Raw genomic sequence first — 144,179 nt, forward strand, 5'->3', positions numbered from 1 at the left:
CAGACTCTTCTCTTCAATAAAGCACCAGGAAACTGGAAGTGGTGCTGTGGCTCAAGTAGTACAGTGCTGGACTTGAACTGAAGAACTCAGGGATAGCACCCAGGCCCAGATTTCAAGCCCCACAACCAACAAAAAGAAAGAAAGTAAAACATCTTTGGCTGCAAAGGACGGTGGAGGTGTGTTTGTGTGTATGTGTGTGTGTGGGGGGGGGGTGGTAGACATTTAACGCCTGCTCAGTCATCATTTTAGATGGATTGTCCCAAACTCTTAGTTCACAGCAGCAAATTCTTCACTACAGGTGAAGCTCTGGGTTGTATGTCGAAAATCGCACCTCAGTCTCCTCATGGGACAGTTGTGAGGAAATAAGGGACTAATACAGAGGGATCTTTGGAGCAGTGCCAGGCACAGAGGGAGCAGGTGTCAGATACAGTTCTCAACAATTCTGTGATTATATGACAGGAAGTTACCAGAAAGGGCTCAGATGGGGTCTGTTATTAATAGTGCAACAGGTGTGGGAATATGAAACAAAACATGTCTGTCTTTCATCATTACCCTATTCCCATGAGGAAGGGGATCCTTCACTGTATACAGTCTTGCAGCTCGGGAAAATGAGTCATGGTGAAGCCAGGTGAACTACTCATGACCCCCAGCTGACAGGAAGCTCGGCCTGATTTCTCTGCCATGCTTCCTAGGACAGTGGGTGTTATTCAGTCCACTTCTTGTGGTGGGAAGTCCACTTCTTGTCATTTGTGGGGTTTGAATTCTGGATCTGGATACTGTCCCTGAGCTCCTCAGATCAAGGCTAGCACTCTACCACATGAGCCACCACATCACTTCCGGTTTTCTGTTGGTTCTTTGAGGATAAGAGTCTCACATATCTTCCTGCCAGGGCCAGCTATGAGCCATGATCTTCACATCTCAGCCTCCTGTGTAGTTAGGATTATAGGCCTGAGCCACGGGCACCTGGCTTAAGTGTAATTCTGGTCTTCTCTCTCTCTCTCTCTCCCTCTCCCTCTCCCTCTCCCTCTCCCTCTCCCTCTCTCTTCCCCCCCTCACTCTCCCTCTCCTTCTCTTTCTCTCTCCCTCTCTCTTTCTCTCTCTCAGGAACTGGTTGAATTGGTGCTGGAGGAGGTAGCCCAGCATCCCCATGTGGCTGGAACCCAAGGTGGCCCTCTCATTCTGGAGGTGGGCTGTGGGTCAGGAGTTGTTTTGCTCAGCCTGTTGAAGCAGCTTCATGAGGTAAGCCCCTCTGTGCCCTGGCTAGACTGTGACGGTTATTCATTGTCCATCCCATGAGTCCTTCCCAACATCCCTCTGCTACACCATTGAAGGAACGTGGATGAGAAGGTGTCGCCTTTTCCCCCTGCCCAGCACAATCCTGGGCCTCTGACCTATACCCCCACCTATCTGACAAGATCCTGGCTATAAGACAATAAAAACACTCTGTGTGTACTACCCTTTGCTGGGGAGTGTCATTTTGGTTAGGGGGGTGGGGTTCAGAGGAAAGACTCCAGACCTGACACCTTCCAGGGGACATTTGTTCTTGTGACAGAGCCAAGTCATTGATGTGGATAAGAACGAGCCTCCATCAGACTGACCCAGAACAATGCTCAAAGATAGGTAGGATGTTGAAGTATCAAACTCACTCATGTCTGCTTCCTACTCCCAACAAGGAGGTGTAGTGTGGGTGGCCCGGCCCTGGGCCTAAGGGATTATGAATGGATGGTGGCAGTCAGGATCTCATGGCTCCCACCCATCATCCTGGATCTTTGGGAGGCTGAGGTCTGATGACTGTGACTCAGAGCAGCCCGGGCAGAAAAGTCCAGGAGATTCTTATCTCCCATAAACCACCTCCCTCCCCAAACCCACACATAAGCCAGATGTGCTGTGGCTCAAGTGGTAGAGCCTCAGCCTTGAACAAAAGAAGCTCAGGCATAACACCCAGGCCTTGAATCCAAGTCCTAGGACTAACACAATCATAAAATAAATGAACAATGTACACATTTTATCTGACTACCAAGAAAGATGGATACAGTCTTCTGCTGGTACTTGTAGCCAAAGGTAAGGGGCTGCCCTAGATGTTCCCCTAAACCTCTCCTTCTCTCCTTTATCTGTCCAGGCTTAGGCTGCAGGACAGAATTCGGATCATCCCCCTGGATGTGACCTTTGGTACCCTCCCCTCCCCCACCTTCCTTGGGGTTAGGATCCTGGGTGCACTCCCTGCTGGGACGATGAGGCACCACAGAGATGAGGGTAGGTATCCTGGACACTTTTACACACACACACACACACACACACACACACACACACACACACATACAAACACACAAACACCCCTAAGCCAACTCAGACTAGCCTTTTCCAAAGACACTTTATCTCCTTGGATTAACTGACCTAGGAGAGAATTTTGATCCCCTGTAATGATTATTTTAAATTGGGCTTGCTAGTTGACAGGAGATAAACAGGAGCAAAAAAAAAAAAAAAAAAAAAGCCTTTGGTGCCCATCACCTCAGGCTCAGGCTCATGCCTGTCATCCTGGCTACTCCGGAGGCTGAGATCTGAGGATCACAGCTTGAAGCCAGCCATAAGCTGGAAAGTCCGTGAGACTCTACTCTCCATGGAACCACCAAAAAGCTAGAAGTGGAGCTGGGCTCAAGTGGTAGAGCACCAGCCTTGAACAATAAAACTCAGAAAGACAGTTCCCAGATCCTCAGTTCAAGCCCACACAAAGAAATGGCCCCATCTTGTTGCCCACAGATTGCCTGGGCCTCGAGTCCCCTCTCATGGAGTGTGATACAACACCTGTCCCTGGGTGGTGTATCAGGGCCTTCAGAAATCCGGTGATGGAATCCAGGCCTTTCCATTTGTGCACTGTCAACCCACATTGGCTGGAAGGCAGAGCCTTACAAGGCTGGAAGACTGCAGAGTGGAGAGGCTCCAGCTCTGCCAAGGTGATCGGAATGGTCTTCTTGGAGGCAGCACTTGAAAAGGGGGTCTTGCTTAAGATTGAGGATCTGACAGGAAGCACCGAGAGCAAAGGTGCTGAATATGATGGACAACACATCAGAGCATGTTCATTTCCAGCCAGGTCTGCTGGTGAGAGACTCAGTATAGATGTGCGACTTGGTATAGATGTGCGAGACTGTCCCGAGACAGGTCTGAGGGGTTATAGAAGAACAGCTATCCAGGGCTGGAATTGTGTCTTAGAGGTAAAGGGCTCATCAAGCTTGCAGGAAAGTACAGGTTGGATTCCTAGGTCCTGCATACACAGAAAAAGCTGGAAGTGGCACTGTGGCTCAGGTGAAAGAGCCCCCCCCTGGAGACAAAGAAAGTCGGGGAGAGAGTCGGGGTCCCAATGTCAGGCCCCAGGGCTGTCACCACAAAACAGTTCTCCCAGGGACCTTGGTGACAGGTGGATGGCTATGCCCTGAAGCTCTCAGTAGATCCATCCGTGCTTTGTGTCTCCTTTGGCAGAGGGGAGCTGGACACTCCTTTTGCCCTGGGCACCTGTGGATCCAGTTATCAGCAACCCTCCCAACGTCTTCCACCGAGACATGGAGCAGCTGGACCCAGAAATCCTCAGGTATCGGTTGGGTGGGGCAGGAGGATATAGGGCAGGCCCCAGAACTCCTTGTGGGTCTGATCTGCCCTGGAAGACCAGGCAATCAGGAGGAGGCAGATGGGAGCTTAGAGAGGGCTAGTGATTTGGAGGGGGCCCTTTAATCCCCATGGCCCCACTCAGATTCTGAGCCTCCCTTTGCTGTCACTGAGGGAGGTAGAGGGGTGTCTACGTGGTAGCTTCTAGAGGAGGACTAGGTGGAAATTCTGAAGGACTAGACACCTTAAGCCAGTCGCTCACCCCTCTCATCCCACACCTGTCATCCTGGCCACTCGGGAGACTAAGATCCAGAGGATCTCATTTCCCAGCCCAGGCAGGATAGTACCCCGAGAGGCTCATCTCCAATCCAACTGGAAGTGGCACTGTGGCTCAAGTGGTAGAGCACTGGCCTTGAAGAAAAATCGACATCAGGGACAGTACCCAAGCCCTGAGTTCAAGCCCCTCAACAAAAAAAGAAGAAAAAGAAAACAAAAAAGAAAAAAAAAAACAGGAAAGAAAGAAAGGCATCCCTTTCTTGCTTGCAAGAGATTTTGAAGCAGTATGGTTGCTATGGTTGGGAGACCAGATGCTGGCCTCCCCGGGTTTGCCCCAGTATGAAGCCGTAACAAGGTGGGTGATGCCTTACCAAGAACTCCAGAGGTCGTGGCCTGTGGTAGGCAGGGAGTGGGTGAATGGGAGCAAGGGTGGGATGGCAGTGTCAATTATATGCTCTCCACTCATGGAAGAATGGTTTTGGATGCTGGTGACAAAGTCTGAAGTGTAGGGTTACATGTGGTTTGTGTCTTGATGAGTTGGGTTTTCCCTTGGTATTAGAAGGTGGCTGAAGCCGATTGTTGCCGGTGGCTCACAACTGTCATCCTAGCTACTCAGGAGGCTGAGATCTGAGGATCGTGGTTCAAAGCCAGCTTGGGCAGGAAAATCTGTGAGACTTTATCTCCAGTGAACAACTAGAAAGCCTGAAGTGGTACTGTGGCTTCAGTGGTAGAGTGCCCACCTTCAGCTCAAGAGCTAAGGGATTGCGTGCAGGCCCAGAGTTCAAACCCCATGACTGAAAACCAAAAATAAAGTAGCTGAGTTTTCTGCATAGTTGTATGTACATTTAGGAAATGCCAAGATATGTTATGAGCCATTCCAGATGTATGAGATGTCCTGAGTTTTGTCTACACTTGGTCTGAGAATGGTAGTGCCATCTTCTTGGGTTTGGGATGTTCAGGGTGCTCAGGGACTGCTGAGGCCTTGGGCTACCGTGTGTGTGTGTGTGTGTGTGTGTGTGTGTGTGTGTGTGTGTGTGTGTGTGTTTCCTTCGTCTCTCTCTGTCTCCTTCCTGGGTGCCTGTCTGCCTCTTTCTGACCTTGGATGGTGCTCCTCCTCCACACTGACCTTGCCCTTTAGCCCCCTGTCAGGGTCTACAACGAGTCCTAAATTGCCAGAAGCCTGCATTCCAGTTTTTCTTTGGGGCCCAAGTCCGGCCTGTCCAAATCTTTGGGCGCCTCCAGGGGATTCTGGATTCTGGGTCAGCATGGCCAGCTAGCATAGGGTCTCCCCTGCCTCTGGGGGGCCTCAGTCATGCGATGTCCTGTCCTTTTCCTTAGCTAGGTCTCTGGCTGCATGTCCCTCCCTGCACGCTGGCAGTGGAGTGGGGGATGGAAGTTTTCTGGTGGCTCTGGCCAACTCGAGCTTGATAGCTGACGGAAGGCCGCTCAAGCAAGGAGGATCCGGAGCTACATGTGTGGTGAGGCCAAGGTGGCTTGGAAATATCCGTCAGTGTCTAGGAAATGTCAACATACCTTGTTGCAGGAAAGTCTATCTCACCCCCTCCCCCCATGCTTGGCTGCTCAGGCCCTTCTAGACAATTTGGATGCCCAGAATACAGATGCACACACTTTAGATTCTAAGTCCAGGCAACTGGGAGATGAGAGACCAGTATGGCCAATACCTCAATGTTCTGGGGCATTAGCCTTGACCTGGCTCTGCTCCCCTTGTACGTTCACTTCTTAATCCAGTGCTGGCCCCACACCGGCCACTTGTGCCAGTGCTGTGAAAGTGGCAGGAGTGGAAGTGAGATCCAGGGTGACCAAAATCTGGATTTATGGCCTAATTGGGGGTGGAGTGGGGGCAAAGGGTGTCTTAAAAAAATTTTAGAGCTGGAACTCAGGGCCTAGGCACTGTCCCTGAGCTTCCATTGCTCAAAGCTAACACTCTACTGCTTGAACCACAGCTCACCTTTCATCTTTTTTAGTAGTTTAGTGGAGAGATGAGTCTCACGGACTTTCCTGCCTGGGCTGGCTTCTTATGTAGCTAGGATTGCTGGTATAAGCCATTGGGATCTGCTAAGGATGTTTTTGTGTGTGCTTTGTGTGTGTGTGTGTGTGTGTGTGTGTGTGTGTGTGTGTGTGTTTGTGTTTATGAATTTACCGGGGCTTGAACTCAGAGCCTAGGTGGTATTCTTTAGCTTGGTTACATAAGATTGGTGCTCTACCACTTGAACTACAGTACACTTCAGCTCCCAGAAGCCCCTGACTATGTGGAGAACATAAAGCTCAAACCTGATCATATTTCTTTGTCCTCAGGGAAGGGTATGATCCCTCTGAAGCCTGGAGGAGTAGGGGTGGAGTAGGAGGGGTAACTGTAGATGGGTGCTAGGCTGGTAGAGAGGTACTCTGGTTTTAGCCAAGAAGGATAGTGATAGCTCATGCTCTCATATTCCTAGCTACTCAGGAGGCTGAGATCTGGGCAAGGAGGGGCAGAAGCTGCAAGATGGCAGGGTAGGTAATGCCCACTCATCTAGGGATCACAAGAGTGCAAATCTGTCAGGCACACCTCGGGTGGGTGTTGAGTTGGGCTCATGAAAGACTTGTGTGCTCACAAATCCACAGCTGGCTGGCTGCTGCTTCTAGCAGCACGTGGAGTCCCAGGGCTCAGAGCCCTTCTTTCCTCACCAGTGCTTGGGGGCAAATGAAGGTCTGCAATCATGGGCCAACTACAAAGGCGCATCTGTAGTGTTCTTTCCCTAGGTCCTGTGGCCCCATGCACGGATGGAGGGGCAGGTTCCCTGGAACTTACTGCCATGGCCCAGACCCCTCAGCCCAAGAAGGACTTAGGGAGAAACCACATGATCTGGCTTGAGAGTTTACTATGACTATGCCTCAGGACTGCCCCCAGTTCTGGCTCAGCTCATCATTACCACCTTCCTGTGTGTGTGGGTGCATCTTGGTACTAGGGCTTGAACTCAGGTCCTGGGCTCTGTCCCTCAGTTTTTTTCATTCAAGGCTAGCACTTTACCACTTGAGTCCCAGAAGAATACGTCTCACCAGGTTCACTTTTTTTTTTGCCAGTCTTGGGGCTTGAACTCAGGGTCTGGGCTTGCTTCTGAGCTTCTTTGGCTCAAGGCTAGCCACAGTGCCACTTTTGGCTTTCTCTGTTTCTATGGTACTGAGGAATAGAACCCAAGGCTTTGTGTGTGCTAGGTAAGCACTCTAACGCTAAGCCACATTCGCAGCCCAAGGCTGAATTGTAACAGGAGTTATGAGGGTGGGATTTATTGGCTTACCCCATTCAGCATAGAAATCGCTGACTATGTCATATCTTTGCCGAGATTTGGGACCAGTCTGTGACTCGGCAATGAGGAATGATGAAAGAGTGAGAGCCACCAGGCCCCAGAGGTCTAGGCTCACATACTACGGAGGGATAGAGAATATGGATCCAGAACCTTCGACCACTCCTACAGCCTAGGAACTCTGAGGGCTTGTCCCAGCTTGCCCAGCTTGGATGGGCTGAGCATGGACAACCTGCTGAATGCCCATCATTCATATATCATCCATCCATAAACAGAGACATGGAGTTACTGCTGCCTTTTTTTTTTTGGAGGGGGGGGCAGGTCTGGGGTTGAACTATGAACCTAGGCCCTGTCCCTGAGCTCCTTTTGCTCAAGGGCAGTACTCTGCAACTTGAGTCACGATCCCACTCATATTTTTTTTGTTTTTGTTTTTGTTTTTTTCCTGTGATCTCTTAGAAATAAATGTCACCTACTTTCCTGCCCTGGCTGAATTCAAATTGGCATTCTCTACATCTCAGCCTCCTGAGGAGCTAGGATTACAGGCAGGAGCCGCTGACACCTAGCTTTCTTTTCTTATTCTTTTTTTAACCATGACAATCTGAAATCTTCACCGTGTCATTCCAATGGTTTGCATTTGAAGTAAACTACCCTGGAGCTTGATTGCTAGGACTGTCACCCACAAATGGAGGGAGATCCTGACAAACTCATTCCTATTTGTGTGAATGTTAATGAAATATTAGAAAAATAATAACTAAATTTGCAGTTAATTCATGATTCTATTTTAGAATGCCACACAAATATTATTGGATTTATATCTTCCATTCTAGCACTATGGTATGATTTCCCTAATTGAAGGATATTGACTAATTTTTAATTAATGCTTGTATAAGTATCCAACCATGATACTTCATTAAATGGTGGCATAATGTAATAACTAATAATTGGTAATTATATATATATATAATTTAATATCCTCACATTCCCTCTCTTTCAGTATATATATATATATATATGTATATATATATATATATACATATATATATATATATACACACACACACACACACACATATACATATACATATCTATCAATGTATGTATTGGGCACTACTGTGGCTTGATCAAAGGTCTTCAGAACTTCCTGGCAGCTCAGTTTTCTGGAGGCTGGTGTGCTAAGACTGTGACCCCCATTTATGGATTGGGCATTGTAGGCCATGAGTTGAAATCCCAGCATGGCCAAAAACTTATTCGTGGAGTATGAAGCCAACTTTGACACATTTTTTTTCCTTCTGCGTGAAAGTCCTGGGTCTCAGTATAATGTATAATCCATATGCAAATATAATCTAGGTGATATGATGTAATAAATGTGTTACATGTGTAACAATACTAAATAAATAAGGGTAGTAAACGTCATACACAGTAAACCCATGTATGTAAATAGATCTCATATGTGAATATTATTTTTTCCAGTGCTGAGGCTTGAATTCAGGCCCTGGGACCTGATCTGAATTTCTTGTTTTAAGGACAATGCCACAGAATTACCCAGACCCTGAGTTCAAATCCCAGGCCTGCCAGAAAAATGGTGCAAATTCCAAGCCAGGGCCTTATTATTTATTTATTTTTTGGCCAAGCATTTAGGTCTTGGAACCTCTGCCACAGCTGACCCTGGGATCCTAGGACCCGAGTTCAAATCTTGGGGCTGGCAAAAAAAAAAATAATAAGGAGAAGGATAAAACTGAGAAGTTCAAGGAGGTGGTTTTACTATTTTTTTTCCTTTGTGTTGTGACCATCCTGGGTCTAAATGACAAGGCCCAGAAAGTGCACCTTGCATTGCTGATGTTTGGTGGGGTATTAGGGAAGCCATAGCCAAAACTGGCAACTTAGGCCTGGAGGTCAAATCCCAGGACTACCACTAATGAATGGTGGGAGGTTCTAAGAAACCCATTCTGATGATACATCCATAAAAATGGAATGTTATAAAAGTAACAATTAAATTAGTAGTTAGTGTATGATTTTCATATTATAAAATTATACACTATTATACTACATTAACTAATTTTCAATTACTACTTTATTATGTATTCAATCATGATACTTAAAAAAGGAAGGAATAATTTAGTTGCCAATTGTAGTACTATCGTATATGCAATTTCATAATATATAGACATCTCTCTTGTTTTATACATATACATCTATCTGTCTATCTATCTACCAATCTACACATTTATTTGTATATATACTTGTCACTCCTGGGGCTCAGTGTAGAGTGCTCCACTAGTACATACAAAGCCCTGGTTTCTATTCCTCACTACCACATGCACAGAAAAATTCGGAAGTCGTGCTATCTGGCATCAAAAAAAAAAAAAGAATGTTCTGAGCACAATGATATAAGGATAGGATTGCAAATACCTCATCACAGAGCAAGCTGGGAGTCTGGTACTGACAACTGCCATCTAACCTGACTTAGCCAGAAGTAAACCACTGAAACCCAGCTAGCTCCATGGAACCAGATGCTGCTGGCTCATTCACCCCTGTCATCTAAGATACCTGGGGGCTGAGATCTGACACTGGTGGGTTTAAAACCCAGCCCTGGCAGGAAGTCTGCAAAAGTCTGAGCTGTGGCTCAAAGTTTTAGAGCTCTAGCCTTGAGCTAAAGATCTTAGGACAGTAGCCCCAACCCTTGAGTGCAATACCCATGGCTAACTCCCCCACAAAAAAACCCCACCCCTCTAAACCATTAGATGTGAACTTGGTGCAGTTTGTGACATGTTTCTGAAAGAATGGTGATACTGATGAAAACACCCTAATTCTAATGACAGCTTGTGGGATACAGCTATGTGATGAGACCTTCATGAGGTGTTTTGTGCTGTCTTTCAGGGGGTGCATGCTTTTTTTTTTAATTTAATTTTATTTTATTTGAGAACATACTGTACAGAGGGGTTACAATTACATGGGCAGGATAATGCATACATTTCTTACCAAGCATTGCAGCCTCCTCCTTTGTTTACCCTTCACCTCCCTTCCCAGCCTCCCCCCTCCCTCCCGCCCAATCATACCCCCCCTCCCCCCCACCACACCGACATTGTAAAGCTGGTTTTGACATGACATTTTGTACTTCTCATTGTTGCAACAGGTCCACCTGAATCCTTAAACGACTTGTTTGTCCCCATCTCCTCCACATGTTATACTGACATCAAATATAGTGAAAGCAGGGGTTACACTGTCGGGGAGGGACATACAAAGCAACAAAGAAATAATCTTATAAATGCGTTAGAAACACATGCATGAAAGAAACAAAAACATTAAAATACATATTTGAGGGTTTGTTTTCCTAACATCACATTATCTGACTTTTTCTGCTTGACTCATACATATACTAGATATTGCAAATAAGGGAAACCATGGGAACTATGTTTCTTTGGGCCTGGCTTACTTCACTTAATATAATTTTTTCCAAGCCTTTCCATTTCCTAACAAATGGGGAAATGTCATTCTTTCTGATGGAGGCATAGAATTCCATTGTGTATATATACCACATTTTCTTGATCCATTCATCTACTGAAGGGCATCTGGGTTGGTTCCATATCTTAGCTATGGTAAATAATGCTGCAATAAACATAGTTGTGCTGGTAGCTTTAGTGTGGTCTTGTTTGTGATCATTTGGGTAAATGCCCAAAAGTGGGATTGCTGGGTCATAGGGGAGTTCTATGTGAAGTCTTTTGAGGAACCTCCATACTGCTTTCCAAAGTGGTTGAACAAGTTGACATTCCCACCAACAATGAAGTAAGGTTCCTTTCTGTCCACATCCCCTCCAGCATCTGTTGTTGTTAGAGTTCTTGATTATTGCTGTTCTAACTGGAGTGAGGTGATATCTCAATGTTGTTTTGATTTGCATTTCTTTTATGGCTAGGGATGTTGAACATTTCTTCATGTGTCTATTGGCCATCCTTCTTTCTTCTTCAGAGAAGCTTCTCTTTAAGTCTTTCGACCACTTACTTATTGGGCAGTTGTTTCTTTGAGGGTTTGTTGTTGGGTGGTTTAATTTTTTGAGTTCCAAGTATATTTTAGATATGAGACCCTTGTCCGTTGTATGGCTAGTAAAGATCTTCTCCCAATCCGTGGGCTTTCTATTGATCTTGCTAGCTATGTCATTTGCCCTGCAGAAGCTCTGCAACCTCATGCAATCCCATTTGTCCAACCTTTCTTTGATTTGTTGTGTTTCCGGGTCTCTATTCAGAAAATTTCGGCCTGAGCCAAGGAGACCCAGGGTTTCTCCTACTCCATCCTGTAATGTTTTCAGAGTGTCTGCTTTGAGTTCAAGGTCTTTGATCCATTTGGAGTTGATTCTGGTGCAGGGTGATATATAAGGATCTAGCTTTAGTTTTCTACATGTAGTTAACCAGTTTTGCCAGCACCATTTACTGAAGAGGCTGTCTGTCTTCCATTCTATTGTTTTAGCTCCCTTATCGAAGATTAGTTGGCTATAGGTCTGTAGGTTCATTTCTGGGTTTTCAATTCTATTCCATTGGTCCTGAGGTCTGTTCTTATGCCAATACCAAGCTGTTTTGATTACTATGGCTTTATAGTAGAGTTTGAAATTTGGTATTGATATTCCTCCAGCAGTGTTCTTTCCGTTGAGGAGCGTTTTCGCTATTCGGGGTCTTTTTTTGTTCCATATGAATTTTTGGATTGCCTCTTCTATTTCCTTGAAGAATGAGGTTGGAATTTTGATAGTTATTGCGTTGAATTTGTAGATAGCCTTGGGAAATATTGCCATTTTCACGATGTTAATCTTTCCAATCCAGGAGCATGGGAGGTTTTGCCATTTTTTAAGTTCTGTGTTGATTTCCTTTTTCAAGATTTTAAAGTTTTCATCATAGAGGTCCTTCACTTCTTTAGTTAAGTTAATTCCTAGGTATTTTATTTTTTGTGGGGCTATTACAAATGGAGTTGCTTTCCTAATTTCAGCCACACTTTTCTCATTGTTGGCATACAGAAAAGCCATTGATTTTTGGGGGTTAATTTTATAACCTGCTACTTTGCCAAAGTTTTGAATCAGCTTGAGTAATTTGGGAGTGGAGTCTATGGGATTCTTTAAATACAAGATCATGTCATCTGCAAAGAGGGAGAGTTTTATTTCTTCTTTCCCTATTTGGATCCCCTTTATGTCTGCATCTTGTCTTATTGCTGTAGCTAGGCATTCTAATACTAGATTGAAGAGAAGTGGAGAGAGTGGGCATCCTTGTCTTGTTCCTGAGTTAAGAGGAAATGGCTTTAGTTTTGCACCAGTGAGTATAATGCTGGCTGTAGGTTTGTCATATACAGCCTTTATTGTATTGAGGAATGTTCCATGGATTCCTAATTTTTCCAAAACCTTCATCATAAAGGGGTGTTAGATCTTGTCGAATGCTTTTTCTGCGTCTATTGAGATAACCATGTGGTTCTTATTCTTGCTCCTGTTGATGTGATGAATAATATTAATTGATTTGCATATATTGAACCAGCTTTGCATCCCTGAAATGAATCCTGTTTGATCGTGGTGTATGATTTTTTGGATGAATTGTTGAAGTCGGTTGGCCAAAATTTTGTTGAGAAGTTTTGCATCAATGTTCATCAAAGAAATGGGTCTATAGTTCTCTTTCTTTGATGAGTCCCTGCCTGGTTTTGGAATGAGGGTTATGATGGCTTCATAGAATGTGTTCGGTAGTGAGCTTTCTCTTTCGATTTCATTGAAGAGTTGGAGGAGAATTGGTGTGAGCTCTGCTTTGAAGGCCTTGTAAAATTCCGCTGTAAAACCATCTGGTCCTCGACTTTTCTTAGCTGGGAGGTCTCTTATGGCTGTTTCTATTTCAGTGCTTGATATGGGCCTGTTAAGATAGTTTAACTCATCTTGGCTTAGTTTTGGCATGTCAATATTTGCTAGGAAGAGGTCCATTTCTGTCAAGTTCTCAAACTTATTAGCAAAAAGTTTTGAGAAGTATTCCCTTATAATGTTCTGAATCTTGGTTGTTTCCGTGGTGATGTTTCCATTCTCATCTCTGAGTTTATTAATTTGGGTGTGTTCTCTTCTTTTTCTGATAAGATTTGCTAAGGGTCTGTCAATTTTGTTAAGTTTTTCGAAGAACCAACTCTTTGTTTTGTTGATTCTTTCTATAGTTTTTTTGGATTCTAATTCATTTAATTCTGATTTAATTTTGATTATTTCTTTCCGTCTACTGGATTGGGGTTTATCTTGCTGCTCTTTTTCAAGGAGGTTTAGATGTGACATTAGATTGTTAGTTTCAGATCTCTCCAATTTGTTGATGTAGGAGCTCAGAGCTATAAACTTGCCTCTGAGTACTGCCTTTGCTTTGTCCCAGAGGAGCTGGGCGGTTTCTCTGTTGAGTTTTTGCCGAGTTGATCTATCTAGTGGGGAGAGTGGTGTGTTAAAATCCCCAACAATTAATGTCTTTGTATCTATATGGGATTTGAGGGAAAGTAGTGTTTCTTTGATAAATTTGGGTGCTCCATTGTTTGGCGAATAAATATTTAGAATTGTAATATTCTCCTGAAGGAGAGATCCTTTAATTAGTATGTAGCGACCTTCTTATCTCTTCTCACGAATTTTAATTTGAAGTCTATTTTATCTGATATTAGGATTGCAACTCCTGCCTGTTTATGGGGTCCGTTTGCTTGGTAGATTTTGTTCCAGCCTTTAACATTGAAAATGTGTTTGTTGTTACGGGCAAGATGTGACTCCTGCAGGCAGCAGATAGAAGGGTCTTGTTTTTTAATCCAACTAGACAGTCTATGTCGCTTAATTGGAGAGTTCAGTCCATTAACATTAAGAGATAGGACTGAGAGGTATTTGGGAGTTCCTGCCATGTTATCTACCTTCTTGGGATCTGCGAAAACTGGGTTCTTCCTATGGTTCTTGGATTCTCAGTTTGGGTGCAGTTTCTTGGCCTTTATTGCGGTGTTGTTGGTTTTCTATGTGTAGGACATCTTTAAGAATCTTTTGTAGGGCTGGTTTGGTGGAGATGTATTGTTTCAATTTTTCTTTGCTATGGAAGGTTTTTATTTGGCCTTCAGTTATGAAGGAGAGTTTAGCTGGGTACAGTATTCTTGGTTGATAGTTGTTTGTTTTTAGGGCAAGGCATACATCATTCCCGGCTCTTCTTGCTTTGATTGTCTCTGTTGAGAAATCTGAGGTGATTCTAATTGGTTTCCCTTTATAGGTGATTACCCTTTTCTTCTTGACAGCTTTAAGGATCTTTTCCTTGTTCTGAGTTGATCCTGTGTGGATTATAATGTGGTGGTGGGATGTCCTATTCTCGTCTGGTCTATTTGGGGTTCTAAAGGCTTCTTGTATCTGGACAGGCCTATCTTTTTGCATGTTTGGGAAGTTCTCTGCTAGGATCCCATTAAATAAATTTCCTAGACCATTAACTTCTGTTTCTAGGTGCTCCTCTACACCCATTATCCTTAGATTAGGCCTTCTGATGGTGTCTTCCAGGTGTTGGATAGATCTATCATATTTCTTGGGCTTGTCTTGGATGGTTGTATGTTCTTTCTCTATAATATCTAGGCTGTCTTCAATCCCTGAGATTCGATCTTCTGCATGGTCTAACCTGCTGTAAAGACTCTCTACTTTGTTTTTTATCTCTTTTCCTTCTAATTGGTCAGCTTTGATGGCTTCAAGTTCTTTGTTGAAGCTCTGTTTTAGGTCTTGTATGAATTTCTTTACTTCCTTAATTTGGTGTTCTGTGTTTGTCCTCAAATCACTTAGTTGATTGGTTATGGCTTCTTTGGGCTCCCATTCCTTCTGTTGAGTTCCATTCATCATTCCCTTTGTGGTCTCCCTGACTTCCTTCAGCTCTTTGTTAATGGATTCCATGAATGCCTTTAGTGATCTTTGTGTGTTCTCTACCTGGTCTCTCAATTCCTGTATTACTCTTTGATTAGCTTCCTCCCGTTCGTGATATTCCTGCAGTTCTCTTTGAGTGATCTCAGCCTACTCACGCCATTCCTCCCTTTCTCTTTGAGTATTCTCAAGTTGTTCACACAAATCCTGTATCAGTTTTTGAGTAGCTTCCTCACGTTTATGATATTCCTGTATAAACTTCTGGGATGCCTCCTCTCTCTCCCTATCACGCTCATACAGAGTCCTTTGTACGTTGTCAAACTTCTCATTTATCATGTTTGCCAGCATTGTTTGTAGAGCTATTTGGGAACTCTCCTCTGGATTATTCATTATCTGTTCTAACCCCTGATTATCAAGATTGGGAATTGAGATACCCCAATTTGCCATTTTTCTTGTGTTTTTCCGGCTTACTCTGCCCATTTGAGATGAAGATAGCACCAGTTTTGTGCTAGAACACTATCTTAAGGCAACCATCAACCAAAGTTAACATTTGTACAGTCAATAGTCTACAGATACAATCTAGTTCAACAGATACATCTATTCGACATCAAACAACTATATGTTAAAGGACTTTGAACCGCAGAGAAGAATTTGGAAAACAGAAATTATTAGGGTTAGGGAGAGATGTTGGTAAAAAATAGGAATAGATTGGTGTGGGGAGGCACCGGGAGAGTTAACTATGTCCTAATCACAATGCAGGAAATAGGTTGGGTAGGATGCAAGTAGAGAGAGAGAGAAAAAGAAGAAAGGGAAAGGGGAATGAACAGATACCAGAAAAAAAAATAGAAACGTAAAAATTAATGTTATTATAGAGATTAAAAGACCATCTATTTAGAGAGGAATGTGAATATGTTGAGAGAAAGGGAGGGACATAGAGGAGATGTGAAAAACTTTAAAGATATGCTTAAAATATTATATAGGTATAAAGAGGTAGTACTGCTATTAATGAATTTAAGTCTCAGAGGTTTTGAATTGAGTAATAAGTTTGTGGATTAAGTGTGTACACAATGGGGGATAGGGTCTACTAGTTAACTACGGGTTTATCTGAGGATGTGCAGGACAAGAGTTAAGTCACATAAAGAAGAACAAACGAGGAAAATGTGGAAATGATAGAAAAGTGAGAATAAAAGATCAGAAGTTCAGTAGAGCTAGACAAAAAACAAAAAGATAATTAAGAATGAAAGAAAAAGAGAAAGAAGACAAGAAAAGAAAGGAAAACACACATTCACGTATTCCTAAAATAAAAATTATAAGAGGAGAAAAAAAAAAGTTACTGGAAAACAATTATTTTTTCAGAAGAGGCAAAAATTAAAGATTAATAAAAGTTTTAGAAAAGGAAAAAATTTTTTTATATATATAAGGTAACAAAAAACGAAAAAAAAACAAAATAAAAAAAAGAAAAGAAGAAAAGAAGAAGAAGAAAAAAGAAAAAGTTCTTTGATTTTTTTTTGGTGGGGGGAGGGGTGGGAAGAGTCCTGTATCTCCCTTTTGTCTGTAACCAGAGTGTGGTTGGAGTCTCTGGTCAGCTTGAGGTCCTGTGGCTTGATTGGTTTCTTAAGTCAGTTTGTTGGAACAGGCAGAAAAATGCTCTGCTTCACCCAAGATTTTGAGATCCCCCTCCCAGGTTAGTTTACTGGGAGGGTGATCTGCTTTGAGAATCACAAAAGAGGGGGATGCAGTGATGAGGCTAGGTTCTGGGTAGAGTTGAGGCCTTTCTACAAACAGTAGCTTTTCCCTGGGGCTATTTTGTGAAAAAAAACTCACAGCACCCAGCCTGGAGCCATTCTCAAGGTTTCTGTTTTTCAATCGATTGTGATGGCTGCTCGAGGGAGGGGCAGCCTCTGGCTCTGGTTACCCGGTGAGGAGAGCCACTCCAATGGCTGGCGCCTGAGCTGGGTGACTTTTCCCTGGACGGAACTGAGTCTGTGAGGTCACTTCGCCGTTAAGTTCTTGTGACCTGCTAAATGACTTGTTTTATTCCAAGTCCTGAGCTGGAGCTAGCCACTCCTCCGAGCTTTGTCGGTATCCAAGATGGAGATCACCGGTGCTGGGGGGGGGGGATGGGTGGCCTTCCCTCCTCTGCTCCCTGAGAAGGAGTGAGGAAATCGGGCTTCTACTCATGCCGAGTCTTGGATCCTGGGTCGTCTCTGGTCTGCAAAGTGCAGGATGCAGTTGTCCGCTCCTTGTCGGTTCTTGCTGGTGTTGAGTAGAATCCGCTTGTCCGCTGCGTCTGGCTCCTTCATCCCGGACTGTGTCTCAGGTATGCCCCCGTGGCGGTGGTCGCCACCGCGACCCTGCCGCCGCAGCGGCAGCTGCTGGCAGGCGCTCAGATGTGTCTGCTTGGCTTCCCCTCTCTTGACTAACTCTCTGTCCTGTGATGGCACACTTGGTGTGATTCTCTGGCTTGGGACTGTTCACTGGAACTCTGAAACTGCTTTCTATGCAAGAGCTTGTTCAGATTCCAGCTGCTCCTCCGCCATCTTCCCGGAACTCTCCACAGGGTGCATTCTTTCATCTGGTCCACAAATAAGATGATTGTGCACATAAGAAAGTTGAAGCTCAAATATGTCCCCATATCAGGGCCAAAATTAAGTATGTATTGAACTCTAATGAGTTGTCTCCTGGCTTATTTTTCTCGGTTGTGACCCTTCCCTGTTGGGCTCATGGCTAGTGCCCTATCACGTGGAACCAAGGACCCTAGGCATCTGTAGTTGAGGTCTGTCATCCTGCCTACTCAGGAAGCTGAGATCTGAGGATCTGGGTTCAAAACTATCCGGGACACAAAAGGTCCCATGAGACTATTATCTCCTACTCACCACTTAGCAACTTGAAGTGGAAGCCAGCGTTGCTGACTCGTGCCTGTTATCCTAGCTACTCAGGAGGCAGAGAGCTGAGGATCACATTCCAAACCAGCCTGGGCAGGAAATTCCTTGAGATGGTTATCTCCAGTGAACCACCAGAAAGCCTGAAGGAGTGCTGTAGCTCAAGTGGTAGAGCTTGAGCTGAAGAGCTCGGAGACATAAACCAGGCCTGACATGGGAAGTGGCACAAATGAAGGCTTCCTGTCAAAACAGAGCACTGGGGAGAGAAAGAGCTTGGGGTACAAAGAGGCCTTTTTCTCCTGGACTTCAGAGCCCACCAACATTCATCCTCACCAATTGCCCCCAGATGAATTGCTACAACGCTGTACAGGAGTGAGGCTTTTGTTCTGCCTGTTCCAACAATGAAGCAGACTTCCTCCAGCTGTCTGGGGTGCACAGAAACACTCAGGCTACACTGGGAACAGTGAGGGGAGCCCCGGAACATGCACTGTCTTGAAAGCACTCTCTGTGCTATGAAATCATTCTATTCAAAGCAAATTTCATAGCTGGGTGCTTTTCTTCATAGAGAATCTGGATGTTCACCAATAGAAATACATGCATACATACACAGACACATGGAGTTACTGGCTTTTTTTATTGTGTGGCAGGTCCTGCGGCTTGAACTGTGAACCTAGACATTTTCCCTGTGCTCTTTTTGCTCAAGGAAGCATTTTATTGTGTCTTAAACCATGATTACTCTAGGCTGGGGTGCAGCTTTTACACCCACAGATGATCCAGGGATCCTAGGATCCGAGTTCAACTCCCAGCACTGGCAAAAAAAAAAAAAAAATCAAACCAACACAAATGGAGGAGGAAAAAACCAGGAAGTTTTACATAACTGTTTTACCTTTGTTTCCTTTGCACTGTGACCATCCTGGGTCTCAATGACTTGGCTTGAAAATTGAATGTGACCTTGCATGGCTGAAAGCTGGTGGGCTATTAGTGAAGCTCAACTGACACATCTAGGCCCTGAGTTGGATTCTGGGACTGGCACCTACACACTGCTGAAGATCCTAGGAAACTTGTTCCTATGTATAGGAACACTAATAGGATGTTTGAAATGTGCTAACTGAATTACTAATTAGCTTGTCATTCTATAAGTTTGTATGCAATAATTACAACTCATTGATAATTTAATATTTATTAAGTCTTGTACTGTGATTAATTAATGGAGGCATAATTTTAGACCAAATAGTTGGTAGTATTAGAATATATAAAAGTAAGATATAGACATCACTTTATATAGAGTTATACACTAAAATCTACATAAATGTCTATCTGTCTCTGTATACATTTATGGATGCATATACATACGTAAATACACACACACACACTGAAATCTACACATCTATGCATTTGTATATTGGCCACCCCTAGGGCTTGATCTCAGGTCCTCAAAGTTGCCCGACAGCTTCACTTGCATCAGACTGGTGTGCTAACATTGACTCATTCATGAAGTGGGCCTTCTAGGTCCGGAGTTCAAATAACAGAACTGCCAAAAACTTAATCCTGGTGGAAGAAGCCAATTGTCACACTTATTTTCCTTATCGGTGAAAGTCCTGGCTCTCAGGAATGATGTACAATACATAGGCAAATTTATGTCCTACGAAATAGGATGTAAAAAATGTTATATGTGTAATCATACTCACTAAAATACATAATAAATAAATAAAACAGAATAAAATGAATAACTACACTAGCTGCAATATGCAGTAAACGTGTATGTAAATATAAACCATGGATTTAAAATGTATATGAGTGCTAGGACTTGAATTCCGGCCCTGGAGACAGGTCTGACTTTCTTGTCTTCCAGCATGGTGAGCTTCCCCTTCCCCACAATGCTGCAGATTTACCCAGACCCTGAGTTCAAATCCCAGGCCTGGCAGAAAAAATGGCCTGAATTCCAAGCCAAGGAGCCTCAAAATATTTTATATATTTTTAATGTATGTATGTATGCATATATGTATGTATGTATGTATGCATTTTTATTTTGTCAAGCACAAGGCTTGAACTCAGGTCCGTCAACTCTGCCTCAGCTTCTTTTACTCTAGCCACTGGACCCACAACGGAACCTGGGTTCCTGGGCCCCAAAGGCTGATAGGAAAAAAAATAACACAAGAAAAAAAAAAACCCTGGCAACTTGCATATGGCTGAAAGTTTTACATTTGTTTTCTTTGCAAGGTGACCTTCCTGGGTCGGAATGACACAGTTGAAAAGTGTTGGTAACCTAGCATTGCTGAAGGCTGGCAGACTATCAGGGAAGCCATAGGCCAACATGGCAACATAGGCTCTGGGTGGGAAGCCCGGTCCTGACCTTACCAATGGCAGGAGATCCTAAGAGTCTTGTTCCTATTCATAGGAATACCGATGGAAGGTTATGAATTTCAAGGTTGAATTGGTTGTTCCTGAATGATACTACTATAAAATTAGAGTGATTTTAGGAGGCCGATGGAGTTTAATGAATATTTTTGGCACACTAAATGAATACTATTAATTACATGGACGCAATTATTTTGGGACAGTGGTTGATTTAATTAATAATTCATTAAGGATGAAAACAATATTAATTACATGGAGGCATAATAAGTACCCAATAATTGGTAGGAAGGTAGCATATATAACTGAATATTATATAGACATCTCTGGCACTCTATAAAGATCTATATTTATTTGTGTACTACCATCTGCATGTCAATCTGTTCTTATTTTGTCAAACCCAGGGGCTTGATCTCAGGTGCTGGGAACTACTTGTGGGCTCAATATGCACCAGGCTGGCATGCTGACATTCACCCATTCATGCATTGGGCCTTGTAGGCTGTGAGTTCAGATGTCAGCACTCACAAAAATTGAATCATGGAGTAAGAAGCCCATGGTGACACATGTTTTCCTTTTCTGTGAAAGTCTTGGATGTCAGGTGTGAAGTTTCATACATAGGCAAATCTATATCCTCTGTAATAAATGTAATAAATTTTCCATGTGTAATAACAGTCAATAAAATAAATGGCAAATAGATGCATAAAAGAAAAAATTTAGTGAATAGATACACTAAGCACAATATGGAGTCAACATATGGGGCTTGATTTCAGGGCCTGGGAACTGCCTAGGAGCTGAATTGGCTGCTGTGCTTACAATCACTCATTCATGAACTTCTAGGCGATGAATTTAGATCCCAGCACTGCCAAAAGTATAATCTTGGAGTGAGAAGCTGAGCATGACACGTTTTCTTTTTCTTTGAAAGTGCTCAGTGTCAGGTAGGATGTATAATTTGGATGCAAATCTATATGCTATGTAATAGGATGTCATAAATGTAATAAATGGCATAGGTGGAATAATTGTCACTACAATAAATGATAAAGGGTTGAATTAGTGAATCATTCTAGATTAAATTAGATGCAACAATTATAGGAAGTGTGTTAAGTTTTATTAATATTTTATTAAGCATTACCAGAATAAAAATTACATGGAGACATAATTAAATACCTAATAATAGGTAGTGACACATGATGCATAATTTAATTATATATAGACATCCGTCTCATTCTATAAAATATGTAAATATATGTATACATGTACATATATAATAAACAATAACAGGATATTGAGTAATTATTAATTAATGCTTTATTAATTGCTCAGCTGGGACGCATCATTAAATGGAGACATAATTTATTTATTTATTTATTTATTTATTTATTTATTTATTTATTTTTTGGTCGGTCGTGGGGCTTGATCTCTGGGCCTGGACGCTGTCCCTCAGCTCTTCAGCTCAAGGCGAGCGCTCTACCACTTGAGCTACAGCGCCACTTCCGGTTTTCTGGTGGTTTATTGGAGAGAGGAGTCTCACGGTCTTTCCTGCCCGGGCTGGCTTTGAACCGCGATCCTCAGATCTCAGCCTCCTGAGTAGCTAGGATTACAGGCATGAGCCACCAGCGCCCGGCTGGAGACATAATTTAATATCTAATAATTGGCAGTAATTCCTGCAACTACTGCTGCTTCCTTCTTGCCCTCATCACTGGCCTGTCAGTGCCAAAAAAGGCCTCCAGGAGAACCCCTGCACCCCTGCTCCAAATGTATCCTGTACTTCCAGTGACTCCTGGTGGTCAGTATGATCTACATGACCACAGAAGAGCATGAGGATAAACGTTACACACAGACATGAAGAACTAGTATGATGGCTTGACCTTCATGGCCTCTGAAAATGAAGGTTTAACCTGCATAAATTTTGCTTCACTATGAATTTTCTATTTTCACACTGAACACCATATACTTTCCTTGTGCTTCCTTTATTGGTTTTTGTCTTATTCTCTCCAAACAAGTATATTATCATGGGTTGATACCACGTCTCTGGTGATGGCATCAGCAGATCCAAGTGGAAAAGGAAGTGGGACATAGAGTACCCATCCTTTTCACAAGAGTCCACCACAGGTCAGAAGAGCAAGTATTAGGAGAGTGGGCACAGCTGCTGCTTCCCTCTCTGAAGCATGGCTCAAGTTTGGAGAGGGATTTCAGGACATCTGAAATATTGAATTATTGAAATATTGAATTATCTCCAAGACCAAAGAAACAACCACATCTAGTAATTGAGCTCACAAGTATGCCATGGAGATCCAGTGAAAATGATCAATCAGATGAAGATAGGACACTGTTTAAAATACAGAGAAACAATAGGATTGGCACTATTGGCAGGAACAATTTGTGTGCAGAAGATAGGGCCAAGGAAGATGAACTGTAGTTGATTGACTAGAAAATGGTGGCAGAGAAGAAACCAGTAAAGGCAATGAATGTGAAGATGGAGAGGGTGCCATGGAAATCTCAGATGGTGCTTCTACTGCAAGTAGTTATTCTTTGGCAAGTGATAGTAGGAAACCTGAGCTTCCTAAGGCAAGACCTGGCTTTATTGCCTAGCTGGACTAAAAGTCAAGATCCTCCTGCCTCACATTGCAGAGTTCTAGGATTACAGTCATGCATAACCACATTTCTGTTTGAAATATTTAACTTTCATGTTAGATTATTTCTTTTTCACCTGTGGCCTTTATAAGCCTGACTTGGACATTTTTGCACCTTGGCATGAACATTTGTCTGGATTATGAGGAAAGAATAATTATTCCAACAGTTTCCCATATTGAAACACCCACTCCTTGGGTACTTGTCAACTCACTGTGTTCATCTGGCCTGTGTGGAGATTGTCCATTCTGCTCTGGTCCTTAAGAGGTCTGCTAGATTCTCAGCTGTGTACCAGAAGAACACAGAGATGAAGGGTTTTAGATAGCAATGAGAAAAAAGAAATTTACTTCACTGAAACTCGGTTATTTGCCTTATTTTTGCCTGTCATATTTACCTTGCTCACAGTTTACATTCTTTTATGGTATAATGAAGTAATAACATTTATTTTCCCCAGCATTTAAGTTTAATTCTTTGTTTTCATTGAGACAAACTTCTGAGAAAGAACAACTAACCTCATGCTCATTTCCACAAATGGATGTTTTTATTTTCATATTCCCTTGTAAGACAATAATTCTTGGTGTGGAAAGTTAGGAAATATAAATAGATTAAAATTTTAAACATGATACATTTATTTGTGATGTCAGTAGGCTTTGGAATTTTAGTCACTAAAATGTGTGTGACTACTACGCTTACTCTTGCCCACTCTGGTGAGAGCATCCTTAATTACTAAGTTATTAACAAGTGAATGGATTGCCAGGCAAACTTTGAGAGTTTTTGTTTTCTTGGCAAACCATTAAACATTTCTTTAGAGGAAAAAATACCACACTATTTCTTCTCTTCATAGAGTCTACTATACTTCAGTTAATTCATCTGTAACTATTAGTATACAACTGAGTGAATTTGCTTTTGGGTTTATTGGAGCATTCTAGCAGCCACAAATAAGGGAAACCATGAAGCTTGTGTTCTCTGGGTCTGGATTACTTCCCATAATATAATGCTTTCCCAGTCTTTCCACATTATTACAAATGGTAGTGCATCATGCTCTCTGATGGATGAGTGGGATTTCTCTCTGTTTGTGTGTGTGTTTATACATACATTTATATATATGTATATATATGTACATATACACACATATATGTATATATCTATATATACATATATGTATATAAAATGTGGTATACATGTATGTAACCTCATACATACATACATACATACATACATACATATATATATGTATATATATATATATATATGTAACCTCATACATGTATGCCACATTTTATTGATCCATTCACCATATGAGGGTTTTCTGGGTACTGGAAAGTGAGAGACATGAGCCTTATCCCTCTGTTTGTGGAAAGACATGAGCTCTTGTAGCAGCAGTACTGAGCCTTGTTACCCTTTTTTATGGCCTGAAGTGGTAAAAGCTGATCAACAATTTGTTCATTTTTGCAATTCCTGGGGCCTGAACTCAGTGCCTGTGCACTGTCCCTAAGCATTTTTTGCTTAAAGCTAACATACTAACCTTTGAGCCACAGCAACACTTCCGGCTTTTTCTGGGTATGTGGTTACTGAAGAATCAAACTCAGGGCTTCATGCATGCTAGGCAAGCACTCTACCACTAAGCCACCTTCCCAGCCCAAGATTTTATTTTTTAAAAGCTAACATGTAAAAGAACCAACTACATGAACAACTGTATTACAGGAGGCGAGCTCCATGACTAGAACCATGACTTCCCTGGCCAGAAACCTGGGAGACCAGGCCTTTGCCACAAGTCTCCTGTGTGGTCAGCTTCCAACCACTGAGCATCGTTTCATTGGCCTGAAAGGAAGGAGAGTTTTGAGATGTGAAACATGATGCAAGCAGACAGAGGGGGCCTCATCCCCCACTGTCAACACTGAGGATGGGTACTCACAAACCCCAGACCCTGTGGCACACATGCTAGTAGACACTAATTATGAATTGTGTGGAGTCATGATCCAATGGGCAGATGGGCTGGGCTACTATGAGAAAGGCATAACCTCCTTCAGAATCATATGGACTCCAAAAATGTGAACTAGAAAAGGTCTACTTTGTGTTTGAGATTATTGTTTTAACTTCCTTTATCTGCACTCTGTCCTCTAAAGCCAGCTCCCATGTGTGAACTCTTCATATGCAGAAAATGAGCCATAAATAAGGCCAAGTAATTGTTAATCTTATGGAAGTCAGCCAGGCATAGAATGGCTGTCTGGGGTTTCTTTTCCTCTCTGAGTTACAAAAAGTGACTTGTTCCTGAGACACAGAGCCCATGTTCTAATGGCTGAGCTATTACTGCTGGATATCACATTTCACCATGTGGATATAACTATAAGAGACAAAGCAGCCAGGACTTTGATGTTCCCAAAATTATTGCCATGCTGAGTGAGTCTGACACATGACTTCAAATGACTGCATGAAGGAAGTGGACATTCTTTTGTTTTTACAATATGTAATAGTTTATACATCGATACATGCTTATTCACTTTACACTGACTTTAATTTTGTCCCAGGTTTTCATTTTGGTTTCAGAGGAAAGTGTCTGGATTTACCATTCCAGCAACAGGCTCCCAGATGCTCATGCAGGGTGAAGAGGGGAGAATGGGTTGAAATGATGACTTCCTTCTGTGTTTCCCTGGCAGTGCTGAAAACCAGACCCAGAGATTCTGGGCTTCAGGTAAACAAGCAGTGGATAGAGTCTCCCTTCTCAAGAGATGAAATCTTCATGAAAAGTGCCCAGAGGGCACTACAGTTTCCACTGCTTTTTTACTTCCACGCAGTGCACAGAGCACACGAGCAAATGCTGGAGGGCACAGGTATGGCTGACTCACCACCCTTCAAGAGAGTCAAAAAAGATGAACACAGTGGCAGGGGACCTGTTCCTCAGCAGAAATCCTTGCAAGGTTCTGAACATCACCCTAAGTGAGGCTGGCATTTGAGCACAGTCTTGGACAGGTCATGAGCATCTGAAGAGTGTGGAATGTTCTGCTAATCCACAGGTTGACTAAGCAGCCTCTCCTTGGGGGAAAAGCATCTACTATAAGTAAACACTTATCAGAAATCTCACTAAACCTTGTTCTTTATATTAAGTCAGTTCTTCAAGGCAGACAAGTGAGAATGGATAAAGGAGAAGGGCCCTAGGACCACTGAATTTTCCCATCTTAGAGCATCATTTTCTTTCTCAACATACAGTAGGGAAGCCACAGCCTAGTCCAGCTAGCCAATAGAAATATATTCTCAATAGTATATGCCAACATGTTGAGGTCCAGAGAACTCAGTGATAGTGGTTCCACTCTGTTCTCTCAGTAACTTCTCTTCTCTTTTTTGAGATAGGGTCTAATCTAAGTAGGACTTTGGGCTAAGCTCCCTGTGTATGCAGATCATAGGCATGTACCACCATGACTAGCCTCATTACTTCTTTTTGTTTTCTTCCCTTTGAAAGTCAGCCAATAGCTCTAACATCGCTCTCTTCCATTTACATTCTATTCACGCCCTTATCTGGTTCTCTCCATCTGGTCTAACTGGAGCCATCTGTCTCTAGCCAGCACACTGTCATGGTGGTCCATCTTCCTTCTTCCCAGCTAGCTCCATACACATCTGTTTGTTACTAGGGAGTCTTTCCTGACTTGTGCTTTTCACTTTTCCAAATGACTGGATGTGCAAGACAATAAAAGGAGTTCCTGAATTTTGCCAAGAGTGTGAATGACATGGCTGATTCAAGGCTGTTAACTATTTTCCACTTAAACACACAAGCAGTGGGCCAGGATTGGTGGCTCACACCTGTGATCTTAGCTAATAAGTAGGCTTAAATCTGGAGGATGGTGGCTCCTAGACCAGCCTAAGCAGAAAAGTCTTGAGATCCCACCTTCAAAATAATCACAAAAGAATGGCTGGAAGTATGGCTTACGGTGAGCATACAATCTGAGCAAGAGCTATCATAGTGTAGGTCACCTTGGGCTGCTGGTAGCACAGGCCCTTTAGTCCCAGGTCTGTACTAATAACATCTCTTCAATTCCAATTTTGTGTATGAGTGTGTATGTGTACAACTTCACATACTCATGCACTTGTTGTGTACACTGATAATATTAAGTTGCACGTGCTTATGTTGCAGAGACTTCAAACCAATTTGAATCTTTCCAAACACAATGAACCATCAAGAATTCTACCACTGAAACATTCAGTACAAAGATTCCACTTCCAAAATGCCATTTGGTTAGATGGTGTTTACCTATCCATATTTACTTAGTCTTTCCTCTAGTTGACCCTCATCCTCCCATACCATTGCACCTCCACACATTCCCCCAGATTATTGTTTACAATGATCTTAACAGTTTCCTGGAAATAAAGATTCTTTAGTGGTAGAATTAGCATTTAATTGTTAGCAAGTCACATTCTTCAGTAATAACTCACAATGAGCTTAAAGATCTACCCTTAATCAGGTAGGGATAGGTGGACACAGCATAGTAAAATGGACAAAACAGCATTTCAATGCCAGGTGGAGCACTATGGGACCTGACCCGATACCATCATGTGCTAAACACGGACCTCAAAGGTGAGGGCAGAATACCCTCTTGTACTTATGGGACTCCTGGATATCAGGAAAGTAGGAGGCTGAGACCTGAGTCCAACCCTTACTCTTCTCAAATTGCTGGCGAAGTTTCAGAAAAACTCAGTAATCTGCCCAAGGAAGGTATGCTAGGCTACAGGTGAAGAAAGACAGGAGCCTAAAACGTAGCATGCAATTTCTGAGAAGACACCTTCATACTTACTAAGAACTTATGAGCTTATAGAAATGGATTGGTTGTGGTCAGACAGTGTGGGTATGCAAGCCAAGGAGGGGACTGACCACTTCCTTACAGTATCATCCTATAGTGACAAGAAGAGTAAAATAACCCCAAATGGGACTGCACTGGTCATCTACTTGATGTCAAAGTATTAGGGCTGAACAATACTGAGTGTTAACCTGGACTGCTGGTCAGAGAGCTGGAAAAGTAGGGAGTAGGATGTGAATTGAATGATAAATAGAGGGATGAGTTGATGGAAAGAATTGTCAACTGCAACATCACATTCAGATCTACCAGAGATCTCTCATAAAGGGCCAATACAGTCAACCATGTGAACCCATTAGCACTGGTCATTCTTGTTTGCTAGCCAATCACTTTCTGACTTATCAGACATACACACACACCACAAATGGCCATGGTTTGGTGGACACAGAGGGCTAGAATATAAATGTCAGTAAATGTCTACATGTTAGCAGAGAGTATCAAGGTTTAGCCACCCTGCACTGTTCATTTCCAAGATTCTCAGCCTGTTAGGTCCTTGTGGCAAACTCAGTGCTCCAATGGGAATAGATGCTGCCTCCAGGCCTCCCTTTCGTATTCTCCAGGTCTCAGAAGTCCCCAAAAGGCTGGTCTGGAGGTGTGGGGGAATAATGCAGGCAAAGCCCAAGTGTTGGAGGCTCCAATTCATAGCAATGATAGGGTGATGCAGAGCTCTGGATTGTGTTGTGCCTCCAAGGGAAGGAGGCACTGTTGGCACATGAGTGCATCAGGGCTTCCTGATCCTCCCTGCCCAACAGCAGCTGTTCTGGATTGAGCAGCACACTGGGTTGGGGTATGAGGCACCCTGGGGACAAGTACCCACCAGTAGAGGGATGGATAGGGCAGGTAAATCTACAGACAACAGTGCCAGTACTGGGGAGCTGTGCTCTTGTATCAACTTCTCCACATTTCAGTTTTCAAAAACAACTTAGACTTTAGAGTAAGTTTCAACCTATGGAAAATTTACACAAGTGTGTTTCCCTCACTGCCCTAGCTCTCCCTTGATTCACATGTCATAAAACATATTATTCAAAGTCAGAACATTTCCAATGAAGCCATATTAGTCATTAAACACAAACCCCATACCAACCTCAACATTGCCTCCTTCTGCCCTTCTCTCACTCAGGAGTCCATCTGGTCCTGCAGATCATTGCTCTCCTCCCCTTTGAGGGGCCAAAGTTCCAACCAAACCTCCATCCTTGGCCATTGTGAGGGGTTCTGCGCAGCATTTGCTGTCTTGGTAGACATAGATTGAGGGATGTCGACGGACTGTTCCTCTTTGGAAGGAGTCTACAGAGCAACAGATGCTGCAGCCATCTCAGTGAATCACACTGGGGCACCGAGGTCACCATGCTTATCCTTGTTCATGGTACTCGTGTTAGAACTCAGAGTACTGTACTTGCTAGGTAGGTGAGCTATATGCCTATTTTGTGCTGGTCATTTTTTAGTTATGGTCTTGCTTCCTATCCAGGTACATGCCTGGGCCTGGACTCACCTATTTTAAGCTTCCTGTTGTAGTGAAGTTGATATTCATTGCTAGCTTAAGAGGAGATGTCACCCAGTTTTTGGCCTGGGCTGGCCCTGAATAATGATCATCCAAATCTCAGCATCTTAAATAGTTAGGATTACACATGCGACTTCCAGCTCCAATGTGCCTTCCTTCTCAACCCTACCAACTCAGCAGTGACTGACAGCTTGCTCTCCTCAGTTACTCTTACCCTCTGGAATTTCAGAGAGGAGTCATGCATTTTCTTTTTCACTGTACTCTAATTGCTCCCAAGATTGCCTGAAATTGTACTATCTCCCCTCATTGTAGGCTCCCCAAGGAAGTGATACCCTTGGATACTGGATATTTCTACATGAGGAGGTAAACTTAGCTGTGAACCCCAAAGGGAGATCCTGTTATTTCAGCTGTGGGCTGTCAGTTCCTTCCGCAATTCCCTCAGCTACAGTCATTTTCCATGACACAATGGTCTTCCTGCACTCCCCACACTGATGGGTACAAAGACAGCATCATGCCAATTGGCCAGGTCAAACTATGGGACACTCAGTGGTGGAGCTGGAGGAGTTGAACTTGTCCCCTATCCAATCTGACATCCAGTCCCTCCCTTCAACAGAATTCAATCTCTGTGCATTCACCTCTCTGCCAACACTCTCAGTCTGTCTCTAGAACTAAGGAACAAGGTATATGTAATTTAGAAAACACAAACACAATCTCTCATCATGAATGGACCAATTTAAATAGTGAAAAAAATGAACCACAAAATTATACTGAACCCCTCTCCCCGCTTCTTTTATTTGTGCAAGTTTGCTCCCTAATTGCTCTTGTGTGTTTGTTGGGGAAGGTGTGTGGGTACGGGTGTGGGGGACATTGTGTATAATAGGATTGAACTCAGGGCCTTTGGCTCTTAACCTGGCTCTTTTTGTTCAAAGCTGGCACTCTACCATTCCAGCCACTGATCCCTAGTGGCTTTTTCCAGGCTAATTGCAATAAGAATCTCTTGGGTTTCTCTGCCTACACTGGCTTCAAACTGCAATTCTGGTATCAGCCTCCCAAAAGGCTAGTATTACAGGTGTGTGTGAGCAACTAGTGCATGGCCTCCCACTGCCACTTTAAAAGGGCAGCTTTTAAAGTGAATTAAAAGAAAATTCTGGATTGAAAACTGAGTATCAGTGTGATTTAGGTAAATCTGGAGGCTCCTCATGGGAGGAAAGGCCTACATGAACCAAGTAGGTTTGATGAAATGTCCCCAGAGAACACACAAGATACCCTGAGTGGAACAACACCCAAAGCACAGGTTCTTAGGACATTGTCTAAAATAAGTTTTTAACCAAGGTACTCACAGATGTGCCTCCTATATCCTTGGGAAAGATACCAGTAGAGCAGCCATCTGAATCCTGTCCTACGGGGGTACAGAGTGTTTGGAACCAAGCCTTTTCCTTGGTCCAAACCACATCACAAAGAGACAATATGGATGCTTCTAGTCCAATGGCTGGGCCCTTTACTGCTACAAAATTAGGCTTCTTAGACTGGATGAAAGTATTCACTAAGTTTCTAAAGTTAAAAAGAATACACAGGGAACAAGTAAAAACATTGCATATGTGAGCAGATGACAAAAATATATTCTAGATTGGAAGTTGCCAAGCAGAAACTGTGCAAATCATAAAAACAGATTTCTTAAAAAGCCTCCTCCCAGAAAAGGTAGACTGTGGATCTACCTGCTGCAGGTTGTAAAGGCTTACCTACAGCCTGGATATTACACAGTTGTGGCTGCTGCCACCGATTGTAGGTGACATAGCCAGAACGGCTTTCGTATTTACAGTGGCTCTTGGCCACTCTGACTATTGCATATAGCATTTCCAACTTTTTCTCTTTGAAGACCCAAAGATCATACTGATTTTAGGGAGTTCTTTTTTTTTTTTAGGGAGTTCTTGTATCCAAGAAAAAGGAAAATTCAGAGTGAACTTGGCACTAAGATTGTCTGGTACTGACTGAAGGGTTATTGACCAAGGGATATAACCTGCCCCTGCAAGGAGACTTTACACATTGAATTGGAAACACGCATTTTCTAAGGTCTTATAAACTGGACTAAATTAACTTATGGACATGGAGATAAGCTAATTTAAGACATAAGGTTGGAAAGAAAGATCAGCAAGCATCTCAATGCCTGTATCCCATTATGTGTTGGTGGATGCTACTGCCACAGGAAATTGGAGAGCAAAGCAGACATGGGAGAGGGTGGCCTTTGCAGGGGACAAGAACTTGCCATAAAACACAGCCAATGCTGTGCTGGAATTTGTTTTATAGGCTTTGTAGTTCCAGGGAGGTTGATGCTATACTATATAGGGAATCTGCTTCTTCCTCCCTACCATACAGCTGATTCTGTTTTCAGAGGTAGTTTCTTGTTCTGATTTCACACAGTAGATCAAAGCATAAACTTATACCTACATACATATAAAGTTATTCTTTATAGGTAGTTTGAGCCTGATCATTGAACAATAACTACAACTTTTCATATACAGAGTTCTAAGCCAGGGCTTGACTGACAACAGATATTGAAGCACTTCCTACTAGTTCCTCATCCTCTGAATACTATCAGATGGAATATAGTGCTGCATCTCCCCTGCCCCCTTCCTCCCCCCCCCCCACCCTCCCTCTGCAAGTCCTGCAGTTGAACTCAGGGTCTTCTGCTTAGTTGGCTGGCACTTGGCTACTTGAATCACACTTTCAGGTCTGTTTGTACTAATCATTGGAGGCTCAATTTTAACAGACTTTTCTAATTGATCTGGTCTTAACACAACTCCTCTGGATGTATCTCAGACTTTTGAGTAGCTAGAATTACAAGTGTGAGTCAATGCTTCCAGCTAGATTATATTGTAAGGAGGGAGGTTGGGAGGTTTGTAAGGAACACAGGAGAACAGGGCTTGCAGATGCAGATTCCAGCAATTGGTGTGAGGTGTAGTCTGTTAGGTGAGGCCGACCTCATCTCAGCCTTGCCAATTGCCCCCAAGGTAAGTAATGTTTTGCATTATGCAAGAATTGATCCTTTAAAAGAACAAGCTGCACTAATATCTAAGGTTTCTAAATGAGATGGCCCAAGGCATTATTCGAAAGCTCACAATGGAGTTTAATGATAAAGCTGTGGTACATGAACACATAAGAATCAAAAACTGTCCACGATTCCATGCTTCTCCCATGATATATTTGTACATATATAAAAAATTCTCATCTCAAGCCCAAAGAAACACAGGTCCCATGGTTTTCCTTATTTGCAATGACTAGTGTATGTCTGAGACAAGCAGAAATGTTCAGAGGAGTTGATGTTAGGTGAAATGAACCCCAAGATAAGGACTCACATTTCTTTTCTTTCTTGCTATTGTTTTAAACATATTTATAAGATGATTGCTTTGTGGTTTTTTATGTCCCTTCTCCTCAGTATAAACCCTGTTTTCACTGTATTTGATGTTGCTATAATTTGTGGAGGGGAAGGGAAAAAACAAATTGTTTAAACAGGGATACAGGTGGACCCATTGCAACAATGAGACGTACAAGATATTATGTCAAAAAATGAACTTTACAACTCTGGTGTGGTATGGGGAGGGAGATGGGAAGGGATGGTAAGGGGAAACAAAGGAGGAGGGAACAATGCTTGATAAGAAATGTACTCATTTGGGCTGGGAAGGTGGCTCAGTGGTACAGTGCTTGCCTTGCATGGCCCTGGGTTTGATTCCTCAGCACCACAGAAGCAGAAATAAAAAGCTGGAAGTGGTGCTGTGGCTCAAGAGGTTGAGCGCTAGCCTTGAGGTGAAGAGCTGAGGGACAGTGACCAGGCCCAGACCTCAGGCCCACGACCGGACTCCCCAACCCCCAAAAAAGAAATGTACTCATTACCTTGCTCATGTAATTGTAACCCCTCTGTACTACATTTTCAAGATTAAAAAAAAATTCTGGTTTCAAAGTCTTTGAGGAAAATCAATACCAGGATTTCAATAGGATTGATATATTGTTTTATAACTGGAATTTCAATTTTTGCCTGGAATGGTAATAATGTCAAATGAAATTATGTCTCTATTTCAGAGGTCCATGCTAAATTCACCAGCAGCCCTGCTCAGAGGAAGGGTGCAATGATGATGTGTAAACTCATTTGTAAACATGAGTTGAACAGAAACTCAGTTTGTTAAAACACAGCCACCCACCAAATCTTTGTAGAAATGACCTGTCAGGAGAGACCTCTCCGGTCCACAAAGCTGTACGATTATGTACTACAAAAATACAGCGGCAGTGTGGCTAGTGGTAAGAGATCATGATGGACCTAAAGAGGAAATGTGTACAGTTTTGTTAAGTAAGTATACATGTGGTTGTGTTTGCTAGCCATGGGGCTTGAACATAGGGCCTGTGCACTGTCTTTGAGCCTCTTTGTGCTCAAGGCTAGTGTTCTACAAACTAAATCCCAACACCACTTCCAGTTTTTTCTTAGTAGTTTATTGGAGATAAGAGTCTCATGGACTTTCTTGTCTCAGCTGGCTTCAAACTGCAATCCTCAGATTTCAGCCCCCTGAGTAGCTAGGATTACAGGCATGAACCAGCAGGCTCCTGGTTTTTATACTTATCCTTTAAAACTTAAAATGAAAGCCCATAAACATTAAGAGGTGTACAATGCAGCATACACAATTTGTATTTGTTCCCATTGGATCATCTGTGAACTGAGTTAAAGGCTGTCTTAGATATGGAAGGGAAGGAAAGATTTTCCACAAAGTTAGTTTTTGAAGACATTATTATTCAATAGAATTCCTTCTGAGAAGACACTTGACAAGATCAGATGTTAGGTCAAACACTCATGGAATGGTGTAGGAATTGTCTGGGGAAACCAGGCAACAAAATTTGAATTAGGAGGTAGTGTGCTTCCTTCCTCAGCTTACTCAGCTTTATTATCTGAAGAAGAAAGGAATGAGTAGGAAGAGGTCAAGTTCTAGGGCCAGTTTATGGGTTTGTTTTGTTCTCTCTCCAAATCCTGTAAGATAGGAGTGCTGAGTAATAGCCTCTTCCTTTGGAAAGTCCCCACATTATCTCACTCTATCATGAGAGGAGACCTCACTTCTGTGGAGATAAGCTTGCTCTTGGGTCCTTCAGACACATAGTATACAGACATCAAAAGTCCAATGCTATAAAAGGAACCCAAGATACTCAGTTTTATCAATGATGTAAGGGCCATTTCATGACAATGAATCTGCAAACTGGGTATCATCAATTCCAATAGTGGAAATAGCAGCCCTGGACAGTGGATGATGTAAGATGTTAATTGATCTCCATTCTCACTTCCCTTTCCTTCCATTCTGAATATTTGCCACAATGAAGAGTTTTGCCTCAAAAAGTTTAAGGAATTTGAGTCATGATACCACAGAAACAAGCAAAAATATAATACATAGAAAGATTGTTTTGTGTAATGTCCCTCATAGGCATATGAAGTTAATTTAAATAAACTGAGTAAGAGAAAGATTAAGTGAAACAGCTTTAAATAAGTAGTTTTTTCTGATTCTCCCATATTCCATTAAGCAAAATTATCACTGATAAAAATACATTTACTCAAAGCAGCAGCAATGCAGGTTTCACAGAAGCACAATGTTTCGGTTTCCTATAATATCAGTTGAGCCTTCTGTGGGATCTAGAAGGACATGGCATTGGGAGGCTGGGAGAAATAATAGGAGTGAGGATCTGATGAAAACAAGCATCTAAAATCACCTAAAAGTGCAAGAGATGAGGTTTCTACTTAAATATCTGTATCTATCTTTTCTCTTTCTCTAATACCAGTACTACAAGCCTCAGCCACTGTCTAGGGCAGAGACTGGATACCTGAGGAGGGAACAGACTGGAGAGCAGCAAGATTGGTAAAAAAAAAAAAAAAGCTCTAAGATGCACAGGAGAGGACTCAGGTGGTCTCACCGAAGATGTACAAAGTCACCACTGAAGACAATGGTATGTGTGTGTGTTTGTGTATGTGTGTGTGTGTGTGTGTGTGTGTGTGTGTGTGTGTGTGTGTAAAAAGTGAGGCTTAAAGTCATGCAACATATACTGAACTATGATTTAACAATGAGCAGTGTCACACATTGATATGAGGTTCTGATAATCTAGAGCAGAATTATGTCCACTGATGAAGGTTTGTAATTTCAAGTCAAGTAAGAAAGCAGTGCCTTCTAGCACCACAAAACTCCAATATGAGAACTCAGAATAATAATGGGATTATGATATTTAATGGGATTATAATATTTCAAACCATAGGTATGTTATTCTGGGGAATAACAGAGATGGGGGGGGACTGAGATCCAAGGCTAGGTCTAGGCAAAGTGTTAGCAAGCAGACCTTATCTCAACAAATTCTTCTGGCTAGGTGGTTCATTCCTGAAATCCCAGCTCTGTGGGAGGTGTATGTGAGGGAAGAGCAAAGCCCAAAATTTACTTAAAATACTTAAAGCAAGAAGGGGGCAGGAGGTGGTAGAATGCATGCTAGCATGTATGAGGCTTTGAGTCCAATCAAACGATAGTACTATTAAAACAACCCAACAGATGTAAGTTGTGCTCATTAGCTGGATTCAGCTTTTTTTCCTCTCTACTAGAAATATTTAGAATTCGGGGAAGCATAGGAGAAGTGTACAGCACAAGTACCATGCAGCTGTACATTATCTATACAGCACTCTTAGCCAACATGCTGAGCACTTGCTAGGTTTCAGTTGTTGGCCTCTGATAAGCAGTCATTAATATCAGACTCACAGAAAGAGCAGATGAGTTAATCGAGTCAACTGACTTAAATGACTGACATTGAAGCCTATGCAGGGCTGTGATCTTCAGTTCTAGTACTTGGAAAAACTAACCCCAACCCTGATGCAAACACATTGGCTCTGCAAACCTGATTGCATCTGCCATCTTGGTGCCTTTTCTCTTTCTATCATCTGTGAGATGGTCTATGAAGTAAGCTAAATCCAGGCCACAATAGAAGACGCTACCCAGTGCACTGAGATACACCTGCTGTCATCGGCAGTGGCTGTTTTCAGGGCACTCTGGACTTCTTTTATCACCTGGAAGTCACCATAAGTTCCAATGATAAGAACCACTTTGGGTACAGACTACTATAAGCATTTTACTAGTCGACAAACTAGACTACAGAAAACTCATGCCCAGACTGATGTGCTTTGCTTTGCATAGAACAGCAATAAACAGTCTGTACATTGCTTATTTTCTGGAAGGAGAGACATATGTGCTGGGGACAAAATACAGAGACATATGTGCTGGGGACAAAATACACTGTAACTATGAAACAAGAGGAATATCATAGGAAAAGAAAGACCCATCTGTACGGTATTTTCACAATAATAATAATAAGAAGAAGAATGAGAAGAATGAGAAGAGAAGGAGAGAAGGAGAAGAAGGAGAAGAAGGACAAGAAGGAGAAGAAGGAGAAGAAGAAGAAGAAGAAGAAGAAGAAGAAGAAGAAGAAGAAGAAGAAGAAGAAGAAGAAGAAGAAGAAGAAGAAGAAGAAGAAGAAGAGAAGAAGAGAGAGGAGAGGAGGAGGAGGAGGAGGAGGAGGAGGAGGAGGAGGAGAGGAGGAGGAGGAGGAGGAGGAGGAGGAGGAGGAGGAGGAGGAGGAGGAGGAGGAGGAGGACGAGAGGAGGAGGAGGAGGAGGACGAGGAGGAGGAGGAGAAGAAGAAGAAGAAGAAGAAGAAGAAGAAGAAGAAGAAGAAGAAGAAGAAGAAGAAGAAGAAGAAGAAGAAGAAGAAGAAGAAGAAGAAGAAGAAGAAGAAGAAGAAGAAGAAGAAGAAGAAGAAGAAGAAGAAGAAGAAGAAGAAGAAGAAGAAGAAGAAGAAGAAGAAGAAGAAGAAGAAGAAGAAGAAGAAGAAGAAGAAGAAAGCCTTTGTTTCTCTGAAGGTTACAAGAAATGGGTATTTCTGCAGTTTGAACAGCAGGTGGCACTTTTAACTACTTTACAAGTGAGTCCAGTCTGTTTGTTGTTGTTTTTGTTATTGTTGTTGCTGATTTAGCTTAGGATAGAAACCTAAGTGATATGGTGAGAGGGCACAAAATCATTTAAAATGATCTTGGAAACATTAAAAAACCTCACCAGTGAACAGATTGCAGTCTAAAAATGTACCAAAAATCAAGCCTTGAACTAGTTCTGTATGAGTGTAGCTAGCACACAGACCTTCTGTAGGTAGCTTTCCTTGTCTGGAACAACCTACTCAAGCTGTGTACAAAGGAAAAGAAACAACACTAGAACTTAAAATTTGGAAATGCCCAGTGCAAGTTGAGATGTATGCATTTCTAGAGTCTTCCTAGCACTAGGGGCTTTTGAACAACAATCTCTCCAACAACAATCTCCTTGGCCTTTGCAAGCTGCCTTTTCAGGTATTGCATAGAAAGCCCCCTTGCTGTGTGCTCTGCCACAACACTAAGACCATCAGTGTTGTAGGATGATGGGGAAACTTCTCCCAGGACAGAATGTGGCCATTGTTATGTTTAGCAAATAATTAACCTGTCAAACTGGGCACCAGTGGCCCTTGACTGTAAACCTAGCTACTCAGGAGGCAGAGATATAGTATGCCAGTAAAAAACCAGCTTGGGCAGGAAAGGCCTTGAGACACTTATCTCCAAGAAACCACCAGAAAACTGGAAGTGGCACTGTGGCTCAAGTGATAGAGAGCTAGACTTGAGCTGAAGAACAGAGAGACAGCCCCTAGGCCTAAAGTTCAAGTCCCATGACGGACAAAATAAAGGAAAAAAAAGTAAAAGAAAGAAAGAAAGAAAGGGAAAAAGGAAAGAGAGAAAGAGAGAGAGAAAGAGAGAGAAAGAAAGAAAGAAAGAAAGAAAGAAAGAAAGAAAGAAAGAAAGAAAGAAAGAAAGAAAGAAGAAAAAGTCGAAAGAAAAAAACCTGTCATGATGAGAGATATGGCAAAGCTCCAGCCTCTGCAGATAAAGACATCCTGACCTGGGAGATGGCTCAAAAACAGAGGCACTGTTACCTTCTCCTGGTAAGAACCAAAGCTCCCACTGGAGCCCATACCATTAGAATGGAGCAGATTCGCAGCACATGCCTACAGCCCCAAGTCAGTGTGGCCAGAGTGATCAGCAGCCAAGCTTCCAAGTCCCCTTTGATTCCTGCCTCCTGGGCACATTGTGGGCCAGCTCAGAAGGAGGTTTCAGAAGAGCAAAAGAGCCATGAAGCAAAGCAGTCATGTAGAAACACAAAGCACATGACTCTCACCTCTGGTCTTCCAGAGTTATTCTCAGATTATTTTGTGGATAAGAAGATGTGAGTGAATCATCTTGCTTCCTGAAAAATATCTCTGTATAGGTAGGCATTATTTGCCTCACACTGAAAGGCAACCACTTGTCCAAAGGCTGGTCTCATCTGTGGCCAATAAATTTCCTTTTCCCGGCCATCATCCCTTTAACAGACATCTGTATGTTGGCTGATAGCACATCCGTGAATGGAGATGTACCTGCGAAGGTTTTGAATCCATAGTGGTCCATGATGTCCTATCACCATTTCTCTCCCACTGTCATCTCAGAATTAGACCAGAAGCTGGTTGCAATCACAGCACATATCAACACAAGACTGTCAATACCTGAACCTTGTCAAAGTCTACTTCAAAAATAGCTTTCAGTTTCAATCTATGTCTGACAGAGTATCTACCCCCTACTTTTTTGGTCTAGGATATATGGAGCTATAAACTGGGAGACTTAGAGAATAAGATTAGAGAAAATGGGTCTCCTGGACAGGATCTGCTATAGGTATGACAAGTTAGAAGGAAAAAGAAACAGCATAAGGAAATATTAACATGGCCAAAGTGGTCAAAAGACATCTCTCCAATGCAAGAATGTGTTTCTGACAAACCTGTTCTTGTTGGGCCATGGCCTGGTATGATGGTGCCACTTTACACTCTGGTCCCAATAGAGTAACATACATGTCATGGCTTCTTCCTTCCATGGCCTAGGCTGACTACCAGAGGTTTATTCCCTGTTTTTACCTCTGCTTTCTAAAAGGGTACACACATCAAGGGGCTCTCTTCTTTCCCCCTACAAATATTCTACCAATGTTCCCTCATTTCACAACTCCTCATTGCCAATCTAGGTGCTGCTGTTCTATGAGTCCTAATGTATCCTCTCCTGAGCCTAACATTTGTTGCCTTTCCTCCTTTTGGTGCTGGGGACTGAACTGAGAGTCATGTGCATGCCAGGGATGTACTCTACTACTGAGCTGCATCTTCACCTCTGAACTTTGTTTATCAAACTTGTCAAGAACTCTATTAAGTATTTGATACAATTACTAAGGTACATGAGAATAAGGGAGATGCTGCACTTAGCAATTGGACAAAAATTCACCGATCTATAGGAATCACCTCCACATTAGCTTGTGTGGCAATGAATGCAGAGCTCTGGCTAGGAGAAAACAAAAGTCATGCCTGAGAAATACACGGCGGTCTACTGGTAAAATTATCAACAGGAGTTTTCTAAGGAGTGAGGCATGAGTCATTAATTATGAACCAAGAACTACTTCTTCAAAAGTGTAAAGAAATAAGCCAAAGCCACCAGAAAAGACTCATGAAAAGACTCATAAATGGGTACTTAAGAGAAAACAAAAATGTTCTTAGTCAAACACTGGTAGATAGGATGGGTGGTGCCTCCATCACAGCTTGGCCTCAATCCTTAACAAACTGAGGAATGAGAGTGCCTTGGCCAGGCCTGCCTTCAATTCTGACCCAGCAGCCTTAGAAGATTTGGGTTCCTCCAACCTGGTAAGTTCTAGGACAAGAGACCCAGGGGTATCAACACTTACTCCCTAGGACTTCCACAATGGAAGCTATTTGCACTTTGATCTCCCTGGGGCAAGGACACAAAATAACCTGCTTCTAGTCACAGATCACTCTCTGGGACAGTTTACTTTCTAATGAGTGAGACCAGCTTGGCTTAAAGATCTCTATCCCACCCCTCCCCACCCTACCCCAACCTCAGGGCTGGTAGAGGAATACTTACGGAACTTACCATCTCCCAACTTTACTAGCAACAAGGTACTTGCACCTCACCCAGAAGTACCTTTTCCTTAGAGCTTTCTATAAGTTGCAGTATTCCCATAGCCCTGTTTCTGAAGAAAAAGGTACTCTTACAGGTTATTGGTGGCCATGGAGGAATGCTTGGCACAGACAACCTGCCTGGAGCCTCACTGAAAGAAGAGTGAAAGATTCTGGCAAAAAGAACCAGTGATTGATTTGGCCTCCAGTGAAAACAGAAGTGTTCACCCTCTTCCTGGCCATTGTAGGTTCTAAGCAATTGAGATTTCTGTTTCACTCATGTAAAGTAAACATACCCAACAGGCTAGATCCATCCATCCCTTATATCCTTACAACACCCTGTGGGCCTCAGACAGCTTTGACTGCTGGAAAAATGAACATGAGAATGGGTCATTGGGAGAGGCCATGTCTCCCCTCCTCTGTTTGACTTGGAAGTACTGTGTCAAGCAGTTCTTGATACACTATGGGATTGGTCAGCTTCTCAGCCTCTCACTCCCTCAAACAGCTAGAATCACTTCTGTACTTAAAGCTGCCAGACACCTTGAGAAACTACCCTGGCAACCAGGAACTTGCACTCATCCTGTGAGTGCTGCTTCATTGCCAACTGAACTCTAAACACAGGGATCAGTGTTCCTGATACTGTTTCTGGGGAATGTGACTGAAATCCCTCTGATGGGACATGAGACAAGAACCTGTGGTTGTCTGAAGGAGAAGTAGCATCTGGATCTAATTTTCTTTCTCTTCAAACTGCTTTTTTGCTACTTGCATGCTTTTGAGAGATTGAAAACTATAAAACTGGGCCAGGGGGAAAAACAACAACATTGGCACTTGTCATCCTCCTCTTCAAAATAGCAGAAAAACCATGAATTTAATACTCCTCTTGAGCACCAGTCCTATATTGCTAAGATTAAATCCTTCTGGCCAAATTTATATTTCAAATACACTGAAAGAATAAAAAGGATTCTAAAGAAGAATAAGGGCTCAGGGTATAAAATGTATACTTCTTTATTTATACAAATAGGGTTTTAAAACAATCATATTTAAAAGAAATCTGCATTTTTACATTCACTGTCAGTGAGTTCCTGACAGAGAAGGCTGAGCATGATGATACATAGCAAGGTCCCACTGCAGGACAACAGTAGCTCAGGAAAGCACCATTTATTTGAGAAGCAGTAGGCAGGCTCTGGCATTCCTGTTGCACTGCTAGCAATGGGAAGTCTTAAACCTCTTCTTCCACAAGACTTCTTCAAATTCCCCCTGTTCATCAGCAGTGGCATCTTTGATTTGCTGGTACTTGGACACCGGGTCATTGATGTTGCTTTCAACCTCAGTGAACTCCATCTCATCCATGCCCTCACCTGTATACCAGTGCAAGAATGCCTTGTGCTGCAACATGGCACTGAACTGCTCTGAGGTGTGCTTGAAGGGTTCCTGGATGGCCGTGTTGTTGCCAATGAATGTGGCCAACATCGTGAGGCCATGTGTGGGGATGTCACACACAAGTGTCTTCACGTTGTTGGGGATCCATTCTGCAAAGTAGCTGCTGTTCTTGTTCTGCAAGTTGAGCATCTGCTCATCCACCTCCTTCATGGACATGCGGCCTCGGAAGATGGCAGCCGCTGTCAGGTAGAAGCCATGGCGGGGATCACAGGTGACCATCATGTTCTTGGTGTAAACATCTGCTGGGTGAGCTTGGGCACTGAGAGAGCATTGTACTGCTGGCTGGCACGGCTAGTCAGGGGTGCAAGGCCAGGCATGAAGAAGCGCAGGCAGGGCAAGGACACCGTGTTCACAGCCAGCTTGCGCAGGTCTGCATTCAGCTGGGCAGGGAAGCGCAGGCAGGTGATGACCTTGATCATGGTAGCCAACACCAGGTGGTTCAGGTCTCCATAGGTGGGCATGGGCAGCTTCAGAGTGCAAAAGCAGATGTCATACAGGGCCTTGTTGTCAATGCAGAACGTTTCATCTGCATTTTCCACCAACTGGTGGACAGACAAGATGGTGTTGTAGGGTTAGGTGAGGATGATAGGGTTAGGTGGATAAAGGCTCAGCCCAGCACTGGGAACTAGAGTGTCTGGATGTTAGGGAGGAGGGGTGCCCGTTAGCCATCTCCCATGGACTATGATGACATATCAAATATGAAGTTGTCTGGTCTGAAACTCTGGCCAAATGGTTCCAATCTCACTGAGTCTAAGGTGCCAGTGTCCAACATCTTGGGCAAGGGCATGACACTGAAGGTGTTCATGATGCTGTCTGGGAACTCCTCTCGGATCTTGTTGAGAATCAGGGTGCCCATGCCTGACCTGGTGCCACCTCCCAGGGAGTAGGCCAGCTAGAAACCCTGGAGACAGACACACCGTTCTGCTCACCACTTCCAGCACTGACTCCACCAGCTCGGTTCCCTCTGTGTAGTGGCCCTTGGCCTAGTTATTGCCTGCTCTGTTCTGGCCTATCAGACACAAAGACATGATGAGACACATACTCCAGGAATAATGACTTTGCTATATGCATTGTGAAGACTATAGGCTCCTCTGAGCAACTTTGGCTATTATTTTAGATACACTGGTGAAATAAAGGAAATGTTTTCTTTTTTGGGGTCCAGTCGTGGGCCTGAACTCTGGGCCTGGGCGCTGTCCCTCAGCTCTTCAGCTCAAGGCTAGTGCTCTACCACTTAAGCCACAGCACCACTTCTGGCTTTTTTTCCTGATTATATGGTGCTGAGGAATCGAACCCAGGGCCTCATGCATGCAAGGCAAGCACGGTACTGCTGAGCCACCTTCCTAGCCCCCAGGAAATGTTTTCAATGTATCTGGGACCCTACAAATCAACCAGGTTCTAAAGAAAGTAAAGACAATGTGGAGGAAGATACATTTTAACCCAAACCACGTACTTCTAAAAATGAACAGAGCCTGGTGATGGGAAGGGGTCTTAGTGGTAGAGTGCTTGCCTCACATGCACAAGGCCCTGAGATCGATTCCTCAACACCACATAAACAGAAAAAGCCAGAAGGGATGCTGTGGTTCAAGCGGTAGAGTGCTTGCCTTGAGCTGAAGAGCTGAGGTACAGTGCTCAGGCCCAGAGTTCAAGCCCCACGACCGACCAAAAAAAATGAACAGAGCCTGCCTCAATACTGGAAAAGTACTTACTTTCACAGGAGGAACAGGAGAACAGAATGGTCAGAGGGAAGCTAAGCTGCAGGCACTTGTCTGCACCTTGCTCACACATAGCTGTGCTTTGATTTCTGGTGTCCTGAAATGGTTCCCTGTTATTGCCAGGTATTTGAAAGGGCCAGCAGCGCTGAAACATTGTTGGAGGCATTCCCTGCTCGCTGTTCATTCCCTTCAGAGGCTGTTTGCAGACTGGTATTTATCTGTGCTGATTGAGTGGACAGGGACATGACTCCCGTGGACTGAAATAGGTGGGTTAGGTGAGGATGATATCTAGATGAATAAAGGCTCAGCTCAGCTCTGGGAACTGGAGTGTCTGGATGTTACGAAGGAGGGGTGCCTGTTAGCCATCTTCTATGGACCATGCTGACGTACTAAATATGAAGTGTCTGGTCTGAAACTCTATGGTTTCGATCCTACTAAGTTTAAGGTGCCAGGCTCTAGGTCCACCATGATGGCCCGAGGAACATATTTGTTGCCTGTGGGAACAAGAGTTGACTTGGGCCTATACTTGACAAGGAACTTAGGAGCAGAGCTTATGATTCTAAGTGGCTCTCAGCATTCATTATAGAAATTACAGCATTTCAGACATGGAAACAGAAAAGATATCTTGAGAATGAATCACCATGCAAGAGGCTTCAGCAACTTTAAGGACGTTTGCAGTTGTCTATTTCCATGCATTTTATTCCTTTGCTTTGGGCATGGTGGCTGAAATCTCAGCTACTCAGGAGGCAAAGATGAGCATCAGGCTTTGAGTCTAATGGGGCAAAAGAAAGATGACAACACCTTTTTTTTGTTGTTGTTGTTCATGGTGGGGCTTGAACTCTGGGCCTGGGCACTGTCCCTCAGCTCTTCAGCTCAAGGCTAGCACTCTATCACTTGAGGCACAGTCCAACTTTCAGTTTTCTGAGTTGTTTATTGTAGATAAGGTTCTCAGGGACTTTCCTGCCCAGGCTGGATTTGAATGATGATTCTCATTTCTCAGCCTCCTGAGTAGCTAGGATTATTGGTGTGAGTCATCATTGCCTATCAGCAAGAAGCTTTCTCTTTTTTGTTAATTTTATTTTTATTGTAAAGGTGCTGTATAGAGGAGTTACAGTTACATGAGTAAGGAAATGAGAACATTTATTGTCGAACATTGTTACCCACTCCTTTGTTGTTCTCCCACTATCCCTTCCCTTCCCCAATTAAAAGTAGCTAGGTGCAGAGCACCAGTAGCTCATGCCTATAATCTTAGCAACTATGGAGTTGGAGATCATCACTGTTCAAAGCCAGCCTGGGCAGGAAAGTCTGTGAGACTCTTATCTCCAATAAACTGATAGAAAACCAGAAATGGCACTGTGGCTTAAGTGGTAGGGCTGCTTGTCTTGAACAGAAGAGTTGGGGCACAGTGCATAGGCCCAGAGTTTAAGTGCCACTGCCGACAAAAAAACAAACAAATAAAACAAAAGAGCCAGGTGTGGCTCTTCAGCAAGTAGATGTAGGGGAAATTCAAGTATAATGCTTTCCTGGGGAAAAGACATAAAATTCATATTTCTTGTGTTATAATTTTTCAATAATTGTTATCAAATAGCACATTTCCCTGTATTCAAATACTCAGAGCAACCTTGGGCAATTACTTGCAATTTGCCATTTAACCTGATTTTTCAAAAGGGATATCAGTTAAAGTGATATAAACATGAGTTTGAGACTGCCCCCTTCCTAAACAATGACATGAAGAAAACTGGCCATCCTGCCTGATATACAGGATCTAATAAAGACACAACATAAAATACTGTTCATAGCAGTGACACAATTCCACACAACGACTCTCAACCAAGGAACCACAAGATTAAAGTCTTATGTCTTACTTAAGCAATATCACCACAAAATACGAAGGTGAGGACATCCCCAAATGTAGATCTATAAAACTCAAATACATTAAATAGCTCTGTCCTTTTGTTTGCACTTTTTCATTGGTTTATTACACAGGAAAACCAATTATCTACGATTCTGTTTGTATACAATGATGTAGAATGGAAACTCTTTATATAAAATTAAATGAATTTCACATTGACAGTTACAAAAACTGACAATCTACTCTGTAGACTTCAGTAAGGTTGTTTGTATTAGGAAAGACAATATATATCACTTAAAAGCAGTGTTTACACATTATTATTGGGTTTTTCTACATCACAACAATGTTTTTTACTTTAAAAACCTTAAAAAGAATTTATTGTTGGCTAAGTATTCATATTCAAAATGCTGAAGTCCAGAAGTGTTATAGATTTCAGGGTGAGACACTTTATTTATGCTTTATGATTTGGACTATTCACATATATATTAGTGACTGAACATCCCTCTTTAAAATTTTAAAATTTTCAATTTCAAAATTTTTTTTTAGAAATTTAATCTGTATTTTAAAGAGGGCAATGCAACTGGGCTCTGGTTGCTGAAGGGTGAAATTCTAGCTACTCAAAAGTCTGAGATCTTAGGATCGCAGATTGAAGCCAGCTGGGGCAGGAAATTCTGGGAGACTCTCATTTCCAAGAAACTACCTGAAATAGTTGGTGTCATGCCACCTCCTGCGGAGTCTGCATGAGATCGCCTTAGACAAAGAGCTTTAAGGAAGCATGCCTGCAGGAAGGGGGTGTTGGTTCAAGGCTTCCCATACACTTGGCTGCACCTTTATAGCCTCTACCTTTATTCTTACTATATTCTTCTTGGCTGTACATTCATTGCTTTTATTCTCGTTTTGGCTATTTTTCTATTGATCCGTGAACAGAGCATGTTGTTTCTTTCCAGTCCAGTAGAGATGGCTTCTCTAAATAATAAAGACTAGGACCAAAGATTAAATGTGTGCGATGCCCCAATCAATCATCTGATGTGACGCTGCCTCCAAAAACTCCTACAACTTCACAAGCGGTTTTGCGGCTCACGCATAGTAAACATAAAAACTTAAAATTTCCAAATATGTTACAACAAGCAGAATTAATGAATTAAACTAAGCTAGAAGGAGTTATCCCAGAAGCCCAGAGAGTTCTAAAAAAAGGAACCCCTGGTAATAAAAGGAAAAGAAAGATTGAAGAGATGAAGGACAATGCCTATGCCCAGAGTTGAAGCCCCATGACAAAAAAAAAAAAAAATCCAGGTGTGGCTAGTCAGCAAGTACAGGTAGGGGGAATTCAGTAAAAGGCTTTCCTGAGGAAATTCACAAGTGTATACTCAAAAATTAAAACAAAATATATGGTGGAGGGGCTCAGGTGGATACAGCACTTGACTTACAAGATTGAGGTCCCAAATTCGAACTACAATACCACCCTAAGAAAGGCAGGAACTCCTTCCTTGTCATTAGTATTCCCCAGGGTCCTATTCTGCCACAGTATTGGAAGCCAGACAGGAGACACTCACTGGCTGCCTCGTTGTAATATACCTCGATTCTCTGCAGCTGTAAGCTGCTGTCTACATAATAGTTGCCAGTGCAGTCAATGTTGTGCTCATCGCTTAGCATTTCCCAAAACTGAGATGGAACTAGAAGTGTATTATGGGCTAGAATGTTAACTGTCCAAACAATGGATTTTAAAATAACTATAAGAAATCCAAGTCCTGTTGACACAAATATTTTTGTAAAAAAATTAATTTTTTAAATTAAAAAAAGCACAAAAATTGATGGTATTTTAGTTTTGTTAATCTCTTTGCTATCTGGCTGAATAGAAGACATCTGGGTTCTCCTATGTTTATTCTATCTTACGGGATACCATATTCTGTTTGGATTCTATGATGAGAACCTGGCCTTATATGGACATGAAATTGCCAAAGCAGTAACTTGAAGACTCAGCTAGAAGGGTCTCCAGAACCCCAAGGGTCCTCAGAGCATACACCGACAACCACGGATTTAGAAAACACCCAACTTAAGGGAACTGAGATAGGGCATGAAAACTCAGAGAAATTTGCATTAAGGTTGATGAACTGTTCTCAATTATCTAATACTCATCAGTTGACAAAAAGGGAATCCTCTGTATCTGTCAGCTCAAAGACACTGCACTCCTTTCTTTCAAATCAGACCAAAAATGCATTAGTCTATTCCCAGGAAACTAAGTACAATGACTTGAGTCTCAGGTAAGACTAAGACATGCAAGGGATTTGAAACCACCCCAGCCTTGCTTAAAAAACCACACCCACCTGGGCCACACAAATTAGGGAAATTGGGGAAACTATCTGGGGGACTTGATTTCTAGGAGGTTAGGGACTACTATGGAGCCCCACCTACCTCAGCCTAGACATGACCACCACCACCTGCACCCTCCAACCCCGTCCTCTTCCTCCTTATCCCCCTAAATTTGAGACTAGGATCCTAGGCCAGTGTCATGCTCCCCTTTGAGCCAATCTGGTTGCCACAGTGGCTTGCCTGTATGTACACGATCTCCCTCACGGTGTAGGGCTGCAAAGCAGTTGGATGCGTGTCCTCAGCAGTGGTGTACACCGAGGAAATCAGGTAGGGCTGGGGAGCAGGAATCTGACACAGCCAACTCAGATCCCCATTTAAACCTCTGGTTGTTATGGGGCAGAGGAGATGGGGTGGACTTGATAGGCAGAGCCAGCAGGTGCTCCAACTCAGTCTGCCTACTGCTGGGTAATCAGAGATAGCTACCTGTTATCACTTAGCCCTGGCATCCAGCTGTCAGCCTCAAGTCAATTAGCACAGCTGCCACTCTATTTGGAACCTCTTGCCACACTGCCATCCACCTCCCACCCTGACTCACAAGAGAGGCTGAACCCTGGGATCCAGGAAGCAAGAGGAGGGGCTTCCTCTACACAAGGTACTTGTGCCAGAAGCCAAGAACAAGCCTACCATCTATTTTTGATAGGAGGGCCTAGAACTGAAGGGGCACGTTCTGTTGGATTCCATGACTGATTTCCATTCTGGGAAGAGTCAGGGGCTTAGGGCCTTGCCTTCATACTCAAGTTTTCTTTTCTTTTCTCTTAAAAGCAGCTTGCTTTATTACTTAAGCCATAGGTCTACTACAGTCTACTTTTTGTTTCATTTGGCTTCTGCTCCAAGAGTGAGAACTCAGCTCCTGCTCTGTGTGTGTGTGTGTGTGTGTGTGTGTGTGTGTGTGTGTGTGTGTGTGTGTGTGTTTGGCTAGAGTTAGGCACGTTGGTGTTAGGGCTTGAAATTAAGGCCTGGTGACTCTTTCTGAGATTTTTACTATTATTGAGATTAGGTGATTACCTAAATTTCTCTTATTTCAGAATATTGTGGAATAGTGATATTTAGTTGAAGTCACAAACATACTTTAACCTTCACAATGCAAATTGTCATTATTATGGTCGATAAAGTTTGTGAATTCTATAAGCTTTGACAATACAATTCTATAAGCTTTGACAATACAATTATTTCTTCCAGGTGATATATACATTTCTTTCCTTTTGCTTATTGTAAGACGTTCTGTCTTTCACTCTCATTCCTCTCCTCTCTTTCTGAGGTTTTATTGATTTACTTAGTTAACTGAAGGGTAGATGGCTCTACTACTTGAGCCACAGCTAAACTTCTGCCTTTTTTAAGTGATTAATATGAGGCAAGAATTCCATGGGTAGTCCAGGGCAGTACAGAGAGGCTTGAAATCTGAGGATCAGAGTTCAAAGTCAGCCTGGGCAGGAAAGTCAATGAGCCTCTTATCTCCAGTCAACCTAATAGGTGGAAGATAGTAGAGCTGTAGCCTTGAGCAAAACACTTCAATTTTAAGTCCCTCGACTGAACACACTGAAGCAAGTTTCATGGACTTTCCTGTCCAGTATGGCTTTGAACCATGACCTACAGATTTCTGTTTCCTTAGCACTCAGAATTATAAGTGTGAGTCAACATTTACAAATCTTTAATTACCTCTTCTTTCACCTTTTCAGTTATTTATTATTTCTTTCTTTTTGGCATTTGTTATTAGGCACTAGCTATTATGCTGATTTTTTGTTTCCCTTGAAACTACCATGACCTACAACTTTGACCACAGGTAAACTACAGGCTGTTTTTCTTTTTTGCAGCTCTTTTTCTAGGGCTTAAACTCAGGTCACAGTGACTGAGGTTCTATTTTTTTTTAATTGAGTGGTGGTTCTTAGGTCTTGAAATTAAGTCATGATGACTTTCCTTGAGGTTTATTTATTTTTACCTTAATAGTAGCTGGTTTCACTACTTGAGCCACAGCTCAACTTTTGCATTTTTTTGTGGTTAATAGGAGATTAGAATATCAATAGAAAGTCAAGAGCATTACAGAAAGGACTGAAATCTGAGAATCATGTTTCAATGCCAGTCTTGGGCAAGAAAGTCAATGAGACAATTATCTCTAATAACCACCTAGAGGTTGGAAGAAGTAGACCTGTAGCCATGAGCAAAACATAGCAAGTTCAAGCCCCCATACTGAACACAGTAAAATATGTCTCCTGTACTTTCCTGCCTGGGCTGGCTTGAACCAAAGTCCTCAGTTTTCAGTAATCTGAGCAGGTAGAATTACAGTTTTGATTTAGAAGGCCTTAATATGCTCCCTTTCCACCTTTTCATTTATTTGATTGTCCCTTCCCCCTTTTTCAAAGTTCATGTCCTTTATTATTAGGGCCTACTCATTTATGCTCAGTATTTAATTAATTAATTTATTGATATTGTCAGTTGTGGGGCTTGAACTCAATGCCTAGGAACTGTCCATCAGGGACACAGCAGGCACACTACTATTTTCAGACATAGTGCCACTTCTACTTAGTTGGAAAAAACAGTCACCAGGGGACCTTTTAGCCGAGGCTGGCTTCCAAATGTGATTCTCAGATCTAAGCTTCCTGAGTAGCAAGGATTACAGGCATGAGCCAGAGGCACCTGGCTTGTTTTTTTTAGATCAAAACTAGCAGGCTCTATATTTAGGCCACACTACTTCACTGTCCATGAGATTTTTGGCCTTTTGTTTTTTGCTCAAAGCTAGCAGGAACAAAAACTCAACTCCTGAGGTCTTTTTTTTGGGGGGGGAGGAGGCTTGAATTCAAGGCCTAGTGACTCTCGCTGAGGGTTGTTTTGTTTTGTTTTGGGTATTTTGTTTTTCATTTCAAAGCTAGCAGGCTCTACTACTTGGGCCTCAGCTCAACTTCCGCCTCTATTTTTCTTTTAGTGGTTAATAGTAAATAAGAGTCCCATGGGAAACAAGGCACTACACAGTATCCTAAAATCTAAGGATTACAGATTAAAGCCAGCCTGGGCTAGAAAGTCCATCAGTCTCATCTCCAATTCAGCACATGATACAGGAAGTAGTATTTTTAAACTTGAGTAAAAACCCTCACGTTCAAGCCCATGTCTAGCACACTCAAAAAGAAGTTAGTTGGACTTTCCTGCCCAGGCTGGATTCAAACTGTGATCTTTACATTTCAGCTTGGATTAAAGGTATGAGTCTATATTATAAAAAACTAATTGGCTCTTTTCTTCTTCAAATACATTTATTTATTTGTTGGTTCTCTGTCTTGTTTTTAGGGCCTCACCAATCCTGCTGAAGGATAGAATGCTCTGAAACTTTAGTAACAGTTGCAATTTGGTTCATTTTTTGGTTTTGGTGGTTAGTAGGAGGTAAGTATAGACACTCCCACAAGGTCCTGACTTATACTGATTGCGGTTCATTGTCAGGAGACATGGAAAGTTCATGAGACTCTTATCTCAAATTAACCTCCAAAAGATTGGAAATGGTCAAGCAAAAACTTGTAGATCATATCCCAGAAAGGAACACACACACACTCATACACACACACACACACACACACACACACACACACACACACACACACACACACACACACACACACACAATGGGCTTTCCTGTCCTGGTTGGCTTGGAATAGTAATGCTCAATTTCAGTGTTTTGAGTAGCTAGAATTTCAAGTGTGAGCCACCAGTTTCTTGTTAATTTTTATCATTTTTAAGACTCTTTGTGCTCTCTTGCACTTTTTAAAAAAATTTATTTTGTGGTTGTCTTAGTGCTAGATCTGTTTTTCACTTACCTTTTTTAAAACTTTTTTTCTTAGCTTTTTCTTAGCTTTTTTTATGCTCAAGGTTGCTGCTCTACCACTTCAGCCACAGTTCCACTTCTTTTTGCTGATTAGTTGGGAATAGGAGGCTCATTGATTTTCCTGCCCAGGCTGGCTGTGAACCACAGTCCTCAGGTTTGAGGATACTGTGTAGTGCCCTTGGCTTCCTGTGGGAAACTTCTGTCCTATTTACCACCAGAAGATAAAGAGTGTGGGGCAGAAGTTGATCTGTGGTTCAAATAAGAGAGCCTGCTAGCTTTGAATTAAAAAAAATACTTGGAAGTCTAATTCTGGTACTAATTGTACACTATTCAAACAAAACAAAACAAAAAAACAAAAACAACTTATGCACAGTGACCAGGTAATAAGGATTCCTAACTGATAACCTGAACTCATTTCCCAAAGCCTTTTTTAGATATATATGGTCATTTGTGTCAGCTGAGGAGAGATTAAAGAACAAGGCTTTACAGGCCAGTTACTCAGGACTTGGAAATCAGGATCCATTGGCAAAGCTTTTCAGAAAATGACTAAAAACTCACTCTTCACAATTCCAAATGGTTCTTCCCTCTGTGCAAGGGAAAGAGGGATGAGAAGGAAGAAATATGGGAACTAAGAACCCTCAAACAAGGTAAGTTATGTTAACTTTATTAGATAAAGTAAAACATAGGTGTACGGTGTGCAATCCAGAAAAGGACATGTCACCTCTGTGTGGATCCCAGTTAATTTAGTTAATGGATGGTAAGGAGTAAAACCCACTATTGTATTTATAGAAAGGAGGTACATGGCAGGCAAGTCAGTTCACTAACCTCAAGGATTTTGAACATAAAGGAGTGAAAGTGTTGACTCTGTTTGGGTAACAGGAAGGAACAGAGCTGAGGAGGACTGAGATGTGCAGACATTCCCCAAGAAAGATCTCACTGACATCAAGTCTTCAGATGCATGCTGGTTGCCAGTGGCTTATGCCTGTAATCCTACTCAGAAGGCTTAGATCTGAGGATTGTGGTTTGAAGCCATCTGGGATAAGAAAGTTTGTAAGTCCTTTATGTTTTACAACTCAAGAATATTCATATTTGTTGCTAATTGCAACCCAAGGCAGTGCAATAGGATACCAAGCTGAAGAAAATTAGAAAATACACGGACAGGTATAGAGAAAAAGAAAAAAAAAATCAATGAGGACCTGGGGTCCCAAGGCTTACTGGCACTTGGGCCCCAGGTCATACAAGCAATCATATTTATTTGGATTCACACTGGGAAGGTTACCATGGATACATGCAAAAATGAAGCTTCTATATTGCAATCAGAACCACCACAGTGAGTGAGAAACACTGGTTCCCTTTTTGTTTTGAGAAAGGAGAATGCAACCTAGAGAAAATCCAGACATTTGGTCTATTTTATCTAGCTTCCTAGGTTAAGTTGTCAATTCTTTTACCTCCCAGGCTTCAAGGCCTTTAAAGCACTATGGAAAGGGGCAATAGCTTAACACTCTCCACAGCTGTGCTTTTTTTTTAAATTGTGAAAATACCATACAGAGGAGTTACAATTACATTGACAAGATAGTGAGTACATTTCTTATCAAGCATTGTTGCCTCCTCCTTTGTTTCCCCTTACCATCCCTTCCCCTCTCAACCCCCCTTCCTTACCCCCACCCCCTACCGAAGTTGTAAAGTTCATTTTTCAACATAACATCTTATACATTTCATTGTTTTAATGGGGTCACCTGTAACCCTATTTATATATTTGTTTTTTTTTTTAATTGTGAAAATACCATACAGAGGAGTTACAATTGCATGGGCAAGATAATGAGTACATTTCTTATCAAGCATTGCTGCCTCCTCCTTTGTTTTCCCTTCCTATCCCTTCCCATCTCCCATCCCTCCCCATGTCACGCCCCCCACCCCTCCCTCCAGCTCTTCCTACCTCCCCCTCAAAGTTGTAAAGTTCGCTTTTCGACATAACGTGTTATACATCTCATTCATGCAATGGGTCCACCAGTATCCCTATTTAAACAATTTGTTTTTTTTTCCTTCCTTTCCACAAATTATACCAACATCAACTACAGTGAAAGCAGGGCTAATTCCATGGGGAGGTACATACAAAGCAACAAAGAAATCATTTTATAAATATGTTGGAAACAATCTCAAGAAAGAAAAAAACACATTTGAATCCTTATCTTGGGGTTCATTTCACCTAACATCAACTTGTCTGACAGTTTCTGTTTGTCTCAGACATATACTAGTTATTTCAAATAAGGGAAACCATGGGACTTATATTTCTTTGGGCCTGGCTTACTTCACAGAGCTGTGTTTTAACCTTTGCATAGTCAGCTCTCAGCTTTCTGAGTACTATTCAGGTGATGTTCCAACCTCTCAAACCTTTTCCAGGTTCAACAGCTCAGCTTGAGTCTCCTACACCTATTAATATTAATAGTATGGATTACAAACAGTAAAAAGAGAAAAATAACATTATACATTTAAACAGAAATAACTGACTTCATTCATTTATACAGGACAAAAAATTTAGCACTGCTGTTTAAGTCACTAATAACACTTTTTTAAGATATACTTTCATGGCTTTCATAAAACTTCCTATATAGTCCTTAGAGTGTCTTTTTACCTCCTATTTTTATTTATTGCATTTGCATAGTAGTATATCATCCTTAAAATCATATCACCTCATAATTAAAGTTTATCTTGTAAGTAAATACTTGTGAGACTTCAATAAAATATCAAAAAAGCTGAAAGTGGAGCTGTGGCTTAAGAGCTATAGTACAAGCCTTGAGCAAAAAAGGCTCAGGGGCACTGTCCAGACCCAAAGTTGAATCTCTAGTGTCCACATATACACCCCCCCCACCCCAGACCCCACACACAATCAGATGATAATGTCTATGAAGTTCTTCCTTAGGATGATCTTGGTACGTCAGCAACTGTATCAAGTTTCTCTCTCTTACATGCCTTTGTGGTAGTAGACAGCAGAGTCACTGTAGTATAACACATGTCTAAGACCTGGCATTAGCAAAGGCTATCATGTAACATATCCAACATATAGTCCAGCTCTCTTGATGGTAGATCTGCACATCTTGGGACTTGATGGGACCCATGTATTCTTCAACTAGCTTTCCCATCCTCTGTGCCACCTGCTGCAATGATTCATTATCCACACCAAATAGGCTTTCATAACCTTTCCCTAATTATCTGAATACTGGATGCCAGAGATGTCACGGAGACACTCTGTGGCTATTCCCCTCCCTGACAGTCCATTTTACCTCCTATGCTCTCCTCACAGATGTGGGCAATGGTCTCTGAGAGACTTCGTGCCTGATTTTGGAGAGATTTAGTTTTATTGTATCCATAAGCTTTGGGAAATCATGCAGTGAAGGTCCAGGTTAGGAACATAGCTCCTCCTTCTGGAGGTTTTCCTGTATGTTCTCTTGGCCATTGAACAGAAGTGGGGTCTCTGAAAGGGAACTTATATGGTGTTCTCTGTCTGTCTTGGTCCATATAACATAGAACCACTTTCCCATCCCTTTAATGATTTAGACATGCTCCATGTGATTTGTGCTGCACTGCTCTCAATGTAGTAACAATGTAGAGGACACAACTGGATGTTGTGTGGATAGCTGTCCATACTTGGGCATGAGTCCCCTTCCAGGCAGGACCCATAACTCCATGCTGGGAAAGTGAGAGGAAGATTAGCTGGCTTATATCTGTGTAATCTGAATGACCCCAGGAGGCATTGGGGCCTCCTCTTCATGCCCATGGCCCCTCAGCATATTGATAAAGAATGACACACCATGCCCAATCATCACCAAAATGCTCACCTGGTCCTGGGCATTATCACCACCGTCTCACCCACTTCTAGCAAATTCTCTTTTTCAAGGCCTTGCCAATCCTCCTCCTTGCATTCTCAGTTAAAATACTGCTGTCCATGAATAAAGAGCAGAAGACAAGGAAACAGGTACCCTAGGGAAAGTAAATACTGGACCTCTTCCATGGTGAGAAGATAATGCAACCTGCAACTATAGAATAGCGAAGGAGTTAAGATGGTTGTGCACACAGTTTGTGCAGAAAAAATGCCAGACCTAGTATGCCCTGTTCAGAGTTTCAGTCCATAATCGTCTCTAACAAGGACATCTCAGGTACAGATAAACCAAGTTCATAGTGTCTTTCCTTCTTTTATTCTGTGCCTTTCTGGGGCTTGCACTCAGGAAATGGATACTATCCCTGTAGTTTATGTTTTTCCCCTCAAGGCTACTGCTTTACCACTGGAGCCACAACTCTACTTCTAGGTTTTTTTGTACATAATTGGAGATAAAAGTCGTATAGGCTTTCCTACCCAAGTTGGCTTCAATCACTGATCCTCAGCCTCATGAATAGCTAGGATTACAGGCTTGGCCACTGAGCCTGGCAGCAATACTCTTCCTTTTCTTTATTTTTTTTGTAAGTTATGGGCCTGAATTCTGGGCTTGGGCACTGTCCCTCATCTCTTCAGATCAAGGCTAGTGCTCTACCACTTGAGCCACAGTGTGCCTTCCAGCTTTCTTTCTGCTTATATGGTACTGAAGAATTGAATTCAGGGCCTCATGAATGCAAGGAAAGCACTCTACCATTGAGCCACCTTCCCAGACTCATCTTTCCTTTTCTTAAAAAAATATTATTAGGAATATGACGTTCAGAGGGGTAACAGTTAAGTCAGTTAAATTAAACAGTTGTCAGGTAATGAATACATTTTTTGGGGACAATTACACCCCTTCCCTTGCTCTCAGTTTATCCCTTCCACTGTGGCATTTTTGTGGTTAACTGGAGATAAGAGTCTTCCAGACTTTGCTGCCCAGGGTGACTTTGAACCACAATCCTCAGACATCAGTCTGCTGATGTGCTAGGATTAGAGGCTTGAACTTTAAAGTCAGGATGACTGTTCTGAAGATTGTTCTATATTGCCTATGGGCTGTGGGCCTGAATGGACTTAGGCAGTGAATGCCAGGCAGGTCTGTCATCCGGAAGCATGTGTCCTACTTAAGCCTGACTGGCTCTCAGAACAGATAGGTGATGCTTTCAGAGCAAGAACCAGTGTGTACTAGCTCAACAGAAGTCCTCACTATATTTATCTCATTCAACAACTACTGGGTTGCTTATATTATCAACACTTTCTTTCTTAAGAACATTTGTATTGTAAGATTGAAGTAACTACAGATTTGTAATGGGCTAGGAATATATGTGTGTTATCAGATTTAATATCCAAACTACATAACTGCTCTGAATCATGTTTTATTTATCTTAAAGTAGTTCTTGAATAATACTCTTTATTAGTAATGATATTATTAATATAAGTATTACAGTTCTTCAAACAAGCTTCTCTTATTAGATGAATCCTTACAGTGACATTGATATTACTTTCTTTTTTGGGGGGGGGGTCCAGTCGTGGGGCCTGAACTCTGGGACTGGGCACTGTCCCTCAGCTCTTCAGCTCAAGGCTAGTGCTCTACCACTTGAGCCATAGCGCCACTTCCAGCTTTTTTCTTATGTGGTGCTGAGGAATCGAACCCAGGGCCGCGAGCATGCAAGGCAAGTGCTCTACCACTGAGCCACCGTCCCAGCCCCAAAGATTCTTTTTTTTTTTTTTGGCTGGCCGTGGGGCTTGAACTCTGGGCCTGGGCGCTGTCCCTCAACTCTTCAGCTCAAGGCGAGCGCTCTACCACTTGAGCTACAGCGCCACTTCTTACAGTGACACTGAAAGCATCTTCTGGAGCAGCAATGGAAAAGATACTTGGTGAATACTAAGAATGAGGCATGAGAAGTGTGAAAAACAGAACTAAGAGACTTACAAGTGTGACTGGGAAACATCTTCCACAGAGCAGAATCCCAGACTTTTGAAGGTTAGTCGGTCTGAGAATAGGTCTTCAACCAGTTCACGTGACCACATGGGTGAGTCTCAATGTTGCCACATAGATATTATTTTGATTCCTATATGAAACACTCATGTCTGATGGGCTTTCACAACACCAGATTTATGAAAGTTTGCTGTCTTCTTTCCTTCAATATTACTTCACACTTCAATATTGAGTGTATTTTTTCTTTTAAAACATGAAAACTCAACACCATCTTTTGGACTGAGGTGTTTCCTGTCTCCCTAAAAATAGCTCTGTTATTTAAGAGGCTTCCTGACAGGTTCCAGTGCCTCACTTCTTTAATACTAGCTACTCATGAGGCTGGGATTTGAAGATCAGAGTTGAAGCCTGCCATGGTAGGAGAGTCCATCAGAATCTCATCTCCAATCAATTAACAAAAAAGCCAGAAGTGGAGCTGTGGATGAAGTGGTAGAGCAGCAAAAAAGGCATAAGGGCAGGTTGCACTCAGCCTCAGCCTGAGCCCCAGCCCAGCCTTCAGACACACACACACACACACACACACACACACACACACACACACACACACGTGTCTTCCTGCCAGGCTTGTCCATGGGGTCCCATTAAATCGTTGGAGACCTGTCTTCAAATGGACTCACCCTTGTATTCACATTAATGTGGAAATTGGCTCTCAGTCACCTATAGATCTATTGGTTCAGGTTGTGTATTTTGCATCCCACTTCCTCTGCTTGTTTTCTGAGGTGAGTTTTGTAGCTCAAAACAGCTGTCCATACACTTCAAGATGCTGCTTATGGTCCCAGGGCCTGCATTCACACTCCAAATGGAAAAATAAAATATAACCTGAGACACTCTGCTTACTTTGAGGACCATCTATCCAGGCAAGGGCAGCTCCCTATGAATGGCATACTGGAAGCCAGGCTCAGGGTGTTCAAACAGACAGAAGCGAGGTGTGGAGGGCTTGAGTTGTTCTGAGGAAAAGCAGAGAATGGAGGAAGACAGAGAAACTGGGAAAAGACAATCTACCTTCCCATGTTTCCTTGCAGTTCCTGATCAATAGTATAACCTTTGCTAATTGTTCTGCTGTGTGTGTGTGTGTGTGTGTCTCCATGAATGTTTGCATGTACACAGTAGGTCTGGGCCTTGAATTCAAGGGCTGGGCACTGGGATGTCAGGATGAATGTGAGCAAGTATATCATATGCGTGTGTGGAAGTAACTCCATCAAACCTCTCAGTGTGTACAACTAGTATATACTAATGAAAGTGAAAAAATGATTAAGCAATGCTCAAACTCCTTCCTAAGCTATTTAGAGATAACTTTAAAAAGTATGAGAAAGCATTGTTGGTAGGGGATATGAAAACAGCTAGTTAAAACTATGGGATTATTCAAGCCAGGTCCTAGTGGCTCATACTTGTACTCCTAGATGCTCAGGAAGCTGAGAACTAAGGATCATTATTTGAAACCTGCCTAAGCTGGAAAGTTATGACACTCTATATAAGATATACTACTCAGAAAAAGCTCAAAGTGGTGCTCTGGGACTCAAGCGGTAGAGTGCCCTAAGTTCAAACCACAGGACTGGCAGAAAAAAAAGAAACAGTCCAAACTTAAGATGTCTAGGGAGTTTTAGAATAAATATCCTATAAAAACAAATTACTATATCTTGGGGTTCATTTGTTGTTGTTGTTTTAGATTTATTATGTAAGTGTTTGGTTTCCTTTGTATATTCTTCCCCCTGTGGTATATCCCCTGTTGTCACTGTGCTTGACTTTGATACCCTGCATCTTGTAGATACATTTTTCTAATTTGGGGAGGGGAAGGGAAATAACAAAATGCTAAAACAAGGACACAGGATGACCCGTTGCAACAATGACACCCATAAGACAGTATGTTGGAAATGAACTTTACAACTTCGGGTGGGGAGGGGAGGAGTGTGGGAGGTGGGGGAGGTAAGGGATAGTGGAAGATAAACAAGGGAAGGGGTAACAATGCTTGACCAGAAATGTACTCATTGCCTTATTTATGTAACTCTAACCCCTCTATAGACTCTTTACAATAAAATAAAATTTAAAAAATGAAAAATAACTAGTTACAGCTAAAGTAGGAAAGGAAAAAAAAACCTTTCACCCACTGGCCTGTGGCAACAGTAATTAGAAATATACAGTCAGTACAAATAAATTGCAACCCCCCTACAGATTCATGCCTATGGCTACTTCACCTTCTTTGTCCCCAGGGGAAAGTCAGGAGAAATCAGTACAAGCTTCCTATCCTGTGACTACTCAATACCTGTACCAAGATTGTCATCTGTAGGATATCAGATGGAAAAAGTCAACATTCCTTCCAAAAGGGTCTCAAATGAGTCTTATAAACCATAGCCTCCTACTGTCCTGATTTAAATCTTATTTCCCTTCCCAAGCTACAAATACATATAAACTTGTGGAGGCCTCTAGAGAGATGGACAAAGACTTATAAAATATATACTATATTTCACACCTGTAGAAAACTAAAACTAGATCCTTATATAGCACCCTGCAACAGAATCAACTCCAAATGGATCAAAGACCTTGGAGTCAAAGCAGATAGCCTGAAAACATTTCAGGAAGGAAGAGGAAAACCTCTAGGTCTCCTTGGCACATGCCGAAAATTTCTTAATGAAGGCCCAGAAACACATAAAATCATAGAAAGGTTGGACAAATGGAATTGCGTGAAACTGCAGAGCTTCTGCATGGCAAAGGACATAGCTAGCAAGATCAATAGAAAGCCCAAGTACTGGGAGAAGATCATCACTAGCCATACAATGGACAAGGGTCTCATATCTAAAATATATTTAGAACTCAAAAAATTAAATTCCCCAAAAACCAATCCTCAAAGAAACAACTGCCCCATGAATAAGTGGGCTAAAGACTTAAAGAGAAAGGTCTCTGAAGAGGAAATAGGAATGGCCAATAGACACATGAAGAATAAAAATGAAAATCAAGACAATGTTGAGATTCCACCTCACCCCAGTTAGAATGGCTATAATCAAGAACTCTAATAATAACAGATGATGGAGGGGATGTGGTCAAAAAGGAACCTTACTGCATTGTTGGTGGGAGTGTAAACTTGTTCATCCACTTTGGAAAGCAGTATGGATATTCTTCAATAGACTCCACATAGAGCTTCCCTATGACCCAGAAATCCCACTTTTGAGCATTTACCCAAATGATCGCAAACAAGGCTATATTAAAGCTACCAGCACAATTGTTTATTGCAGCATTATTTACCATAGCTAGGATATGGAACCAACCCAGGTGTCCCTCAGTAGATAAATGGATCAAGAAAATGTGACATATATATGTATATATACATATATATATATACATATATGTATATATATATATATATATAATACACACACACACACACACACACACACACACACACACATACACACGTACACAATGGAATTCTATGCCTCCATTAGAATTACATCACCCCACTTGTTAGGAAATAGAAAGACTTGGAAAAAATTATATTAAGTGAAGTAGGCCAGGCCCCCCCCAAAACGTAGGTCTTATAGTTTCCCTTTTTTTCAATATCTAGTATATGTCTAGGACAAGAAGAAAAAATCAAAAGCTATGTACATATGACCATATAGGATGATGTTAAGTGAAATAAACCTCAAGATAGTAACTCAAGTGCTTTTTTCTTTCTTGCTATTGTTTTTTAACATATTTATAATGTACTATGTGATTTTTTTTGTTTCTCTGGTATGTTCTTCCTCCAGGGTATTACTCTGTATTCACTGTATTTGTTTCTGGTGACCTGCGTCTTATATGTACATAACAAGATGTTTAAATAAGGATACAGTTTAACCCATTGTAACAATGAGATGTACAAAACACTATGTTGAAAACAAACTTTACAACATTTGTGGTGGATGGGAGGTGTTGGGAAGGTGGGGAGGGAAGGGATGTTTGGGGAAAAAGAAAGGAGGAGGTGACAATGCTCACTAGGAAATGTGCCCACTACTTTACTCATGTAACTGTAAACCTTCTGTACAATATTTTTACACTAAAAATATTTTAAAAACAGCTTAAAGAATATATACTATGTTTCAATAAATTGAAAGAGGATTCATAAAAGGCATGTTTTGACTTTTATTTTTAAAATAAAATGAGGGCTGGGAAGGTTGCTTAGGGGTAGAGTGATTGTCATGCATGCATAAGGCCCTGAGTTCCATTACTCATCACCACATAAGTCGGAAAAAGCCAGAAGTGGTGCTGTGGCTCAAATGGTAAAGCACTATCCTTCATCTAAAGAGCTGAGGGACAGTGACCAGGCCCAGATTTCAGAGTTCAGGCCCCATGACTGACAAAATGAAAGAGAGAAAGAAAGAAAGAAAGAAAGAAAGAAAGAAAGAAAGAAAGAAAGAAAGAAAGAAAGAAAGAAAGAAAGAAAGAAAGAAAGAAAGAAAGAAAGAAAGAAAGAAAGAAAGAAAGAAAGAAAGAAAGAAAGAAAGAAAGGAAGGAAGAAAGGGAGGGAGGAAGGAAGGGAGGGAGGGAGGGAGGAAGGAAGGGAGGGAGGGAGGGAGGAAGAAAGTTGAGATAGTGTCCAGGGCCAAAGTTCAAGCCCTGAAAAAGTACCCCCTCACCAAACACAAAATCATACACAGGGCTGAGATTCAGCTTAGCAACTTACCATGCATGAGTTTTGATCCCTAAAACAAGGAAAGGGAGGGATTGGGTGAGGGAAGAGAGAGGGAGGGAGAAAAGTATAGGGAGAAATAACAGCATATAGAAAAGAGGGTAGCTCTGCATAATAAATGATATTCACTAGGGTACATGGTCAGGCAAACATTTTCTGTAAAGGAACAGAGTAAGTACATCCAGGCCTTGGGAGTCACATGATATGCCTTAAGTATTCCATTCTTCTGTGGCAGTGTGACAGGGGACACAGATAAAATGAATGCATTATAACTTTACTAACATTCACTGAAACTTGAATTCTATTTTTATTTGAAATATGGCTAGTGTAAATGTGTGTCTGAATTTTTAATTTTATGTAATTTTGCTTACTGTAAGTATTGTCACTTACAACTTTGTGGCTGGCTACTCCACTGAGTAGAACAAGTCTGGCCTCTGATGAAGTCTTAGAGCACCTCCAAAGTAATCCAGGAATACAAGCCACGGAAGTCACTCAGCTTTTTGGTAGTCACAGTAAGAAACAGTAAAATAAGAAAATAAATAAAACCTTCAATTAAAAACGCCAAAGGAGCTTTAATAAAAATTCAGCAAAATTTATCTAGTATTTAAAGCTTAATCCTCAGATTTCAGCATTCTGAGTAGCTAGGATTACAAATGTGAACTACTCTCATGTGTTTGTTAGTTTTTTAAATACCAAGTCAGCCTTGTTACTTACCTGGCACTTGTTACTTACCTGGCAGGGGAGATACTATGATCATGAAGATGGTTTTCCCAGGGCCAGGCTTATCTATTGCACTTCAGATGTGCTGACCCCTGAGATTTCCCCAAATGTGGGAAATTCGACTGTATAATTTGTGATAGTGGGGGACTGTGTTAGTTCTCTCCACTGGATAGATAGATAGATAGATAGATAGATAGATAGATAGATAGATAGATAGATAGATAGATAGATAGATAGATAGATAGATAGCATTGTATTTTATATTGGCCTCATCTGCTTTCCTGCACTCAGCAGTCACTTGGTCCTAAGGACTACTATAAAGGATGAGGTACCTCTAGGACTACTTTGTAGTTGCTAGGAACTACAAGGAGTAGGGAAATCAGCTACAACTCACCATGAGAAAATAAATGAGGAAGTTGGGTGCAGGTGGCTTACACATGTAATCCTGAGATCTGAGGATTGCAGTTCAAAGCCAGCCCATATAGGAAAGCTCATGAGATTCTTATCCTCAATTAACCACCAGAAAACCAGAAGTGGGCTCTGGCTCAAGTGGTAGAGCACTTCACTTGAGCTGAAGAGCTCAGGGACAGTACCCAGAGTTCAAGTCCTATGACTTACAAATAAAAAGAAAGAAAACAAATGAGTGACCAGAGCCAATGGCTCATACCTGTAATTCTAGCTAGTTAGAAGGCTGAGATCTGAGGATCAATGTTCAACACCAGCCTAGGAAGGAAAATCTATGAGATTCTTATTTCCAATTAACCACTGAAAACCGTAAGTGACAATGTAACTCAAAATGGTAGAGCAATATCCTTGAGCACAAAAGATCAGGGACAGGATCCAGGACCTGAGTTCAAGCCCCACAACCGACCAAAAAACAAAAAAAAAGGAATGAGAAGCCACCTTAATGAAATAGCTAGGCAAGTACAATATACAGAATAACTCCTCCCTTCCTTCTTTTCTTCCTTCTATTCCTTCACATCCTTTCCCCCTTTCTATCCTAGAACTTAAACTCAGGGCCTCATGCATTTTAGGTAGGTACTTTACCAGATGAGCCATACACCTGCTTTTTTTGGCTTTAGTTATTTTTCTTTCTTTCTTTTTTTTTGGGGGGGGAGTCCAGTCGTGGAGCCTGAACTCTGGGCCTGGGCACTGTTCCTCAACTCTTCACTTGAGCCACAGCGCCACTTCTGGCTTTTTTCTTTTTGCTTATGTGGTGCTGAGGAATCGAACTCAGGGCCTCAGGCATGCAAGGCAAGCACTCTACCACTGACCACCTTCCCAGCCCTCATTTTTCTTTTGTTGGTTATGTAACTTGAACTCTGTGCCTGGGTGTTGTCCCTGAGTTCTTCAGCCCAAGGTGAAGGCTCTATTGTTTGAGCCACAGTACCACTTCTGGTTTTCTAGTGGTTTATTGGAGATATGAGTCTCACTGGGCTGCCTGGCCTGGCTTTGATCTGTGATCTTCAGATTTCAGCCTCCTGCGTGGCTAAGATTACAGGCATGAGCCACCTGCGCCTGGCTTGGCTTTAGCTATTTTTGTGGTAGGGTTTTATGTCTATGACCAGACCAGCATGGACCATAATCCTTCTTTTTACCCTTTCTGAGTAGATGAAATAAGAAGCACAATGCATTGGGTTCAATATTGATTGAGATCCAATATTTTGAATGTTTTTCCTGGGCTAACATCAAATCATAATCCTCTCTGTATCTGTCAAGACCCAGCAGCTAGCATTACAAGTGTGAGCTCCCATCCCTGGCTCAAATTTCTGATGACTAAAACATCTGAACAGAATTTTAATAATTTTAAATGTTGAATTTGGGGGCAATGGGTGCTCTTACTTGCCTAGTTGCAAATTGCACCAAAAATTCCAAATATTAACTTTTGATTTCCTAGAGTACATTAAATAAGCAGATAAACTTTAAAAAGCAATTAACTAAAGAAAAAAGCTAAACAGAATACATCCTTACCATTGTAACTTTGGACTAACACCTTGTCAATCATTGCTTCCATCATAGGTTTTTGTCTGGGCAGTATATGCCATACACGGATCATGCCACCCCCAAGGTTGTGGGCTAAACAGCCTATATCCACAGGAGTGAAAGCCAGGCTCTAGGCAAACACACCAAAGGAAGGCAGGGTCCAGCAGCATTGTACGTGGCAATGTCCCAACATATGACCCAAAGTTTTAGGGCAGCTTAAATAAAGCTTTTTCCTTAGGAATAATACTGTATTAAGGCATACCTCTTCTTCTGGGTTTATCACTGCTTAATTGGAGACAAGTCTCATGGACTTTCTGCTTGGGCTGGCCTAAAATCATGTTCCTCAGATCTCAGCCTCCTAAGCAGCAAGGATTATAGGCATGAGCTACCAATGTCTAAATTGATTATTCCTTTAATAAAAATCAAAATTGCTACAGTATGGTTTAACAGAGAGCTTGAATCCTTTTCTGAGCCTTATAAATTTTCTGACTAGAAGCAGAATGACAAACTGACATATGGGAAACATTGTACCATATTAAACCATTTTTCAGAAGAGTATCTGGCTCATCAGTTTGGCTCTTGTCCTCCTATTCTAATGTTGACTTTTCTGCCCGGGATGGATTCAAAACACAATCCTTACATCTCAGCCTCTTGAGTAAGATTATAGGCATGAGCCACCTGTCCCTGGCACCATCCACATTTCTGTACAAGTGAATAAAACTCAGTGATATAGTGTCTACCTCTTTAACCCAAAGCAGGTAAGAAACCAAAATTAAATTTGAAATTCAGTTGAATATGAGTCTATATTCTTAACAACAGGGTTGTAAATTATTTGGTCTTTGCACAAGTCTCTTAGTAGATACAGCGCACATGTCATGATTTTTCTATTTCAAATGGTCCATGAGAGATAGCTCGGCATGGTATGGTAAGCCTGTAATTCCATCACTTGGGAAGCTGAAGCAGAAGCAAAATAAGTTCAAGGCCATCTTGGCTATGTAGTGAGATGCCATTTCAGAAGGGCAGGAAGTAAATGGCTCCTGATTATATAAGCCTTGGCAATTACTTTCCCATCTTCTGTGTCTACAAAGAGAAGCCTAAGACTCCAAGGCCAAACAGAAAACATGACCCAAAGACTAACACAAAACAACTGGATACCAGCTGTGTCGACTCATTCTTGGGCCAATAGAGTGTCAACCAAAGGCACTCTTGAACAGTTGAGTCTATATCCCCTCCTCTTCTCTTCAGAAAGGGTCATTTCAAAATCATCATTCCTAGAAATTAAAAGACATCAGTGATATTAGGATTTCCATTCCAGCATATTTACAAGTCAGTGAACACTTAAGACATTGGCAACTATACAATTAAGTGACTAGCAAGTGGAACATGGTACATGAAGACACTAATAGTTCATAGTATATGGTCTGTGAATTAGAACTTATTAAATTTGCTACCATAGCTGCAGCAGGTGGAGTAACAGTTGGGGGAGGCAGCAGCAACCTTGGCTCCAGCCCCTTGACCTCCGGAGTGCATCATGGAACCTAGCAGCCCTTCACAAAGTCTGGGAGAGAAGAGAGCTGCCATGGAATGCTAGGATCATGCCTCTGGTGTGGCATGCGACCATCACCTCACTTCTGCTTCCTGGCTAGATGAATAGGGGCCGCATGCCTGTGTCACCTCACTCCTGCTTCTGGTCTGGGTGGGTAGGAGCCGTGTGCCTGCACCACCTCACTCCCACTTCCAGTCTGGGTGAGTGTGGGCTGCATGCCTGTTTCACCTCACTCCTGCTTCCACTCTAGGTGAGTGGGGGCCACGTGCATGTTTCGCCTCACTCCTGCTTCTGGTCTGCATGAGTGGGGGAGTAAGGGCCATGCTGCCTGTGTCACCTCACGACAGCCTCCGGTCTGGGTGGGTAGGGGCAATGTCCCTGCATCACCTCACTACTGCTTCCTGGCTGGATAAGTCTGGGCTTGGTGCCCTTGTCACCTTACTCTGTCTTCCGGTCTTGGTGAGTGGGGGCTGCTTGCCTGTGTCACCTCACTCCTGATTCCAGTCTGGGTGAATAAGGGAGTAGGGGCCATGTGCCTGTACCAACTCAATCTTGCTTCCGGTCTGGGTTGGTCTGACTGGCTGTGAGCTAATTACTATGTCCAGATGCTGTTTACCAGCCCACGCCAGACGTTAGACTTTTCCAGTTCTCATAACAAAGCATGACATTAATGGATTAGGATGGCACCTTGCTAGGTTTGAGAACCATGTTATTAAATTGTGTGTGTTTGCATGTGCACTGGTCTTGGGCCTTGAACTCAGGGCCTGAGGTCTATCCCTGAGGTATTTGATCAAGGTAGAGCTCTACTTCTTGAGCCACAACTCAACATATGGCATTTTTTTGTGGTTAATTGGGACTAAAAGTCTCCCAGATTTTCCTATCTGGGCTGGCCTTGAACCACTATCCTCATATCTCAGACTTTTCAGTAGCTAGGATTTACAGGTGTGAGCTACTGGTGCCTCTGTATTTGCTTGATTACCATTGAGAGAGAACTGTGCTTGGTAAGTGTTCTGGAGGAAAAAGAATTGAACTCTCCAATGAGCAAAGGTGAAAATACTCAGGTTCTAGCCCGGCATTGGTGGATCAGGCCTCTAATTCTACCAATTCAGGAATGTGAAATCTGAGAATTGCAGTTAGAAATCAGTGTGTGGAGGATAGAGTTCTTGAGACTCTTTATCTCCAACAAACTATCACAAACCTGGAAGTGGCACTGTATCTAAGTGGTAGAGCACCAACCTTGAGGGAAAATGCACACAGACAGCACTCAGGCCATGAGTTCAAGTCCAAAGACCACAAAAAAAAAACAAGAAAAAGTTGGGTTCTTTAGTAGAAGTTTATCATTATAAATATCTCTTTCCAATTACATTTAGATCTGTCATAGATGTATGAATCTTAGGGGAATAAGAAACTTGGCTAAAAAATATAGTAAGCAGTGTGTGTGTGTGTGTGTGTGTGTGTGTGTGTTTGCCAGTCCTGAGGCTTGAACCTAGGACATTAATCTCTTGATTGGCTTCCTTCCATCAAGGCTGGTACTCTGCGACTTGGTACACAGTCCTACTCCCAGATTTTTAATTGTTAATTGGAGATAACAGTTTTACACACTTTTCTGCCTGTGGTGGCCAATTTTGGAATGTGATTATTTTGAATCATGCTGTAAAAAATGTGTGTGCAAATAGCTGTACTATAAGGCTGACTTACATTTCTTCAGGTGTATATGTAGGATTTCTTGTGTGGAACTTCCACACTGATTTCTGTTGGGGCTGCAATGATTCACTTAATTGCCATCATTGTGTAGGGTATCTTTCCCCACCTCCTTGCAAGTATTTCTGTTTTCTTTTTTAATAGGCATTCTGATTAGGAAGACATGAACTTCAACATAGATTTGATTTGCATTTCCTTGATTACTAACGGTGTTGAATATTTTCATGTATTCCTTAGACACCTACATCAGTTTTGGGGAACTATCTAGTCAATTCACTTGCCTATTTATTGATTAGATTATTTGTTCTTAGGGTGTTTCATTTTTTGTCTATATATTCTAGATATTAGGATTTCTTCTGTTACTCAAAAGGCAGGAGTTTAGGCTTATTTTACTTAATCTTAACAAAAGATGCCTGTGAGCTTCAAATTATTTAAATGATGATTGATTTAAAAATGAGAAGGATGTGGCTCACAGAATAGAGTGTCTGTCAACATATACAAGTTCTGAACTCAGAGTACACTGTCTACAAAAAAAGAGATTCTATTATTTTAGAACAATAAAAGCTAATAAGCTACATTTTCTCAAAATATGTAATTCTAAATATTTCACTATTCTTCGTGGTAAAACTATTGCAAATTTTAGCACAAAATAATAATTTTAGGTTCTATTTTTTCCTTGGTAATCATTCAAGCCAGCAAAACTGAAGAAAATACAAGTTTGGCTAGGTGCTGATGTCTCATGTCTGTATTCCTATCTACTCAGGAGGCTGGGACATGAAGATTGCAGTTCAAAGCCAGCCTGTGCAGGAAACTCCATGAAGCTTATCTACAAATAACCACCAGAAAACTAGAAGTTGTGCTGTGGCTCGAGTGCTAGAGTGCTTTCCTTGAGCTGAATAGCTAAGGGACTGCCCCTCGGCCCAGAGTTCAAGCCCCACGACTGACAAAAAACAACAAAAAAACAACTTTGTATAAAGAGTAGAATCTCCAAGTTTTTATTCAAGTTTTTTAATTCTTGTGGCAAATGTTTTCATTGGATAGAAAGTGGACAGATTATATGTCATTGTGATAAACTTGCTACTATGTGGTTGCTTTTCTCCCATTTATAATTTCATCCATCTAACATTGTTGAAGATGAAAAATCCATCAAGGACAAGACATACTATTTGGAAAAACTGGTAAGTTGAAATGACTATTACTTTCTAGTTTGGCAAAGAAGCTGTGATTTTCCTTCCCTCCCCAGGATTTGAACAATGAAAAAAAAATTGTCTTGGTTTTTCCAAAAAGTGAGGAATACAGCTCATATTCAAATAATTAGAAGATAATGAAATGAATGTTTAGGATACATAATATGCTTAATTTTGAACCTTCCTCTCAAGAAACTTCCAAGAAACTTAGCACACATTGGTTAAATATTGATATCAAAGAGCCCACTGCAGGTACTTCATACCTATAATTGTCTACTCAGAAGGATGAGATCTGGGATTGAGATTGGTGCCAGCATGGATGAAGTCCCCTGCTGTTAGATCATATGTCTCTTCCTCCCATCCTCAATGTGAAGTTGTCTCCCCAGATTACCATCTTTCTGATTCATTGATATTATCATTGGGATTTCTGGTTTTCTCCTTCAGCATGAAATTTGCATGGAGAAGGCCATTTATAGCTGCATTCACATGTTTCTCCAGTTGCCTACGGCAGTGCCTGGTCCTTAGTGCTTAGTAGCTTTGTGTAGAGATGAGCCTTAGTGCTTAGTACCCTTGTATAGAGGTGAGCCTGCTCTGCTCATGTAATATCAGAATTCAGTCAGGAAAACTCATCAAGCTGTGGTCTTGTAGTTAATAGTCATTTCTTCTAATTATTTTTTTCCTCCTTGTGTATCTAAGTCCACATAAGGGTGAGATCAGTGGCTGACACCTATCCGTTGTGATGGAAAAAGAGGTTGTGACATCAAAGAAGTTATTGTGAAGCTGCAGGATGACCCCACCACGAAAGCACCCAAAATGGCAGGTTCCCACATTCACGAATACATTAAACAAACCGTCATTCACTCTCTGCTAGTTTTAGACTCAGCGTTTCCCTTTCCTATTTAAATTAAAGAAAAATTCAAGACATGCCTTTTTTGATTTGTCATTGAATTATTGATATGTCCCTCCAAACAAAAGAAATAAGAATGCCATTTAATGGAATGTAAATGTAAGGCATGGAAAAAAACAACATAAAAGTTCCTAGGGAAAACATCAAAAGTGGCAGCTGCTACAAAAGTTGGTTCTTAAAACCAACTGGTGTCTCACACCAGTAATCCTAGTATAATATAAGTTAATGAAAGTTTTCTTTTTGTGCCAGTCCAAGGGTTTGAACTTGAGACCTGGGCTCTGAGTTTTTTGCTCAAGTCTAGCAATTTACTACTTCAGTAATATCTTCACTTCTAGTACATTTGGTATTGTAGTGGAGATAAGAATTTCCAAGATTTTTCTGCCTGTGCTGGCTTCAAACTGTGATCCTCGATGTCAGCCTCCTGAGTAAGATAACAGGCATGAGCCACCAGCTAAAAGTTACTTTTGTGAGATATAAAAATTTACTTATGTAAGATATAAAAAGCAATATAAACAAATGAAACATTAGAACAAAACTGGAACAAGTTATATAGAAGACATAAAAAGACCAACACCAAAGCCCCAAGTTAAAGCCTAAGGACCACCACAAAAGAAATAAAGAAGTGTAGAAGAAAAGTAATAGACAGTGACAGAGTTTTAAATTAATCAATCACAGGTGGCTTACACATGTTATATTAACTACATAGGGGACTAAAGTCAGAAAATACCATTTAAAAGGCAAGCCCAAGCAGGGAAAACCATTGGCCATTTTTCTGTGTGTGCCAGTCATGAGAGTTGAATTTGTTCTACTTTATTCAAGGCTGGAGTTCTATCAATCTCAGCTTTTTGGTGGGATCACTACCAGCTAACTGGAGATAAAGAGAATCATGGAATTTCCTTTGCAGGCTCGCTTCAAAACTGTGATCCTCAGATTTCAGCTTCCTGAGGTATTCTGTGCATTGCATGAGACTCTTATCTCCAATGAACCACCAAAAAAATAAAGAAAAGAACAAAAAAAAACAGCTGGAGGTTGAGCTGTGGCTCCAATGGCAGAAATGAGACTGATTTCTGGGACAGCACCCACATCTTGAGATAACCTTCAGGACCAGTACAAACAAGAATAAAATAAATAAATGAAAAGAAAGGTAGAAGAAGAAAAGGGAAAGCAAATTTCAGAGGATAAAATAAAAACTGAGGTAGCTTACACTTGTTATTAAAGTTACTCAAGGGTCACACATCTGAGACTCAGTGTTCAAGGCCAGCCAAGGCAGGTGAGTCCATGGACTCATCTCTAATTAGTCAACTACAGTTTTTAAAAAAATCCACAAATTGTGCTGTGGCTCACGTATTAGCATGCTAGTATTAAAAATGTACTGGGACGGGGCTGGGAAGTTGCCTCAGTAGTAGAGTGCTGCCTTGCATGCATGAGGCCCTGGGTTCAATTCCTCAGCAAAAAATAAGAAAAAAAGCCAGCAGTGGCACTGTGGAACAAGTGGTAGGGCTCTAGCCTCAAGCTGAAGAGTTGAGAGACAGTGCCCAAGCCCAGAGTTCAGGCCCCATGACCGGCAAAAATAAAAAGTACTGGGACAATACCCAGGCTCTGATTTATAGCCCTAAGCCCAGCATACATATAGAAATAAAAAATAGAAATTAAAAAATGTATTGGAAAATCCAATTAAATTTTCCAAATGAGCCATGAGCTTTTGTTTCATGTGTGTAATCCTAGAAACTAAGATAGATGAAATCTGAGGATTATGGTGTCTCATCATCAAATCACCAACAAAACAAACAAACAAGAAAACAGAAGTGAGGTTGTGATTGGAGTTGTAAGGCACCAGCCTTGAGTGAGAAAGCTACAAAACAGTGCCCTGAGTGCCTCAGAGATCCAGCCTCTGGATCACAAAAAAAAAGATAAGAAAAATAGAACCCAGGGCTGGTGACTCATGCCTGTAATTCTAGAACCTCAGGAGGCAGAAATATGGGGATCCAGTGTAAAGACCAAACTTAGCAAGAAAGCCCAGAAGACAGTTCTTTGTGGCACATCCTAGGGCTGGAACTGTACTACTCCCAGATTTGTGGCAGTTAATTGGAGGTAAGGATCTTAGACTTTCTGCTCAGCGTGGCTTTGAACCATGATGGTCAGACTTCAGCCTCCTGAAACAGGCCAAGCCTTGCATGAGTTCTAGCTCCAGGACCATCACCCACAAAACAATGAAATGAATAAATGTAAAGAAGGGTAGAAGAAGAACCAATAACCGAGGCTTCAATGAGCCAATCAGCCAATCATTGGTGGCTCATAACTGTAATTCTAGTTACTCAGGAGGCTAAAATATGAGGATAATATTTAAAGACCAGACCAATTAGGAAAGTCCATAAGACACGTGTGTGTGTGTGTGTGTGTGTGTGTGTGTGTGTGTGTGTGTCTGTATGTCTGCGTGAGAGTCCTGTTGCTTGAACTTGTACTGTTTTTCTCAAGGCTCTATTATTCTCAGCTTTTTAGTTGCTATAATTGGAGATATCATGGACTTTCCTGCCCAGGCTGGTACAAACGTTGATCCTCAGATTTCAGCTTCATGAATGTGGACTGGCTCTACTCATTTCTAATTAACCACCAAAACAGAAAAAAAAAAAACAAAAAAAAACCCCTGGAATTGAGCTGTGGTCAACTGGCAGAACTGGGCAATAGTATCTGGTACAGCACTCAGACCCTGAGTTCAAGCTCTAGGACAAACACAGAAGAAATAAAAGGAAAGGAGGATAGAAGTACAAAACCTCTATCAGTGATAGAGGTTGAAATGAATCAAACATTGGTTGCTCACACATGTTTTATGAGGTACTCAGGAGGATGAAATCTAAGGATCACAGTTCATGACCAGCCAAGGCAGGAGAGTCCATGAGACTCATGAGACTCATCTATCTAATTTGCCACCAAAAAAAGCTACAAGCTGTACTTTGGCTCATGCGGTTGAGTGGTAGTCTTAAACAGTAAGCTTGGAACAGCACCTAAGCACTAAGTTGAAATCCTAGACACATATTTCAAAAAACAAAAAAAAACCACAAACTAAAAATGATGGGAAAAGAGAAAGCCAGTTTCAAAATGAGCATTGGTTTTGGTTCATATGTGTATTCCTAGCTATTCAAGGTTCAAAGCTAGACTGGGCAAGAAAGTACATGAGACTCTTATACACAACTACCCAGTGTAGATATCATTATAGTTGTAAAACATTGTATTTGTTGAAAAAGCTAAAAAAAAAATTGTTTATTGATCCAGGGATCAATTCCTGGTGCTAAAAAAATGTAGGAGAAGAGAAGAAAGGCCAATTGTAAATTGAAACATAAGCCTGGTACTTGTTGATCGTGGGGGCAGAAATCTGAGGATCAACTTTCTTTTTTTCTTTTTCTTTTTTTTTTTGGGTCCAGACGTGGGGCCTGAACTCTGGGCCTGAGCACTGTCCCTTAGCTCTTCAGCTCAAGGCTAGTGCTCTACCACTTGAGCCACAGCGCCACTTCTGGCTTTTTTCTTTTTGCTTATGTGGTGCTGAGGAATTGAACCCAGGGCTTCATGCATGCAAGGCAAGCGCTCTACCTCTGAGCCATCTTCCCAACCCCTGAGGATCAACTTTCAAGGCCAGGTCAAGAAGCAAAATCCAGGAAACTTTGGGTGTATGTGTGTGTGTGTGTGTATGTTTGTTTGTGTGTGTGTGTGTTTGTATTTGTGATGTGTGTGTTTGTGTACCATACTTTGCTAGTACCCTAGCATTATCAGATTTTGGGTGGTGAATTGGAGATAAGAGTGTTATCGATTTTCTGCCCAGGCTAGCTTTGAAACGTGGCCCTCAGATTTCAGCCACCTAATTCAGCTGGAATTTGAGCTATGACTTAAGTGGCAGAACTGGGAAAATATTTTCTGGGACTCCACCTAAACCCTGAGTTGAAGCCCCAGGACATGCACAGAAGAAATAAAGAAGAGTAGAAGCAACCAAGGAAGAGTGAGTGACAAAGGCTTAAATGAATCAAGCATTGGTGGCTCATACATGTTCTACTAGCTATACAAGTGGCTAAAATCTGAGGATGATGTCCAGCCCTGGCAGGAGAGTCCATGAAAATCTTGTCTGTAATTAATCACCCTCCCCAAAAAAGGGACAAAAAGTTATAGTGTGTCTCATGTAATAGAGGATAGCCTTGAATAAAAACTTCTGGGACAGAATATGAGCCCCAATTTGTAGACCCAGTAACAACACACACATGCAAAAAAAGAGTAAACAACAGTAGATAGTGGAAAGCACATATTAAAGTTTTAAAATGACACAAGGGTTGTTGGTCCTGTGTATAATCCTAACTCCACAAGAGGCTGATATCTGAGGATTGTGATATCAAGTCAGCCTGGGCATAAACGTGCTTGAGATGCTTATCCAAGCTACCTAGCACAAAGCCCTGAGCTGAAGCTGAGGTGATAAAGTAGCAGCCTTTGTTTAAAAAGCTAAGAAATAGTCCCCAGAGCCAGAGGTCAAGCTGTAGGACCACTAAAAATTACAAATAAAAACAATAAATAAAAAGGACAGTGGAAGAAGAGAGACTGAAATCTGAGGATCAGAGTTCAAAGCTAACACAAGCAAGAAAATCCATGAGACTTTGTGTGTGTGCATCTCGGTGCCATCCTGCAGCTTGTGTGTGCCATCCTTGAACTTGTGCTGGTTTGTTCAAGGATAGAGTTCTACCACTCCCAACTATTCAGTGGTTAATTGGAGGTCATAGTCTCATGGACTTTCCTTCCCAGGCTAGCTTGATTTATGCTAGGCTTTGTCTCAGACTCTTATCTCCAATTAATTGTCAAAAATAAAAGAAAAAAAAACCTGGGAATTGAGTTATGGCTCAAGTGGCAGAATTGGGCAATTAGTTTCTAGGACAGCAACCAAGCACTGAGTTCAAGCCCCAGGACAATCACAGAAGAATTAAAGGAGGGTAGAAGTGTAGAAAGAAGATCCAATGACAGAATTCAATGACAGATCCAATGACATTGGTAGCTCACTGATGTTCTATCAGCTACTCAGGAGAATGAAAGCCTAGGATCACAGTTGAAGGCTAGCCCAGGTAGGAGAATCCCTGAGATTCTTATGTCTCACTTGTCACCAAAAATATGCCACTAGCTGTGCTCTAGCACATGTGGTAGAGTGCTAGTCTTGAACAGAAAGCTCTGGGACAGCACACAGACCCTGGTGCTGATGCCCTAGCACAGACACTTACAAAGAAAAGAAAAAAAAGCACAAATTATAAAAGATGGGAGAATGAGAAAATTATAGTTTCAAAATGAGTCATGAGTTATTGGTTTATGTGTGTATTCCTAGCTACTCAGAAAGATGAAATATGAGGATCACCGCTAAAAGCCAGCCTGGGCAGGAAAGTGATTGAAATTCTTTTCTCCCACTACCCAGTAAAAGCTGGAAATGAAGGTGTGATAGTAGTTATAAAGTACTGAAATTTCATGAAAAAAAACTGGGAAATAGTTCCCTGGTCCATAATTCAGCCCAAAGTCGACCAAAAACAAAACTGAAAGAAGAGGAGAAATGACCATTTGAGATTTGAAAATAAGCCTGGGGCTGGTGGTTCCTGCTTATTATTTTAGCTATTCATGGAGCTGAAGTCTGAAGATACATTTTAAGACCAGTCCAAACAGGAAAGTCCATGGGGCTTTTTTACTGTGTGCCTAGGGCTTGAATTTGAGTATTTAGTTGATGCAAATAGTCTCATGGACTTTCCTATCCAGGATAGCTTCAACTTCAATCCTCAGATTTCTGCCTCCTGTGTCTTGCTGGGCTTTACATGATACTCTTATCTCCAATTAACCACCAAAAGGAAGAAAAATAAAACCTGGTGATTGAGCTGTGGCTTCAATGGCAGAAATGAGAAAATAATTTCTGGGACAGCACCCAGATCTTGATATTAACTTCAGGACCAACATACACACAAACAATAAAATAAATAATTGCAGAAAAGTTAGGAGAATAAATGACCAATTCCAGAGCTTAAAATGAGCCAAGCATAGGTGGCACACATCTGTGATGGTAGCCACACAGGAGGCTCAAATCTGAGGATCACAGTTGAAAGCCAGCCCCAGTAGGAGAATTCATTGACTCAAATCTAAGTAGCTACTTAAAACAAAACAAAAACTAATAGCCACAAATTATGCTGTGGTTCATGTCTTAGTGTGCTAGTCTTGAATAAAAACTTCTGGGACTGCAACTGGGCTGATTTTTAGACCCAGGACCAGCATACACAAGAAAATAAAAATACAAATAGAAAGGTGTAAGAATGGCTGGGAATGTGGCTTAGTGACAGAGTGCTTGCCTACCATGTTTTAATCCCTGGATTTGTATCCTCAGTACTTCATAAATAAAAAAGGCTAGCAGTGGCACAATGGCTCAAGTAGTAGAGTTCTTACCTTGAGTAACAGAAGTTCAAGGACAGTGCCCAAGGCCTGAGTTCAAGCCCCAGGATTAGGAAAAAGAACCCCCCCCCCCCCCGTGAGAAAATCCAATTAAATTTTCAAAATGATCCATGTATGAATGTTTGGTCGATATGTGTAATCCTACTGACTCATAAGAATGAAATCTGAAGGTTGTTGTTCATAGCCAGCCTGGACAGGGAAGTGCATTATTCTCCAACTAACCAGCAAAAAACGCCAGAAATAAAGCTGTGGTTGTAGTTGTAAAGCACCAGCCTTGAAAGAATAACTTATTGAAACAGTGCCCTGGCTCAGAGATCCAGCCTCAGGATCACAATAAGAAAATTAAATGCTTGGAAGTAGAGAACCAAGAACTGTTGGCTCATGTCTGTAATTCTAGAAATGCAGGAGACTGAAATATAAGATCCTGTGTAAAGGCAAACCCAATCAAGAAATTACAGTAAACTGTTTTGTGTGTGGTGGCCACACTGGGGATAAGTTTTTGTTGATTGAAGGGAGATAAGAGCTTCATGGACTTTCCTGCTCAGGCTGCTTTCAAACCATGATGGACAGATTTCAGCCTTCTGAATTAGGCCAGGCCTTGCATGAGTTCGAGCTCCAGCACCAACACACACAAAAGGAGTGAAATAAATGAAAAGAAGGGTAGAAGAAGAGAAGAAAGACCAAGTAACAGAGGTTTTGATGAGACAATCATTGGTGGCTCATGTTTGTAATTCTATATACTCAGGCTGACATATGAGGGTACTCTTTAAAGCGCAGCTCAGGTATAGGTGTTCATAAGATACGTGTGTGTGTGTGGGGGGGGGTTTGCCAGTCCTGGTGCTTGAACTTGCACTATTTTGCTCAATGGTCTACAACTCTCAGACTTTAGTGGTTAGTTGGAGATAGGAGTGTCATGAACTCTCCTAAATTTTCAGCCTCCTGAAATTGGCCTAGCTCTATATGATTCTTTTCTCTCCAATTAACCTCCCCTCAAAAGCCAAATGTTATGGTTGGTCCCATGTATGCCATGAGACAACATCTGAGCTTCAATTTCTACTCCCAGGACAAGCAAAAATGGAAAAAGAAAAAGAAAAAAAGGTGGAAGCAAGCACATATTAAAGTTTTAAAATGACCCAAATGTTGATGGCCATGTGTGTAATCCTTACTACACAAGAGGCTGACAACTGAGCATTGAAGAGTCAAGTCAGCTTAGGAAGGAACGTGCTTGGCATTCTTATCTCTAGCCACATGGCACAAAGCCTTGAGCTGTGGATGAGGTGGTAAAGCACCAGCCTTGAGTTTAAAAGCTAACATATAGGCCTTAGAGTCAGAGGTCAAGCTACAGGACCAATAAAATTTTCAAAGGACAGAGGATGAAGAGAGGCTGAAATCTGAGAGCATGGGTCAAAGCTGGCCCATGCAAGAAAGTCCATGAAGCTTTCTCTGTATGTGCATTTGTGTGCTATCTTGTGGCTTGAACTTATGTTGTTTTGTTCAAGGACAGAGCTCTACCACTCTCAGGTTTTCATTGATTAATTGGAGCTAAGAGTCTCATGGGCTTTCCTGCCCTGGTTGGCTTTGAACCATGATCCTCAGAATTCAGCCCACTGATTCATGCTAGGCTTTGCATAAAACTCATCTCCTATTAACTACCAAGAAGTAAAAAACACAAAAACCTGGAGTTGAGCTGTGACCAAAGATGCAAACTGGGCAATCACTTTCTAGTACAGCACCCAGGGCTTTAGGTCAAGCACGAAGACAAAACAAGTATAGCCACAAATTATAGTTTGGCCCATGTGGTAAACTACTAGTCTTGAAATAAATCTCTGGCATTGTATCAGGCCCTGATTTGTAGTCCCAGGACTAGAACATATACAACAATAAAAGCAAGGAAAATTTTAAAAATAAAAGTGAATAAAACATATTAATATTTTTAATTGATCAATGGGTTTGTGGTTCATACGTATAATCAGAGCACCTCAGGAAGCTGAAATCTGAGGATCATGGTTTGAAGCCAGACTACCCAGAAAAGTACATTTGAAACTTATGTCCAATAAACCAAAAAACGCTAGAAGTGGAGCTGTAGTTGAAGTTGTAAAACATCATCCTTGAGTCAGAAAGCTAAGAAACAGAAGGGCACTGCTGGTTCTAGCCTGTAATCCTACTACACAGGAGGCTGAGATATGAAGATCATGGGTCAAAGCCAGCCTGGTCAGGAAAGTTCATGAGACTCTTATCTGCAATTAAACACCAGAAAACCTGAAGTGACTCTGTGGGTAAACTGGTAGAGCATTTGCCTTAAGCTGAAGAGCACAAAGACAGCACCCAAGCTGAGAGTTCAACCCCTACCCCCCTTCAAAATAACTAAGAAACAGCAATGTGGCCCAAAGATCAAATCTACTGGACAAAATTTAAAAAAGTATTGAGGTTGAAGGCAAGAAAGAGATGGTTAAAAATAGTAAAATAAGCCGGGTACCAGTGGCACACGCCTGTAATCCTAGCTACTCAGGAGGTTGATATTTGAGGAACAGTTCCAAGCCACCCCGGGCAGGAAAGTCCGTGAGACTCTTAACTCCAATAAACCACCAGAAAACTGGAAGTGGTTCTATGGCTCAAGCGGTAGAGTGCTTGCCTTGAGCTGAAGTGCGCTGGGACAGCACCTAAGTCCAGAGTTTAAGCCCCATGAACGACCAAAAAAAATTAATATAAGTCAGCAGTTGGTTTCTCATGCCTGTTAATACTAATTACCCAGGAGGCTGAAATCTAAGGGCTGTAGTTCAAAGCCAGCCCAAGCAAGAAAGTCCATGAGACTTGTTTGTGTAATTACCAGTATTAGGGCTTGAACTTGCCCTGTTTTACTCAAGGCTAGAGTTCTACTACCCACCGCTTTTTGGTGATTAATTGGAGATAAGAATCTCAGACTTTGCTGCTCAGACTGACTTCAAACCAAGATCCTCAGATTTCATCCTCCTTAGTTGTGCTGGGCTTTGCATGAGACTTTTCAAAAGAATGAATCTGGAAGTTGATCTGTGGTTCAATTGGCAGAACTGAGAAAAATCTCTGAGAGAGTGGCCACTCCCTATATGCAGAAAAAAAAATGCTAAAAGCTTTCAAAAATAAATAAAAGTAGTTGTAATATAGAAAAAATAAAAAAAAGTTTAATATGATATAAAGAAAAGCTATGTTTTTTTTTAATGTGGCAAATGAGAACATAGTACAAAGTTTCAAAATGACATACTGAGAGTAAGGGAAAAAGGAAAATTTTTAAAAATCATGTAAATATTAAATACAAGCTGACATTACCAAAATATAATGTGATCAAAAGCTAATCTCTCTCTTATCTCTCACTTGTAATTGCTTACAAATAATTATCCCTCCAGTTTCAGCAGATACCACAGTGATTTAGACATGACCTCTCTATGAAGCCTTAACTGTGTAAGGATCTTCCTGCTTTAGCCTCTTGAGTTAATACTGCAAGCATTGCTCTCATTTTAATATATGAGGTTTCCTTTAAAACTCAGAATTAATATTCAAATAATGGATTTTCTGTAATGAATGACTAAACATCAGAGATCCACCAGAGATCCTCTGAGGAATACAATCAAAACAGTAGAAAAGCACCTACCACTCAAGGTAGGTAAGAGAAGGAAGATTTAGCGTTTTTTTTGGATGTGCTGGGGGTTGAACGTAGGGCTTCATGCTTGCTAGGCAGGTATAAAATTCAGTGACATTAATTATATCCACACTGCTTTGTAACCATTACCTCTATTTGTGAACTATCTTTTCGATACTGATGGAATCCACACAATCATTGAGTAATAATCACCCCAATGACCTGCCCCAGAAATTTTAATCTTCCAGTTTCTCTTATGAAATGGTTTAGTCAATATGTTTCACATAAATAGTAGATTATTTTTGGTGTCCATCCATGACAGACATATATTAAATTGCAGCTTTTCTGTGGATGTCATAATCCATTTATGCATACCTCATATTTTATAAACCTGTTCATCTGATAGACACTCTAGGTATTTCCAACTTCTGACTATTGTAAATGTTGCTGTTATCATTGGCATATGAGCTATTAGTTTTTTCTTTTCAGTTCTTTTGGTTATGCAATGAGCAATGGGATTGCTGGGTAATGTGGTCATGCTATGTTTTGTTAGAAGAATGTGTCAAATTCTACCATAATTGTTATATCACTTTTCATTACCACAGAAATGTAAAAATGGTCAATACAATACACAAGAGTATTTCAAATCTTCCACAGCTGTGCCCTAAAGGATCATTTTTCTTACTTTTTACTTGTTTTTATTTAGGTCATGCAGGCCTGGAACTGTGAAGCATTGTCTAGAGCTGAAGTGAGAACAATACCAAATGCCACTTACCTAGCCTCCAAAAAAATTTAATCTGGTAGTCATTTTTTTCTAGAGATAAATTTTAGTGATTATTTGCATTTTTTACTCTTTTAAAATAAGATTTTGAATTTTAAAATGACTTATATAAATGTAACATCTCTGTGTACCTTCTTTTTAATAAGAAGAAAATTATATTTACAAAAAATATAAAAGGACAAAATAAGCTTCCCAGCAGGAAAATACATTACAATCACAGTCTGATTCTGACCCAAGCAAAATAATACAATAAGAACTCATCTAAAGTAAAATGAAGTACAGGGGCTGGGGACAGGGGTCAAAGGGTAGAGCACTTGCTTGCCCAGCACCAGCCTCTGACTCAAAATCACAGTACTGCCAAGGGATAAAATAAAGTATTAAACTTAAGGAAACATGCAAATAATAGTATGAGGGATAACATAGATGTACACACCTGTAATCCCAACACTTGGGATACTAGGCAGGAGAATTATGAAGTTAAGATCAGACTTGGCTATATAATGAGACTGCAAAGAATAAAATAAATCAAACTATATTTTTAAAGACTAGGGTGTATTTCAAGTGTAATTCAAGTAGTTTTGAATGTGCAAGGAACTGATACAATGCACAAAAATTACATGCTTTGATAACTACAACGTTCAGTTACACTGCAGTATAAGGTGCCCCTTGGCTGGAATCTCTCCTGAGGAAACCTAAGGCAGTTGATGCATCTGTCTTCTTGGCTGGACTGAGGGTGTTGCTGGGCAAAATGTTTTGATCTCCATTCTTGAATCCCACTTACAACTCTTTTTTAGTAGACCACCTACAAATCTCTCCCATCTCAATAACAGGGTCTTCTGTGTTTCAAGTGAAGTTATCTTTGATATCTCTTAGGGCTCTCCTCCCCTTTGTCTGGAACTGCTCTGTTCTTAGGCCCACATTCAATAGCTTGTTCTGAGAAGAGTGGTAGTTATTTTGCTAGCCTCCTCTATCCACTGCCATTTCCTCCTCAAATTAGTCTTTGGTATCAGTATGAGTCTGCTCAGAGGGTAGAGCCAGTCTGGGCTGGCTTTGAACCGTGATCCTCAGATCTCAGCCTCCTGAATAGCTAGGTGTGAGCCACTGGCACCCAGCCATCATTTCTTTTTTCCAGGAAAATTTAGGGGGATTGAATAGCACAGCAGCACATATATTTGATAGCAACTGCCCCAGGGTGAACCAGATACTCAGACCACACCGCTGACCTTGATATTACCTTTGGTATCCAACAAGATGTTGTTGGACTTAAGGTCTTGGTGTGTGATTCTATTCTAGTGTGGGTAGTGAACAGCACTTATAATTTGTGTGAAGAGCCTCTTGGTTTCATCCTCATATAGGTTGCAGAATTTTCAGATCCAACCCAGGTGGTATCCTCTACTGACCAGTTCCATGATGAAATACACATACTCTTCCTTCTCCATCACCTGGTACAACCTCATGATGTGTTTGTGCCATACCGTCTTAAAAATGTCCACCTCATTCTTTAACTGATGACTGGAGAACTCTCCTTTCAGGAGTATTTTAACTGCCACTGCCATGTGTGTGAGGTGAGGATGGGCCAGCTTCACTTGTCCATTAGTACCATGGTCAATGAGCTCTTTCATCTGGTATTGTTTGATGATCTCCTCCTTCAAAGATCTGGAGGATGATTCTTTGTATTCTTCCATGCTTCTGCTATGGTGGCAGGCAGCAAGTCTACCTAAAATTAACTGAATAAATTAATGAAAAACCCAGAAAAAGTAAAAATAAATACTAAAATCCAAATAACAACTCACCCCCCCCCCCCCGCCAAAAATATCATGGATTTAGCTTTGAGACAGTCCAGTGGGTCACCAATCAAGAGCTCCTAAAGGTGTTAACTGACATAGGTTGGAGTATAGTGGCTTCCTATATATCCTGCATGACCTCTCAAAATGGAGCTATCACAGCCCAGCATAGTGACATCATAGAGGAAATGGACCAATCAGAGTCTGGGCCAGTGAGGTCAGAGAAAAAGTGGACCAATCATAGCTTGCCAGCATTGCTACTGTAGCTCATAGGCTTCAAAGACTGTGGCTAAGGACTCCATGTGGGCTTGAGGTTGCTCTGGTCATATTATGCCATTCCTGAAACCACTAGGACAGTACTCAAAGTCCTCTGACCTTATAGAAGACTCCTGAATCTCATAAATTGCTTCTGTGGAGACACTAACCAATAGCCTCCATTCTTGATGCCCACCTTATCCTATATCTTGTTCCACCAATGAAATGGCAAAAAGGCCTCTGCCTTCTCAAGGACAGCTGTCCTACAACTTGCTCCTGAGGGGACAAGGTCCAGAATATCTGAGCCACAATCCTCACAATTCACCTTCCTGAGTAGTTAGGATTATATGCCTGAGCCATCGTTAGGTACTTAGCTCATTGCTCACATTTGGAGGAAGTATATATATTTGTTAGAAAGGTTGGTATTAGATATGTCCTTTAGCACCTTAAATTTGTTGCCCTTGCTGTCTAATAGTTAATCTAGTGTTGGATGAGAAATTTGTCATAATATCATTGAAGATCACTTGTGTGTGATGAGTTGTGTCTCTGTGCTTTGGGAGATATTCTGTCTTTGACTGTTTAATTAGAATGGGTCTTAGTGTGGACCTGTGTAATTATGTTAATTGACTTCTTTAAGCTGCTAGATTCCTGCATAGAAGGGTTCATGCTTTCAATCAAATTTGGGATGGTTTTGGTAATTATTCCTTCAAATACTATGTATTTTTTTCTCCCTGTATGTTATATATATATATATATATATACACACACACACACACACACACACACACACACACATTATACATACAATACATATTCACATTGCGTATGTGAATACACATGTATATGCCTACATATTTATATTATATATACATTTATATACATATTTTTTTTTCACATGACATCCTCTTTTGTGATTGTTTATGGAGGAAGTCTAGATTGATCCCAGCTACTCCATCAGAGTTAGAGTTAGAAGTTTTCCATTTTATTTCTTGGTGAAAATTTTCTCGGCAAAGATATTTAAACTGGTACAAATCAGAGCTAGCCTCTCTCTCTCTTTCTCTCTCTCTCTGATTTCCTGCCTGTCAGGTCTCTGAGCACAGGACCATGGCTTACCAAGTTCTTCTAGTGTGTGCTGTGATCTTCTAGTGTGTCCACTGTCATGTTGTGCTTCAAAGGCCACCACGCCTGCGCCTGGAAGAGGAGCTGTTCCAAAGTCAGCCTACACAGGTGTGCCTGCCTCTTTCTTTATGTCAAAGCCCCCATAGCTACTGGGGTGGACATAGTAGATGCCAATGTGCCAGGACTGCTGACTGCTGACTGTGGGCGACTCAAGCACAGCCTTTTTTACCCAAGTCAGAGGTCTGCGTTGGATCCTGGGGGCATTGCCCTGTTAGTGACTGTGCTAGGAGCAAGGCTGTGCACTGCAGAAGCCTCACGGTTGCCTGACTTCTGGGGAACAACATATGTCAAAGGCTTCTCTGGGCTCTTTTCAGAATACATGGGCATGTTCAGGAAGCAGAAGCTGACTCAAGGGGCCCCTAAACACAGGGTGGGCAATGGACCTTGGAGGAACAGGGCTATCCAGTTTGGCAGGGGGACAGGTGATGAGCCTGTATTTGTAGACTGCCGGCTTCCTAATGAAAAGTTAGACTTTCTTGCTACCCAGAAATATCCCCCTAAAACTGGATGCACCAGAGAGTCCCATGCTGGTGAGGGGCAAAATCCCAAAGACCAAAGTAGACAGACCAGGAGTACTTGGTGCTCTTGGTGGGCAATTCAACGCTGGCACTGGCAGGAGGAGCTGCAGGTTCCCTAACACTGCATGTCCAGGGAAGCCAGAGCTCAAGCAGACACCAGGATTGGCTAGCTGTACACTAGACAGGCTGGAAGGTGAAACCTTGCTGGATAGCTTTGCAAAGTCTGCAACTTGAGGCACCTGAAGGTACAAGAAGCTGCCTAGCATCTACTCAGACAAAGAACTTGGGGACAGCAGCTTTCCCAACTTGGAAATGAGTGTTCAGCTCACTAGAGGATGCTTGGTCAGTTTGGGTCTGGGAGGAATGGCAGGCCTGCTGCTGGATGGAGCAGATGCCCCTTCCAAGGCTTCTGGGGAAAGGGGAGCTCCTCAAAATGGGCTCATGGGAAGGCTGGTGTGTCTTTCCCAAAGAGAGCACCTCCAGCTTGTTTGGCTGTTTGCTTGGGTAGGGAGTCGCCCCTAGGGGACAGTGATATTAGGAGACAGTGTTTGTGAGATTATCCCCAAATGAAACAAACCCCTGAGGGAGCAAAAGAGTAAGGATTGCTGAACTGCCCACAGAAGGTGGAGTTGAGGTCATGGCTGCTTCTGTCTTGAAGGACCCTGAGGCTTTGTCACCAGAGGACAAATGAGTGGACACTGGCATGGAGCCTGATAATTTTAGGAAAATTATCAGAGAGCCCTACTTAGCTTGCATGTCACTCAGCAGGACTAATACTGGGTGGGGAGTTTGGGCTGTTTTTGGGAGCCCTAAAGGGAGTCTTTCTGCATGATAGGCTTGACTATCTCACTGGAACATCTCGAGGCTGTTTACAGAATCTGGTCTTTTCATCCTGCCCCAAACAAACACCAGGTAGCTGCTAACGACCACCTTTTCACACTGCCCTAAGCAAACATTCTGCAGCTGCTACCGCCAATTAAAAAGCTTCCTTATTCTAAGCATATAAATACCCCTGTGTGAAAAATAAAAATTTGCATCTTGATCAGAATCCTTGTCTTGCTGTCATTCTTCGTGTCTCTTGTCCCTTCATTCCTTCTTGCTTAGGTTCATTGCCCTCCTTGAAGTCCTGCGGGTAGGGATAGGCTGTAAAACTGGGTATTACAGCTTGTTCTTTTTGAAAGGCTGAGGACTCCTTCTGGCAGCGGTTAGAACTTTATGAGGTCTGAGAACATTATGTGATTAGGTGTGGTCCTCTGAGCTTCATCTTTGGGCTGTTATAGGGCTGAGCCCTCCCTCCCTGCTGTCCTGGTGCTCTCAGGATGTGGGCTGGTGTCTGGCGGGTAGAAAAGGGCAGTGTGTTTACCCCCTGACACTCACTGTGAAGAACTATAGTTGGCAGGGAGGATTGTGCCATTGGGAGGTCTGTATGTTCTTTGAGTAAGGGAATCTACACACCTCAGAGCACATCTTGACTTTCTCTCTGAACATTTGTTTTTTTTTTTTTTTGGAATAGTAGTCTCTGAAATGCCTAAGAGTTCTAAGGCTCCAGAAGCTTTCTTGATTTCCAGACATGTCCCGGGCTTGTTCTTTTTTATCTTACACAGCTCTAACTTCCTCCTTTAGTCGTGGTCTACTGAGCCCTTTGGCTCTGGCATAAATGAGAAAAGACAGGCAGGGCTGTCTTGTTGCTAAGGAAAAACAGACAGGGCTGTCTTGTTACATAGTTTCATTTTATTCTCCAATGTTGGTAAATAAAGCCATCAGATTGGACTTCAGGAGCTGCCCAAGATCATTGCTCCATCCTTTTTCCCTGCTCTTACCATACTGCCTTTCCATTTAAATTTATTTTCATTTTCAATTTTTGTATTGGTGATTGAATTTAGGGCTTCAATAAGCCAAGCATAGTGATGTGAACCTAAAAGCTTAGCTTTTGGGGAGGCTGAGACTGCAAAAGTTTTGTTTTCAGATCAACCCAGGCAGAATTCTTTGAGACCTCATCTGAACAGAAGAAGCTGTGCACAGGGGTGTGCACCTCTCATCCCAGCAGTGATGGGAGAGGAAAGTGGGAGGACTGAAATCCAGTTGCACACCTGAGCAGGTAATGAGACCCTGTCTCAAAAACAGCAAAAATTATACAAGTGTGGCTCAATACTACAGTGTGTATCTGGAAAACATGAGGCCCTGAGTTCAAACCTCAGTACCATAAAAGGAAGACAACCAGTTATGTTTGGAAAGCTTATTAAAAGTAGTCTTTTTAAAAAAATGTATTTTGATATTGGGTTTGAACTCTGGGCATTGACATTTTACCTTAGTGAAAATTTTCACATAAGACTGAACTTTGTTTTTTGGGGATACAGTTGACCCAGTGTAACAATAAGATATACAAAACACTAAGTTGAAAATGAACTTTACAACTTTGGTGGGGGTGGGATGGGAAGGGTATTTTGTGGAGGTGGGAGGGAAGGTAGGGTAGGGAGAAAACAAAGGAGGAGGTAACAATGATCAATAGGAAATGTACTCAGTACCTTGCTCATGTAAATGTAACCCCTCTGTCCAGCATTTTTACAATAAAAATGTACAAAAAGAGTCTAATCTTATACTATTGAGCCACAGCTCCACTTCTAGCTTTTCGTGTGTGTGTGTGTGTGTGTGTGTGTGTGTGTGTGTGTGTGTGTGTGTGTCTGTGTGTCTGTGTGTCTGTGTGTCTGTGTGTCTGTGTCTGTGTGTCTGTGTGCCAGTATTAGGCTTGAACTCCAGGACTGGGCACTGTCCTTGAGCGCTTTTGTTCAAGGGTAGTACTGTACCACTTGGCCCACAACTCTCCTACTGGCTTTTTGTGGTGAAGGTGATAAAAAGTTTTGTGGACTGTTCTTGCCCCGGCAAGCTTTGAACGGAGATCCTCTGCTCTCAAACTCCTGAATGGCTAGGGTTATGGGTGTGAATCAGCAGTATATGGTAGGAGAAGTGTTCTTAAGCAGAAATAATGTGGATGTGCTGACCTTGTGCAATTTGGTGGCATGCTTTTTTTCTTAGAAAGGAATTCCTTTACTGGGAGGCCAGGGGTTACCCTGGAAGCTAGGAAGGCAGAGGAAATGCAATCTCCTATCTCCAGAGGGACCTTTGGTATGATGGTTGTAAGACCATCATCTTCCTTTATCAGAGCAGATATCTATGCTAACCTGAAAGTAACATTGTTTTCTTCATCAGCTTTGTCTTGGTTGCATTAAATAAGAAAATTACTTGATAACTCTCACCAAAGTTCACCAGAGAGAGGGGGGAATGAAGCTTTAAAGTGAGGCATTAGATACTACACGAATATACCAGAGGGGGCAAGGAGAAATGAGAGTTCATAAATACAGATTTTTATTTAAACAAAATAGGGAGACGACATGAATATATGTCAGTACTGGACAAGTGTGCTCAAAGCTTTCTAATAAACTAGCATTTAAAGGAAGTATTTTTGTGATGCAGGACTGCTCATATTACCTATGTAGATTGTCTAATCCCTTCACTGTCTTCCCAAGGGAAGATACTGTCCCTCCAGCTCAGAGCAGAGCATCTAAGATAACATCTAGCAGTGGAAGATCATTCAAACAGCTGGTGAAGTGTGGACAAGCTGCTCTAATCCTGTTTCCACCCAATTCTAGCCTTTGCTGTATAGAGTTCACAGATCAGGGGAGATGCTTGAGAATACTGATGGACCCACAAGTGTGTGTGTGTGTGTGTGTGTGTGTGTGTGTGTGTGTGTGTGGGTGTGGGTGTGGGTGTGGGTGTGTGTGTGACAGTACTCATATGCCAGCATGGGGCTTCTTTTGGTCTCACAGGTGTTTACTCCTTCTTCCCCAAGTCTACTGAAAAGATTTGTCTTTCACTGCCTGAAATGCAGCAGAGGAGGAAATGATACCCGAATTCTCAACTGGTAGATCAGATGGGTCCTTCTATGTGCTCTGATTTATACTAATGCTAGTGTTAATACTAACCCATGCCTGGGAATATTAGCTGACACTTTTTGTGTATTTTGGCACTAGTTTTTTTACATGGATTAAGCAAAAAATTCTCATAAGAATATCAGGACATAGTGTTAAGTATAACATTCTGTATACATACAAACACACATACTTGGCAGCAGTCTTCATTATGTAAAGTGGACCACGAACTGTAGAGAAGTTCAATGAATGCCTCTCAGGGACCAGATCCTACAGTCAGCACTTTGGAGCAGGGACTCACAGGAGTTTGACCAACAAGTTGGAGAAAAGATGATGTGGATCACATGCCATTGTTGGCTACTGGCCTGATCTGGAGGGATGCAGGTTTTGCTATCCTAGCACTGTCCCCCATGGCCTGGCCTGGCCTGGCCTCACCCCAACCCCACCTAATCTTTGGCACAGGAAGGACAGTTTTGTCCTTTTGGCCATACGTTCATCTGACACATAAGGTTGGCTCCATAGAATTTCCAGAGGACAGCAGGAAGATATTTAGAAGATATATTAACTGAGGTCAAAAGGGCAAAGACTTACTGTAGGTCTCACATTTGGTTAATAGTGGGGGTTTTTGACTCCTTGATTCTCACAATGCTCCCTTAGAAAAATAATCTTGTAGATTGGAAAACAAAGAGGCAATTTAAAAAAATCTATATGTAATGTTAATTTTTATTCTTGAATTACTAAAATGCATGCAGAACCTGTCAATTCAAGAAGCACAAAATGGCAGATAGTGTGAGCTTTACCCCTGTCCCTCTACTGTGGCTCTCTTGTTCCAACCTGGGGTGACCACTGCTACTAGTTAGTTAGGAATTCCTACATCTAAAGTAAATGTTCACAAAAGGAGACTTATTGTCCACAGCTACCAGAGGTCCACCAAACTGCTAGCTTAGAACAAGGCCAAATTTCCTTTCACACTATAGAGATTGAAACTTCTACACTCAGGTTCATAGCCCTGAGCCAAGTCTGTGCTGGAACCACATGACTGAAGGTGATAGCTCCTAATTCACCAAGGAAGAAATCTTCAATAGCTGGAAGTCCGCTCTCTGCCTTTCCCAATAGGTCACAGTATCAGCTATGAGGACTAAGGAGTTACACAGGATTTTCAGAGATTACTAGACATTGGGGCTTAACTTTTGTAATGGCAAGTTTTGCTTCAGATCAAATACTGGGCCTGCACAACAGCAGCAGCTCAAGTGGAAGTGATGTCCAGAACTTGTGTAAATGTCTCAGAACATTTGAATTTTTTTTTTTTTTTACAGAATTGTCTTTTTTCCTACAATCCACAACTGTGGCCAACTGGGGGCTTTCTTACAGATAGCTGACAGAAGATACAACACTGGATCTAGTTTATACCTCTTTCTACAGACTTGTTCTGGAATATGACTGTTGCAGTCTTAGATTTACAAGTCCACTTTCTATCCCTCTCTCTTTCCCCACACTCTCTGTCCTTCAGTGGACAATTCAAATGTAACTTGTTGAAAAAGAATCTTGGAAAATTGTCTTAACGTTAAACAGTAGTGTCCACCTTTCAAGTCTGCCAATATTGTTAACCCAGCTGGAGAATAAGCAAGATAAAAAGTAAATGCACAAACAGATGCATACACCGATACACACACCTACAGCAGATAGTCACATACATACACAGAGACACAAAAATACCCCACAGGACATATAAACCTTGTTCTCTTAATAATTTAAATAGACAAAAATATGTGATTCAGGTAGGAAATCACTAGGGTGGGTGTACACCTGTGTGCACGCGCGAGCACACACTCTCTCATACACACACATACCCCCCACACACACACTGGAGTTTGAACACAGGATATGTGTAATGTCCCTGAGATTTTGTAATGAAAGCTGCCACTTTACCCATTTGAATCACAGCTCTACTTTGGCTTTTTGATGGCCAATTGGATATAAGAAACACACTGACTTTTCTGCCCAAGTTGGCTTCAAACCACAATACTCACATCTCAGCCTCCAGACTGGTTGAACAATTTATATTCTCACTAACAGTGATAGAGCTCCTTTTGGCCACATCCATGACATCATTTGTTGCTAACCACTTTAAAAAACATTTTTATTGGCCTTCCTTACTGGGGTGAGGTGGAATTACAGTGTTGTTTTGGTTTACATTACTTATATGTTCAGATTTGTTGAACATTTCTTCATGTATCAATTGGCCATTCTTACTTCTTCTGAGAAGTCTCTCTTTAGGGCATTACTTCATTTAGTAATGGGGTGTAATTGGGGTGTTATTTGAGGGTTTCTTGGGGGCTAATTTTTTGTGCTCTATGTATATTTTTTCTATTAGGCCTTTGTCTGATGCAAAGCTCATAAAATTCTTCTCCCATTCAGTGGGTTTTCTATTTAGCTTGTTATGTCCTTTACCAGGCAGAAACGTTTAAGTTTCATCCAATACTATTTATCTAGTCTTTCTTTGATTTGTTGTAATTCTGGATCTTTACTTAGAAAGTTTGGACCTGTGTTCTAGGAGCCATGGTGTTTCCCCTGCCACTTCTTGTAATTGTTTCATGGTGTCTGGCCTTATATTGATGGCTTGGGATATATGGACAGCATTAATTTGATCTTCTTACAATTCCTTGGTTCACAGAGACTGTAAAGTGGTACCCTTTCTAAGTAAGATGAGGTGGTTCCTGGTGGTTTGGAAGGAGGATGGCTTCCCAGAAGTGTGAATATGGAAATCATAAGTGGGAAGCTCAGGCATTATTATAGTAATTACATATTTATTTATAAGTACATTGAATCCCGATCAATGACACTTTTCTCATCATCTCCCCGATCCCTGAAACTCAATTCCTTCCCTTCAATTTTCCTAGTTTCATTGGATATGCATTGAAAAATATGACTTCATTCACCTGCTCCCCACTTTTGAATTTTCAGTTTCTTCATACTCATTTTATTGTACTGTTAGTTTTTCCAATTAATTACAACATTTAAAGTCTTTCTTACATTTACTGTACTTTGTGCAATATGTTTATGTATATGTGCACAAACCTTTATGTGTTTACTTGTATATTTAAAAAGTGGACCTATCTTCCACATGTGAGAGAAAACATGCATCCTGACTTCACAAAAATTTTTCCAGGTCTATCCACTACTTTACAAATGATGTAAAAATCTAATCTAAGAGTAAAAATCCTCTGTGTATATATACCATATTTTCTTGATCCATTCATTTATTGAAGGCATTTGTGCTATATCTATACCTTGACCATAAACTGTTATATGGGTGGCCTTCCTTTATCCTGATTTGTAGTCCTTTGGGTAAATGCCCCAAACTGGTATTCTGGACCACAGGGTAGTCCTAGTTTGTTTGTTTGATTTTTAGTGTGGTTCAACAAGTTCACATTCCCACCAGCCCTGTTTTATGTTCCTTTGCCTGCACATCTGTGACAAACACTTAAGCCACGGCATTACTTCCAGCTTTTTCTGTTTAAGTGGCACTGTGGAATCAAACTCAAGCCTTCATAAATCTTAGGCAAGCACACTACCTCTAAGCCACATTCCAAGCCCTTGGGTTATCTTTTAAATGCCATTTTTTATCATGAGTTTTCCACTGTCTTGCTCATTCTGGCTTTGTACAGTGATCCTCAGATCTCAGCTTCCTAAATACCTATGATTACAAACAATGAGCCACTGGTGCCTGGCAAGTGGTGATTTTTAACCTACTTTTAATTTTCCTCATTAATGGAAGAGCTGATTAGGTAACATGAAGAAAGGAGAAAGCCAGAGGCAAAAGCAAAGTAGTGGATACTAGAAAAGGACAAAAAAGTGTTACAAAAATTGGCAAAATGAAGTAAAGGTTGCAATTTATTTAACAATAGAAGACCAATGTTGCTTTTTTATTTTACAAACATCCAGTGGTTACATACTGCTGGTACATTCCATTAACACTAGGAGAATGAGGGGACATACAAAATGTTTACTACATTTGAACTTTTCTGTATACTAAACTTATGCCAACACAATTTATTGTAAAAAATGCCAAAAAGGCCAGGTGTGATAACATATGCATGTAATCTCAACTCTTAGGAGGCTAAATTGGAGGATTGAAAGTTGTTATATAGGTTATACCAAAAGTACGTCTCAAAAATAAAAGAAAGGGAAAGGAAAAAGATGAAAGGGAGAATAAACAACTCCAACCAAATATTTCATGGGCAATTGTGTCAAAGAAAATACCTTCTTTTTTTCCTTATTGTTAGGTGTCAAACCCGGAAAATTGCCCATTGTAAACAAGTTTTTTACTACTTGAGTATGCCTCGAGCCTTTTTATTCATATGGTGTTTTTTAATTTGTTTGGTTGGTAGTTTTCATTTCTTTTTTGTTTTTTTTTTCTTTTTATTTATTTTTTGTGAGGATAGGCCATGCTTAGCTCAGGTTAGTCTTCTACTTGTGATCCTCCTGTTTTTACCTCCTGAATAGCTGGAATAATTGGTATATGCCACCTCACCCAATATATCTCTTATTTGACTACTGCAGAAATTTTTATTTTTTATTTTTTTAAATTTTATTTTATTTTGTTTGAGAACATACTGTACAGAGGGGTTACAATTACATGGGCAGGATAATGCATACATTTCTTACCAAGCATTGCAGCCTACTCCTTTGTTTACCCTTCACCTCCCTTCCCAGCCTCCCCCCTCCCCCCCTACCCAATCCTTCCCCCCTTTTTCCCCCCCCCACACCGACATTGTAAAGCTCGTTTTTGACATGACATTTTGTACTTCTCATTGTTGCAACAGGTCCACCTGAATCCTTAAACGACTTGTTTGTCCCCATCTCCTCCACAAGTTATGCTGACATCAAATATAGTGAAAGCAGGGGTTATACTGTGGGGGAGGGACATACAAAGCAACAAAGAAATAATCTTATAAATGCATTAGAAACACATGCATGAGAGAAAAAAACGTTAAAATACATATTTAAGGGTTCGTTTTCCTAACATCACATTATCTGCCCTTTTCCGCTTGACTCATACATATACTATATATCTCTTATTTGACTACTGCAGAAATTTTTAAAAAGAAGAAACACCTCCTAATTAACTTTATAATCCCCATGACAAAATGAGAATGTATTTATAGTAATTTTATTCATGAAGAGAAAGGCAAAAAATCCTAAACAAAAGAAAATATGTATCAGAAATGAAGGACCGTTTACATTTATCCTTTTTCCCTCTTTCCTATGCGTGTGTTTTCCTGAAGATTTAACACTAGATTTACACATGGTAATCAAGTTATTCTAACACCAAGCTGCAACCCTACTTACATAGTTAAAATTTAGAAAACCTAATGCAATTTATCATACTGAGTAACAAAGAAATCCCATATATTCATCTGAACAGATGATGACACAAAAGTTAATATTTTAATATTTCTGAAAACTCTGAAACTGAAGGAAAATAGCTTTAGCTTATGTAGAATATCTATCAAACACACACACTGTTTTTTAAAAATTAGCTGAGGTATTTCTGATGCAATCAAGAGATAAATTTGTTTTCAGTGATGGAATTCGATGACACATTTGATGTTTTAACGAAGAAGAAGAAGAAGAAGAAGAAGAAGAAGAAGAAGAAGAAGACGAAGAAGAAGAAGAAGAAGAAGAAGAAGAAGAAGAAGAAGAAGAAGAAGAAGAAGAAGAAGAAGAAGAAGAAGAAGAAGAAGAAGAAGAAGAAGAAGAAGAAGAAGAAGAAGAAGAAGAAGAAGAAGAAGAAGAAGAAGAAGAAGAAGAAGAAGAAGAAGAAGAAGAAGAAGAAGAAGAAGAAGAAGAAGAAGAAGAAGAAGAAGAAGAAGAAGAAGAAGAAGAAGAAGAAGAAGAAGGATCACAATGGAAAGAAAACACTGTAATTTGTGAGCAAGATGACATGGTACTCTGCATAAAAATTCAAACATGTTTACAGGTATACACCAAGAACTATTCAGTAAGTTGGTTTAACATGAAGTCAACCAATGAAGAAATAAAATCTATGCAAGGAATTTGTAGCTGAGTGGTAGAATATTTGCCTATTATCTGTGAAGGGTCCTTGATAAATCTCCTGCAAAATTGGAAACAGACCAAAAATTTAAAAACATAATACACGAAGGACAATAAAGCACAGGGTTTGGGGCAGGTAAGTGGTTTACTTCCAAAATAGAAGTAGCAGCAGATGATTTTGGTGGTACGTACTTGGAATCCAAACTTCCATTTCTTTGGTGGTTCAAATGTTCAAGACCAGTCAGCTAAAAAAAGCACAACAAATAAACAGGAGGAGGAGGAGGACCATGAGAGAAGAAAAAAATAGAGATCTGAAACAAATTAAACTTCATCTGGATGGTGGAAAGAAGTCTGTCAACTATATTGTTTTCTTTAAAATAAGTTTCTAGCCTTTCTACCATATGAGGACGCAGCAAAAAGTGAGCACATTAAACCTGGTGAAGCTGACCTCTCTGTATCTTTAATTTTCTAGGTTCTAGATCTTGACCTTCAGAATGTCTGTTTACTACAAATACCTTGCTCTAAGCTATTGGGACCTGGAGTTTTGTTATAGCATCACAATGGCATTGAAACACCCAGATATATCTCTTTCTCTAAAGGATGTACTCTTTCTCTAGCTGTAGGAAAGACTGATGGATTTGGCAGTCGGAGAATTCAAGCTGAGGACCTCCAATTTGCTAGGAAGGGGTTCAACCACATAAGCCCCTACTCCATCCCTTGTCCTTCACTTTGAACATATCAACACAATAACTTATGGATTTCAAGGTTTCTGCTGTAAACTATCTGATAAGAAACTATCATGGGGTATGATGATGCTCTCTTTTCTCTCACTCCTATAGATGTTAGTAACCCACTCCATGGTGCTGTATGGAATAGGGAATTTTGCTACATTATCAGAAGATTCTGAAACGATACCAGTATTTTTTTTTTATACCAGGCACTCCAGGTATAAAAAGAAGTCCTTGAATATCTTGAGTAAATTGAAGAGGTTTTTAAAAGCCAAAAGTTAGAGCAGCTTTTCAGATTATGAATGCCATGTAGCATCCTACTGGATTTAATTTATAAGTAAGAAAACAGCAGCTTCCATGACCCACCTAAGCCAAAAACGTTCTTGGTCTTAGTTTCTTTGCATTTTAATGTAAATGAAAAAAGTGCCAGTTTATTGATGTATAAGAGGACTCTTAGCATTACATATTTAAATAGTTGTCAAAATTCACTGAGTTGACTAGAAAACATGCTTAATTTATATTAAAGTTGTAATGTGTTGTCATTAATACATGGATGTATTGTATTAGTAAATACTGAAAAGGAAAAACTTATTTCTACAGAGGATTCATCTTGGCAATAGTCATTTTATAGGAGGCTAATACTACTTACCTTCAAAAATATCTGGATCCACTTTAGTGAGAGTTTCCCAGTTGGACACTGTCATGCACCCCTTTCTCCTAGAAATACATAGGAATCTACTTTGTTATTTGAGTGTTGGAGCAAGCTCCAAAACCTACACATGTGGTGAATGGAAGCCACTGGTGGGTATATGTTTGGTTCTTGCATATGGCCAGGGATCTAGCAGGATCAGGCCTAAGGAAATGGGTTGTACTCAAGGACAAAGTCTACTGGCTGATGTCCCCCTGGGAGCAAACACTAGGACCTGGCAGCCACCAAGGACAGAAGGCATTGGCTGATTCCCTTGTACTTCTTGCAACACTGCCATGGCAGCAGCAGTGGCATCCTATTCTACCCTCGCATCCCTGTGGAAACCTTGGCAGTAGTCCTCCAGGCTCAAGACCAAAAGAGCCAGTTGGCTCATGCCAAGCTGTGATTGATCTATTGCAGCCATTGTGAAGTCTCTGCAATCTATTACAGTGCTGGAAGTTCCTGGTGACCTGCTTGACTCAGTGCTACGTTGACAATTGTGTGTGTTTGTGTCTGTGTCTGTGTGTGTGTGTGTGTGTGTGCGCGCGCGCGCGTACATTTTGGGGGCAGTGGGAACTTTGTGTTGTTTGGGTTTGGGTATTTCCTTTTGGTTATTGCTCTGGGGTTTTTATTTTCTTAGCCAAGTTTAGGTAGATTTACTCTTTGCCATCCTAGCAGAAAGATGGGAGAACACAGTGAATTATCCTCAAACTCTTTAGAGGAGGAGACCTTAATTGAGCAATACATTATGAAGAAGATCATTGGCTATGGCAGGATGAGATTTTCATTGAATAATACAGTGTGAATGCAATCATTGGCTATGGACGGAAGAGGTTTTCACTGAACAATACAGTATGAAGGAGATCATTTGCTATGGTAGCTATCCAAATGTAAATTTGACCTAGCACCACCTCATAAACCTCAAGATGGTAGTGAAGGGAGAGTTCAACAATTGTCAGATCAAAATTGAGATGGATATTATTAAGACTTTCCATCACAGACACATGATCAGGTCGTACCAGGTGAGGGAGAAGGATGAGCACCAATACTTGGTAATGGAACTGGCCACCCAGAGACCTCCTGAGATAAATGTGAAAATCATACCGCCTATTCAATAATTAGGTTGTTCAAACAGACTGTGTGTACTGTGCATTACTTTAACAAAAATAGAAATGCACACTGAGACCTTAAACCCAATAGCATCCTGTTGGATGACAAATGCAATGTGAAGGTCAATGACTTTGGCATAAGCACAAGGATTACCCAAGGGTGGTTGCTTAAGGACATATTTGGTACCTTGATTTTGTCCCTATAAAATATTCCTGCAGGGCTGGGAAGGTGGCTCAGTGGTAGAGCGCTTGCTTTGCATGCATGAGGCCCTGGGTTCAATTCCTCATCACCACATAAGCAGAATAAAAAGCCAGAAGTGGCACTGTGACTCAAGTGGTAGAGTGCTAGCCGTTAGCTGAAGAGCTGAGGAACAGAGCCCAGGTCTAGAGTTCAGACCCCACGATTGGACCCCCCCCAAAATATTCCTGCATGAAAACCACAATGGCTGCAAAGTAGACATCTGGTGCTTGGGAGTCATCTTTTGTATTTTATGGAGATGGCAAATTTCCCATTTGAATATATGAATTTTAGCCAGATATAGATAATTGTCTTGGAGGTCACGTATATTGCTCCATTCACCTGTCTCCAAAAGGACAAAATATCATCTTGAAACTGTAAACTGCAGACTCAAAGCATAGGCAGAGTATAGAACAAATAATGGAGTCTAGCTCAACCAAGTCGAGGAATATTTCTTATATCCTGATGAACCACTATGTAATGAGCTGAACCCTATTATTCTTGCACTCATGTGTGACATGAGTTACAGCCTGCTTGATACCCACAAATCAATATTGGACAGGACATTCAATGAAATCATGGCCATCTATTTTTTTTTTTATTAAAAATGACTTAAACTAGAATGCCAGCAGCAAAATTAAGTCAATGCCTACAATTGTTCCAGCACGCCCATCTCATGTAGAAATTTACACCGTTCCTGTTCCTCTACAATGGAAAACCTGACTTCCTGCCTGTCATTGGAATTTCAATTGTCCTATGATGACAAACCAACAATACTGAAGAGAAGTGCCACTCTTCCTTCCATTCTCCTCTGCTTCCTGCAGAAGAACTCCTGTTCCAGTATGATCACACACCATGAATCTATGGTTTAGTTTAGTTCCTCTTTCTTCCTGAGGAACAATGGGAGATGCTGGTAAGAGGACAAAGTCCTTCCCTTTGGATAGTTGGACAATAAGATCACAAATTCTATCTCAAATAAGAGACAGGATTGGAGGAGAGTTGCTAGCAGTATACCTACCACTATTTGCAGAATATGATGCTGTGTGCAGGCCTAAAAATAACATTCACAGATTACAAAGAAAGTTTTTTCAAGAGAAAGGGTTCAGAGCCCTTCCATAATAAAACAACAGTACCCAGGTCTTCAATTCAATTTCACACTGGGGAATTCCAGCTTGAATCCTTATCTACAGACTTGGACAGTTCATCTAACAATCATTCATCATTTTGGATGACATGGACAATACCCATTGTCCAGGTAGGTGTTTTAGTACTTTAAATATTGGAGAAAAAAGGTCTAGGATGTATCAAAAATAAGGTTTTCCTTTTTGGTGGAAGATTTACCTTTTTAGACTACAACCCACATAATATTTAAAGAAAGGATGGATATGGGAGGAAATCTTTCAGTTCTTCGTTTTTTTCAAGTTTACTTATTGAATCTTTCAGTTACTGAACCTGGCTTAATTTGTGAGGTATACACACACATACACACAAACACACACACATGCACATATATATATGTCGGGTCTTCATCTGTCCCGCGAAAGAGGGACGGAGTCCGAGGAAAGGTAAGTGCGGCCTCTCACCCGTTCCTCATTCTCCCTCAGCCCTGGAGACAATTAGATGCAGCAGGGAGTTGTCAAGCAGGAAAACTCATTTATTAACACAGAGCAAGCCATTTTAAAGCAGAAAAAGAGTGGGTGGCATGGCAGGGGAGGAAGAGGAACAAGTCACTGTCAAGGTCACACCCTATCATGCACCTAAGCTTCCACGGGCTGTTTACACACTGAACATAAAGCAAATTGGACTCTGCCAACTCAACTCCCTCTCAGCGCCATCTTTGCTGCCCATGTGCTCTACAGATTCCCCCTTTTTTGTTTTAATGCAGACCCACCTCCCAGTTAGTTATCCTTTCCCCTCCACTGTAAAGGTTATTTTAACAGGATTACATTGGTAAGGATAGCATTGGCTATGCAGGGGGTTCAAGGCAAGTCTGGGGGGGCGAGATTTGCCAGATAAGGATAGGGAGGGCCCTTGTGCATGATCTAAGGGCCCATCCCAGTTACCTCACATCCCCACCTAGCACAGTAATAAACAGTCCCACCACAGAAATATCTGAAGCAGTTCAATTAATTCCTGGGCATATATAAAAGTCAGTATCTCGTAAGGTCATCCTCTTCAGAATATGGGAGCAGCTTGGGTATTGGGAGTTCCACACATGCGGCATGGTGCATCCTCGTGGGACCCCACACTCAGGCTATTCTACTATAGTCCAGAAAAACAAGGAAAATTTAAAACAAATTCTGCAGACATAGCAAAGGAATCCTGGGCAACTGGTGTCTTTTAAGTAAGACAGTTCCTTGTACGTACCTTTAAGCAAGCACAGGGGTCAAAATGACCTTTGAGCTTTACTGTCAGCTCCCAAAGGCTCCCAACATCTCCCCAGTCTTTGTTTAAAGAAGCGAACCCACCTGTCTTAGGTTGGGTGGACCACCTTGTCTGCCTTACCCATCATTGGGAACTTCTTCAAAGCGAAGCTGAAGGCCCTGTCTTAGGTTGGTCAGACTGACACCCCCTCTTATCTATCTCTGGCTGCGATTCCTCTCAGGGAAATTTATTCACTTGGAGCTTGATCTTATGTAACTGGCTGGCTAAGCTCATAAGAGTTTTGCAAGGAAGTCATAGAAAAACCATCAGCAAAAGCATTTCCAGGCCAAAAAATGTCATTAGCAGTCCTTTTACATTAGTCAAGGATGGGATAGCAGTCTTTGCCACTTCAGAGTCCAGAGGGGGGGCTTGTTCTAATCCAGCTATTTGCCTGTGGGGTTGAAAAAGACCTAAACTGGAAGCATAACAAAAAGTGGTTGTTTAGCAATAAGTATGGATTCAATAATGCTGCTATACGAGCAATTAGTAAAAGAATAATTACAGCAGGTAACATTAAAATAATTGGCTCCTACAGAAATATTAAACAGTCGATACATAATGACATAGGGTGGTGATCAAAATGAAGGTCAGGCCACCAGGTCGAAGGGACAGCTTCTCTTGTGGTGCTATTGATGATTTCTGCATTGCCAGTGCTGATCATTGCCCAGGTCACCCATTGAGGTTGATGCAGATTCCATAGGGCCACTGCCAAGACTGGGAGGGCCAGGACAGCCAACAGCTGGAGTATCAACAACTGTAATTGTTAGAGAACACAAGAGCTTCTCAAGGGCTGGTTGCCCTTGGGGATGGTTAGTAGTTATCTTTCTGGCTTTTCTCTTTTAAACACAAGCCTCGGCCACCATAGCCATTTTTCTTTCCTTGTTGGTTAGCTTATCCTTAGGCATCCTACTGTATAGAGGAGATTGGTAAAAACTTAAGGTTCCTGGCAGGGATCCAAATGGGGGCTGTCTCCCCTATGGGAAAAAAGAATCCAAATCCCCTGCCCATAGTAACTAGGGGGTCAGGTCTTCTCCATTTTTGTGTCAGGGGGTCCTTCCACCTGACTTTCACTTGGGGCTTAGAGTTTAGTTGTCCCCATTGCTTCCGTAATCTGGATTCAGTTGCCCCTTTTGAAAAATTTAAAATGTTAACGGTAAGCAAAACTATCTGTAACTGTATATGGGGGCTAACTCCCCCTTTTTGTTTTAATAATTGCTCCTTAAGACATTGGTGATTTCTTTCTATAATTTCTTGGCCTTGGGGATTATAAGGAATTCCTGTAATATTTAATGTGCCATTTGTCAAAAAACTCTGACATTGCTTTACTAACAAAACAGGGTCCATTATGGGTTTTAACTTGTGCTGGTAGACCCAAGGTGGCAAAGAATTGAAGAAAATGTGCTTATGAATGTTTAGTTCTTTCTCCTGTATATGATGTGGCCCACCATGCTCCTGAGTAGAATCTATAGAGACAAAGATATATTTAAACTTGCCTAAAGCTTGGAGATGAGTAACATCCATTTGCCAGAGGATGTTAGGTTTAAGGCCTCTGGGATTTACCCCTGGTGGTTGTAATGGGGGTACTTTTAAGAAGGGCTGGCATGTTTTACAGGTATGTAATATCCTTTTGAGGTCCTTTACAGGAATCTGAGGAGATCTATGCTGAACACCTCTCCAATTAATGTGGGTTAAATCATGCAAACAGGTAGCCTCTTGTAACATTAATACTTGCATGCAAGTCACTAACTGGTCTGCCCAATTATTGCCTAGGGATAAAAACCCAGGAAGTTTTGAATGCCCTCTCAAGTGCTGAATATGAATAGGGGCTCCCGCCCTTCTAATAGGCCTTTAAGGATAACCATAAGAGGGGAAATATTGTTTTCATCCAGCTTACTATGTGCCTGGGGAATATGAGGAAGCAAGTTAATCATATATAGGCTATCAAAATACAAATTAAAGGGTTTTTGAATGTCCTGAAGAGCCATAATTACGGCCTGCATTTCTTTATATTGTGCTGACCCTTGACAAGGTTGAAATCTTTGTTGGCTCGGGGTCTTTTGTTGCTCCTCAAATGCTGCATATGCAGAGCCTGCTTTACCTCCATCAGTAAAAACATGGAGGGCTACAAGTTTAGGTTTGGTCAATGGCCACTGCTCCACCCAGATAGGGCTTCTGGGCTTCTGGGGACAGTGGCCTTTAGGATTGGGGGTGCACCGAGCGGGTCCCCTATGTTCTTCTCTGTAATTATGAAAGTTAAAAAAATCCTTTTCCTTAACTCCTTCTAGATCCTGTTTAAGTCTTTGTGCTTCTTCTCCATCCAGGATATCATCATAGGCTGCTCAATGGTCTGTAGTGACCACGACTTCCATTTGTCTTAGCGTGTCTTGCCCTAGTAAATTGGCAGTGAGGTTTTTTGCCACTAAAGGGCATATCTTTCCCTGTTCTCCATCTGGGCTAGTCCATTTCCTAAGGGCGACTGTCTCTTTGGACTAGGAGTTGCCCCCTGCCCCCCAATATCGAGGGCCCATGTGCAAGCTTAAAGTCCAAGGGTACTTCCTCCTCCCTGAGTATGGTTTGATCTGCCCCCGTGTCAATTAAACAGTGAAACCTCTTTCTGCCTATGAGAATACTCATTTTAGGGTGGATTCCTTCTACCAGGGGGACGGTCCAATGGACCTCGGTCACCCAGCCACGAGGCTGCCTGGGCCTCACAGCAGCGGGGGTTCCTCCTTGAGTTAACGGGGCTGGAGGATGCCCCTCCCCTAGTTTAAACGCTTCCCATTTACAAAAAATTTGGATCGATAATCCTTTTTCCAATGGTACCCCTTCCTGCACCTGGGGGAGGGTGTAGGGAGCGGTTTGGACCACCCAGGCCGGTTGTCGGAGGGATTGTTGTGAATAGTCCCTCTTAAAGTGCCTCTCCTGCCCACATTTAAAACAAGTCCCTCTCCCCATTGGTCCTGGAGTTCCTCGGCCCTGGGCTTCCAGTGCCTGGGTAATAGCCTCAGTCATAGCAGATGTCTGAACCTGTAAAGCTAAAGCTAATGATTGGGACTGGTCCTGTTGCATTACCACATCCTGTGAGGCCACCACCCACCTGCTCAGGGAACTCTCTCTCAATCCCTTGCAGGCCATGTGGTGGTCTGCATTCATCCCTTCCCAGACTAGCAGCTTTATAAACTGATCTCGGAGGTTTCCTGCTGGCAGCTTGTGGTTAATACTCTGTTAGAGTTGGTCTACAAACTCAGCTAGAGGCTTACCCGGTTTTTGTCTCACTCCTGCTATGGGGGACTCAGTAGTCCAATCATCCACTTTGTACCAAGCAGCAAGTCCTGCCTGCCTCACCTGGTCACAGTATGGGCCAGGTATTGTGGCCTGTTGGACAACCAGTGTAGTACCCTTCCCCCGTCTCTGTTAACATGGCATAAATAATAGGTATCACAGGTTATTCTCTGCTTTCACTCTGCATTCCCCCTTAAAGAAAGCACACCGTTTAATAAACTGAGAACTAGTAAGGACAGCTTTGGCCACATCCAGCCTAGGGACACATGGGTGAAAAGCAATGTCCTGTAATAGGGTTTGAGCCCAAGGAGAATTTGGGCAGTACTCTGCCACCGCCTTACAGAGCTCTTTAAGATCCTTAGCTTCCCATGGATACCATTCCAAGGACCTATAAGCTCCTGGTGCCAGAGTGACCGGATACGCTTAGAGAAGTGAATTCTGTGGCCTAGGGTCCAGGCTTTCCGGTGGCCCTTTACTTCCAGGGTCGGCCTCCAAGTAGGTTACTTCCCCAGCCCTAGGCCCCTCCATGGAATGTCGGTAGGGGTCCGAGTCTTGCAGGTCCCTCTCGTAGGTCACGTACCTCCTCTCCAATCAGGGGAATAGGGAGGGGGCCTAGGACCATCAGGGGCACCTGAATCAGAGGGGGTAACCTTCACCCTTGTTTTGACTTCCACTGTGTATGTTTCAGTGCGTTCTCCGTCGAATTTGACCCATTCCTTTTCTTTCTCACTTCCCAAGTCCTAATCCTCCTTTACTCCTTCTAAGCCTAATGTTGCCTCCTCCTCCTTCTTCTGTGAGATAGTATTACCCATACTAAGGTTTTCACTTACCCTGAGAGACCACTTAGCCTCGGCCGGTATCTTTTCCTTTCGTGCCCCACGTTGGGCACCAGATGTCAGGTCTTCGTCCATCTATCCCACGAAAGATGGACAGGGTCCAAGGAAAGGTAAGTGCGGCCGGCCACAGACCCATTCCCCAGCCTCCCTCAGCCCAGGAGACAATCAGACGCAGCGGGGAGTCGTCAAGCAGGAAAACTCGTTTATTAACACAGAGCAAGCCATTTTTAAAGCAAAAAAGAGTGGGTGGCATGGCAGGAAAGGAAGAGAAACCAATCATTGTCAAGGCCACACCCTATCATGCACCTAAGCTTCCATGGTCTGTTTACACACTGAACATAAAGCAAATTGGGCTCTGCCTATTCACCTCCCTCTCAGCACCATCTTTGCTGCCCATGTGCTCTACAGTAAATCGGGCTCTGCCCACTCTCCTCCCTCTCAGCGCCATCTTTGCTGCCCACGTGCTCTACACACACACACACACACACACACACACACACACACAGTATATATATACATACATAGTATGTATATATTTCACAAATATATTACATATTAAATATATCATATAATATTATATATGTAAAAAATACACAATTTTGGAGATGATATGTCATGGAATTCTCTGCCTTTGCTTTAAGGCAACATTCTCCTCATCTCAGCTTCCTAAGAATCTAAGATTATAGACCGGGACTAGGCAAAAAAGATTTCCTTTTAAATGCTACCGAGAGCCTGTCTTTAATTTCCAAGAAACACTAGAAACTTGAAGATAATAGAATGACAAAGTGAAATAGAACACTTCACTCACTGGAAAACTTTCAAAATTTATTTTAGACAAAAATTAGGGTCAGTGTTTAGAGCTATCCTTGAAAAAATTAATAAAATATTAAAGACAGGTATAGATCCCAGTTGGAAGTGTGGAAGTAAGAAGAAGGCCCATAAGTTCAAGACCTAGTACTGGTCCATAACCATATATTTAATGAAAATTATTTTGTAGGCCAGAACTTGTTTTTTTTTTTTTTATCTTTTGTGTTCAGAGGAATGCCTGCATTATGTGTAAACAGACTGCTCTACAAGGTATCTTTCTGGGTTATACAGTAGTTATTACATGGCTCTATGTAGACATTCAGCTTTCTAATGATTTTTTTCTACATAAATCAATAATGTTAATTAAGTGTCACGAAGAACGCCAAACCTCCATTTTCGTGCCCATCTCCATCCTTGTCCTCCCTATTGTCCAGCAGTTTGTGTCAGTCAGCATAACTGAAGCTGGCACATGGAACAGACATGGACTCGATGGATCCTGGCTGTGATATGGTCCCAAATATAGCAAATACCAGAATCAATGAGATCCAAGCAGCAGTCCAGGGTTCCTAGTTGTATGAATGCCCTCGGCTTCCAATGGTCTCACCTGTCTCTACCAGAAGCCTGTTAATGGCCTGTCACCATCAAAGCTCACACTGAAGTTTAACTTCTCAATGTAGCAGTGTCAGGAGGTGGAACCTTTAATAGAGGATTCTGTCATAAATGGATTAATGCCATCTCATTAACTCTCAAGGGACTAACATGATCACTGTTAGCAGTTGTAAAAAAACACCCTAAGAAATGGAAAAACTTGGAAAAAATTATATTAAGTGAAGTAAGCCAAGCCCAAAGAAACATAGGTCCCTTGGTTTCCCTTATTTGCAATATCTAGTATGTGTATGAGTCAAGCGGAAAAGGTCAGACAATGTGATGTTAGGAAAATGAACCCTTAGATATATATTTTAATGTTTTTTTCTTTAATGCATGTGTTTCTAACGCATTTATAAGATTATTTCTTTGTTGCTTTGTATGTCCCTCCCCCACAGTATAACCCCTGCTTTCACTATATTTGATGTCACTATAACTTGTGGAGGAGATGGGGAAAAACAAGTCATTTAAGGATACAGGTGGACCTGTTGCAACAATGAGAAGTACAAGTTGTCATGTTGAAAACGAGCTTTACAAGGTTGGTGTGGGGGTGGGGGGGTGGAGGGGAGGATTAGGTGAGGGGGAGGCTGGGAAGGGATGTGAAGGGTAAACAAAGGAGGAGGCTGCAATGCTTGGTAAGAAATGTATGCATTATCCTGCCCATGTAATTGTAACCCCTCTGTACAGTATGTTCACAAATAAAATAAAATAAAATAAAAATTAAAAAAAAACACCCTAAGCCCTTACTCACTCTCATTCTAGAACATGCCATGATTCCAAAATCGTATATGATGTGATGCACCTAGAGGCCTTGTCCCATGCACTACTATGCTATTTAGAATTTCCAGCCACCACTATTGTGAGTGAAATAGACCTCTTTTTCCGTATGAAGTATACAGCTTCGGGATTTTGTTAAATCATGACAAAATGGACTGAGATGCTATACTTTATTGTCTTTTCCATAGAACTGAGGATAAAACTGAGGGCCGTTCACTTACTAGGCCGATATTTTACCACTGGAGCCCTCTAAGGCTCCAACCTTTTTTTCTTTTACAGTTTGCTTTTCATATAGAGTCTTGTGCTAGCTTCACTCAAGCCAGCCTCAGAACCCAATCCTCCTATACCTCTGCCTCTCAGTAGCTGGGATTATGGGCCTGTGACACCATACTTTGCCACTTAAGAAGGCACTATTCTTTTGGGGAAAGATGATACAGACCACTGAGTTCCGTGTGTGTGTGTGTGTGTGTGTGTGTGTGTGTGTGTGTGTGTGTGTGTGTGTGTGTGGTGTGTGTGAGTGTGTGTGTGTGTGTGTGTGTGCGCGTGTGTGTGTGGTGTATGTGTGTGTATTCATGGAAATTGGTCATGATGATTTATTTAGTACTGAGAGTGAATCTTCCTGGATGATCTGTATTCTTAATTCCGTTCACTCAAAAAAATTGCTTCTCTGGGTCTAGTGAGTCACAGTTGTAATCCTAGCTCCTCAAAATGCTGATATTTGAGGATCATATTTTGAAGCCAGGTGAACCAGGAAAAGTCCATGACACTCTTATCTTCATTTAAACACCAAAAAGTCACAAGTGGAACCTTGGCTTAAGTAATAGAGTAGTAGCCTTGAGGAAGAAAAATAGGAATAACAACTGAGTTCTGATCAAGTTTCAGGACCAGCACCCAAACAAAATCTTTAGATAACAATGGGCTATTACAATGAGCTCTTGTGCTATTGCAAGACACAATGAGATGTATAAGTCGTTATGTAGAAAAATGAATTTTACAACTTTGGTGGGGAAGAGGGGGGTGGAGGAACCGGTGGAGGGGGCAGGGGGGAGGATGGGAAGGGATAGGAAGGGAAAGGAGGAGGCTACAATGCTTGATAAGAAATGTACTCATTATCTTTACCATGTAATTGTAACCCCTCTGTACAGTATTTTCATAATAAAAAAAAGAAAAAATGACACAATTATACTTAATGAATTATCTCTACAGGACAGTTGCACTAAAAAATTCTAGTATTACTTCATAAGGTATGTTCTTTCTGGATCATCTTTTTGCCCCATTGTTTCTCTGAGAATGATGTCTTGATTTTGAAATAGAGGAGAAAAATTCAGTGATGAATTTGGCCTCTGGATCCCTCCCTCATCTATTATTGACATGTTCTCTCTTTTTATTTTTTGGCAGTCCTGGGGCATAAACTAAGGGCCTGGGCACTATCACTGAGCTTCTTTTTTCTCAAGGCTAGCACCCTCCCATTTAAGCCACAACACCACTTCTGGCTTTTTCTCTTTATATGGTACTGAGTAATCGAACCCTGGGCTTCATGCATGCTAGGCAAGCACTGTACCACTAAGCTACATTCCCACATGTACTCTTTAAAAAATATGTCTAACCTGTTTATTTCTGTCCCATCTCTGAAGCCACTGCCAATGCTCTTGAATCTATTTGTTTCACTCCTAACTGCTTTTCGTTCACTGTAGCGCAAATTATTTTCTACTCCATCGAAAGAATTATCTTTCATTTTCTTAAACTGCACACTTGATAAGCTAAAATCAAACAACAACTCAATATTTCCAGCGTTTGAAATTGAGGACACTTAGATTAATAAATAGTTAATAATGAATAGCTAATAATCTACCAAAGTCAATGCACAAAAACCCAGATGCTTGGGAAGTCTTTTATTTTCTGCTAACCCCACAATATGCTCTGGTAGATAACAAATTTAAAGTCTACAGATGTAATTAGTTCCCACAAGAGGTGCTTATGAGTTACTTCCAAGGAGTGAGTGCAAATTAAGGCCTTTCTAGAGGTCAGTAACACAGAGTGAATGAAACAGTAAGGAGGGTATGTTTGTCAAGGAAGTATGGGAGTACCTGGGAGCTGACAACAGTGGCTGTATGATAGGTGTCCAGACAGCAGAAACCATAATCTTACAGCTAGAGGATCTAAAACCTACCAGGCATCCTTTAAGTTTGGAAGAGGTCCACACATTTCATGAGAGATTATAGCCTGGTGGCCTCCTGCTAGAAACTGAGCAACTGCTACAAAAAAGCCACACCCAAACTACTAGCTCAAACTTGTAGCCTACAATAGTTGGTATTCAGTGAGCAAACATTAAATTTCTGGTAACTTGCCACACAACATGACAAAAACATCACTCAGAATGCTGGTGGCTCACACCTGTAATCCCAGCTACATAGGAGTCTGAGATCTGAGGCTCTAGATTCAAAGGGATTTCAAGCAGCAATGTCTATGATACTCATATAGAAAAAAACCCTGGAAATTGGTATGGCACAATACCCTAAGTTGAAGACCAAGTACCAACACACACACACACACACACACACACACACACACACACACACAAATTGAAAAATGAAAACATTTGTTGAAAACAACCTGGTATTTTCTTTGCTGTGTGTAAAACTCTAACATGTCTTAAACTTTTCCTTGTGCTTGAAGAAATTTATTAAAATTCTATAACTACACAACGACACAAATGTGTTGACCACACACTTTATATATCATATTGCAATTTTTACTGCAAACAGAGGAGTTTTCCTACTAATTTAATCTAATTATTGGCAGAAAGTGAATCTCATATCTTGGTATTTCTCACAATAACTTAGTTGAAATTAAACATAATGTTCTTAATTAATCAAAAGGAAAAACTTACACTATATCTAAGGGACATTCCTTTTTGTCATTTTTCCTACAAATGAAATTAATTGATTGCAGTACTTAAAAAATATTTTATGCCAAATTAGTACAAGATTCTGATTAAAACTGAAAAATTTGAAGTGCTCTCAATTTCTGCCTCATTTAGATAAAGTACTTAAAGATGTCTTTGGTTTTCCATAAAGATATCGTATCCAAAAATTCATCCATACTGTAGAAATAAGTTAACTATAGGCTACCTATAAATTCACATAGATGTTTCTCAATTCACTAGAGCAAAAACACAATAAATTCCGACCTAATTCTATAAATATCCCATGAAAATATCTAGAACATTCCATTTTTCTCAGAACAATGAAAGCTGCCAACAAACTCACTAATAGTAAGAGAAGAAAAAAGAGCAAGGTTGTGATGGCTGACATTTTACAAAACCCTTATTCGCATATGGGTATACACACAAAGCCATACAATGTTCAGGTTTACCTGGTAAGAAAAAGAACTCACCTCACAGAGAGAGAAAGACAATTGGGAGGAAGAAGATAGACTTAAGAATTACCTGAATGCATATCTTCCCATGTTTCCATCCATTTGCTTCGTAGAGTTTTCCTGGTGCCCCATTGCTCACTAAGTCAGACCTCAGTCATCCAGCGGAATCACTGGCACCCAGGACTTAGGTAACACCAATAATCTGCTCTCCCTGTGCAAAAATCACCAACTAAATGAAAAAGAAAACAAAGTGTATTTCAGGGTCACATAAAAAAGAAACCCCCCCCACAAACAAAGAACCACATGCTTTGGGGAGAAAGAAAATTTTGTGTGTGTGTGTGTGTGTGTGTGTGTGTGTGTGTGTGTGTGTGTGTGTGTGTGTGTGTGTGTGTGTGGTTTGTGTGTTGGTAGAGGTACTTAAACCCAGGACTTGGGAACTATCCTTTAGGTGCTACCCTTTAGCTTCTTTGCTCAAGGCCAGTGCTCTGACACTTGAACAACACTTCACCTTTTAGTCATGAAGACAAGAGTATCATAATGTTTCCTACCCAGGCTGGCTTTGAACCTTGATCCTTAGATCTCAGCCTCCCAGTAGCCAGAATTACAGGCATGATCCATTAATGACTGGCATTTGTGACAGACCAATGTATTGACTTCAAACCCCAATACCAGCCCAAAAACCAAAAGCAAAACCAAACTTTATAGCATATAAATATACTGATAGCATATTAAACAAATATAATGAAATGTAGAGATCTTGGTGAAGGATATCAGAGAATGACATCATTATTAGCTTTTCTGGCTTTAGAAAACCTAAAATTACTTTCATTAAAGTAAAATAACTACAGAAACACCTAGTACCAAGGTGTATGTTTCAAATAAACCACCTGTTGAGAACAAACTGAAAATGCAGAGGAAAACTAAGAATTTTAGAATTCAGTGATTGCTACGCAGAAAATATACCTGATCATCTGTACCTTCCAACTCTTTCAAATAGGCTACAGTAATGACACAAAAACTATTCTCCTTCTCATTACTCCTTATTTAAAAAACAGGTCTACTTTATTCTCTTTAGGAATACTTTGAATATTTGATTCACTTTTCCCAAAATGTGACTAAAGAAACTCAGTCTTTCAACAACTCCAAATTTTTTATCTTAGCATTTAAATAATTATATCATGTATCTTCTTTGGGTTGGCGGTATCAGAACAACTTTTAACTTGTTCTTTTACCTTTGCTGTTGGGTAGGTGTATTTTCACAAAAGAGAACAGGGAAACACTCAGTAGATCACCTGATTTAAATGTAAGTGGCTAAAGCTACCAGCACAACTATGCTTATTGCAGCATTATTCACCATAGCTAAGATATGGAACCAACCCAGTTTCCCCTCAGTAGATGAATCGATTAAGACAATGTGATATACATGCATATATAAATCTACATATAATGGAATTCTATGCCTCCATCAGAAATACTGATATTGCCCCATTTGTTAGGAAATAGAAAGACTTGGAAAAAATATATTAAGTGAAGTAAGCCAGGCGCTAAGGAACATAGGTCCTATGTTTTCTGTTATTTGCAATAGCTGGTATATATCTAGGACAAGCAGAAGAAGTCCGAAGCTATGTACATATGACCATATAAGATGATGTTAAGCAAAATGAACCCCGAGAGTACACACGTGGTGTTTTCTTTCTTGCCATGGTTTTAAACATATTTATAATGTACTTTATGATTTTTTTTATTTCTTTTGTATGTTCTTCCCCCATGGTATAACCCCTGTTTTCACTCTATTGATTCTGGTGTCCTGCATCTTATATATACATTTTTCTAATTTGGGTAGGGGAAGGGAAAAAAACAAAATGCTTAAATAAGGATACAGGTTAACCCATTGTAACAATGAGATGTACAAGACACTATGTTGAAAACGAACTTTACATCTTTGGAGGTGGGGGAGGGGATGGAAGAGTTAGGAAGGTCTGAGGGAAGGGATGATAGGGGAAAAACAATGGAAGGGGTAAAAATGCTCCATAGGAAATGCAGTCATTACCTTACTCATGTATCTGTAATCCCTCTGTACTGTATCTTTACAATAAAAATATATGTTAATAAAAGGAGAACAATAAATTTAAGTGGTAACTTACTCAAGCGGCTGAGATCTGAGGATCATGATTTAAAACCAGCTCAGGCAGGAAAGAGAGAGACTCTTATCTCCAACTGAAAACCAAAAAGCTGGAAGATGTAACTCAAGTGGGAAGGTGCTAACCTTGAAAAGCAAAAATTGGGGATGGGGACAGAGGACACCACCCAGGGCCAAACTTCAAACCCAATGACCACCACACATATACACAAAATTCTAACTAACAAAATTTCATATCTACATCATCTGAACTGCCTAATTGGAAATGTGCATAAGAACTTAAAAATATTTCTATTTTTAAGAAATACATTTTAATACATTTCTACTGTAAAAATACTGTATATAGGTGTTACAGATACATAAGCAAAGTAATGAGTACATTTCTTATCAAGCATTGTTGCCTCCTCCTTTGTTTTTCCCCTACCATCCATTCCCTCCCACCTCTACAACTACACTCCTCCTCCCTCCCCCCCTAAATTGTTAAGTTCATTTTTCTACATAGTGTCTTGTACATCTCATTGTTACAATGGGTCAGCCTGAATCACTATTTAAGCATTTTGCTTTTTCCCTTCCCCTCCCCAAATTAGAGAAGTGTATATACAAGATACAGGGCACTGACATCAAATACAGTGAAAATAGGGGTAATACCATAGGAAAGGAACATACAAAGAAACAAAAAAAATCACATGGTACATTATAAATATGTTAGAAACAATAGTAAGGGGGAAAATAACCTGTGTCCCTATCTTGGGGTTCATTTCACTTAACACGTCTTATCTGTTCATAAGAAATACATTTTAAAAAAGAAATACATCAACACAATTTTTTATATGTGCAAAATCCATTATTATTTGGGACCATGACATTGTTTGAAAACTAAGAAAATAAAGGTTGATCTAAATATACATATACCTCTTTCATTTGCACACTTGTAATTTTCCCTTGGATTTTAAGAATAATATAATGTTTTCATCCTAATGCAAACCAGATGACCCAACTAGTCACAAACACATCAAGATAACAAACAAGGAATGTGTAAGAACTAATTTTTTTGGAATCCTTGCAAAATGATCTAATTTTCGATTTAATTGTAATTTCCCTTTCAGTACAATATGTAATTGGGAATTACAGAGTTCCATCCTGTATATTTAATGTTCGGGATTTTGTGTTTCTCTCTCTGTATGTAATTTCCATGAGTGCATGAGAAAATGGAAGGAAATCCACTATGTGTTCTCTTCTTCTCCCTCTCCCTCTCCCTCTCCCTCTCCCTCTCCCTCTCCCTCTCCCTCTCCCTCTCCCTCTCCCTCTCCCTCTCCCTCTCCCTCTCCCTCTCCCTCTCCCTCTCCCTCTCCCTCCCTCCCTCCCTCCCTCCCTCCCTCCCTCCCTCCCTCTCTCTCTCTCTCTCTCTCTCTCTTTCTGCTTGCCTTTCTGCTTGTGCCCTTGAGAGGTGAAGTGCAGACGGGGTCTCAGGGAACCTCCTCTAGATTCCTTCTCAAAGCAAGCCATCCTGGCTTAAATTCTCTTATCTATAACTTTCTATCTCTCCTCAAGTACATCCACATTGTGTTACTGTGTGATCTGTCTGCCTTTTTGTTTATATATTTGTCTGATTCCTATTTGTCTGCTTCCTGTTTGCCTGCTTCCTCTTTGCTTACTTACTTAATGTTCCACCAAGTTTTCTTACCATCCTGACATGTTTTTTGCCATCTTGGCCATGTGGTTGGTTTTTATACAACCCCACACTTTTAACAAGTACTTAAAGGTCAATTAATATGATAGTGTGTCTTATTATTAAAATTGTTTTAAAGGTTTGACTTTTACTTTGTTTGGTGTTGCCTGTTTTTCTAGCATTGAGCCCATGGTTTGATCATAAAATGGGCAAAATGTATTTTGCCACTAGAATTCTGAAGAACTTATGCCCGATTTTCATTTTTTTTAAAAAAATCATGCCTTAAAATTTTTGTGCAAAAGTGTGTGTGTGTGTGTAAACATGTTTAAAGTACTTTCATTGTAATGGATAAAAATTGTTATCATGGTCTAAAATTATTTGCTTTTTCATTTAATGTAACTAATGTAAACCTGTGTTAAAGGACATAATTATTAATTTTGCTGTTTGTTAAAAGGAAAAACTTTTATCAACAGTAGTGGTGATGTGAGCCTAAAATCTACCAAACTGATCTGACCCTACTGCCTGACTAGGAAGGTCCAAAGTAAATTGTTTTGAGGCAGTTCTGAGATAACTGGCCCTACAGGCCAAAGTTAAAAAAAGGAAATAGTTTTAAATTCAAACCACAGAGAAGCTCATCAATTTTGGTGTAAACAAATGTGTCTACGAGTTATGACATTATATTTTTTTTAAAAAAAGAAGGGAAAAAGAAAGAAATTAACATTAACCACAAAACAGTTGAGTAGCATGATATGAGTACATCTTGAATTTTACAAGATAGGAAAAAGAGTGAAGCCTTGCTAAAGTCACACAGGGAGTGGACATTGAGAGGAGTGAAGCCCTGGTAAAAACGAAGCATTCTGGAAGGAAGGGAACAGAGCCTCATTAAAGTGGCTCCTGTTGGCTAGGCAAGTCAGAGAGGGACAGGGCTAAGGAAAGTAGCAGGAGTTGGCTAGGTGGGGCTATTAGGGGCAGAGCACTGTTCTCACAGTTGAAGGGTTTCCATTCACTGCAGCTTGCTGAGCAGGTGCGCTGGAGACTGAGGCTCTCGTGGCTTTTGTAGTGGATTTAAATTCACAGGTAGTGATTTCAGATGCTGTGTAGAGAGAGGTCTTATTACCTCACCAGATCACAAACCCTCTGAATCTGGCCACCACCTGTCCACATTTAGCTGACTCATGAGACACTTCCCTCATTTGAGAGATGATTTCTCAACTTTTCCATTGAGTAAAAGAAAAAAAAAAAACTCTGATGGCAGCACTTCCTATCAGCAATGGGCTGGTTCTTCATTCGCCTTCTCTGAAAATATCAGCACACATGAACATATAACAGCTCCTGTCATCTCTCATCTTCCAACCCCTGGTCTTTCTGAGCCCACTTGGTCCTTTCTGAAACCCGGAAGCTATTCAGGATGCCAAGAACAATATAAATCATGTAGAGTCTCAGCTCTAAAGAACACTTACCTGAAATTTCTGAGAAAATACAAAGAACATAAAGGAATGGAATGAATATCTTTTGATAACCAAAGGAACTGAAAGATGTGTGTGTGTGTGTGTGTGTGTGTGTGTGTGTGCGCAATATAATAGATAATGACAAACACTCCACTCTAACACCCTTTCTATTATCAGAGTTATGTAATACATAACACATGAACCAAAAGGTGTTAGAAATTTGCAACTCCAAAGACTTCAAACCCTGTTCTAATACCAAAAGGATGAAATTCTCATGCCATCTTTTGAGGCAGTACTCAATACCCTGGTGGTATTTATTTATCAAGATTCATTATAATGTCACCTTCTTTTGGATTTTTTTTTACTTTTTCTGTGACTGGAATCATGAATCCTTAGAATTGTATGAATAAATGCCCCAAACAATATCACAGGAGGTTTCTCTAGTCTGGATAGGTTTGTTCTGGGAGAAGCCATTCTGACAGCAGGCTAGAAACACATGAGAGAAATGGTCTTATGTCAGAATTGTGGCCTTAACAGATTAGCTTCAAACTTAAATGGGATGGAGGAAGAAGTTCCATTAGAGGTCATCTCTCTCAAGGGTTTGGAAACCAAGAAAAGTGATGGTGAACTCAGTTGTTAATTGTTATTTGAGACCTCACTATGGGTAACATAAAAACAGTAGCAACAGCCAGGCACTGGTAGCTTATGCCTCTAATCCTAGCTACTTAGGCTATACGCACTACAGTTGGAAACCAGCCTATGCAGTAATGTCCACCACACTCCTATCTCAAATTAACCACCAGAATTCTGGATGTGGAGCTGTGACTTAAGAGATAGGCTGTAATCCCTGAACAAAAAAAAAAGCTCAGGAGCATTCAGGGCCTGAGTTTAATCCCTAGCTCAGGCACAAAAATGTTAGCAGCAAAAACATGTCTACTATGGAGATTTCAGGACAATTTAGGATGTGGATGTTCCAAACTACCCTTGGAGACTGTGTTTTGATAGCGACTCTTACTTTGCCTATAAATGAAGTGTGCCTAACTTCAGCAATGAGAGTGGACATGGGTAGAATCCTTTCTGAATGTGGGAAGAGGAGAGGCTAGCTGGATGATGGAAGAAGTCTAAGTTTGCAGCCCTTAAACACTGCTCTTACATGGTGGCAATCACCTGATAGTCCCCAGGGTTACCTGGGAAGCATGGAGAATAATATGGAAGAAAGTACTTCTTCTTTTTTTTTTTTTACTAGAGAGTTATAAGATGAATTGTTTTTCTTACAGCATAAAGGGAAAAGTTGTGTCCAGAAAAAGGAACCAATACCTCACCGTCCTGTGTTGATATTGTGACATCCTGAACCAGATTTTCCTCTAATTCAAGCTGCTTGTGAATGATTACCTGCTATGCAGCCCTGTGCTGGTTGCTAGGTGGGTACCCCCTTGGCCACCATAGACAACTGTCACTTTCCACTTAGCAGGTAGTCCTACTGGAATCTGTGGCTGCCTGGATATGATCCCATGCCCCCAGGACTAGACTAGAGGCTGGACTACCAGGCTCTAACTGTGCAACCCTACACACCTATACATGCTGAAGTGGAAGCACTGGGACTGGAATGACATCCTTGGGCTGGAAGGAAGACCAACAGGGGAGGGAGAAATGGAAGAAATCTTTGGAGCCAAGATGAAGAAAACAAAGGATTCATTTTGTCTAAGAAAGGGAAGATCCAGCCTAAAGGCTCTCCTTGCATATATGAATGTATGAGGACTTGTTGGGACTATAGCTAGCAAGTGCAAAGTCAAGATGTACCCTATGCTGGTGGCAGAGCCATACCTGGGAGTATCCAACATCTTTGGGCCATTGAGTGGACCCTTTATGTCCTCTAGACATGGTAGCAATAGCTTATCATATCTAAGTGGAAGCTAGGCCTTAGACTCACCCCTCACTCCACCAGCTTCACCAATGTACTCTCCTCAGCATCCACGCCTGACAAAGCAGAAGGTCAATGTATACTCTCTTGTGGCATCTGGGCTGGTCCACACTATGAGCACTTAGACTATGCAGATTCTCTCTGTTCTAAATCAGAGGATCTTTTCCAGATATGACCTCCCTATGGCACATGCTCATGTCAGTGAAAGCTGATTTCTGTGATAATGTGTTAATAATTGTCTAAAGGGAACTGGAGAAAGTAGTATCATCCATTGGATCCATGTGGATTTAGATTATGGTTTGGTAACTAGCAACAAGCACAACAAATTTGGTCAATAAGTCAATATCAAGGACTACTAAAGCTCCACACTGGTTACACATACCTATAATCCTACCTCCTCGGGAGGTTGAGATGTTAGGCTCAGAGTATGAAACCAGACTGTCCAGAAAATTCCTGTAAAACTCATAAGTACAACTAACCATGAAAAATCTGCAATTGGTAGATCTCTGGCTTTGAGCTTCCATTTCAGAGCCTCCATTTCAGCATCAGTACTAGCATGCGCGCACGCACACCACACACACACACACACACACACACACACACACACACACACACACACACATGTGTTTACATGCCCAGACACACATATGTTAACTAGTTAGGCATGGAAGATTGAAATGTAAATTCAGTCTCTAGGCATATGCTATATTTTCCTATCAGACATTAATTACCAGGCAAGATTTGAAATTTACTGTAGCAAGCATTTTAATTTTTATTGCCCAGCTTCTGCCACTGCTGGGATCACATTTCTTTCAATCTCATATATCACCTCAATCTACCTTGCTCCTTTTAAAATATGTACATTGAGTATAATGATTGTATTTATCCACTCTTCCTTTCTCCATGCCTTTGCTCCTTTCCCTTGACTTCATCCTGCCACCACTCCTCACCAACAACACATGTTCCATCTTCCTGATATTTATTTTCTTAAATTGTAAAAATTACTCAAAAGAGTTACACCACTGCAATCCTCCCGTGTATATGCTATACTGTAATTATTCAGCTTGTATAGAAATGCCTATGACCCTGTATGTGTTTTCACAAATGTGTATACTTTAAATCTAACGTCCATATGTGAAAGAAAACATGTTCCTTGTATCTCTGGTCTAGACCTACTTCTCTTAACATGATTTTGTCCGTCCATTTCCTTAAAATGATACAATAATATTCTTCCTGATGGATGAGTTAAATTCCATTGTGGATCTATACCACATTTTCTTGATCCATTTGAAGGCATCTAGGCTGATTCCTAACTTGGCTACAGTGAATAATGCAACAATGAACATGGGTGTGCAAATATCTTTACCATATCATGACTTGTAAACATTTGAATAGATTCCCAAGAATGGTATGGCTGGATAATCCTATGTTGGTTATTTTAAGAATCCCTAAACTGGGGCTGGGAAGGTGGCTCAGTGGTAGAGCACTTGCCTTACAGGCCTGAGGCCCTGGGTTCGATTCCTCAGCACCACATAAGCAAAAAGAAAAAAGCCGGAAGTGGCGCTGTGGCTCAAGTGGTAGAGCATTAGCCTTGAGCTGAAGAGCTGAGGGATAGCATCCAGGCCCAGAGTTCAGGCCCCACTACTGGATCCCCCAAAAAAACAAAATCCCTAAACTGCCTTCCATAATTTCTACACCAGTTTATATTCTCACAAATAATGCATCCTCACCAGCATTTGTTGTTTGTAATTTTGATGATGACCATTCTCACTGGGGTGAAATGGAGTCTCACTTTTTCTGATTTGCATTTACTTCATGACCAGAGATGTTGAGCATTTCCTGATGTGTTTATTGACCTTTTTTACTTCTCTTCTTAAGAAATCTGTATTTAGTTCTTTTGTCCATTTATTTATTGGGTTATTAATTCTTTGACTTATAATTTCATAAACCCTTCATTTCTGGATATTAGACCCTTATTGAATGTTCAGCTGGTTCTCCCATTCTCCTATTTTCTGATGCTATTTATTTCATTTGTCTGAAATATATATATATATACTTGCTGTACATTAGTTTCAAATGGAAAGCACAAGTTTAATTAAAATAATTGATTTTAGCTAGGTGCAGGTGTTTCACACCTATAATTCTAACTAAGAGGCTGAAATCTAAGAATTGTAGTTCATATATAGCTTAGGCGGGAAAAGTCCAGGAGACTCATCTCTAATTAATCAACAAAAAGCCAGAAATGGAGTTCAGGCTCAAGTGATGGTGCAGTAGACTTAAGATGGGGTGGAAAGCTCAAGGACAGCACCTAGACCTCTGAGGTTCAAGCCCCAGGCATGCACGCACGCGTGCGCGCACCCACCCACCCCCTACACCCCCACACACATATACACACACACACACACAGTTGATCTTTATTATATTCATTTTGCTTCTTACAATATATTATCTTTTTTAAATTGGTTATTTTAAACAATTTGAGAAAATTGATAGAAATGATGCAGACGTTTTAATTTTCCTGAGTCCATTTAGAGCTTATTGCTAATAAGCTCTGATCACCCTAAGTGTTTTATTTGATACCTCTCTAAATAAATATGTGCTTCTATATAGGGCCAAAACAAACAATCCAGGTCCAGAAATATATTCACATTAATACATCACAAGAAACTAAACTTGAAACTCCATTGTTTTACTAGCAAACATAACCCTAATATTATTCAGTCTTGGCATTCTCACTTGCCAAAAGGATGGTCGGTATTCCTTTCTTATTGTTTTATTTTCATCTTATTTAATCTTTAGGTAGTTTTGCACAGGGTATCCATCCAATTTGTCAGTTTCTAAGGTCTCTTTCATCTGTGATCACTTACCACTTTACTTTCCTACCCAAGGCATTTCCAGCCAGGCCCAGTGTTGTGGTGTATACTTAAGGAACCCACTCTCATTGCAGTATGATTTTCTCTCCTTTATACCATTCAACCTTGTTAATTGCATGTAAGATAACTTCTTGTGACACACAGTAGATTATGTCAGTGGTGTAGATCTTTAAAACACAAACTGGTTAAGACACAGAAAAGTAAACAATTTCTACTTAGAATAGTGCTCCCATCTTTATATGGTTATTAACTATTTAAACACCTTCATAACATATTCAACTGGAAAAGATTATAATTATATTATTATAGTTGACCTCTTTCTTTCTTTCTTTCTTTCTTCCTTTCGCTTTCTTTCTTTCTTTTTCTTTCTTTCTTTCTTTCTTCCTTTCTTTCTTTTTGTCATTCATGTGGCTTGAACTCAGGGCCTAATACTGTCCAGGCTTTGAACTGCCATCCTGAGCTCAGCCTCCTAAGTAGCTAGGATTACAGGTATAAACCACCAGCTTCTGGCTAAAGTTGACCCTCTCATTGTAAGAAAATTCCCCTTCTTTATTGTTTTTTTTCATTGATTGCCATGTCATAGCTCCATTTCTGACTTTTATGGTACTTAAGATAAGTTTTACGGAGCCAAGTACATGGTAGGTACTCAGGAGGCTAAGCTTTGAGGCTCATGGTTCAAAACCAGCCCCAGGCAGCGAAGTCTGTGAGACCCTTAGTTCCAATTAATCACAGAAAAAAAATGTGAAGTGACTAGAGTTTAAGCCCCAGGACTAGGCAGAAAAAAAGCAAACAATCAGAAAAAAAAGTTTCATGGACATTTCTTCCCAGACTGGCTTCACACACATCCTCAGACCTCAGCCTCTTGAGTTGGTAGGATTATAGGCATAAGGTCCCAATAAAAGAGCTTGGTCAGTTTTTTAGTCATATATAAACATCACTACATCATCAGCCCTTGTTTTGTTCAAAGTTAAATTTCTGAGATCACCTATATTGCTGTGTGTTCTGGTGGTTTATATAATCTGATTGCAGTGTACTATTCATTTATGTAATTTTTCTACTCATCCATTGTAATGTAATTGATATTTGGGTGGTACTTAATTCCTAGCTGTTCTGAATAGTGCTCTATAAACATTCTTGTAGATATTTTTAGTGAACATCTTACACGCATTTTCCCTTTGGCCAATAGTGAGAACCATGTTTCTAGAACTTAATGATGTTGCAACTTCCATTCCTAAGAACAATGTAAAGCATTCCACTGACTCCCAATTCTCACCTCACCAGGTTTTCATTACAAAATTAAATATTATTATTATTACTATATGCCTGTAGTTAAAGAAGCACATGATTTTTCTTTTTTTGGGGGTCCGGTAATGGGCCTGAACTCTGGGCCTGGGTGCTGTCCCTCAGCTCTTCAGTTCAAGGCTAGCGCTCTACCACTTGAGCCACAGCACCACTTCTGGTTTTTTTTCTTTTTGCTTATGTGGTACTGAAGAATCGAACCCAGGGCCTCAGGCAAGCAAGGCAAGCACTCTACCACTGAGCCACAGTCCCAGCCCCAAGAAACACATGATTTTTTGAAACACTGAAGCTTTAAATAACAAAAAGTATTATCTTTGCAAAAAAGCTCTCTCATGTTATATATTATATATATTATAGTATATACTATGTATACACAATTATACTATAATATATCATAGATATAATCTATGATAATCTATAATATATTAAATATCATAGATAAAATCTATATTATTTTATGCCATATATAAGCTATGATATAAATTATATATTATAGATATAATCTGATATAGATTATATAGTGTTATTTATCATGTATAATATATAGTATATGTTATATACTATTATATATCATAGATATAACTTATGACATATATAGATATAATATTGATATTATAGATACAATCCATAATGTAATTAATAATATAATATAGATACATAAGAATATAATTACTACAGATATAATATTAATATAATATAGATATAATCTATGATAAATATACTGCAAAATAAACTATAAATATTTTGTAATTATAAAGAAATATAATAATCTATTATATATATATATATAGAAATAAATCAGTCTTAACTGAAAGATACTTTTGTTCCAGTACTGGGGCTTGAAATCAGGGCTTCATGTTCTTAGATTTGTGCTCAAGTCTGGCACTCTATCACTTAAGTTACACATCTATTTTCACCATTTTGGTGGCTTGTTGGATATGAGTCTCATGGATTTTTCCCACCAGGGCTGGCATTGGAAACTTAATCCTTAGATCTCAGCTTCCTGAGTAATAAGATTACAGGGTTGAACCGTGGATGCTTGGCTAAAATAAATCTTTTAGAAAGATGCAGTCTGTGGTTCACTGTAAATATGCTGCTTGTATGAGAAGGCACTAGGTGGTCATGTTGTTTTACTGTGGAGATCAGAGTCAGGGAGAGGAGGGAAAGGAAGAAGGGAAAAGAAAGGAGGGGAAATGAAGAGAAAATAAAGAAGGGAAGGAAAGGGAAGTGTCACGGTCGCACTATTATCATATAGAGATAACCTTATGATTGGTTCTTCATAATTAATTAATGGTTTAAATTCTTTATGTTAGCTGGGTACTTATGGCTCATGCTTGTAATCCTTGCTATTCAGAAGGCTGAGATCTGAGGATCACAGGTCCACCTAGGCAGACAAGTCAGAGAAACTTATGTCCAATTAACCACTAAATATCCAGAAGTGGAGCTGGTGCTTAAGTGGTAGAGTGCTCGCTTAGCCTGCAGGAAGCTCTGGGTTTGATTCCTCAGTACCACATACACAGAAAAAGCTGGAAGTGGCGCTGTGGCTCAAGTGGTGGAGCACTATCCTTGAGCAAAAGAAGCTCAGGGATAGTGTCCAGCATTAAGCCCCAGGACTGGCAAGGAAGAAAGAAACAAAAAGAAAGAGAGAGCAGGGGGAGAGGAGAGGAGAGAAATAAGAAGAAGGAAAAATGCTCAGGGACCGCACACCAGGACTGGCAGGCAGCAGGACAGAGTGGGGGTAGAAAAGACATGCATTCTCTTCCTTTTCCTTTAGATAAAATGATTCCTGTCAATATGACATTAGAGCCGATCATGAAAAATTGAACAATAGTAAGCCTCTGATTATATGTAAAGCAAAATATAAATGTCTATAATATAAAACAGAAGCAATAAATAAAATATAAAAATATAGTGATAGTGGCTAAGCTTTCTTTAACACCTTCATTAGGGCAAGCACTGAAACTGCAATTTTACTTTTTTTTTTGTCCGTCGTGGGGCTTGAACTTTGGGCCTGGGTGCTGTCCTTCAGCTCTTCAGCTCAAGGTGAGCACTCTACCACTTGAGCTACAGCGCCACTTCTGGTTTTCTGGTGGTTTATTGGAGATAAGAGTCCTACAGTCTTTCCTGCCCGGGCTGGCTTTGAACCGTGATCCTCAGATCTCAGCCTCCTGAGTAGTTAGGATTACAGGCATGAGCCACCAGAGCCCAGCTTGCAATTTTACTTTTAATGAAACCCCTAAAATCCTTGTTCCCTAATTCAGCTTGCCCCAGGCCGTTTGGCCTCAGTTTTGTTTAGAACTTTCATCACCAAGCTTTCTCAAAGAAAGTGGCTTTGAAGTGTGCAAGCTATCACAGTGGTTCACAAAAGATGTTCTCCTATTTATATCTCAGCCACAGGAAGTGCCTCCATGAATTGCATGTCCAGTTTCAGTAGACTTTCCTTTGCAACGTCATATTCTGCAAATTAAATAATTAAGGACAAAAGAATACAGTACTAGATGATGTTGATCTAGATGCATTGAACTAATGAACAGCCATGTTGAATTGAAACTTTTTTGTAACTTTTTAAAAAAAAGGTCCCCTCATAATAAAAATAAATAATAAGGCCAAGCCTCGGTGACTCATGCCTGTAATCCTAGCTACTCAAGAGACTGAAATCCAAGGATCCCACTTCAAAGCCATCCCTGTTAGGAAAGTCCATGAGACTCTTATCTCTAATTCCCTACCAAAATATTTGGAAGTAAAGATGTGCCTCAAGTGATAGAGTGCTAGGCTTGAGTGATAAAACTCTGAGTTCGTGCTACAGTTCCAGCACAAAAAATAAAACAATAAATGGAAAAAGATACAGTATTAACTATTCTTGATTAAAATTATATTTATATAAAATTCTAAAGCCTAAACTAGAGATGGTAGCCTGGATTCTGAGACAGAGCCTGAAGACCGAGATCTTAGAACTATAGGAACGAGCATCTTAGCATTCAAGATATCAAATATTCAAAATGCATAATACAGACATAAATTCTGTGGATATAAGGGGAGAAAGCACTGCCTCAGACCCAATTTACCACAATCCTAATATTTGAGTTCCATAACTAGGGTTCAGATAAAATTGTATGGAATTCCAATAAATAAATACATACATAAATATATAAATCTAGCTGGACCCTGGTGACTCAAGCCAATCATCCTAGCTACTCAGGAGGTTGAGATTGTGAAAATCAAAGTTCAAAGTTAGCCCAGGCATCAAAGTCTATGACATTCTTGATAATTAACCACAAAAAACAGGCAGTAGAACTGTGATTCAAGTGTTAGAGTGCCAGCCATGAGTGAAAAAGCTAAGAGTCTATACCCAAGCCATTGTACCAGGAGAGACAAAGAGAGAGGGAGGAAGGAGGAGAGAGGGAGGGACTGGTGGGGCAGAGGGAAGAAGAGAGGTTCGTGGGTCTTAGGAATTGTGTGACTTAAGGGAACGCTTGTCAAGGTGTTGCTGCAATTATGTTACTTCTCTAATTAAGAAATAATAACAAAAACAAAAGACAAATATGAAAGCAACCCAACTTCACTTTGAACTTGACCTCTCCTGCATTTTCTTTTCTTGTTTTATTCACAGGAAAGGGAGTTTAATGTAAATAATATTTCTAAATAAACAAGCCATGACACTACTTTTCTACCCCCATCCCTTTTCAATACATTTAACTTTGGCTACTATTTAAAAAAAAACTAAAGCAAAAACAAAAATTTAGTACTTGATATTTCTCTCCTTAATATAATTAAATATTTTAAAACTATCAAACTATAAGTAAATGTCTGAGCATTAAGATACATAGGTATCTAGGGATCACTTGTAGGTATAAAGTAGTTAAAATGACCCAAAGCTATAGCTCTCTTGCAAACAGAAGTCCTACACAAAAGTCGAAAAGAAAAGTTAAGCAAAGCAGACAGAAATGGAACTCTTATTTCTTTCAATGGTCAAAGCAAGAAAGATGCTCAAATTTTTATACAGAGATTAAAAAATAAGAACCACTGCAATACAAATAAGAATTTTTTCAATTTATAAGATGCTGGGTAGGAGAGAGAGTAAAAAGAATCAGAGGAAGAAATAAACGCCAGAAAGGATGAGTCACATCATGCTCTCCACCTCCCGCATCATCAAATTTCCAGTCTCTAAAATAAACAACTTGGTTAAAACTCTTTTTACCAATGGTATAAAACCTTTAATTTATTCACAGCATGGCTAAACAGAAGCATGGTGTCTTTTTTGTTGTTGTTTTTCCTGAGAGCATGTTTCACACCATTCTTTTCTAGGACTTGAGATATAAGATCTTTTATTCCAGAGCAAATAGAACCTCTTGTTTGTATAAAACCTGAACTTGTTCCATGGTATCCATGAACTTTGAAGGGAAGAGTTACCTCCTAACTACAATAGTGAATCACTTAGTAGCTTTAACAATCCATTGAGTCATCCTTCCAGAATCTTCCTTGAATTTCATCAGTCTTTTCTTTTGTTGCTTAGAGAACTTGGTCTGTGGTTAGATGAATCTCATATAAGACATACTCCTTAATGGTTGAGCATCATAAACTTTCTCAAACAGGCAACTCTCTACATTAACCTAATTGGATTTTCTTGATATGCAAAGCTAGGAGGGTAGTGGGAGAAAAAAAAGCAAACTAAATGACTCCAAACCCAAACTCTAGCACTAACTGTACCCATAAAAACAGATGGCAGCAATTTTAGTAGAGTAGAGACTTACAAGGGAATGGTAAATTAATACATCTTGGAAGCCCTGCATTCATGTACCCTGTAGTCAGACTGTAGTAGTTTTACTTACATTTTTATTTCTATATTTCAACTTTCCCACCTAGCATGTCACATTTTATTGACATTGAGGGTTTTTTTTTTTGCCAGAATAAAGACATATTTAAACTAATTGAAATAATATTGATTCCTCAGTAGGGAAAATGGTGCGGTTTTTTAAATTATAGTAATTTCATATCATGAAAGAAGTTGGGGTTATTTCTTCAGGAATAGTCACAAGTTCTTTAGACTTAAAGGTGTTTAAAAAGTCCCTAAATCACACTGGATCTGTATTTGTTGCCCTGCAGTCTCTTCCCCATCGCTAAAGGAGGGTAGACCTGGCTGAGCCAGTGGGACTGGTCTCTGCTCTGTGTCTGGTTTTTAATGTCCACAGGCTTGGCAGGAGCTCCTGAGGTGAGAAGTTTATGAGCCCTGGGCTCTTGGAAAAGTTCATCACCAAAGAATGTCCCCCAAGGGAACAGAACACAACCCAGCTCTGTCATCTGTCTTCTGCTTCTTATTAGAGAAGTCCTTTAAACAGCAGATTTGTTTTCCTAGCACTTGAGCATGCTCAGATGCATTGCTTCATTTGCTGACTATTTCACTGATGGGGGGGGGGGGCGGGGAAGCAAAAAAAAAAGCCTGCTACAAGAATTTCCTTAGTAACCCTGAAAGGTCATGGGGTTCATCAAAGCATTTCCCATTTGGAGCACTCTTTCTACCCAGCATTTTCTCTAATAATTTCTCTAATACTTCCAGCATTTCATCTCTGTGGCCTTTTTGAAAAAGTGAAAAAGGGCTGTCCACTCACCAAAAAAAAAAAAAAAAAAAAAAGAAAGCAAAGAGGGCTGGGAATGTGGCTCAGTGGTAGTGTGCTTGCCTAGCATGCGTGAAACCCTCGGTTCAATGGCTCAGTACCACATACACAGAAAAAGCTGGAAGTAACACTGTGGCTCACGTGGTAGAGCCGTGAGCAAAAGATGCTCAGGGGCAGTGCTCAGACCCTGAGTTCAAGCCTCAGGACTTGCAAAAAGAAAGAGAAAGAGAGAGAGAGAGGAGAGAGATGGACAGAGAGACAGAGGCAGAGGCACAGAGAGAGAGAAAGAACGAAAGAAAGAAAGGAAGAAAGAAAGAGAGAGAGAGAGAAAGAAAGAAAGAAAGAAAGAAAGAAAGAAAGAAAGAAAGGAAGGAAGGAAGGAAGAAAGAAATAAAGGAAGGAAGAAAGAAAGAAAGAAAGGAAGGCAGGGATGAAGGAAGGAGGGAAGGAAGGAAGAAGGAAGGAAGGAAGGAATGAGAGAGAGGGAGGAGGAAGGAGGGGAGGGAGGGAGGGAGAGAGAAAGAGAGAAAGAGGAGAGGAGGAGGGAGAAAGATCCATTGGAAGAAACACATTTCTAATAATTCCAAAAATTTTCTTCCCATTCCCATTCCACATTCCCAATTAAACAATTCTAAAACTTGCATGTGCATGTGGAGTATCCACACTCTCTCAGGTATCGTTTTAAAGGAATAATCAGCTGGGTGCAGATGACTCATGCCTGTAATCCTAGCTACTCAGGAGGCTGAGATCTGGGAATCATGATTTACAGCCTGTCTAGGCAGTTAACTCTTTGAGACTCTTATCTCCAATTAACTACTCAAAAAAGTCAAAAATGGCACTGTGGCTCAAGTGATAGAGTGATCACCTTGAGCAAAAGAAGCTCAGAAAGTGTCCATTTTGCTTAACATCATCTTATCTGGTCCTATGTACAGAGCTTTTGACCTTTTCTGCTTATCCTATACATGTACTAGTTATTGCAAATAAGGGAAACCATGGGACCTATTATGTTTCTTTGGGCCTGGCTGAATTCACTTAATATAGTTTTTTCCAAGAGTTTCCATTTCATAACTTTCTGATTGAGGCATAGAATTTCATTATATATTTATACCACATTTTCTTGATCCATTCATCTACTGAGGGGCATCTGGTTGGTTCCATATCTTAGCTGCAATAAACATATTTGTGCTGGTAGCATTAGAATGGTCTTGTTTGTGATCATTTGGGTAAATACCCAAAAGTGGGATTGCCAGGTCATAGGGAAGCTGTATGTGGAGTCTAAGCGAAATGAACCCCAAGATAGGGACACGTTTTTTCTTTCTTTCTTGCTATTGTTCCTAACGAATTTATAATGTACTTTGTGATTTTTTTTCCATTTTTTATTTTATTGTAAAAATACTGTACAGAGGGGTTACAATTACATGGGTGAGATAATGAGTACCTTCCTTATCAAGCATTGTAGCCTCCTCCTTTGTTTCCCCTCCCCATCCCTTCCCATCCTTCCCCCGCCCCCCCCCCCCAATCCTCCTCTCCCCCTCCAAAAGTTGTAAAGCTCGTTTTCGACATAACGACTTATACATCTCATTGTTGCAATGGGTCCACCTGTATCCCTATTTAACCAATTTGTTTTTTCCCTTCCCCTCCACAAATTATACCAGCATCAAATACAGTGAAAGCAGGGGTTATACTGTGGGGGAGGGACATACAAAGCAACAAAGAAATAATCTTGTAAATGTGTTAGAGATAATCACATGTAAGAATAATACATTTGAATACATATTTTAGGGTTCATTTCCCTAACATCAACTTACCTGACCTTTTCTCTTGACTCAGAAATATACTAGTTATTGCAAATAAGGACAGAAGGGAACCTTACTTCATTGTTGGTGGGAATGTTCAACCACTTTGGAAAACAATATGGAGATTCCTCAAAAGACTCCACATAGTGTTCCACTAAGACCCAGCCATCCCACTTTGGGGCATTTACACAAATATTCACAAACAAGACCACACTAAAGCTACCGGCACGACTATTTTTATTATTGCAGCATTATTTACCATAGCTAAGATATGGAACCAACCCAGATGCCCCTCAGTAGATGAATGAATCAAGAAAATGTGGTATATATACACAATGGAATTCTATGCCTCCATCAGAAAGAATGACATTGCCACATTTGTTAGGAAATGAAAAGACTTGGAAAAATTATATTAAGTGAAGTAAGCCAGGCCCAAAGAAACATGTGATTTTTTTTGTTTCTTTGTATGTTCCTCCCCCATGGTATAACCCATTTTCACTGTACTTGACGTGGTTCCCTTCATCTTATATATACACTTCTCTAGCTTGGGGAGGGGAAGGGAAAAAGCAAAATTCTTAAATAGGTATACAGATTGACCCATTGTAACAATGAGATGTACAAAACACTATGTTGAAAAATGAAGTTTACAATTTAGGTGGGGAAGGGGGGAGGGAGAGAGTGTAGTTCGGGAGATGGGGAGGGAAGGGATGGTAGAAGAAAATCAAAGGAGGAGGTAACAATGCTCAATACCTTGCTTCTGAAACTGTAACCCCTCTGTACAGTATTTTTACAAAAAATGTATTTAAAAGAAGGAAAGAAACAAAATGTCCAGACCGAGTTCAAGCCCAAGGATTGGCAAAAAAAGGAAGCAGACTTCTATATGTAATAGCATTCAGGAATAATAATAATAATAATAATAATAATAATAATAATAATAATAATAATAATGGAAGAATGATATCTTGTTTTGGTTTTGGCTTAGTTTTAGTGCTTTTAGTTTTGGGTTTTCTTTTCGTGACAGGGTCTTGTAATACAGCCCAGACTGCCTTGATCTCTTAATCCTCCTGCATCCAGAGTGCAGGGATTATAGACATGCATTACCAAACTTGGCTACTTTTTAAAATAATATAGTATACATAACCTTATTTTAATAATAGTATATATATATATAACCTTTTAACTATTTTAATAATAGTGTATATAACCTTTTAGTATAGTGTATATGTATAACATTATTCACATTATGCTTTTTCTTTGGTTTTTGTTGTTGCTGCTATTTTTGAGTGTGCTAGTATTAGGGCCTGTGCACTGTCCCTAAGATTTTTTTCCCTCATGTCTGGTGCTCTACCACTTGAGCCACAGCTCCACTTCTGGCTTTTCTGCTGGTTGCTAATCCTATAATGGTAAATTGATTAAAAGCCTGTTTCTATGTGACAATATTCTAGTTGTATGTATGTATTCAAATGTATTTCTTAAAATTCATGTAATTCTTAGAAACTCTAATATTACATTTTATATTATATATTATTATGTTACATAAGTTATATTACTAGTTCTTAAAGATTCTAATATTATATACGTTTTTTATTACCATTGATATATCTAGTTTGACTTTGTTGTTGGTGGTGGTGGTGGTCATGGACCCTGAACTCTGGTCCTGGGAGCTGTCCCTCAGCTCTTCAGCTTAAGGCTAGTACTCTACCATTTGAGCCACAGCTCTACTTCTAGCTTTCTGCTGGTTAATTGAAAATAAGAGTCTCATGGACTTTCCTAACTGAGCTGACTTTGAACCACAAACCTCAGATCTCAGCTTCCTGAGTAGCTGGGATTACAGATGTGAACCATCAGTTCCTGCTTCGTGTGAGTTTCTGAGGATTTTTCTTTTCCCCAACTCCAGTGACTGAATCAGCACCTTCAAAGGACCCATGACCACATGTCAAGACTCTACCAAGTTCCAGATGCCAATGTATGGTACGGAATTTGGTCTCAACTCTGATATAAAGCAGCAAAGCAGGAGGAAGGTGGCTTTGTAGTCAACCTGACTCAGGTTTAAACCCTTGCACTGACACTTAATCTTCTAAATAACCTTGAGCAGGTTATTTTACAGTTCTCTGGCTTCTTGAAATAAAATTAATCACACTGAGTTATTGGTTCTATTGGTTGGTTTAAAGATAGTTGACAATGCAAAGTAATGCTTAAGTCTAACCTTGATCTGCCACTTTTTAATTCCTCAGCCTGAAGCATGAATTATTCTGTATCTAGACTCCTTCATTCTCAACATGAAGACACTCATTGTGATTTCTCATAGAACTTTGGAAAGATTAAAAATGGTGTGTGTGGGGGAGGCCAGTTGAGACTCATGTGTGTCTGTGTGTCTGTGTGTTTCTGTGTACTAGGGCTTGAACTCAGGGCCTAGCCACTATCTCTTCTTAGCTTTTTCCCTCAAGACTGGTGCTCTACCAGTTGAGCCGCACCTCCACTTCTGGGATTTTGATAGTTTCACAGACTTTCTTGTTCAGGCTGGCTTCAAATCTAAATCCTCACATGTCAACCTCCTGAATAGTTAAGAGAGATGACAGGTGAGCAATTGCCACCCAGATTGGCAGGATTAAAACTCTGCCTTAAACATTTGGAACATGTTAAGTGAACACTTGATGTTTTAGTTATTTATCTTCCACAAAATTTGTCTCAAGTTTCTAGCATTCGTAACTACGTGACACCTTAGAGACGTGGTTCCTTAATTGTCCTGGGGGGGGGGGGGTGCTGTGTCTAGCTGTATTCTAAGACTCTGTGCCCATAATGATGATGAGAGGAAAAACTGGCCAAGTGAGCAAAAGAAATTTATATTTGTACAATATTCTAGAAAATACACTTCATTCTTTATTCTAGGACTTGTTTATTTAAAAATGTTTCTTATCATTGGAATATCTGATCCTTAAAGAATGAATTAAAAAGCTGGGTGCTGATGTTCATACCTGTACTATCAGCTACTCAGGAGGCTGAGATTTGAGGAGGGAGGTTCAAAGCCAGCCTGGGCAGGAAAGTCCTTGAGACTCTTATCTCAGATTATCCAGGTGTAGCTCAAGTGGCAGAGCTTCATCATGAATATAACAGCTAAGTGAGAATATGAGACCCTAAGTTCAAGCCCCAGTACCAGCACTCCCCCACTCCCCACCAAAAAGCTCATAACTCAGTTGCTTTCTGCACCTAAATATCTGTTTATTTTTGACTGAAGTAGTTGGAGCTGAAGTTGGAACTGCTATAGCAATTAGGTTACTTTGAAAATATTTACTATTTTCATTAAATAGTGTTTATGCTGGGAAAAATATTTTACCACTTTCAGCATTGCTTTTAGAATGATACATACTTATGTTCTAATGATATATCCAGATTTGGAACCTTTCTTACATTTAAGATTCAAAAAAATGATGTTGACATAATTTTTCCTCAAGCATTTGTATAATTCTATGAATAATGATTTTCTTTTCTTAACTTTTCTTTTTCTTTTTCTATTGTGAAAATACCATATAGAGGGGTTACAATTACTTGGGCAAGATAATGAGTACATTTCTTATCAAGCCAATAATTACTTCAATAATCATCCAAAATATTCTGATTGAAAGAAGAGATAAATCTATCATTGAATGGGGAGAGGAATGTGAATATTTAAAATCATCATTCAGACATATACTAGTTATTGCAATAAGTCTGAATACAATTTTGAATTTAAATTTAAAGCATAAGAGGACACCTCTTATGCTTATAAGAGGTGTCCTCTTATGCTTTAAATTTAAATTCAAAATTGTATAAAATACCAACTGGAAAATAGAAATATTGTACGTATTAAAGCCCAAATCTTTGTTCATTTAGTTTCTCCAGAGTTGTTATGAGCAGTTATGACAGGGTTTTGCATTGTTGGTTACTGTCATTGCTTCTTTTTACAAAAAGGTCAAATACTCACCTGTCTGTTTTCCTTAGACTACATCAGTATAATGTCAGGTACTCTTTAGACCCATTTGATATGTTTTCTTCCTATTAATTAATTTCTGCATATTATTTCCAATGTTTAGAAAGTTCTTCATAGCCGTTTGGCTATTTCCTATGAACCCTGCCTATTTTAAAAAATATTTGTCTATCTAAGCCTGTGCAGTGTCATGAAGCTTCAACTTGTGACTGAGATGGATGGCCAAAGTAGAATTGGAAGTGAACTTGTGACTTTGGGCAATAAATGTGTGCATTTTTGTGCTAGCTTTTTTTGTATAAGATAACTCTTAGAGATATACGTTTATTTATCTGTTGTACATATTTGATTACAATTTTAATGTTGGAATGATTGCACCCATTTGCTTTTGCTATGTACAAGTTACGATATATTTTCTGTTCCTAATAAGTGAAAATATAGTAAGTGAAGACTAATTTAAACAGGAAATAAACATTCTGTCTGTGCTTAAAAATGATAAAATCTTACTGTGTCATAATTCTTTTTTTTCCTCCTGGCTTCCAAAAGAACAGTGCTCAAGAATCAGCACCCTACTGCTGCCATTTGGGGCCTGAGTTCACACAGTGGAACATGGGCTGACAAAGGAGAAAGGCCAGTGTTGGCTCACGTAAGAGGGGTGGTCCTGGAAGTCCAGAAAGCAACTACAGCAGAGGAAAGAACTCGATTATACATTGCAGTGGCAGGAATAGGACCCACACATTCAAGGTGCCATCTGTGCACAGTCCTGCAGTGGTAGCCAGAGTTCAGGAGGACCAAGGTGTGGCATTTGTGTGATCTGAAATGACCCAAGTTCAACAATGGGGATTTCTGACACAAGCAGGTCTTGGAGATTCTGGGCCATGTTTCAAGTCACGTTAACTGATGCATGGCTGAAGCACAGAGATTTGTGTCAAAAGCATCTGTGACATGTCTCACTGCCTAATGACCTGACCCTACCTGATACCGCAAAAAGTGACAGATTCTGAGGTCACTGCCACCCTGTGCAGCTGCACTTAAGAAACCTGCCTAGCACGAGGTTGCTTGGTTTGTCTCAATCCACAACAAGGAAGCCATATTCCAGTGGAGATCCTGCCACCAAGGAGAGTTATTCAGTCACCTCAGATTCTCACAAAAAATCAAATGAAGTGAAAGGCAAAAGATTTATACATCTGAAGAGAAACTAATACAAAGAAACATAGGCTGTGTGGTTACCCTCATTTGTGGGAGCTAGAATGTGCCTATAAATCTGTAAGTAAACACACTGGATGTTTTAAAAAAAACACAATTCACTAGGACATGATAAATTAGACACATCTCTAGGCAATCACACACAGTAAGACCAAAGGAGGATATCTTAGGAGAGGAACACAAAGGCACTATGCCTATGCACCTCTGATCATACAAAATGATATTTATCCAAATGAACTCCAGAAAAATGAAACAAGAGGTTTTTTCTCATTGCTGTTTTTGTTTTATTTTTTCTTGTCCATGTATCTGTCTTTTGGAGGGCATGCAGGGACATAGAAATGGAGGGACAAAGGAGAAACAAACGCAGCCGTGGTATTCACTGGACACTGTGGAAAATAAACTCTACAGCTTGTGGTTGGGCATGGGAGGAAAAACTGAGAGAGAGTGAGGGAAGGGGGGACATTGTCCAAAAAGAAATGGACTCATTACTGGACTTATGTGACTGTAAGCCCACCTGTACATCACCTTTAAAATAACAGTAAAAAATGCATTAAAGTAAAATACCTCAGTGGCTGGTAAAAGTGCAGTGGTGGCAAAGGTCATGTGATGGGACTCTGCCAGCCACAGAGGTCTGGAAAGCCTTAGGCCAATCGTGAACTCATGGCCTTATGCAAATACCCATGACACTCAGTCAGTCTCAGTTGTGAGTTGCAACTCTTATCCACACTTGTGGTCTGTTGTGAAGTGTTCATGCCCAAGGTGTTCTCTTTCACCCCTGCTGACACTCGAGGCCCTGCTTTGTTCACTGAGGATGGCACTGATTCTGCTCTGTACTCTCTGTACTCCTGATCATGTTGTGACTTACAGTGGTTTTTTAGATTGTAGTCTTCCAATACATGTGTTTGCATCTATTAACATACAAACATTATTTGCAAATTAAACACTTAGGCATGTTCTTCACTTCTGAAAATCCATGGTCTTCACATTTCTCTGTTTTAGTCACTGTGAGAAGAGCTCGCGGGAAAAGCTTTGCAGGCCTTGGCTAGACAGCTGGTGGGTACAGAAGTGGGGGCCTCAGCTGGGGCTCCCCCAGGACCTGGTGCTGTGTGGGTAGCAGGTGGTAGGGGGGGCCTGGGGTATTTGCACTCCAGTCTGGAACCATGAGGGCTTGAAGATGAGGGGGTTCCATAACAGGGTATTGGCCTGGGGATCTGAGGCTCAAAAATAGTCCAGAAGGAAGTGGGCCAGAGACTGCTGGGGGGAGGGGGTGCTGAGGGTGCCCTGAGGCCTTAGACCCCCACTGTGGCCTGAGGCTCAGACTCTAGGACCTAGAGCTAGAGGAGATTATGTGGGGACCTTGCAGCCCAGGAATAGGGGTTCCCCCAGTCTCTCCCAGCCCTTGCTATGGTACTGAAACTTGAACTTAGGGCCTTGAAATCTTGCTTTCCACTAAAGGCTGGAGCTCTACCCCTTGAACCACACATCTACTTCTAGCTTTTGGGTGGTTAATTGGAGATAAGAATCTCTGCCAGCCATCTGTCCTGTGATTCTCAGTTCTCAGCCTCTTGAGTAGTTCAGATGACAGGCATGATGCTCAGTGCCCAGCTCAACTTTCTTTTTATTTGTCATGTAGATTTTTCATATTCAGGATTTCAGTTTGATTTTTCAATAATTCCAACTTTAGTAAAATTATTTGTCATATCTTTCTTGTTTCTTGTGCTCTTAATTTGCATCTTCTTTGCATTTATTTATGGGTTTATTTGCTCCTTTTTTTGTCAGTTGTGGGGCTTGAACTCTGGGTCTGGGCACTGTCCCTCAGATCTTCAGCTCAAGACTAGTGTTCTTCCACTTGAGCCATAGCACCACTTCCAGCTTTTTCTACTTATGTAGTGCTGAGGAATCGAACCAAGGGCCTCATGCATGCTAGGCAAGCACTCTATCACTAAGCCACATTCCCAGCCCCCATTTGTATCCTTTTTTCAGCTCATTTAGTTATTCATTTATATTCCCTTTGGATTCAATTAGGTATTTATTTATCTTCTCTTGGATGTCACTGAAGTGTTTATACATACCTTCTTTTCTCTCATTAAATGTTCTTATCATCATTCTCCTGGTTGATCTCAGTGTGTGAGGTTCCATCCCCTTACTATCATGCAGAGCCTTTGTTATAATATCACTTACTTTTTGATGCCTCTAATTGCCTTTCATTTGTATAATTTGTGTGCTTTTTGTACTGAACTTTGCTCATCTGAAATTTGTTGTCATTTCTGGTTTGGAGTTTCAGTTATCTAACAACTTTCCATGGAATCATTCTGTCTGACTTGGCAGGTTTGGGTTGTGGCACGGTTTATGTGTCATTTCTCACCACTGGCTTGGGTATAACAAAGTCCCCAATTCAATACCAAGTACCATTATTTGCAATGCCAGATACATATCTGACATTGTACATATTCTATATGTAATAGAATACATTATTCGTACAACTGGTCATAACTATGGGAAAGGAACTAGTGTTCCTATATGCTATAGGAAGGGGTTAGACAAACAAAATTTATTTGTGTAAGAGTTAAAAGTAAGGAACCATTCTTGTGCAAGAATATAGTTCAATTATTGTGGAAAAGAATGATATCATTAGATATTGCAAGGGACAGAAATGTTTATAATTTTTTAAAAGAAAGGAGAATGACACAACTTAGTTCATTATGAAAGCTTGAAAAGTGAAATAAAAAATTAGAGAAAAAACTGGCACCAGTGGCTAGCAACTGTAATCCTAGCTACTCAGAGGGTTGAGATCTGAGGATCGTGGTTCAAATCCAGCTCAGGCAAGAAAGTCCATAAGATCTTATGTTCAATTAATCACTGAAGTGGCTATCTGGCTCAAAGTGGTAGAGCACTAGCCTTGAGGAAATGAGCTTGGGGCTGTGCCCAGGCCCTGAGTTCAAGCCTCATGACAGGGATAAAGAGAGAGACAGAGACAGAGAGAGACAGAAAGAGCAATATATTAAAAAGATATAGGTAAAAGCAAGCAAGCAAGCAAGAGAGAGGGGAAGGGAGGGAGGGAGGAAGGGGAAGGAAGGAAGGGGAAGGAAGGAAGGAAGGAAGGAAGGAAAGAAAGAAGGAAGGAAGGAAGGAAGGAAGGAAGGAAGGAAGGAAGGAAGGAAGGAAGGAAGGAAGGAAGGAAGGAAGGAGGGAAGAAAGAAAGAAAGAAGGGAAGGAGGAAGGGAGGGAGAGAGGGAAGGAAGGAAGGAAGGAGAAGGAAGGAAGGAAGGAAGGAAGGAGAAAGAAGAAAGAAGGAAGGAAGGAAGGAAGGAAAAGAAAAGAAAACTACCAAGTTCTCATACTTGTAATACTAACTACTCAGGAGGCTAAGGTCTGAGGACTCTTGTTCAAAGCCAGCCAAGGCTAGAAAGTCTGTGAAATTCCTATCTCCAGTGAACCAGCAAAAAATGAAAAAGGGAAGTAGAGCTGTGGTTCAATTGGTAGAGCATCAGCCTTCAGTGAAAAAGCCAAGCAAGAATAAGAAGCTCTGAATTTGGAGTACAGTATATTTATTTTCTTTTGGTACTTCCTAACTTTGTACTGGTAGCACTTAGCTTGCTAACTTGCCTTCCTGATTTCCCCCAGATACCTGTGCCCTTATTTCTGGCATGTAGAGACACAGGGACTCCTCATCCTGGCTTCTTCCTGCGCCAAGGTCTTAATGCTATTTCCAATGACCCCAGGCTCCAACTTAGCAAGAAGACTCACCTGGACACCAGTGATTCAGACTTCTAATCCCAGCTACTCAGCAGGCTGAGATCTGCAGATCAAGGTTCAAAACTAGACCAGGTAGGAAAGTCCATGAGACTTTTATCTCCAATTAATCAGCAAAAATCTGAAAATGGAGCTGTGGCTCAAGTGGCAGAGTGCTAGCCTTGAGCACTAAGCTAAGGGAGAATGCTTAGGCCTGGAGTTCAAGCCCCAGTAGTGGCATACACAAAAAATTGTTAAAATTCAACAGATTGATGCAAATGTGTATATTTTCTTCGGTAATATAATTTCATTTTCCTAAGCTTATTTTTGTTTCATTTTCTTCTGATTAAGTTGGTGCTCAAAAAAACAATTTTGCATATATGTATATATACATATCTGTGTGTATATGTATATACTTATGTACATATGAGTGTTTGTCTTTCTTTACTCTATCCCTATTGAAGCTTTTCACACATTGTCTTTTGTTGTTGTTGTTGTTACCAGTACTCAAGCTTGAACTTAGGGCCTCATGCTTTTGCTTGGCTTTTTTGATCCAACTAGTGCTCCATCACTTGAGCTACATATACACGTCTGGCTTTTTGCTGGTTAATTAGGGATAGAGTCTCTTGGCCTTTCCTGCCTGAGCTGGCTTCAAACTAGGTTCCTCATACCTCAGCCTCCTGAGTAGTTAGGATGACAGGTGTGAGCCACCAGTGCCAGTTTCACATTATCTTAGTGAACATTTTAATTTCGCCTTCACACTGCCACCCACTCTGTTTGATTAAATAATATGTTGATGTGCTCAAATTTCTGTTTACTCTAGCACAGGAATTCCAGCCAAGATAATTATATTCATGGCTTCAGGAACCTGCTTATTTTAAAATATTGAAGTTGGAAAATTTGTCTTTGTGCTATCCAGCACAGGATTTTTATCAATTTTGTTTCCTCTTTCCTCCATTTTTCTTCCTTGCATATAACAACCTACTTTATTTCTTCCCATCAATTCATGGCTTTAAGTTCTTCCACCCATAGTCTTTGAGTCTAATTTTAAGCATGTACAGAGTTAAAAAATATAATAACATGGTCAAACACCTGTAATCCTGGCTACTAGGAATATTGATATCTGAGGATTGTGGTTAAAATCCAGCCCAGCCTGAAAACTCCGTGAGACTCATCTCCAATAAACCAGCAAAAACAGAATTGGAGCTATGGCACAAGTGGTAGAGTATCAGCCTTGAATGCAAAAGTTAAGAGATAGTGCTCAGGCCATGCGTTCTAGCCCCAGTACTGGCACATGAAAATTAAAAATACTAAAATGAACAATATCCCATCCTACTATTTTCACTAAAATACTAATAAATATGACAATTGTCTGTTTTTGCTTTTGTTTATCAATATGATATATGTCATCTTTGATTCTAACAGTATATTTTTCTTCTTTACCAAGCTTGTGACATTGTCAGGAATTCAAGACTAAATGAGAATAATATTCTAAAGCAGCGTGTCAGCATTTCTTGATAACTTAAGCTAATTTAAATCTGTTGAGGAAAACTACTTACTGTAGGAAAAATCAGCCAAGCAAGAATGCAAAAGCCATAAGTTCAAGCCCCAGTACCCAGCACATACTACACACACACACACACACACACACACACACACACACACACACACACACACACAGAGTACTTACTAAATCCAAAGTTGTTTAAGGCACATAAGCAAATGCTAGTAAGTTACCAGTACCTATTTTGTCTTCCAATGATAAAACAAAGGTGTAGATAAACAAGGCCACTTCCAACAAACCAGATTGTTGGTGTTCAAAACCTAACTTGAGTCCGCTCCATTTGATGCAATACTGTTCAAAGGAACATTCATTCAGTGAGGAGTAAAACATTGTACATCTGTCAGAGATAGATGTTAACAGATATCCTTGACTTTTAACATTATAGGTGGTATTTGAGCCAGATGCTGGTGGCATATACCTGTAATCCTGGCTACTCAGTGTTCTAGTTTGAAGCCACCCAGGTCCAGAATGTCTGTGAGACTTTTATCTCCAATTAACCACCAATAAGCCCGAAGTAGAGTTGTGATTCAAGTGGTAGAGCAACAGTCTTGGACACACAAGCTCAGGAACAGCACCCAGGTCCTCAGTTCAAGTGCCAGAGCTAGCAAACACATACCAAAAATGTGGTATTTGCAACCAAGGAATACATTTTAATTTGATCTCTTTTTAGCCAATTTAATGTCTGAGCTCTTGATCTGCAAGCCTCTTGGCCACTCTACTCCTGGAGAATAACAATTATTCAAGTGGAAAAGAAGGATCTAGAATGATTCTCCATTAGAGATGCTGATGTTTGAAAGACTATGCGAAAAAAAAAATACTTCAGTCTCTAACAGAATATAGCACTCACAGTGGAACCTCTGAATTTGTTAATTGGTGGTCAGTATCTAGGCTTGAACTCAGAACCTGGGCTTTGTCCCTCAAGGCGAACACTCTACCACTTGAGACACATCTCCACTTCTAGTCTTTTTGGCAGTCAACTGGAGTTCAAGTCCCATGAATTTTCTTATCCGAGCTGGCTTTGAATAACGATCCTCAGATCTCAGCCTCCTGAGTAACTAGGATTACAGGCTTGAGCCTGTGATGGCTAATTGAAATTTAATGGTACCTACTACCAGAAATGGTAGTTAAGACATTTACATCCACCACAAAAGTCCAAGTTAATTTCTGCTTTGGTTTCTCCAACACACTTAAGAAAAAGATAAGTAGAGATCTATCATTAAAACTTAATAGTAGAATTCAAATACTCTCTGCTTATTTTATTTTTTTTATAACTGTGAGAATACCACACAAAGGAATTACAACTACATGGGCAAGATCTTGGTTTATTTTGAGTCCTGCTAAATCCTAGATGTCCAGAGACAAATCCCAAAATACAAGTGTTACGAGGTCAGAGACAGGAGAGTTCCCTGAAATTGCATTAAAATTCATATTAACAATAATATCATTTATTTAACTACCAATCTAACAAGTACACTGAATATAATTTTTTCCAAGCCTTTCCATTTCCTAACAAATGGAGTAATGTCATTCTTTCTGATGGAGGCATAGAATTCCATTGTGTATATATACTACATTTTCTTGATCCATTCTTCTACTGAGAGGCATCTGGGTTGGTTCCATATCTTAGCTATGGTAAATAACGCTGCAATAATAAACATAGTCGTGCTGGTAGCTTTAGTGTGGTCTTGTTTGTGATCATTTGGGTAAATGCCCAAAAGTGGGATTGCTGGGAAATAGGGGAGCTCTTTGTGGAGTCTTTTAAGGAACCTCCATATTGCTTTCCAAAGTGGCTGAACAAGTTTACACTCCCACCAACAATGTAGTAATGTTCACTTCTCTCCACATCCCCTCGAGCATCTGTTGTTATTAGAGTTCTTGATTATTGCCATTCTAACTGAGGTGAGGTTGTATCTCTATGTTGTTTTGATTTGCATTTCTTTTATGGCTAGAGAGGTTGAGCATTTCTTCATGTGTCTATTGGCAATCCTTCTTTTCTCTTCAGAGAAGTTTCTCTGTAAGTCTTTAGCCCACGTATTTATTGTGCAGTTGTTTCTTTGGAGATTTGTTATTGGGGGATTTAATTTTTTGAGTTCCAGGTATATTTTAGATATGAGGCCCTTATCCATTGTATGGCTAGTGAAGATCTTTTGCCAATCTGTGGGGTTTATGAATCGTGCTAGCTATGTGCTTGGCCATGCAGGAGCTCTGCAATTTTGTGCAATCCCATTTGTTCAACCTTTCTTTGATTTGTGGTGTTTCTGGGTCTCTATTAAGAAAATTTCGTCCTGTGCCAAGGAGACCTAGGGTTTCTCCTATTCCATCCAGTAATGTTTTCAGATTGTCTACTTTGACTCCGAGGTCTTTGATCCATTTGGAGTTTATTCTGGTGCAGAATGATATATAAGAATCTAGCTTTCATTTTCTACAAGTAGTTAACCAATTTTGCCAGCACCATATACTGAAGAGGCTGTCTTTCTTCCATTCTATTTTTTGAGCTCTGTTATCGAAGATTAGTTGGCTATAGGTCTGTATGTTCATTTCTGGGTTTTCAATTCAGTTCCATTGGTCCTGAGGTCTGTTCTTGTGCCAGTACAATGCTGTTTTGATTAATATGGCTTTGTAGTAGAGTTTGAAATTTGGTATTGATATTCCTCCAGTCCTGTTCTTTCTGTTGAGGATTGTTTTTGCTATTCGGGGTCTTTTACTGTACCATATATATTTTTGGATTGCCTCTTCTAATTCCTTGAAGAATGAGGTTGGAATATTGATAGGTATTGCATTTGGAGATAGCCCTCGGAAGTATGGCCATTTTCACGATCTTGATCTTTCAAATCCAGGAGCATGGAAGTTTTTGCCACTTCCTAAGTTCTGTTTTGATTTCCTTTTTCAGGTTTTCAAAGTTTTCATCATAGATGTCCTTCACTTCTTTGGTTAAGTTAATTTCTAGGTATTTTATTTTTTGTGGGGCTAATCCGAATGGAGTTGCTTTCCTAATTTCAGCCCCACTTTTCTCATTGTTGGCGTACAGAAAAGCCATTTTTGAGGGTTAATTTTATACCCTGCTACTTTGCCAAAATTTTGAATCAGCTTGAGTAATTTGAGAGTGGGGTCTGTGGGATTCTTTAAATACAAGCTCATGTCATGTGCAAAGAGGGAGAGTTTTACTTCTTCTTTCCCTATTTGGATCCCCTTTATGTTTGCATCTAGTCTTATTTGTAGCTAGGCATTCTAATACTAGATTGAAGAGAAGTGGAGAGAGTGGACGTCCTTGTCTCGTTCCTGAGTTAAGAGGAAATAGTTTCAGTTTTTCACCATTAATTAGAATGCTGGCTGTTGGTTTGTCATATACAGTCTTTATTGTATTGAGGAATGGTCCATGGATTCCTAATTTTTACAGAACCTTCATCATAAAGGGGTGTTAGATCTTGTCGAATGCTTTTTCTGCATCTATTGAGATAACCATGTGGTTCTTATCCCTGCTCCTGTTGATGTGATGAATTATACTAATTGATTTCTGTATATTGAACCAGCTTTGCATCCCTGAAATGAATCCTGTTTGATCTTGGTGTATGATTTTTTGGATGAATTGTTGAAGTCGATTGGTCAAAATTTTGTTGAGAAGTTTTTCATGAATGTTCATTCAAGAAATAGGTCTATGGTTCTCTTTCTTTGATAAGACCCTGCCTGGTTTTGGGATGAGAGTTATGATGACTTCATAGAATGAGTTCGGTAGTGAACTTTCTCTTTCAATTTCATTGAAGAGTTGGAGGGTTATTAGTGTGAGCTCTGCTTTGAAGACCTTATAGAATTCCGCAGTGAAACCATCTGGACCTGGGCTTTTCTTAGATGGGAGATCTCTTATTATTGTTTATATTTCAATGCTTGATATGGGCCTGTTAAGGTGATTTAACTTACCTTGGTTTAGTTTTGGAATGTCAGTATTTGCTAGGAAAAGGTCCATTTCTGCCAAGTTCTCAATCTTATTAGCATAAAGTTTTGAGAAGTATTTCCTTATAGTGTTCTGAATCTTGGTTGTTTCTCTGGTGATGTTTCCATTCTCATCTCTGAGTTTATTTATTTGGGTGTGTTCTTTTCTTTTTCTGATAAGATTTGCTAAGGGTCTGTCAATTTTGTTAATTTTTTCGAAGAACCAATGTTTTGTTGATTCTTTCTATGGCTTTTTTTGGATTCTAATTCATTTATTTCGGATTAAATTTTAATTATTTCTTTCTGTCCATTGGGTAGGGGTTTATCCTGCTGCTCTTTTTCAAGGAGGCTCAGATGTCTCATTAAATTGTTGGTTTAAGATCTCTCCAATTTGTTGATGTAGGAACTCAGAGCTATAAACCTGCCTCTGACTACTGCCTTTGCTGTGTCCCAGAGGAGCTGGTAATTTGTGTGCTCATTTTTGTTGAATATCATGAACATTTGAATTTCATTTCTAATCTCTTCCATGATGCACTCATGATTCAGCAGTGTGTTGTTCAGCCTCCATGTGTTACACGACTTTCTTTAGTGGCTTTTGGTGTTGACTCCTACTTTTAATCCCTTGTGGTCTGAGAGAATGCAAGGTATAACTTCAATGTATCTGAATTTGGACAAGTTTGCTTTGTGGCCTAAAATGTGGTCTATTTTGGAAAATATTCCATATGCTGCTGAGAAAAACGTGTATTCTGATGCTGCTGGGTGAAATCTTCGATAGATGTCTGTTAAAACTAGTTGATCTATGCAGTTGTTCAGATATGCAGGTTCTTTGTTGAGTTTTTGCCAAGTTGATCTATCTAGTGGGAATAGTGATGTGTTAAAGTCCCCAACAATTAATGTCTTTAGAACTATGTGGGATTGGAGGGAAAGTTGGGTTTCTTGGATAAATTTGAGTGCTACGTTGTTTGGTGAATAGATATTTAGAATTGTAATATCCTCCTGAAAGAGAGCTCCCTTAATTAGTATGTAGCTACCATCTTTATCCTTTGTAAATAATTTTAGTTTGAGGTCTATTTTTTTTATATTTTTATTTATTTATTTTTTTATATTTTATTTTATTTTTGTGAACATACTGTACAGAGGGGTTACAATTTCATGGGCAGGAAAATGCGTACATTTCTTATCAAGCATTGCAGCTAGTTTGAGGTTCTATTTTATCTGATATTAGGATTGCAACTCGTGCCTGTTTATGGGGACCGTTTGCTTGGTAGATTTTGTTCCAGCCTTTCACATTGAAATTGTGTTTGTTTTTATGGGCAAGATGTGACTACTGAAGGCAGCAGATAGAAGGTTCTTGCTTTTTAATCCAACTAGACAGTCTATGTCTCTTATTTGGAGAGTTAAGTCCGTTAATGTTGAGAGATAGAACTGAGAAGTATTTGGGAGTTCCTGCTATTTTATCCACCTTCTTGGGGGCTGTGGCAGTGGGATTCTTTCTATGGT

At 40.8% G+C, this 144,179-nt stretch overlaps 1 non-coding gene and 1 pseudogene across 1 annotated transcript; one reads left to right on the forward strand and one right to left on the reverse strand.

Annotated features, from left to right (window-relative positions):
- Positions 1–41,482: 41,482 nt before the first annotated feature.
- On the reverse strand, positions 41,483–116,669 carry LOC122095768 (annotated as a pseudogene).
- On the forward strand, positions 62,743–62,906 carry LOC122095774. Its single transcript, XR_006145195.1, has one exon. It is a non-coding gene; the product is annotated as a U1 spliceosomal RNA (small nuclear RNA).
- Positions 116,670–144,179: the final 27,510 nt, after the last annotated feature.

The sequence above is a fragment of the Dipodomys spectabilis genome, unplaced genomic scaffold (genome assembly GCF_019054845.1).
Source record: "Dipodomys spectabilis isolate Male_0828 unplaced genomic scaffold, ASM1905484v1 ptg000361l, whole genome shotgun sequence".
Lineage (NCBI taxonomy): Eukaryota > Metazoa > Chordata > Mammalia > Rodentia > Heteromyidae > Dipodomys > Dipodomys spectabilis.